The 113,839-nt window shown below is 37.8% G+C and overlaps 2 protein-coding genes across 9 annotated transcripts; both read right to left on the reverse strand.

The window, feature by feature from the left end:
* Positions 1 to 10,230: 10,230 nt before the first annotated feature.
* Positions 10,231 to 60,218, reverse strand: KCNC2 (potassium voltage-gated channel subfamily C member 2; the record flags this gene model as incomplete). Of its 6 annotated transcripts, none has more annotated exons than XM_083365814.1 (4): positions 10,231 to 10,340; positions 15,033 to 15,200; positions 18,128 to 19,052; positions 59,481 to 60,218. In XM_083365814.1, 4 exons carry the CDS (start codon positions 60,216 to 60,218, stop codon positions 10,231 to 10,233), a joined length of 1,941 nt encoding a protein of 646 aa, XP_083221940.1. The 6 variants fall into 6 exon arrangements, with proteins under 6 accessions (XP_083221940.1, XP_083221942.1, XP_083221944.1 ...); XM_083365816.1 differs by lacking the exon at positions 10,231 to 10,340 and adding an exon at positions 10,575 to 11,370; XM_083365815.1 differs by lacking the exon at positions 10,231 to 10,340 and adding an exon at positions 12,068 to 12,201 and having other exon boundaries at positions 15,072 to 15,200.
* Positions 60,219 to 80,114: 19,896 nt separating this feature from the next.
* Positions 80,115 to 111,287, reverse strand: CAPS2 (calcyphosine 2). Of its 3 annotated transcripts, none has more exons than XM_083366475.1 (19): positions 111,196 to 111,287; positions 109,612 to 109,701; positions 107,386 to 107,432; positions 106,055 to 106,100; positions 103,937 to 104,014; positions 102,792 to 102,824; positions 102,322 to 102,510; positions 97,687 to 97,809; positions 96,473 to 96,540; positions 94,582 to 94,701; positions 92,850 to 92,924; positions 92,162 to 92,257; positions 91,951 to 92,044; positions 87,759 to 87,877; positions 85,011 to 85,087; positions 84,438 to 84,592; positions 83,533 to 83,652; positions 82,880 to 82,976; positions 80,115 to 80,817 (listed from the first exon to the last, which is right to left on the reverse strand). In XM_083366475.1, the coding sequence occupies exons 2-19, from the start codon at positions 109,672 to 109,674 to the stop codon at positions 80,642 to 80,644; spliced, it is 1,776 nt and encodes a 591-aa protein (XP_083222601.1). In that variant the 5' UTR covers positions 109,675 to 109,701; positions 111,196 to 111,287; the 3' UTR covers positions 80,115 to 80,641. The 3 variants fall into 3 exon arrangements, with proteins under 3 accessions (XP_083222601.1, XP_083222599.1, XP_083222600.1); XM_083366473.1 differs by having other exon boundaries at positions 103,889 to 104,014; XM_083366474.1 differs by lacking the exon at positions 111,196 to 111,287 and adding an exon at positions 110,274 to 110,465 and having other exon boundaries at positions 103,889 to 104,014.
* Positions 111,288 to 113,839: the final 2,552 nt, after the last annotated feature.

The raw sequence follows: 113,839 nt of genomic DNA on the forward strand, positions 1-113,839 counted from the left end.
CCGCCCCGAGTCCCTCGGGAGAAGGGCGGTTTATAAAAACAAATAAATAAATAAATAAATAAATAAATAAATTGTCCAAACTAATCTAATATACTGAATATGGATATTTTGAAAGAATTTATATGTGGTGAGTACACAAAAAGAAAAATGCTTTTAATGTTTAATTCCTTTTTTAAGTGCCTCCTATGGGAATATATATATGTGTGTGTGTGTGTATATATATATATATATATATATATATATATATATATATATATATATATATATATATATATATATATATTTGTTTTCTGAGGTTTTCGCGGGTGTTTGTACGTGGATCTTTGGTCAGCTTCAGCTTCTCCCAGAAGAAGGAAACTGAAGCCCCCAGCCTGATGATGATGGATGGGATTCCGTCAAAACGTTGCTCCTACACCTTCAATTCTACGCGGGAAAAAACCCAAATGACCAAAGATCCATATATATGGATCAGAAGAAGATTCAGAAGAATGAAGCTGAAGCCACCAGCCTGAGGATGACGGATGAGATTTCGTCGAAACATTGCTCTTACATATATATATATGTAATGGAATAAAAAAGATGGAATAAAAATCAATGGTGCCTATTTAAATCACTTAAGATTTGCAGATGATGTTGTTCTCTTCTCACAAGACCCAGAAGACACATACATACAAGAGATACACAAAGCAGGAGAACCATTTGGCTTAAAAATAAACCTGAAAAATTTTAAACCATTTGGCTTAAAAATAAACCTGTGTTTAATGAATTCACAAAAGAAAGAAAAAAATTTATACCTGGAGAAGAACTAGATGTAGTAGACCACTACATATACCTTGATCAACAAATTTCAATGGAAGGTGATACAATAAAGGAAACTGAACTACATGTTAAATGTGATTGGCAGGCATTCAGCAAGCTAAGCATAATTTTCAAGAACATCCCCCTATGCCTAAAGAGAAAAGTTTTCAATCAGTGTGTGCTACCTGCTCTAATATATGCCAGTGACACATGGACAGTAACCTCAAAATCAATACAAAAGCTATGAGCTGTGGAAAGATACATGCTCGGCATTACAAGACAAGATAGAAAGACCTGCACATGGATTAGAGAACAAATGAAAGTATACAATATCATCAAGACAGTAAAGGAATTGAAATGGAAATGGGCTAGTCACATAGCAAGAAGACCAAACTGGACCAAGGCAGGCATAGAATGGATCCCACTTCATAAAAAGCATCCACAAAACAGACCAAAACAAGATGGACTGATGACACCAACAATGATTGTGGGCCCAATATAGCTCAGGACTATATTGGTTGGAAAACAATTGACATATATAGTGCTGATCTAACCACCTTATATCATAAAACAATTCCAGACTCATTTTAATATGCTAGGATGAGCTTGTAGAATTTATATCATAGCCCAGGATATTTTTTAACAAAAGCTTTACCTGGTGAGAGGACTTCATTGGGAAGACTACATTTGATCTACATGAGCTACGAAATTATTCACAATGATTCAAAGCTTCAGTGTTTTAACATAAATGTTCTATTTGTTTCTCTAGCTTTCCTGCTGATTCCTTTTACCATGATGTCAGCCAGTGGGAGCTCACCTGTTTCTCTTCAAGAATCTGCCTGCCTTCTTCAGGCTAGTTTGTTTACCCCCTCCTCCCAGGCCATACATTTTGCCTACTCTCAATTACAATTTTTATGACACCAGAGCAGTGTCAGAGAGAAAGGAGTTTTATAGAAAGACTCCAGACTCATAAGTTTGTTTTACCTAATTTAGTTTTATAAAAATAGCTTAAAGAAATGAAATACAATAACTCAGTTACCAAAAGGATAATCATAATACTAAGGATGGCCCCGGATCTCCAGTCCTTTCGCCGCAGCCTTAAAACATTCCTTTTTCATTAGGCTGACCTGGACTGACGACAGGGATTTTTAAAATGTTTTTTTTTTAATTTTTAATTTATTAATTTTAATTTATTTTATTGGGGCTGTTAATTTAATTCTTTTTAACTTTTGTATCGCTGTATTTTATTGTTGTTAGCCGCCCTGAGTCCTTCGAGAGATAGGGCGGCATATAAGTCCCAAAAATAAATAAAATAAATAAATAAAATGTTTTGTTTTTAGATTTATTATTTATTTATTTATTTATTAAATTTTTATATTTTTTTATACCTTCTCCCGAAGGACTCAGGGCAATAAATATTGTACAGGGCAATAAATATCAAAATACGAAATACAAAAGTTAAAAAACATTAAATAATTATGCCCAATATGATACATTAGTTAAAATCCATGTTAAAACCCCAAACCCATCAGACCAGGCTGGCTTGTTCAAATAAATAAGTTTTTAGATCACGTTGGAAGGAGCGAAGGTCGGGGGCCATCCGGAGCTCAACCGGTAAGCAGTTCCACAGGTCTGGCGCGCCCACAGAGAACGCCCTCCCCTTGGGGGCCACCAGTCGACATTCTCTGATCGGTGGCGCCCTGAGGAGGCCCTCTCTGTGGGAGCGCACTGGACGGAGGGAGGTTGACACCGGCAGCAGGTGTTGCCGTAGGTAATCCGGACCCATGCCATGTAGGGCTTTATAGGTCATCACCAGCACCTTGAATCTCACCCGGAGGGCAACTGGAAGCCAATGCAGCTCACGGAGCAGAGGTGTAACATGGGAGTATCAGGAGACCCCCAACACAACTCGCGCGGCTGCATTCTGCACCAGTTGAAGCCTCCGAGTGGTTCTCAAGGGCAGCCCCATGTAGAGAGCATTGCAGTAGTCTAAACGAGAGGTCACGAGCACATGAGTGACTGTACGCAAGGCATCCCGGTCCAGATAGGGCCGCAACTGGCGGAACAGGTGAACCTGGGCGAAGGCCCCCCTAGTCACAGCTCCTATATGATCTTCTAAGGAGAGATGCCAGGATACTTCACTTAGGTCCTAATTATAGGTTGTTGAATACTTGGCAATTGAAATGACATCAATCTTTGTAAAAGCAGCTTATTTTACAGTTGGCTAAATATTCTAAAGGACTTGAAATCATTCTCCCATGATCTGCTGATTGTGTGGGAAGTAGTGCTGCTTTCAAATCTGACAACTTGTGAAATAATTCAATGTATGTATCTAGGGAAGACACTGAAGCATTCTCAGAGATATCTAGGATCTTGAAATACTCAATAGAGATTATCAGTCAGGGATCAAATGTTTGATTTTCTCATTAAGAAAAAATACATTTTCTTGTACTGTCATGTCTACTCTGTGGCCTAAATATGATCTTGAACACAACAGCCTTGGTGGAGCAGTGGGCTAATGCCTCCTTACGTAACACCAGCTGCCTGCAATTAGTGCAGGTTCGCATCCCACCAGGCTCAAGGTTGACTCATCCTTCCATCCTTCCGAGGTAGGTAAAATGAGGACCCAGATTGTTGGGGGCAATAAGCTGACTTTGTAATAATGCCACTTGGGGGGGGGTGTGAAAGCCCTAATAAGCAGGCATATACATGGAATGAAGGCTACTGCTAAGCTTGTAAGCCGCCCTGAGTCTTCGGAGAAGGGTGGGATATAAATGGAATTAAAATAAAATAAAATAAAAATAAAAAATTAAAAGCTAAAACTACAAAATGACATACTCAGAGGGTCCAGTTCAGCTTTAATGAGAAATCATAGTTTCCAATTATGCAGATTATCTTGCATATGCCTCTCAATTACATAACGCCCCACTCCACCACCGTTTGAAGCAAGTTCTGCTTTAACACATTTCCTTTTCCAGAATAAAAATATAGAACTCAAGCAAAAAAATACTAATCACAAAGAAGCTGCATGTATATACACACACTGAAAGAGAGAGACACATTTCCCCTTCATATAAACACAGTTATTAGATTAGGATTTTTTTATATAAGAATAGAAGAAATTGGAAGAATGGGAGAAAGCAGAATGGGCAGGATTCCAAATATCACTCCCTGATATCGTTGCTTGGGAAAGGCTGCTTGTCTGCTTACATTTAAGTTTTTTTTGATAAGCATAGCTTGCTTTTTATTTCCTTCTTGTTCCTTTACTTCTTTCCCCAAACTTCTCTGTATTCCTCCTGTTTTGCTCATATCCCCACAATTTCATTTCATTTCATTTCATTTATAAATGCACCCTTCCTGTTTGCGTCCTGTTTTTTTTATTCTTCTGCTAGATCAACCTGCCTCCAGAAGTGGTGAATGCTCCAACACTGGAAGTTTTTAAGAAGAGACTGGACAGCCATTTGTCTGAAATGGTATAGGGTTTCCTGCCTTAGCAGGGGGTTGGACTAGATGACCTCCAAGGTCCCTTCCAACTTATTATTATTATTATAATCAGCTAGAAGGAAAATAATTGATCAGATGGGAGATTCTTATAAACAGAACATCTTATTTTACAAGCAATTTGGGCCTGCCCTTGAAGACCACCCGGAGGCTTCATCTGGTGCAGAGTGCGGCTGCGCGGGTATTGATGGGAGCACCCCGATACTCCCATATTACACCCCTCCTGCGTGAGCTGCATTGGTTACCGGTTGTCCTCCGGGTGAGATTTAAGGTGCTGGTACTTACCTTTAAAGCCCTACATGGCTTAGGCCCGGGATACTTGCAGGGCCATCTGCTGCCGGGAACGACTTCCCATCGCCCAGTACACTCACACAGAGAAGGCCTCCTCAGGGTACCGTCGGCTAGACAATGTCGGTTGGCGACCCCCAGGGGGAGGGCCTTCTCTGTGGGAGCGCCAGCCCTGTGGAACCAGCTCCCCCCTGAGCTTCAGATGGCCCCAGATCTCCAGTCCTTTCACCGCGGCCTCAAAACACTCCTTTTCCACCTGGCTGACCTGGACTGACAGGGATTTTAATTATGTTTTTAATTTTTAACTCTAATTTTTAATTTATTTTAATTTTAATTTATTGTACAGGGGCCTTTAATTTTAATTTTTATTTTAAATTATGTATTTATTGTATGTTATTGTTGTTAGCCACCCTGAGTCCTTCGGGAGATAGGGCGGCATATAAGTCCCAATAATAAATAAATAAATAAATAAATAAATAAATAAATAAATAAATAAATAAATAAATAAATTTAATTAGTAAATACTAATTAAATTTTTGAAATATATAATTATACACATGCACACATACACACAAATGTGGGATATGTACAAATTTACTGGAGAGAGGTGGGGTTTGTTTTAGTTTGAGTTGGCAGTTTAATTTTACAGATAGGAAAACTGAGCATTGAACACGGCCACTGGGTTTATTTAAAAAATGGTATCTACACTATCTTTTAGGAGCCAGAGATATTCTTACTTTCAATGTTGCTTTTCTTTGATTCAGGTATGCATACAAAACTATGAAAATACATTTGATATTACAAGAGAACACAAATATGTCATCCGTATGTAATATGTTAATCTAGAACAACATATATTTAGTAGAGCCTAATATATTAGGAAACACATTATTTCTATAAATAGTTATGGTTATTAGAGAATTGTACTTTATTGTACCATTTTTTCATCATTCTTAGTAGTTACAGTATAGTAATTTTATGCTACTGTAATTTCTCACATTTGAATACCACTAGTCCAAAGAAAGATTTATTTTAATTTGTAGTGTTTTGCAATAACAAACCTAGCAATGAACGCTGAATAATATATTATGCTTCATCATTTTATAGGCATTAGGAACTAACAACTACATTCACGGTGAAAACTGTTAGGGAATCAATGTTAATTAATTCATCCTCAGTTCAGACAATATACATCAAATCACGTTTTTTAAAAAAAATCCTTACTGCAAGGAAACTAAACTGCAATTACTCATATGAAAAATAATTTGGATTTTGAAAACGAATACTGTCCTGTACCAGCAGTTTTTCTTTTAGCCATCTCCCATTTTCCCCTTAATTTTTCCTATTTACATAAGACACCTAATCTTTGCATATAAATGTTTTACCAGTTTCAAACTTCAATAGATTGAGACCTTTTAGATTATAGGATACATCTTATATAAATAATCACCCTTTCATATTGCCACTAAAAATGATTTAATCTGTTATACAATCACTTTTAAAACACTATTTAGTAAACATGAAGTCTCTTTACCTTATTCTGTGATTTGGAACTGATGGGTTCCATATTCTGACCTCAGCCTCACTCACTATGCAGACGATCAAAATCCTGTGGGAAGGTATTTCTTATGTCTTGGAGAAAAAAATCCAAGATAGGGCAATTTTGTAATAAAAAAGCAACAACTGCACTTTGGAAAGATGTTCCTCATTCATCAGATGTATTAATGTTTCTGTGATGATTTCGGTCACTCTTACATTTTCTATTATGTGGGTCTTCTGAATTGACCATTTCAATTAGCAGCATCGCAAAATTATAAGGTGCACCATTTTGATATTAGTACTGCTTTGTTTGGTTATCAATAATAGACACTCGCAGATACAGAACTTTTATTATACACATTAGAAAACTACAACATTACATTACTTTTTAGCATAATCACCATTCAAATTGAGGCACTTGTCATAACGTCTTACAAGGTTTGAAATTCCTTAGTACTAGTTGTTCAGTGCCAAATCTGGGCTATGGGGAGGGGGCAGGTGATCAAAAACATCCCAGTGGAACTGCTTCAAAAGTTCTTGGGTGTGTCTAGCAGTGTGCAGGTGAGCATTATCGTGAACCAACACCAAACTGGAAGTGGTGCCAAAGAAAATCCCACCAAATGTGAAGCTGTCGAGGGAGTACTGCTAGTGAAGTTCCTGGAGCATGGTTTGACCATCAATTTAGAAGTCTACTGTGAAACATTATGAAACTCAGACGAGCCATCCATAACAAGCATTACGGCATGCTGACTTCCGGGGTGGTTTATGATAATGCTCGCCTGCACACCGCTAGATGCACCCAAGAAGCGGTTCCATTGGGATGTTTTTGATCACCCCCCCATAGCCCAGATTTGGCACCGAGCAACTACTACTAAGGAATTTCAAACTTTGTAAGAAGTTATGACAAGTCCCTCAATTTGAATGGCGATTAGGTCAAAAAGTAATGTAATGTTGTAGTTTTCTAATATGTATAATAAAAGCTCTGCCTGGTTATGAGAGTGATCAATCATGGATTTGAGATTGTATTTACAACCATAAAATGAATTAGAATTGAAATGTTTTGTAGACGCTGATTGGGCTAATGATGTACAAGATAGAAAGTCAATTTCAGTATTTGTTGTAATGTTTGCAAACACACTAATTGGCTGGAAATCTAGAAAACAGATTTCTGTTGCATTTCCACAGCTGAAGCAGAATTTATAGCATCATCAGAGTCATGTTCAGAGATAACATGGTATATACAATTGTTAAAAAATTTGAAAATAACAAACATGTATACAAATGGCAACAGGTGACAATAAAAACCAGAAGCAAACATGTTGACATAAAATATTGTAATGTCAGAGAAGCAATGAAAGAAAATGTAATAGACCAAATTTATTGACCATCAGAAGATAACTTGGCTGACCTCATGTCAAGCCATTGGGTATGCAGAAACACGAGGCTCTTATGAAACAACTTGGTTTAAATACTGTTCAGCTATAAATTGAAGGGGTGATATTTAAATTTAGTAGCTGGGTTGTGCCAGAACATGCAGTTGTGATTGATTGGAGAATGCTGGTTCCTGCATGTGGCAATCTGCACTGTGATTTGTTGCTGGGGTGTGGAGGCGGAGTTTCCCTTTTCCCCCCCCACCCGCCTTTTTCTTCTGTATGCTTTGTGTGTTCTGTGATTTACCTCATGATGTAGTGATGTGCCTATCTTGTTTGCTGTATATATAGATGTCAAATATATTTATTTATAAAAAACTACAAGTTTGTGCTAGCATATCTGTCTTCATTTGGACACTTGATGCACAATTTCCTGACAAGAAGCAATGGCATTTTAGCAGCACAGAGCTTTCCCAAGGAGGAGGGAGTACATTCCATTAAAAGGAAGTCCAAATTAAGAGACTACACAGTCCCAATCTGGGGGAGAGGGGGAAGAGGTTCGCGGTAGCCATATCTGGAAATTCTCAGGCTATACCTTGTAGGTTAGAAGGTTATAACTTTAGATTGGCAAGATCCGTCCATTAAGCATAAGCAAGTAAACAATTGGACTCAGTTCGATTTTGCCGTGTTGTCTTTGGATTTGGGCCCGACACAAAAAACCCTCCTATTCAACACACATAAGATTGGAATGAGCAATCCTTAGTCTTGAAATTCCAAATATTCAATTTAGACAGTGTCTATGCACTTTTCTGATATACTGCTTTCCTGAGACTTTTTAAACTTTCAAAAAATAGGTACTGCGTTTTAAAAATGTTATACAATGTTATAAAGTGCTAAATAAATTTAACAAGCCACTTCTAGGATTATGTTTGAACAGCAGACAATAGGCCAGAGGCATCAGCATGATTGAAGCCTGTCCCCATTATACATATCTTTGACATCAACACATATACAAAACAGGTGCTAATTCAGTTGTGCTGCTGTGATTGCCATCTTGGCTGTTCGGACTCTCCAAACTCCTCCATTGACTTTACTCTTCATGTATTACAAGAGGAAGTGCTTATCATAAGACCATTGTTAGCCACAGTTAGTATATTCCTCCTTCATGCATAGTCACCAACAAAAGGATGGTAGTATTCCTTTAGACTTCCTCTTACATAAAAGGAACTATATATGGATATAAACAATTTCTTGAAAAGCACACTAAGTATATACAAATAAACCTCCTTCCCTTTGATAGCTCTTCCACAGTTAAGTGAAGTATTGAAGATGAAAATATTTTTATGAGAATTATAATACCGCAGTCTTACTAAGTATCACTGAAACTAGTTGCTATGTATTTCACTTATGTATAGGATTGCAGTGCAATGAACTGTACAGAAATGGAACATAATTTAGAGGCAGGAAACAATTTGCTTCAGAGATAACAGATTGGTTGTAATTAAAAGAGATGTGCATGACAGCTCTGTCTCTCTTCATTCATGCATTTGTCCTCTTGTTTTATGGGACACTGATTTCATCCTGAAATAATCTGTATAAAAGACACTCACTATAATCAGAATGGCCAAATACTTCTTAAACCAAAGAAGGAGCAAGAAAAAGGAAACAGTAGAGAAAAGAAAATATGAGCAACTTTGTAGTTGTGTTCCAACGTCTTCCCCAAGATCTTTTGCATTTTATTCTCCATTTTGGTTAGTTACATGGCCACTGGCTTCCACCAGGCTTCTGCATGCACCTTTTGACAGTTTCACAGAAAGGTCCACAATACAGAGTTTCACATGTGGGAAATGTTCTTACATTCAAAATAGAGTGACAAACAGTTTCTGGAGAAGGTCTTATTAAACAGCAGGGAGAGAACATAAGAGAACACAGTACCTGGCAACAAAGCATCATAGACGTTGAATAGACTAGAACAATTTTATCACAAAAATCACAAAAAAGTAAAGAATTTCTCTGTTATGCAAAATATACATTTTAAGATCTATTTCATATTTCCTACTTTAGATTTACTAATATTGTTTTGTGATCATTTCAATAAAAAAACTATAATATATTTTACTGCCCATATTTTATTTCTTTCAATACCTATGAGGTAACAATGAAGTAAATCAAAACAACAACAAAAAGCATCTATACAATTCTGGCAAAGTCTGTGATTTTTTTTTCTTCAGCTTACTTCTTTCACCTGCATTCACACATCTCTGATCCAGATCAATCTAAACCATCTCTTGGCATATTCAATAGAATTCATAAAAATATAGATAAAGCAAACTGAGAGTGCAAAAACGTCTTGCAAAATCCTATGACATTAATGTTCTTAAGTTACAAACTTTGCAAAAATACAGTTGCTATGAGGAAATGTATGTGCTCACATCACTATTGTTAAATTGTGTGCCTTTTATGATCCACAGTATGGCCTGTTGTAGTGACCAAGAAGAATACACAAAAAGTTCTGTTGGTCTTTTTTCATGGGGTTTCAGAGATGCAGCATCCCTTGGCATAGATGTCTAAAGCTGATATTCCATGCACACATATCTTATTTACAGTTGACTCATCAATAGTGACTAATAACTGCATCTGCTGGCAGCAGTTGTTAAAATTGGTCCTTAATCCTCATAACAAGCTCGACTTCCATAGGAAATTAGAAGAATCTCTTCAAGGCGTTAGGTGATGATCAGGGCCCATTCAAGAGGAGCAGTCTCTTTCCAGTACAGTCCTTGGTATGGCTAAATTCCATTGTCCCTTTTTCAGCAGTCAAAAATCCATGATAAATTCTGTATAACACTGTAGCCAATAATAGCAGCATCATATATTAATTTCTTGATGAATCTATTTACATATTAAATATATGTACTGTACAGCTATATCTGCAAGTGCTATTACCAAAATAAATGTACATCTACATGCATCTTATGCAAACAATGTTACATGTTTAGATAGACTTGTTTTCTTAGCAATCCTAAACATACAAAAATTTCAACAGTCTAAAGGATCTCTTATAATACTTTTTTTAAAAAAACCTGTAGTCTTTCACATTGTTGGGTCTTTTTCCTCACCAGCCCAAAACTTCATATCTGCAACTAAGTTCATAGTGTTGCTTAAATCATGTCACCTTGTTTTTATTATAAAGAAAAAGTAGTTGTAGAGAATAAAATTTGAACATAAAAATGAATGCAGTTTGTAAAAATGTGGGATTGAAGCCGCAATCCTAATGAAATGACAAAACCATTGCTAAATTCCACCTTCTGAAAAATGTTAAGGAAGTGGCCATTTATCAAGCTATTCTTCGCATATGCATAGATACATGTGTCTAAAAGTGGGGGAAGGAAGCAAGTGCTTTTAGCAGTTAAACTTACATGAAAAGAGCAGCTTTGAAGAAGGCAACTGTGGAACATGAAGACAGATGAAAAATACAGACAGGAAAACTGTGACACAACAAACGTGACAAAGCATTTAAAGAAAAAACAAAGAAATATTGACAAATAAATTGTGAAAGCCTTAGAGTTAGAGGTTTAAGGCTGGTCAAAACCCCATTTTAGAACTATTGTCCTCTTATAGCTGTGACAAACCCAAACAAAAATTAAACTAAACTAAAGAACAGAAAAAAGAAGTCTTGTCACTCTGCATCTGAAAATGTTGAAGAATCCTGGAGAAGAGAAATGACTGTACTACCAAGCAGCACTTGCTAACTTAATATTGCAAGCCTGGATTGTGTTTACCTTTCTTTCATGTTTTGTGCCTTCCCCAAGCCATTAAGAAAGAGATCTGGCCTCTGCTTGCGTGTACCCAGTAATGACAACCTCTTTGCAGTTATCTGTGTGCAAACAACCGAAAATATTCAGAACTCTGATATATTAACCCAGTTCTAAAATAAATCAATCAAGAAATAACATTTTTTTAAAAAAATAACTTAAAATAAATAAAAGAGAACCAAAATAAACACAAACTACCCAATCCCACATGCAGATCAATCAAACATCACTCTGATTTCAATAAGATGGTACAATTAAAACAACAACAAATCTACACAGTCCTTGGTCATCTAAGGTTCCAATTAATCTGCAAGATGGATTTCAGGTAATGGAAACAGAATGGTCAATGAACATGATTAGACTGAAGTCACATCCTATGCAATTATGACAAGATCTGACATATTCAGAACAGGTTGGAATCACAAGAATGAAGGTCTAATGGAATAATTATCAATGGAAGCACATTTATTTAAATATATCTCCCTGAAAATATGGTCATTTATTTACACTGTTCAGTTATTTTATTGCTGTGGTAATGTAGGACAATAGCATTGAAGAGGAATGAAGCCTACTGTACTTCAGAGGATCTTACAAGCAAAATTAAAATCTTCAGCTATCCAAGTGCTACTGTTGGGACACTAACAAGTATAACACAGATTTATACTTCTGTCAATAGAACTTGGTTAATGCTATAGCTATTCCATTAGTTAATAAGCAGCATTTAAATTGCAGTAAAGTAATCAACTTATAGCCTCTGGTTTACAAGATAGATGGGATGGGAGATCGAGAGCGTCTTAGACAAGGTGAGCTGTAAGGTGATATTACTGGAGACAGTCTCAGGGCATTGCCTGCCATGCCAGTTATGTTGTTTAAACTTCTGGATTTTTCGTAGCCTTTCATGAGAAAATGCAGACATTAGTTGAATTCAGTCAGAAAATAGACAAACAACACAACACAGTGCAATGTAATAATATGTTTTCCATGGGTGCTTATAAAAGTCCTAATATTTTCTTAAATAATAGACAAAAAATAAGGTGTCACTAGTGATATTTAAAAAACAAAAAACAAATGCTAGAACTGGCTCTCCTATAGTGTAACTCAATATCATAGTTATAGAGCATATTTCCCAATCCGGCAATCAGAATGCACCAGGGAAAGGCTGATGAACCTAGAACATTCTATACCTAAATTCATGAAATCTATTTTTTTATTTGTAACCCCAGAGGTTACATTTATTTTGTTAAAAAGTTCCATTTGCAAAAGTGTTCCCATTAGGCATCCAACATCCTACATCTAATACTATTTAAAATATGATATATTTGAAATATTTACAAGATTTGAAATTCATTAAAATATGCTTATATTTTCAGTCTTTAATGATTCAGTAAAATCATAGTATTGAAATTTTCTAATAGCTATATAAAAATAAAGACAGAATGTGCACTTAGGACACTAAAATAAACGTATTTAAATGTTATTAAGTAATCATTACATCTAGAGCTATAGAAACTCTCCTTTGATGGATATGGATCATTCATCATAAAACCACGTTAGAAGTGAACATTAGGCTGGATGCCCTCCCCTTCCTTCACTTGTAGTAGGATCTTGTTCTATTATCATATTTAAGTTAGAAGCTACTAATTTAGGCACAGCAGATGTCCATCATTAAAATCTATGTCCCATGTGAGTTGGGCAAAGGTGATAGAGAAGGAGTCACCCAATATTTCACAAACTATAGTTTCAACATAAATGAAATATGAATTTACTAAACAAGTTTAGTCTGTGGCCTACTTCACTAAGTATGATTGATCTATGTTGAAGCAGCAATGGATTCTTTATCAAAGCAACTAATTCTCAGGTAAATGCAATATACACAAAATGGCATTCTTATTTGGATTACAATTTCATATAAGTTTAACTGGGAATAAGTTCCACTTACTATATAAAGAATCCATTGTGAAGCAACTAAAATATACTGTATATTGTAACTGAATTATACACAAAATAAAGATGATAATTCTTATGACTTTCATAAGATGTATAATAATAGTCTCTTTAGCTACAATCTAAAGAAGTCACTTATTTCCGAGGAAATATCCCTCTCGGGTCTAGGGAGATTCTCAGTCATCCAGGTCATGGTTGTCCCATGAGGCAACTTTTTTCATGAGCCAACTGACTTCCTTGTTTTTCTTTGAAGATGTTTCACTTCTGAGAAGCTTCTTGGATGAAAAGCGAAATGTCTTGAAAGAAAAACAAGAAAGTCCAGTTGCTTTATCAAAAAAGCACCTTTGGGTCTCACTCTTGTGTAAAGAATTATGTATCAAGGCAAAATACACAGTACTCCTTTCTGGAAATTTCTCCTCAAAACCACAGTCCTCTAAGATAGGTTGGGTTGAGAGAGAATGAATGTGAGTTTCCATGACAGAGGTTGGACATGGTCCAAGACTTCCTGGTCTTGATCTATAAATTAACTATGCAGGTTATCTTGTCAATAGGAACTGTAGAGGATGAGATGAATAGAAACACAAATGCTATTTGATCTCAGAAACAACAGTCCTTTAAGGTAGCACCCATAATTGCTGCAAATACACCAGGGTTTCCCACAACAAACACATAAAATAGGGATGACATACCTAGGGATGTAAAAGAAATCTGTGGGAGCAGATTTGCAAGATTCCCCAGTATGGACTCTGTTGCAATAAAGACAGTAGCACTGAACTGAGTCCGCTAGTATCCATCTTTCTCTGGTCAAAAATCCGCATAAAAATTCCATTTGTTTGTGAAAGATGCATCTGAAAAAGAGTGTTATGTTTCTCAATGCTGCATACAAAAAAGGGGTAGTTACATAAATATTAAGGAAATGTACATTTTAAAAGGCTCTACTTGGGAAATTTATGAAATAAAGATTAGGATCATGGAAATTTGCTTAAAAATGATTTCTTGGGGAATTTATATTAACAACTATATACAGCAATAGAAAGTGTATACTAAAATGCCATATGTTGTGGAAAACTGTGAACAAAAGTGGATATGGATTTTTAAATGCTGCTTCCAGATCCTAATGCAAAGTAGTATTTAATTTTTTACAAGAAATAAACAATAAATAACCGTCTCTTTTGGGTGTTTTTTTTTAAAGATTGGATTGAGATTCAAAGATGCATGGGACCTAGGCATGCCATTGAACTTTCATTAGTTTGCTGCAGGGAAAAATATAGTAACACCGGTGTAGCTGAAGCAATTTTCTTTTCAACATAGTGGAACTATCCTTAACTTAATTGCTTTGGGTAACCATTTTCTTCTTTCAGTTTAAACACTTTGTAAAAAATAGTACCTTAAAATTTTCTTTTTCAGAACTTTGTTTTATCTACCTGAGTTAATTAAACCATTCTTCTACAGCATAAACTAAATTACAATAATTAGCAACTGATTTACATGTAAGCCATCCCACAGCAATTTCCAATTGTTTAGAAATTGATCTAAAGGAAAATGGTCTAAGCTACATCTATATTCTTTCAGGTAGACAAATGAAATCATGAATGAAACAGTGACATATTTCTCAATGAATTAATGAGCCAAAGACATTTCTAATATGAAACAAGAAAGGGACAAAGAAAATATGAAGGAAAAATGCATTGATCTGAATATAGTATTTCCTGTAGTATTTCAGGATTATTTTTTCAGAAGAATAGTAATAATATTTATAGACTGATGAAAAAATCCATACCTTTCCTGATTCCTCCATCAGTAGCACACGGGTAATCACCTGCTGTCAGTAGAAAACATGTTCCTTCTCTTCTGTTTTTGTCTCGAGTACTAGAGCGTCTGATTGGTGGGGGCCTTTCCATAGGTGACAATGGCTGCTCACTTTCTGTATTGTCTTCACCTGATAACACTGGTCAAAGCACCATGCCCATTTATATCATATAGCCAATGAATAAATGAGACATCACAAATAACTTGCCTTATACTCTTACTACTAAAGGTAAAAAAGAAGAATAAGCAGCAGTAAGTTATGAAATGAAAAAAATTTTCCTCATAAAGTTGAAAACCTATGACTTCCTAAGAAGCAAACTGACCATTTTAGATTGATGCTGTCTTCAGTATTTAAAAAAGGCAGCAAATGGTGTTACTATAGCATTTCATTCACCACTGAAAGAAATCAATTGGCATTTACAACAGCAGATATTATATTTCTAAATTTAATAATTAATAATTAGGAAATTCTTCTGGATTCATCCAAAATATTTTGCTGTTTAAAATAAAAGTGGTGGCAATCTCCTGTTTATTTCATGAGGAAAAACCACTGAGACTAGGATCTTTATTCAGTTCTGGCAGTGAGGCAATATATTTCACAAGATAGGGTACAGCTCTGTTTTCTAACACTTCACCATTGCTTTTACATACGCAACACCTGCAGTCTAAGGCCCATCTTTCACTCGACATAATGTTAGACTAAGACACTAATGAGTAACTTAATGTTATTTAATAGAGATTGTAAGTCACAAATTTAAATGCAGCTCATGACCTATCATCTGTAAGATGTTGATAAATGTGTTACTTTGAAAAATATTCATAAGGCAGCAAAAGCAGGAAGGCATTAATCAAAAGGCAACGTGCAATACAGCTAGTGGCTAAATTCAGTGGGTAAGCCCCAAATTGTATAGGTAGAATATGTTGCAAGGTTTATATGGTAGACCAGGGGTGTCAAACTCAATTTCATTGAGGGCCGCATCAGCATTGCGGTTGCCCTCAGGGGGCCGGGTGGGTATGGCCAGGGTGGGTGTGGCCTACTGGGTGGGCGTGCCTAGAGTGCGTATGGCCTACTGGGTGGGCGTGGCCAGCTCTACAACGTTCGCATCAAGGGTGCCTATGGGGACCTGGGCAGGAGTGGGACAGATCTGGGGGTCTCTGGGCCAGGGCCAAGGCAGTGGGGGCCATTCCCTCACTGTTTCCAGGATGGCTTCGCGGGCCACATGAAACCACTTTGCGGGCCGGATCTGGCCCTCAGGCCTTGTGTTTGACATGTCTGTGGTAGACAATCAACTAGTGGTCCTTAGCAATTCACAGAGATCTGCTGTTTTAACAGATATGTCTAGGTTCCCTCTGTTTCAAATTTTGCAACTTCAAATGAAATTTGGTTTTTCTAGGTTGTCTGTTAATAATCTGCTAACACTACAGAACTCCCTTTAATATAGAAGTCTTAAAGTTCCCCTACCTTCCTACTAACACATTAATCTAAATTCTTTTCTATGCTGTCTCCTTTTCAAAGAAAAATCTGTACTCAAGGACCACACCATATTTTAGCTCAACTGTGGAGCAGATGATATTTACAAAAAAGGCTAAGCTATCTTCTTCAATCATGTTGCTTCCAAGATAAAGCCATCTTATTTGGAAATTATGGGATATAAATCAGATTTCAAGAAAACCAGGTTGGGGAAGACTGTAGTTCTTTAATAATATCTAAGCCTTTTCATTAACTGACTAAAAATAATATTATGCAATATATTAATATTTCTTAAGATAGAGCAATTTTATTGACAGCAGTGGAAACTGAGGAACATATAGACATTTGAAAAAAAATATAAATTTCAGCTTTGATCATCTATTTCGTTTCCCTCTAATCTCTCCTTACCAGCACCCATTACCCTACTCACTTGCAAACTGTGCCTTCTCCATATTGGGATACTATAGAGAAAGCTCATGAAACATAAAGATTGTTTCTTCATTTCTGCATTTTTAAAAACTCTCTCTGGGTGTGTATATCAGATTTATTAAAATTATATCTAAAGAATTGCACTTTTATTATTTGAAAGACAATTGGTTGAAAGAAAGTTCCATTTAATTTATCAGTATTTATATCCAAACAAACACATGGAGGATCGCGGTGTTAATAACATTAAGAAAATACTCTATGGATGATTTACTTTAGACAATTCTAAATTACAATCTTGTAGCATTCATACCTTAGTCTACTTAAGGTAAGGTACTTTTAAGTTTAGATCCTAATCCAAACTAAATATATTTTTTACTGATCTTAACTTAACTTAAATTTAATTTATATTTGTTTCCTAGGTCAAGGATAACAGCCGTAATTGTAAAAAGAGAAGTGAAACTTAGATAGACAAAAGATGTCATTATTCTTATAGAATTTTAAAACTATTACAAAAATTGTTCTGCTCTGTGAATATCAGAGAAATTACTACCTATTCTAAATTATGAAATGATAGTATTATTATAATCTAGAAAACACATTTTTGTATTATTATTTGTTCCATTACATGTAAATTAGACCTGCCCTCTCATCTTAGGATCCATGAATCCTTGACTCTCAGAAAGCTTTGGCTTCAATGGTGACTAGTTACCTAAAAGCCACTCATTTGGGATAGGACTAACTTACTGTGTGTTTAAGTAACGTAAAGATTGCTGCTAGTATTTTGCAACACCAGCAAACAAGGGAAACATTACATAAGATAAAAAAAACCAATAGAATGACAGCATAACTGCATAGCACAAGTATGTGCTTGAACTAAACATCTGTACAATGCAGTAAGCAAAAACAGAGGAAGCCACCTCTAAAAAAGAAAAAGAAGAATCAAAAAGCAACTTAGCATTCAGAATACATTTAGCAAACACTATATAGAAAGCAATTCACAGATCCAAGAACATCTAGCTACTTTGCCATTTATGAGACTGGGGCCCAAAGAATAGTAGGAAGGGAGAAGTGAATAATCTAACTCCTTCAGCTGAAGAAAGTTTAAATGCTTTCTCATTCTTTATATTGCCAGACATACCAGACATGCATCTGGAATTGTGTCCTACCTGATTTATTATGTTCCATCAGCCGGTTGTCTTTGCCAAGACAGACTTCTCCCTGTGTGCTATTGCAGGCCATATTCAAGTCTGTCTTGCAAAATGTAGGGGATCTTGCCTGAGGAGCAGGTGGGATGTGCTTCTTTCTCTTTCTTGGAAGCTTCTGTTTTGCCATGGCCAGAGAATAGTACATTCCAAAATTGTTGACAATAACAGGCACAGGCATGGCTATGGTCAGCACTCCAGCTAAAGCGCACAAAGCACCCACTAGCATGCCTGACCAAGTCTTTGGATACATGTCTCCATATCCAAGAGTAGTCATGGTGACCACAGCCCACCAAAACCCAATGGGGATGTTTTTGAACTCTGTATGTTCACTAGCTGATGGGTCATTGGGTTTGGCACCTATTCGTTCAGCATAATAGATCATGGTGGCAAATATCAACACTCCTAATGCCAAAAATATTATCAGCAGCAAAAACTCATTGGTGCTCGCACGGAGTGTATGACCAAGCACCCTGAGGCCAACAAAATGTCGAGTGAGCTTGAAGATTCTCAATATTCTCACAAACCTTACCACCCTGAGGAAACCAAGCACATCCTTAGCAGCTTTAGAGGAGAGCCCACTCAGACCCACTTCTAGATAGAAAGGCAAAATTGCCACAAAGTCAATGATATTCAAGAGGTTTTTTATGAATTCACGTTTGTTGGGTGAAAAAACAACACGGACTAAAAATTCAAATGTAAACCACACCACACAGACTCCTTCGACATACGTTAGAGCTGGATCTGTCTCTATTTCATACTGCAGAACTGGCTCACTACCTTTGATAGGTTCTGTTTTGTTTTTGATGGTATTAAATGCTTCATGGGTTTCCAGGCAAAAAGTGGTAATTGAGAGTAGGATGAAGAATAAAGAGGCAAAAGCAATGAACTGTAAAGAAAGAAAAAGAAAATACATTAGAAAAAGACAGTAAAGTCTAAGAACAATATTACAATTAAAACCATTGCCCTAACTTATATTAATTAATAATTAAGTACTATAAAGGAAAGGGCTAAAATATAGAATAGGATATTTCTCATCTAGGTTATTTTGATATTAAATAATTTCACTTAATTTATGCCTGCCAAAAAAGACATTGCTAACATTCTCAAGAAGAACTGAACTGACAAGTTTAAAGAATAAAAAACAACAGATAGGAAAGTATGGAACAGAGTTATTGTGAGTTCTGTGGTGCAAGGCACATTTACCTATATTTCCCTTTCTTTTTTTCAATGTTGTGCTTTTGATTTCCTTGCTATTTCTTTCTGCATTTTACCCAACAAGATTGAGAAGAGCATGATATGAATGTATATAAGTGGCTGACATTATGTATATCTGCAAATAGTAACAAAATACACGCTTCTGACAATGTACTTAAGCAAACTGATATTTAAGCACTAATGCAATAATATATACAGTCGTCACTTTTATTAAATTCACTGAAGTTTATGTCAAAGTAGAATGTTTCCAAGACTGAATCTTCATTCTTTCCAAAATGTCCCAACATTACCCTTTATCTTTGGAAGCGTCATTGGAATGGCTTGTGATTTTACTCCATATAATGGAACTAGGATAAATGTTAAGGTCTAATATTATATACTTTCTTTCTCTGTCTGACAGAAAACAGTGGGACAAAGTCGCAAGGACAAAAATGTCCTCACATGTGGAACCAAATGTAATACTTATTTGGTGTTTGATAATATTCCATCTTTAAATAAAAGTAAAGTAAAGATGATCTTGAATGGAGCTCAACATCTAGTGACTACATAGACGCAAGAGCCTTGGTGGAGCAGTGGGCTGATGCCTCCTTAAGTAACACCAGCTGCCTGCAATTAGTGCAGGTTCGCATCCCACCAGGCTCAAGGTTGACTCAGCCTTCCATCCTTCCGAGGTAGGTAAAATGAGGACCCAGATTGTTGGGGGCAATAAGCTGACTTTGTAATAATGCCACTTGGGGTGTGTGTGAAAGCCCTAACAAGCAGGCATATACATAGAATGAAGGCTACTGCTAAGCTTGTAAGCCGCCCTGAGTCTTCGGAGAAGGGCGGGATATAAATGTAATAAAAATAAAAAAATAAAAAATAACCATGTAGACTATTTTGCAGATGTCAAGTGGTTTGCCATTGTTTTTTCAGCATGTTTTTCTACTTATAGATCTAGAAATACAGAGTAAACTGGGACGGTAGAAAGTTAATTACGCAAACTACCCAAATACTATTTTTCAATAAAGGGAACTATTATTGCAAGCTTCAGTTGCTCAAGACACAACTTTGCTTGATCATAGATAATAAGGGCACAATGGAAATTCACTATTCTTATTATTCTTGATTAGCTGGAGAAGCAGGGAGGGGATTAATTCAAACTAGAACCTTCCATAGGAGGAAGAGGTACTACCAAAGCAACAGTCAGATAAAGGGGTGCTGAGCCCTTGTAAGAAAGTAACATGAGTAAACCTCTCAGACAAGCCCCCCCAATTCACATGATTATAAAGAACGGGAGGGAAGAGGGAAGCACATTCAGAAGCACATTTAGCTGAAAAAAACTATAGTTCTACAGTACATGCGTTCTTTTCTCCATTCATCCGCTCATTAGAAATTTGGCTTCTAATCCAGATTTGTTGACTACCATCTGTCTTTTGCTTTATAATACCAAATTGAGTTGCTAACATTCATTATGAGCATTAAGAATATTTATTGTTAATTCCATAAATGAAATAATGGTAGGCAGGTAAAATAATAGGTAGGTAAAAACATGACAGAAAACACACAAATGAGAAATGCAATTTGGCCTACTAAGTAAGAGAAAGACTTAAATGTTACAGTTGAAAATCATTTTCATGTTTCAAAGCATCCCCCAAAGTATTCTGCCAAACCCTATATTTGTTGTCGGAGAAGCTCAGGGAACTATTTGAAGTTCATGTTCCTGTTCTCTGAGGCAGAAGAGACTTTTTATCACCACTGTGAGGGAATCCCAGCAGAATTATCTTCTGGGGAAGTATAGGCATAATCAGACAATAGAGGTAGCCCATATCAACCCTTTGAAAGGATTTGGAATTTCAATACTTCTAGTAGAAGGTTCAGTAGAATACTTTAGTCAGTTTCTAAAGCACCTAAACAAATGATTCATATAGACCTAATAAATGTACACTTATGAATTCTTGTATGTTATTCCTTTGGAATTCATGTCTCTAATTGTATTCTTCAAATAATCAAGCAATAATCAGTCAACCAGTATTATATACAAGACTTTCCTCCAAAAACTCTGTTGACCTTGGTGAAATTTCCATTACAAAAGTTCCTATCCTCAACAATTTTATTCATTATACAATCATTTTATAATATAATACATCAGTGAATAGGATACATTCACAGTTCCAAAAGAAAATTTTCAAGACATGCTGGTACTTCTTAGAAATTTTGTAGCTAGGGAAACATTAGAAACACTCTTCCCTTCCTATATAATTTCATTTTATGGCAGCCCTCCCAAGTGTCTTCTAGAATAGATAACTGTTACAATGCCTACCAGGATAAGCATATGATATGTTGTAATTCTGTGAGGTTTTTGTTCAGCACATTAGAAGAAAAAGGGGTGACCTTAAAGGAGGATCCAGCAACAATGAAGCAAATTGATGAAAAATGAAATTATATAGGCTTAGTTGTTAAGGCCCAAATATTTAGCATTTCTAGTCCCTTTTGCTTGAGTAAGAAGCATAGTGTCATCATTTATTCATTAATTTGTGTGATACCGAAAGTTACAAGTCATGTATCTTAGCAATACATTAGCATTCTGAACATGTTCAGCTCTGACCACTATCCTCACAGCCATAGTGATAGTGGTGTTTTGATTTCAACATACATCAAGAAATATGACACCATTATCCATGCAGCACATTACTTCTAAGTAATATATATGATCATTCCCACATTTTCTTCTACCATTTGAGTATATCATCAATTCACTACTGTAATTTATGTTTGAATTCCTAAAGCATGTAGATATGTCCTATCTATAACTAACCCTTCCATTACAGATCTCTGGTCCTTTTATAGAGGTAAGTACTTCTGAGAAAAAGGGAATAATGGGACTATAGATTGGGTTTGAAGTTTTCCTAAGCTTTCTCAAAAACCTCTAAGATTTTATAAATCCATAATTAATATATTAAGTAATGTATATTTCTTTGATCTTCCCTTCTCCCATTTATATTCACCTTCTTCAACCTTAACCAAAATATAATTCTTAATGTTTTCAATATATAAATGATTAGATATAGGCATTTTTTATATTTATGCAAATAATAATAATCTCTATGTGTAACATTTTTTTTCAGCTTATATTATTCTTATAACCATCATCTCATTAGTTCAGCATGCATCTTATTTTCATAATTTTTGTTTACACTTAATTTCTCTTATATTCAATCCAGTTCTTATCAGTCATAATTTCTTCATATGTTAGTCATCTAACTGTCCAAATTTTCCCATTTAGGTACATCATCCCAATATTTTATGTCATGCATTATAAAAATGCTATACTTTTTATCTATCTTACAGTATAGTTCACATAGTGTGGTGGGATGGAGGGTTATTTGTCACTGTGTGTTGGGGGGAGAGAACACGGGGGGAGGCTCAGCAAATCTCAATGTACACATGTTGTACTTTGACAATAAAGGTTTATTATTATTTGTATCTAGATATAACATCCTTTTTAATCAGTTAATATTTCATGTATATTAATAAAAGTTACATCAGCCTGCTATTTTAACATTTCATATATTATAGAACATGCTTTATTAATTAAATCTCTTATCCTTCTTGTTATAAGGTCCATTTAGGTTCAAAATTCTCTATTCTTTTAGCCATATTCAAACAAATGTTTATTGACATAATAGTTCATCTGGTAGGACGAGTCAAATCTCTTGCATCTGTCTCTGGTCTTCTTCTTTTGCCAAGTAATTTTCCAAGTTGATGTAATCCACTTACCTGGCAGTTCCTGTATTTTAACAAATGTTGTTGGGAGTACAGAAGATGAAGTAAGTAAGATGAATACTTTGTCTCCCAAACTCTGATGGTTCTCCTGATAATTCTATAGTCCATTACATTTTTCTTGTTGTATCAGAACCTTGTAGATTTGTTCCTGTTTGCATTAAATTGTAATTCTTTTCATTTGTTATTTCATCTGTTTGATCACAGTCTTCTGATTTGTAGTCTGTTATCTGATTTATTTGTTCATTCGTTCTTATTTCATGGGTGTTTTTTGATTATAGATTTAGATTGGAAATATGCTTATTTCAATCATCAAAGTTGTTTCAAATTTCCTCGTTGTTTGAGTCTATTGTCATTTGTATTTGTCCTAACATTACATATATTTCCTCCTGAAAAGTATTTATCTTTCCTTGAAGTATTGCTTTTGGAGGCCCTTGATTTTCCAAGCTAGGTTCTTCAGGAGAAAATATTGAATGTAGCGTCCTGTCATTTTTTGATATGTATGTGATATCCATGTTGTCCCCCCTTCAAATAATCTTTCATCAATGTTTTAATTCAAAAATCAATTTATCAGTCAGTCAAAATCACAGTTCAGTGTGTTAAGCCACTTTAAATCCTTCCTGTAGATTCTCCTCTAAAAGATTAGCCAAAAGCCAAGGTTTTTATTTTCTATAAACAGTTCTTAGATTTAAGCAACAGTCCAGGTGAGTTTTTTGTTTTTGTTTCAGACACCTTTTAATCTTATAGCTGGCTGTTCCCTTGTTCCCAGCTGTCCTCAAGGTTATTTGCAATTCAAAGGAACAACTTTTTCTTTGTTTCTAGGCATTCTGCCAATTTCTGAGCCCTTATTGTTAGTGTTCTATTCTCTGATTCTCCACTAGATGTCAGAAGTTTGTTTGTTTGTTTTTCTTTTTTTCAATCAAAAAGTTATTTTTGTTATATATTTTTATAATTCCATCAAAAACTCTTTAGGGTATAATCTTGACAGTTTTTTAGTTCCCAGATTTGTCCAGACTGTAGTATTTTAAATCAAATTTTAGTATATCTTTTTCCTCCTTAATATTTATTTGCCGCTTCCATCTGTAAGGGAATGCGGATATAGTCCCCTCCCTTCACTTCCGGAGGTCTTTTGCTTTGAGGATTTTTCTCAAGGATTCAATTAGTAGATAGAAGAAAGAAGATCAGTACTCTCACCAATTCCAAGCACGCTGTTCACCGATGTTCAGGTTTCTGCTCTAGGACTTTGGCTGCAAGCAGCTTGGGCTAGATGCTGATCCCATGCTAGCCTTTCTCTTGTTGGGTTAGGAGGGCTTCCCCTGGATCAAACAAAGCAATTGCCATCACTTCGTAATCAACAAGGTGCCCCTTCTTCACACTCTTCAGGTCCCCCTAGCAGGACGAAACTAGCCATGGGGAGCGGAGGTCTGCTCTCACCTGGCCACGTGCTATGGGCGCATAACTGGAAGTGAGGGGGGGACTTTTAAAAAACCAAACTCTTGGTCACATTACAAGGACAGAAAAGATTCCTCTTACACTGTTATGGGATAAACTTTCATTAATATGGAATGTTAATGATGAAACTATGCTTCATATTATACAGTGCAATGATTTCCATATTTAATTTTCAGCTGGCAAAAAAATGACATTGCAATTCAGCTCTAGTGCTCTACAAGGGGTTAAGTAGCATTCATTCCATAAAGTTTTTATAGTTCATAATAAAGTTTTGTTTTCATTTTAGCCATGTTTACTAAGACAAACCATAACAAAATTAATATATAATTGGGAAAATTTGAAATAATACTTATAATAATACAATAATATAATATAATAATAATAATATAATAATACAAATAATAATGCATATCGAGTCGCTTGATACATTATCTAAATTATATTTTGAAGTAAGAAAATGAAACTTTTGTTTTAAATATTTTGATGTTTATTTAAAAAAATGCTAACAAAACCAGTAAAGTATTATTCAGAGAAGTTGTCATATATATAATGTTATGAAACAATAACTGCTCTAGAGGAATTATATTGGAAACAGTTCATTTCAAAACACTTTAGAAATAACTCCTCTAGGAAAAATCCTATGCTTATTACACAAACATAAATGGCAAAGAAGCATTAGACCCATATAGAAAGTGGCCACTGCAAGTTTCTTGCATAAAGTTTGGCATTTTTTTTCTGAGGAGAAATGGTCAAACTCTATTCAGTGATCATTGGTGCCTGCTTTCCACAAAAGAGAGATCCCAAACAATAGAAAAGCAGAGGGTTATTTTTTAAAAAATAAACTTTGAGGTTTGAAGGCAGGAAATTTAAAGGATTTGTGAATACATTTTGTGCAAGTGAGATAAGTGTTTAAATAAAGGAAAATGTATTTTTTTTCTAATATAAAGCAAAATTGTGCTTTTGTAACAAGATAACTGAGGTAAGGATTCCATTGTGAAGAGGATGGCATGTTGGGATAATCAAGTGTACATGAATAACAGCGGTTTCTCATCTCCTGTTTTCTAGATGAACTTTTAGGTGAGGGCTTTTTTATTGTTTTCCTAGTGATAGGAAAAACGGACGTGGTGGTTCAGTGGGTTAGGATGCTGAGCTTGTTGATCAGAAGGTCGGCAATTTGGTGGGTCGAATCCCGAGTGGCGCGTAACAGAGTGAGCCCCTGTTACTCGTCCCAGCTTCTGCCAACCTAGCAGTTCGAAAGCACATAAAAAATGCAAGTAGAAAAATAGGGACCACTACGGTGGGAAGGTAACAGTGTTCCATGCACCTTTGGCATCTAGTCTTGCCGGCCACATGACCACGGAGACATCCTCGGACAAGCGCCGGCTCTTCAGCTTTGAAACAGAGATGAGCACCGGCCCCTAGAGTTGGAAACGACTAGCACGCATGTGCGGGGGAAACTTTACCTTTACCTTTAGTGATAGGAAGCAGGAACATGGCCATGTTTTACATTAGTCTTGGACTGACCCAGTTTAGATTTGGTAGTGGGGAGGGAGAAAGGACAGTAGAGGGAAATGGGGGGAGTCTAGGGGGGGCAGAAAGAGGCAGAGGAAGGGGAAATAGTGTACAGCTTTATTTTATATATTTTTTCTATCACAGTTGCTATTCCTCCAGGAATTCAGGCAGCATACAATAGCAGCCTCTCTTCATTTTCTCCCCACAATAACGAAACTGCGAAGTAGGTTAGATGAGAGAGACTATCTAGCCAAGTCATTCAATGAATTACTGTAGCTGAAAGAAGTTTTTATCTGGATCCACTTATCTAGTATATGTTAACTATTACATCTCACTAGCATTCATAAACTTAAAAAAAGGAAAGTAAATTTTCATCTGTGAAATAATTTTTCAAATTAAATTACCTTAAAAATCCAATTTTAAAAAATGAGATTAAGGTAGCTTCCTTAAATTTCTCTGCTACTTTTTGGCTAGCAAAGAAAGCATTTTAAAACACAGACTATTATTAATATTTTAAAATCATAATTCTGATCATTATTCTAACAGGCAGAACACAACATCATTTCCAAATGATTCATATACTGTAAGAAGCTGGCATTATACAGAAAGGAAAAAAAAACCAAACCAAATGACCAGATTTTCTTTAAGAAAACAAGCAATTATTATCTCCTTACAAAAGATACTCTTTGTGGTTTATTATAAGAATTGTCTCTTTTTCAATATTCTGATGGAACTTATTATTCACATTTCTAACTGATAATAAATATCCTATATTATTTTAGTTTAATAGTACAGATTACATAATCACTTCTCTTTTTATTAAAAAGACAATGGAGTGGGAAGAGAAGGATACCAACATATTTCATAAAATAGTATCCTTTTATAGTTTATTGTGTGAATTCATCTTTGAAAATCATTTATGGAAACCTGCTTTTCAATATTCAGCAAAGAACAATGACATGGAGAATGGCCAACTTCATTAAAATATATTCAAAGAACAGTACAAAGTTTTCCAAAAATACATATATTTTTGCAGGATAAGGATAAATAGTGACAGAGAAACCAAATGTTTAAGTGTTAGATGCCAGTATTTTGACTAATTTTTAATATGAACTTTTATGCAACTATACTTTGTATATATTTTATAAGACTTAATTATACTAATATAAGATTTATCTGGACAAAATGGCAAATTACTGTTTATAAAATTATTTATCTGTGTTTAATTTTAGGTATGTATTTGATCTGAACTGAGAATTCTAACAACAAAACTCTTAAAATCAATTGGAGGCACTTCAGCAATTCCAAGAAACAACAAGAAAAATCTGCGGCTTGTCATTGCTTAGCAGACTGAGACAATGGATCCATTTGCAGCTGCATAAGATGCTCTGACGTATTCATGATATCAACAACCAGACAAGGGATGAACAACCCTGTCCCTTTAACTGACTTAAATCTAGATAATTGAAAATGATAAACCAAAAGGATATAGGTGTGGAAATGACCAAAGGCTTAACCACTCTATCAGATACTTCAATGAACACTTATAAAAACCCTTGGAATAGAAAGTGAGATGACTGAAGTTATCTCGGGGAAGATCCCATGTAAACACTTAAAGCCAAAGGTAAGAGACAGGGTAGGGATATTATTATCCTGGGACCAGCTTAGATGCTTAAAACAAATGGACATTTCTCTCCCTGATCATGTTGAGTTCTTGCAGGGCTCAACAGCATTAGTCAAATGCAAGGAAACTGGAAACAGAGGTTACAATATCAACTAAGGATGTTGACAGTCTCAACATAATAATCTCAACCTGATATCTCTCTTTCTAATGCTGATTTCAACTTATGAAGATGCTACATTAAACCTAAATGCTTGGAGGTTTTCAAGAAAAGATTGGATGACCATTTGTCTGGGATGATACATGGAAGTTGGACTAGAAACCTCCAGGGTCCCTTCCAACTCTATGATTCTATGTTAACCTGTACTATGAATATAATATACTCTCCACGGTACAGATTCACACCGCCACCATTTGAAGACTCATAAATCAGAAGCCCCAGTTCCAGAATTAGTCTCACAGGAATCAGTAAAAGATACATTGGTGTTTCTTTTGCAGACATCACAAGGAATAAAATATATGGGGCATTATTTTTCATTATCAGTGTTTGTAGTTCTCATCTGAAGATTCTATCCTGTCATCAAGTGTTAGAATCTATCTCACTGCTGAAGCTGCAAGTATTTCTGGAGATCCCTTCAGCAAGATGATTCAGATTTCAAGTCCTATTTCCCAAACTTTGCAAAATATCATCTATCTTGATGTATGCTGTTGCCATATAATCTTTTCCTAGTCTCATGGAGCATTGCTTGTTAGTAAAAGATCAGACACTTCCTTCCTTATACAGTTGCGGGGGTTTTTTTGTTGCTTCAGGAGAATTTGATAGATAAAATGGATCAATACTTCGACTAGTAAGAAGTGTGGTAGAGTAAATGCTGGGCTAGATCTGTTTGTCTCCACAGGTTTAAAAGCAGAAATTATTAATCTTTTTCTATGTGCCCATTGGGCTATAGCAATTCTAATTGAGTTAAATGCTATAAGTATGTGTTTATCTCCCTTGCAAGTTAAGCAAATGCGACATGAACTGAAGTATATTGATAATTCACTATTCATTTACCCAGCAGCATACTTCAATTATGATAGTAATTTGAGTTTCAGAGTAAAGCCTAAAAATAAGAGCCTATTTTTACAAGAACATAATTTTCTCTCTACAACTGAGAATGAGGTTTATTTCCCTGCACACCTCTCCAAAAAGAGGACTTACAACTTGGCAGGTTTTTGCTTAGCACATCTGGCATTTTGAATGGAGTTAAAGCTCAGTTGTGAGGACATTTATCTTTTGTCCATCTCTAAAATGACAAGTTTTGATTATTTGATGATGTTGTATGGGGAGTCGATGCCCTCTAAATGTGGTTGTTTGTAGATGTTTCATTACCCAACTATGTAATGTCAGTGTAATTGTGGAGTTTGCTCCCTGTTTATATAGTTGCTTGTTCTGCCAGTCTTAATGGGGGTGTAATTTTCCCTTAGAAGGTCATTGGTTGTTCTTTTCCACTTGATTGATATTAATTCCTGCTTATCTGTCTATTGACTGTTGCAGTAGGAGTGTTCTGATCTTTTTTATTTCCCTCTTAGCTTTTTTGAATGGTGTATACATACAAATTATTTCTATGTGTCTACTGATTTGTCTATTGATGACATATAGTTTAGCAGGAACAACAGAGCTCTCTGTAGGGGACCTGAGATTGAAGAAGTGACATACCACCAATAAGGGTGAAAGGGGATTTTTTTTAATTTTACATACTGTATATTACAGTTGGTTGGATTTACATTAACACTGCATTGGGTTTCATAGAATCCAGAAGATAACATTCTTCTGGAAAAGGTTCCCAAACATTTTTTAAAAAATCATCAGGGCTTAATAAAGTATTCTGCTTTCATTCTTGCCTCTAAAGAAAGACCACAAAATAAAATGGAAACCAATGGCTGTTTAGAAATTCCTATATTTTATTCAATGCATGCATTATACTGAATCTTCCTCACAAAGACAGAGTAAGCCATAGAATTCTCTCCAGGGCAGAACACTGACACTCCTTGTTCTACAGACCTATAAGAAGATTTTTATTTCAAGTGCATATTCTAAATAATTTTGGAATCTTCTTGATTGTAGTGGTTTTTGTAATATTTTTATGATGCTATATTCTATTGATAGCCAATTTTATACTGATTCTGTTATTTGTATAGCTTTTTCACTTTATGGTTATTATTTTTACTAAAGGTTTGTCAGTTCATTGTATTTTATATATTAAACATATTGTTAACACGCAAAGCAAGAACATGAGTTGACCTATGCTGTTACAAATGGGCTACATATCTTCCCCTTTGCAATGCATGCTACTTATTAATAAAAAAAGGTTAAAAGTTTCTCTGGGATTGAAACTCTGGGAGCATATTCATTTGTTAACAAATACCTTGTTCACTCAATTACTCCCAATTCAGAAAGCGCTCCAGGATGATTCCTGGTTGAGAGACCACCCGAATATCCTGACGAGACGGGACAGTCTGGCCTGGCATGGGGATAAAATCTATGTCCCACAAACAATGCAGCAAGGGGTACTTCATCGGTGCCATGACGCTAAACAGGCGGGCCACTTCAGATTCTTAAAAACTCTACACCTGGCAAGACAACAGTTTTGGTGGCCGTGAATGAAAGCAGAGATTGAGGATTATGTCCGAGGTTGTCACATCTGTGCCACTGCAAAACCCCGTACGGGGAAGCCTTTGGGATTATTACAACCAGTGGTAGATCCTACCAGGCCCTGGCAGGACATCGCAATGGATTTTATTGTTGAGTTACCAGAGAGTCGGGGCTACAATGTGATCTGGACGGTGGTCGATCTCTTCTCTAAGCAGGCGCACTTTGTGCCCTGTAAGGGACTGCCGTCTGCCCGAAAGCTGGCCTGGATGTTTATTACACACATCTATCACCTACATGGAGTACCCTGAAGAATCATCTCACTCCCGACGCTGACTTTGCTTTTGTGCTTTTGAGCTGAATAAAGCCTTTTGTTTGTTGCATGTTCCTGCTTGGAAATTCCTGCTTTCATCCTACGAAGGACATGTTTGACAGTAACCTTCGACCCAGCGTCTTTTTCTTTTTTTTGGAGTTCAAAATGTTTTTGTTGCATGCAGAAATAAAAATTTGTTTTTTCTGTAGCAGTTCATTGATTTCATAAATGCAACACAGTATAGTTTTTTTATACATAGCATAAAGGTAAAAAACGATATATGCAGGGTTATCTTCATTTTAGATATCCCAGTGTTTTCTTTTCTGTGGGAAATGGGTCCAAATGGCTCTTTGAGTGTTTAAGGTTGCCAACCCGTGACCTAATCTGTTGAGAGTTCACTGGTTATTGATTTTATCTCACAAATTATAATATAGTATTCTTTGCATGATCTCAGTCCTAGCAAGCAATACAAAAATCTGAGCAACTGGGACCAGAACTTTCATCACTAAGAAATCAGTCAAAATTCAGCATCACCTAGCTGTGTAAGAAAACAAAGAAAAAAAGAAACAAAACCTTTTGAAGCACAGGAAATAAACAAACCTGGCAGACCCAATGTAAGATCCACTGATTTTACATCCACAGAGTGGCCAAATTAAAAAAGGACAATATATTGTTTATCAATTTTGAACTATTTGCTATATATCTAACAAGTCCCAAATGGATAGCCTGTCATTCATCAGTCTAAATTGTTAAATTTGTTTCAACTGGATTGGATCCAAAGTAATTCCAGTGAAATGCACCATGGGAATTTTTTTTACACAACTGAAAAGGATTTAAATAAATCATCTACCTTCTTCACATCCGTTCCCACCATGTAAATATACTTTTTCATCAACTAAAACTATAATGCAAACAGATGAGTTGACACAACTTATTTCTTTTAAAGTCAGAACTGGTAAGTCAGTATAAAGAGCAGCTGATTTTATATCTGGTCTTCCACTGATTCATTATTGTTCTTCATGTTTTTTTTGTTTATATCAACTAAGCTGCCACTGCCATGCTATACTTTTTAATAATTCAGCTTGAAAAACTGGAAGGAAACATTATTTGAGAAGCAATCAGCAAACCTTAAGACTTAGCTGAGATACATAATCTAAGTTATTTTCCACTTACCACTTTAAAATATGAGTCCTATTTGTCTATATGTTTTTGTTTCTAAGCAAAAGTATTATTGTTTCTTCATAGAAACTAAGCTAGTCCACCATTTTATTTATTTATTTACACACACACACGTACACACACACACCATTGTATATACATATATATTATATACACAAACCTAGATTTGCATTTGTTCATTTTGGAAAAATCATACCGTTTCAGAAGTTGATTTCTCAAGTTAAAAATCACTAATGAAATCCATAGGTTCAGGAAAACAATGGCAAACAATAGCATCATTGTACACTTTTAGCACTTGCCGTGATGACATGTTTATTCACTCACTTTCTAATAAAAAAAAATAAGGAACATAATAAAATATGCAAGTAAATTTCATCCCTTTTACTTAGCATTTATGAGGACATAAATGCTAAGTAAAATATCAGACATATCAGACATATCAGAGGACATCCTTTGATATAACAATCAAAGGATGTCCTCTGATAAAGTGTTAACGTAATCAAAGTAAAATGAACATATAACTTATGAACTTATGTAAGAATCCTTGTAGTTAATCAAAACCAAATAGATCATTGGTATTACAAAAGAACAAACAAAAAGATGAATACACTTTCCTGGCTGGTCAAGACCTTGCAAGAGGTGGCATGTTGTTAGATCCATGTGGTAGTGAATGCATTTTCAAGAAAAGGGGAGCTTCCCTGACTTGGAAGGTGGTGAGGTTTTGCCTAGAAACCAACTTTCAACTTATCTTGCAAGAAATGGATTGTCTGAAGTTTTATTAGTGGAGATTCAAGAAAAGACATAATACTAAGACAACATTGATTGTACTTTTGATAATCTGTGGCAGGTTTCTTATAAGCCTTTTGATACTATCATCAAGGTGTCCTTCTACATTAGGTCAAGGATTGGGAGTAAGAGGTACAGGAGTTATGGACATCAGCGCTTTCCTTTTTCCAAGGTCAGAGGGAAAGACGTCATTGATCAGCATATTCAGTATTATCATCCATTTTATCAGTATATCTTGCTGGATGAGAAGCAAAATAACTACCTATTTTCCCCTGAAAGTTCATATTAAAATAGATAGGAGTGTTTGAGCATCTGCACACCCCCACCACCTCCTCCATGAAAAAATAGCATACATTCTCCAAAGTGAAGAGAGATCTATTAAACAAAATTATCTGCAAGTTCTCTCATGTTTCCCTTTTTCTTCATGAAGTTGACCGCCAACCTTTATAAAGACAGCTATCAATAGAATGTCAGCATAAGCTTTAAGGACTATTGAAGGACCTTTTTCTTCTCACACTATTCTTTCAGCAAGAAAAAACTGGTTGGTGCAAGAGCCAAGCTAGGAAAAATAAATTGCTCTTACTGCCATTAGCCCTACTAGCTCACCCACTCAATCAAACTGATCTTCCCAGAACCTTCTCTCCATCCCTTTTCAGCTACTTCTCCAGTGCACCACTCACCCATCTGATCTTCCCAGCATCTTTATGGCATCCCTCAAACCTAGTTGTCTCAGCTGCCTCAATATACCATCCAGTCTTCCTTAGCATCTTGTATCTCTCCCCTCTCCCTCGCCTCAACAGAAACTCAAACTTGACATAAGTGCCTGATTTTCCCATAGATCTGCAGACCCATCAGATCTTTTTTTCCCTTCTCTGGAATTTAAGCCTGAAGCATGCACAAAACTACATCTGTTTTTAGCAAACCATAATGACTACTGTCAGACTGCTTCTCCAAGTAATGACTATATACATTAACTCAGGTGCTATCTAGGTAAAAGTTTTATCCACTAATTTAAAAAGAAAAATTTGGTCCACTAAACTGAGATCCAGTAAAGTGAGGTATTGAAATACATTCTAAGATTCCTAGTTGAAGCACAGCATGGTGAATTTAAAAAAGAATAAGGAGACCAGGTTCAAGATCATTGTCAGCCCTAGAAGGTCACACAGTGACATTGAACCAGACAGTATTTCTCAAGTTTTCATTGGGAGAAAAACATGAAGAGGGAGCCCTATGTAATCATCTTTGAGTTTCTAGAGATAAAGCAAGATGTACAGTATATCTGATAAAATAAACAGATGCAGTTAACTTTTGAGGGAAATGAAATGTTATTTTTAACATAAGTTTAAAATTTATTAATATTTATATTTCTTAAAAAATAATGGAATACAACAAAAGTGTTTCATGCATATTTAACAAGATTACAGTTTGCAGCACAAAACTGAATTATTTTGATTGGGCTGTTCTGTTCATATTTAACAAAGCATATAATAGCAGCACCTAGCAACATGGAAGGTCTTGAAAAATCAGAGTTGGCCAGAAAATCATAAGGCTGTAGGTTATATTGGGAAATTGAAAAACCATCCCAGAAGAAAGAATTGGCCAACTATTTCTAAGAAAATTACATGGACTTGTCCATGTAGTCAACAATATTCCAATTTGACTTGTGCCCCTCTTATGCTTTCATTATATTTGATCAAAGGCTTTTAATGTGGAAATAGGCTTATTATAGTATAATAATGACATGTCAGTGTATTTTATTATGCACTAAATTTGAGGTGCAATAGCATTTCATAAAAGGAACTGGGGTATTAATTTGGGGGGGGAAAGGAAGAACTTGGTGATACAGATTATTGTCACTATATAAGCACTGCAGCTGCAAAATGCTTTTGTTCCAATATCTAAAATAACCCTAATCATTCTTGGATGCCTACTAATATACAGCTGGCAACCAAGCCACAAAGTGCTAATGATGTCCCTTCCTTCTAACAACTCTGAATATAAAATTCCATCTAATTTGTATGTATAAGCATAGAATATTAACATTACTTTTCCCTGTACTTGGAGTGAGAATTCTTTTTTTATATATAAAACAACATCAAAAAATGATATCCATTAAAAGAAAGAGAGAAAGAGAGAAGAAAGAAAGAAAGAAAGAAAGAAAGAAAGAGAAAGAAAGAAAGAAAGAAAGAAAGAAAGAAAGAAAGAAAGAAAGAAAGAAAGGCTAATCGATTGCCTTTAGAAATTCTTTAAAGCACTGGTATTAAAAAGTACAAGAAGATTCTTAATCTAATATTTTTCTTGTTAAGCTAATTCAGAAACCATACACTCCAAAGTATTTTTCTACAATAATGAAGCAGATGTCTCTGGGACATTCATAAATAAAACCTCATTCATAAATCATTGGGGGGAAATGTTCACAGCATTGCCTAATCTGATTTTAGAGAATCAGAAGATACTTAGCTCAATGATATAGTAACATTGCAATGTTTATTTCTATCCATGTAAGAAATAAAACTGTAGCATTCATTTACACATATGATCGTGCAAGAACTGCTTGTTAAATCTTACAATAATCCAATAGCTAACATCCATAATTCTTCTCAGGAAAATTAAGAGCTCACTCTATGGCACTTTTAGCTTCTTAATGAAAACTAAGATGTAAATATCTTGATAAAAACATTGTTTAAAGACATAAATAAGGGTTGGTTAGTTGAAATTGAATAAATAAATATGAATTTCAGTTCTGCTGTATTTCTACATAGCTGAACACATTACCCACATGCCATCTGAAAAAGTCATAATTACAGGTAGTCCTCAAATTACAACTACAGTTGAGCCCTAAATTTCTGTTGCTAAGCAAGGAAAATGAATTTTGCCCAATTTTACAATCTTTTTTGCCATACTTATTAAGTGAATCATGCGGTCGTTAAGTAAATCTGGCTTCCCCCATTGACTTTGCTTGTTGGAAGCCAGCTGAGAACATTACAAATTTACAAAATTACAAAACTGATCCTGGGACAGTGCAACTGACATAAATATATGCCAGTTGCCAAGTGCCCAAGTTTTGATCCCATGGTCAAGGGCATGCTGCAAGCCGTAAGTAGGAAAACCAGTCCTAAGTCACTTTTTCAGTGTCATTTTAGCTTCAGCTTCTCACTAAATAAATGGTTTTAAGTTGTATAGCTTATTTCTTATCAAATAAGATATACAAATAAATAAAACACATATCCACACTTGTATACACATGACATTTATTTTATTTATTTTATTTTATTTTAATTCCATTTGTATCCCGCCCTTCTCCGAAGACTCAGGGCGGCTTACAAAGGTCAAAGGATATATTGCAGATTTTTTTTATTTTAAAAAAGCATTTGCTGTTTATCACTGTGATTTGAATAATTCGAACTGTTGCTCATATTGGACTAAGAAAATTACCTTATGTTGTAAAGAATTGTACACATTCCACAATGCACACAGCCAAAAATGCAATCCAAGTTGAATTTCTATGACGAAAAAGAGTAATAACTTGTACTTGCTGAATTGTGCAATTTTTTAAAAAAAATTGCCAATGATAATCCAGAAAAAAACTGTTTGCATTTTTTATCCAGGGGCACTGGATCAAGACTGTGGCTTGGTCTGGAGCATTTCAGTCCTTTGTCTTTTATGTTATCATGATCAGATCTAAGTAAAATTCTCATTGCAAGATTTTTTTTAAAAAAAATTAAAAAGTACAAACTTCTCTCATCACATGCTATAGTCCAGGGGTCCCCAGCCCTCATTCCATGAACCAGCACTGGCATGCCAGAAACTGGATGCAGGCAGTACATGAAACCACGCCCCCTCCAGTCCACAGAAAAAACTCTCTCCACAGAACTGGTCCCTGGTGCTCAAAAGGTTGGGGACCTCTGCTATAGTCTTCTTCCTATTCTCTCCTACTCTCTCCTATTCTCTGGGATGGCTGCTTGAGGAACAATGTGTTAACTAACATTAAAGCCCATAATAAATGTTAAAAATAGAATTATTATTTTTTTAAAGATAGAAATATTTAGTTATGATTTTTTAAAATTTTATTTTATTGCATTTATTTCCAACTGCAATCCAACATCTTGAGAAGAAAGTGTATTTAGCTCTTTCCAATATTATAAACGGGAGGGGGGGATTGTTTTCAGAAAAGGAAAAGAAGAGAGTCAATATTAACAAAATTCAATAAACATAAATAAATAGATTGGGAAGGGTGAGAGAGAAACATCTAGGAGACATGGCAAAATAGTCATGTTCTTACAGTACTTAAATGACCTATATCTCATATTCAAGACTAAGCCCAGACTAAGTATATTTTAGAATGCTGGTAATGATTGAATCCTGGTGATCGCTGGCTAACACATTTCTGCTGTTTCTTAAAGGGCTTATATACAACTCTTTTATCAGAGAATTGGGGTGTCAGAACTGTGTTCAAAGAATATTCTGATAAAAGGACTTGATGCATCTTCAGGACCAGGATTCACAGGATACAGTGTCACCCCTCAGGAAGGAACTGAAGAGAATTTTTTCTCCTGAAGAAAAATTAATTAGAGATGAAGAACTGCTAGAAACTATGTCCCTTATCCTCAGTCCTATATAGCAGACGCAATTCAGGGTGCAAAAACTGGAATGTAATGAGGTTAACAGCTAACAAAGCAAGACTGCCCTGGCTGATTTGTTAAGCAGTACCTGGGAGAGATGCCCTACTTAGCAAATATAATCAGATAGGACACACTGGCTGCCGTGTATCTTCCTGGATTTCAATTAAACTAGTAGGACCTAACAAAACCTAATAGATTTGGGGTTTATTCAGATTTTGCTTGGTTATAAGAATGCTACCAATTAGAGGCTTCCAAGGTCCCTTCCAACTCTGTCATTCTGTTATTGTCTGTCAGAACTCTATTGCTTCCAATGTCTTAAGATATCTTTTCTAAGCAACCTATCCAATAATATTCCCAGTGCCTTTTCAACACAAATACTGGTGTACTGGCCTGTGCATTTGTTCCCTCAAATTAAAGTATCGACAACACATACCTTTCAAGTCTGCATTTGGACATGTCTAATGAAAAGGAACACACAACCCCCTGGATAGCCCAGTCCACTGCTGTACATTCATTCAGAATCCTCTTTTCTGTAATCCATTTTTATATCTATGTCTTACATTATAGAATGAAGGAACCATATCTTTATCTTCCTGTGGGCGATATCCATTCATATATTCAAAAATAATATTATATCCCTGATGTGCTCATATTCCCCTTCATGGATTACTGCCTTGTCATGGCAAAGGGGCTATAGCTATGAGCTATGCCATGCAGGGCCACCCAGGTCATAGTAGAGAGTTCTGACAAAACATGATCCACTGGAGAAGGAAATGGCAGCCCACTCCAGTATCTTTGCCATGAAAACCCCATGGACAGTACCAAAAGGCAAATAGATATGACGCTGGAAGATAAGCCCCTCAGGTCGGAAGGCGTCCAGTGTGCTGCTGGTAAGGAGTGGAGGTCTGGTGCTGGTGGTGCCAGATTATTTTTGGCGTGAGCTTAAATTGACTCCAGAAGATGATAGAGGACAGGAAGGCCTGGAGGAACGTTGTCCATAGGGTCGCGATGGGTTGGACACAACTTTGCAACTAACAATAACAACATGCTCATATTCTAAAAGATAAATATTTATAATTCCTTCAGTCTTTCTTCAAAGAATTTTGTTTCTGGTATCCTTGTTCACTGAAACTATTCCAGTGTCTTTTAAAGTAAATTGGCCAGAACTGGATGCTATTTTGTCTAAAATAGAATAGCATAGTGATTCAGAAACTATATTTCGTAAAGCAATCTAATTGTATATTGGCTTTCTGCTGCCACATCATGCTATCAATTCATGTTTAGTTGAACATATTTAGCTTTATTACAGGCTCAAATCAGCAATGATTTTTATTTATTTATTTATTTATTTATTTATTTATTTATTTATTTATTTATTTATTTATTTTATTTCATTACATTTATATACCGCCCTTTCCCGAAGGACTCAGGGCAGTTTACAGGGTGATTAAAAAACAAAGATACAAAAGTTAAAAACAGATTTAAAAAAATTATATTCGTCCCTGCATAAGTAAAACCCCAGTTAAAATTAAGATTAAAGCTAAAATTAGAATTCTCAGCCTGGGCCAGAGAGCTCGAAGAGCCAGGTCTTCAGGTCCCGCCAGAATGAACGGAGGTCGGGGGCAGTCCTCAGCTCCACTGGCAGCTGGTTCCAAAGGGCAGGCACACCCACTGAGAAGGCCCTATCCCTGGGTGTCGTCCGCCAGCAATATCTTACCGGTGGCACCCTGAGAAGACCCTCCCTGTGGGAGCGCATATAAAAATCAATTGGTTGGGTGTTTTAACTAATCCCCCATATAACTTCATGTATTTACCTAAAATATAAATATTTTAAATAAATTACATATAGGAAAATATCTAGGTATATGTATCTTCTGTATACAGTAAATATATAGACATATTTCCTAATATAGCAAAGCAAGTCAATACTAGTATATAGTTGCCAATATTTAGTTGATATAAAAATGAAGTGGGTGACTCAATACATCATCTTTTCCATTATGTTTTTTACAATTTTCTAGAAAAGAATTTTCTAGAAAAGAATCAGATATCTTTAATGTCTAATCTGTTGTGAATAAAGTTTTATTAGTTATAAGGAAACTGAAGTGAAAATAACAATAATAATTTTCCTAATAATACAATTATCATTTGATAATTATTTTTAAAAGGAAACTGCAATTCACAGATATTCCAACTTTACATTACTGATAAGGTATTAATAATTACAATAATTGTCATTTTAAGCTATGTTCAAATTGAATAAAAGCTTTGTATTAAATTAAAATAAAATCCTATATGTACAAAAGAAGATATGGTCTAGTTGGAATTTTAATATGGAATTTCAATTGCTCCTATTTGCAATATTAATTTTCAAATGAAATATCCTTTAAAATGAAGGGCTAAATATACATCTACAGAACAATCTACAATAAATAATATTTTTTTCTTAACACTGTCTTCTGATTCACTTACAGATAATTTTAGAATACATTTTTTTAAAATCCCATTTATATCCCGCCCTTCTCCGAAGACTCAGGGCGGCTTACAATCTAAGAAGCACAAATCAATGTGCTTAGCAATAGCCTTCATTCTATGTATATGCCTGCTTATTAGGGCTTTCGCCCCCCCCCCAAGTGGCATTTTACAAAGTCAGCTTAATTGCCCCCAACAATCTCAGTCCTCATTTTACCTACCTCGGAAGGAAGGAAGGCTGAGTCAACCTTGAGCCTGGTGGGACTCGAACCTGCACTAATTGCAGGCAGCTGGTGTTACTTAAGGAGGCATTAGCCCACTGCTCCACCAAGGCTCTTTTACATTTACTGTAGTGCTAAATTTTACTCCCCAAAAATGTTAGCAATATATATACTGCTAGTTTTTCTATACCACCCTACACAAAATTCTTCCCCTGCCACTTCCATATTAGCTAACACATTTATAACTGAACATATAAACCCAACTAATCCTGTAACCAAATATATCAATATTATACCAATAGCAAAGTCTGACCACAGCACTGACAGCTTTGAAATGATATTATATTTGCCAGCTTACTAAATAGCAATAGCATGTAGACTTATATACAGCTTCACAGTGCTTTATAGCCCTCTCTAAGTGGTTACAGAGTCAGCATATTGCCCCCAACAATCTGTGTCTTCATTTTACACACCTCGTAAGGATGGAAGTTTAGTTTTAGTTTATTGAATTTATATACCGCCCGTTTCCCATAGGACGCAGGGCGGTTTACAAAGTATTTAAAAACGTCAATACAATACAAAAGTTAAAGACAGTTAAAATAATTAAATTTAATCCCTGAACAAATATAAAGCCCCATTTAAAAACTCTCAGCCTGGGCTGGAAAGCTCAAAGAACCAGGTCTTCAGGTCCCGGCGGAATGACCGAAGGTCGGGGGCAGTCCTAAGCTCCACGGGCAGCTGGTTCCAAAGGGCAGGTGCACCCACTGAGAAGGCCCACCCCCTGGGTGTTATCCGCTGGCAGTCTTTTACCGGCAGCACCCTGAGAAGGTGAGTCAATCTTGAGCCGGGGAGACTCAAACTGCCGAACTGCTAGCAGTCAGCAGAAGTAGCCTGCAGTACTGCATTCTAACCACTGTGCCATCACAGCTATTATAATTATTATGCATTAAGGGAAAAGTATACTGGAAGGAAACTCTGAATAAGATATAACTATATATTAACTTATCCTGTTTTATAGGCTGTTACAATTTAGCAAACTATAAAGTAGTAATTCCAATAAAAATAAAATCATAAAAATCAAGCCCCAAGCATGCAGTAATAGCATTCAATCCTATAAATTAAAATCCCTGAAAAACAGTTCAATCTTTATCTCTTTTCTAAACAATAAAGGATTACATGAACAGCAATGGAAAACACCAGGAAAAAAATGGATTGTTAACACTGTTCTCCATCTTTCATGAATGAACAACCATAACAGTTTTCATTCCTCTAAAATAAGATTACTAGTTCAAACTGAACATAAATATAATTTTAGAATGGTTGTATCATGTAGGATACAACATGACCACAGAGACGTCCTCGGACAAATGCTGGCTCTTCAGCTTTGAAATGGAGATGAGCACTGGCCCCTAGAGTTGGAAATGACTAGCACGCATGTGCGGGGGAACCTTTACCTTTACCTTTTTATCACGTAGGAACCTTGGGACATATGAAATTAACTTTTAATGAGTATTATGTATTTAATCACATAATGTTTCTGAAATGCTGCATGTATTCAACAGGGCTAAAAATGTTTTGCTGCTGATTTTGGTTTATACACAGTGTCCAATGCATCTTGCTGTAATGTCCAACATTAGTCATTCAGAATTGATGGATTCCAGTTGTCCTGATACCATTTTTCCATTGTGCCGATGTCTTGGTGAAAACTTTCACCATGTTTATCACTGACTGCACCTAGATTTTCAGGAAAGAGTTTTAAATGTGAATGCAGAAAATAAATATTCAGTGACATGTTGCACTTCATGATTTTGTATGCTATAAGAAGTTTGTCAACCAGCTGAATGTAGGATGGCGCTCTGTAGTTGTCCAGAAAATTCTCAATTACATCCTTGAATGCTTTCCTGATTTTCTCTGGCCCCACCAACAGATCTTAGAACTGTTTTTCATTGATGATGTATGTGCACCAACAAAAATGCCTTCAAAAATATCCTTGTCATGTCCAAAGTGGTTCATATACCATGTTTTTCTATCAAAAATTCTTTTGGAGCAAACTTTTTTTAATGTAATGCAGCTCTCTTGAATGGCTGTCCCATTTGCATATGTAACAACAGTACTTCGTATATCCAAGCTGCACTACAAGCAACTGCTTTTAAATATCCACAGTTATTCTAATTGTACTTGGTGTGCTGGATGTGCATATTTTCATATATTTCTTACATGTGTGCAACATGGCCATGAAGGGTGTATATTGCCATTATGCAAAAACAAAAGATTTCTATAAAATAGTAAGGGATAGGTTAAATTACAGGTTACTTTTGTGATTAGCAGCCAAAAGTCTATCAGATACAAGTTACAACTAAAAGTATTTAGGAAGCAAAATCTTTGTTGTCCAGTGATATCAAATTAGGCTTTAATTAGGATGAACTGTAGACAGTCAACCTTTAGCCTAAACCTATCTATCTATCTATCTATCTATCTATCTATCTATCTATCTATCTATCTATCTATCTATCTATCTATCTATGTATAAGGAAAAGGAAAAGGAAAAGGAAGAGTCAGGATCAGAAAAAGGAAAGGAGGCGAGGTTGTCATGCAGGAAAAGAAGCTAATTTGAGGGGTAATCCACATGGAGCTCCATTTCCATCTGTCCTGTTTGCCATCGTTCACTCCCTAGAGATTAAAATGGATGATCTGAAAGTTCAGCTGGCCATGAACAAGGAGTGTATATGTGAGGTTGGCCCTTGGAGAGCTGTATGCAACAAAATTTCATTTTGATGTATGCCGATTGGTGTACTTTCAAAGTGACAATAAAATTGTTGTTGTTGTTGTTGTTGTTGTTGTTGTTGTTATATGACTAGAAAAAAAAATAAACGCAGCAAGAAGACTGTTAAAAATGCAAAAGTTGCCCCACTGTGGATCATAGTCAAGCCAAGCTTCTGCTTTTAGTATAATAGGCTATAATAAAACTGGCACCTCCAAAACTAAGGAAAATGGTGGTAAAAGTCTAATGAGCAGTTTCTGTTAAGTGATATTTCCTTTACAAAATGTCACTCATTTACATTTACTCTCTGCACCAGTCACTCTAATTCACAACATTCTATCTTCAAGATTACATGTTTTCATAAGTTCAGCATTTCTCTGTCCATGTTTAACAAGATCACATACTATATATTCTAAGCAAAGGAAGTATTCTATGATATTAGAAATACTGAGAAAATATATACTGCTCCTACAAAGTATAACTCTCAGTCACCAGAAATTTAACACTCCTGTTGGAATATCTGCTACAGCGTTAACCTTGAGAAGGTGCTGAGCTGCAGACATTGACAACAAAATGTTCCTTGTGCTAGGAGCAAATACATTCTCCTACAGTCATATCCAAAACATTTGTCTATCTCCATATTTATTTATTTTTATTAAGCAGGCAACTGAACTGGGGCATGATAATTTGAGCTCTCCAAAGACAGACATAGCAGTACAGTTGGCATGTCCTATGAATATTCATCTGATTTTTTTATATGTTAGATGGGAGATTACATTTTACCCACATCAAAAAAAATTCTGTCAAAGATGTAAAGATCAGTTTTATAAGTATATATGGAACATATGGATTCAGAAGCTATACTTCTCTTTTTTACCTTATGAAAGAAAAGATCTTTAACTATGGGCTGCATCATCTATTCTATTTAGAAATAAGAGTATTTCCCACAATACTTTTTCAAATACAGCAGACATGTCAAACACAAGGCCCGGGGGCCAGATCTGGCCCGCGAAGTGGTTTCATGTGGCCCGCGAAGCCATTCTGGAAACAGTGAGGGAACGGCCCCCACTGCCTTGACCCTGGCCCAGAGACCCTCCTTCTGCCACAGACCCTCAGATCTGCCCCACTCCTGCCCAGGCCCCCATAGGCACCCTTGATGCGAACAATGTAGAGCTGGCCACGCCTGCCCAGTAGGCCATATGCACTCTAGCCATGCCCACCCAGTAGGCCATGCCCACCCGGCCCCCTGAGGGCAACCGCAATGCTGATGCGGCCCTGAATGAAATTGAGTTTGACACCCCTGAAATACAGTATGCAAAGGGATAACTTAAACAGTTACAGTATGTGATCAATTTATGTAAGCAAATTTTAAAAAGTGAAAGATAACAATAAAGAAAACAAGTCTATTCTATGATTAAATTTCTTTCTCTGTGATAGCACAATGAGGATTCATAGGATATTATTTTTAAAAAAGATACAGTATATTGATATCTACAAAGATCAGAACTGTACAAAGCATAGTATTCCCTGTGACGTTGTATGGAAGCCAAAGAAGCACACTGACACCTTTGAATTTTGGTGCCAGAGGCCATTCCTGAGAATACCATGGATACCCAACAAACCAATGGTTCATCAAACAAATCAACCCAGTGTCCTCACTCAAGTCACAAATGACCAGGCTTAAATTATCCCAGTTTGGACACATTATACAAAGATTCAACTCTCTAGAAAAGGTTCTAATTCTGGGAAAAGTAGAAGGAAATAGAAGAAGATGGTGACCAGGTGCAAGGTGAATTGACTCAGTTATGGTGGCAATGGATGCATTGTTGAAAAACCCGAAGATCAGGTTAGGGACAGATATCTTTCTGTGCATTCTGAAATAGTCTGTGCTTTGTTTTTCTACCACACTGTCATTGTATCTTCATTATTCATTTTTATTTCCTTTTTAACGGTCTGAAAAGGCTGTTAAATTCAACTGAAATAAATAACTTTTTGAGTTAAATATGATTATATTTAATATTATTTTGTAGTTCTCTGAACATTTAGTACAAAGCAATGAGATTTAAACAGCCTAGATATGCACAGAAAATATAAAAAAAAATCTTTAAGAACCTACATAAATAAATCAAGGGATGAATTGTTGGAAAAGTATTTTAAAGGTTAAATACTACTATTTATACCAAAAGAAATCCCCACTCCATGTTAAAGTTTAAAAATGAAATGTTCCTTATTTCATTGTGTACACAAAGCATCACAAGTTGAATTTCTCTGTGCCACTTTAAAGCTATTTCTTTGATAACTCCTGTCTAAATGGTAAGCTGGGCTGCAATGTTTTTCATCTGGATTTCAAAGACATGTCATAGTTAATGAGCCTCTTTCAAATTAGACTGTCAGGCTGCAGCTGGCTCTTGGTTCTTGGATACATATTCAAGGCAATTTACCTACAGAAATGATTATGCTTTCTCTGTGTTAAAGGCAGATTGGTTTATATTTATTTCTCAGCTTTTTATGCCAGGCCCTAGCTTTGTCAGATAAAAAGAATTGACCTCAAAGGCTACATAGAATATGGTTGTGGTCTGAAAGATTACCACAAAATTGATCCTAGAGCACATGGGGCAATTCTGGATAGTTTTTAATGCACGCAAAACAAATTGGAGATATCTAATTCACAGTCCTGCCCTGAGGTTTCTGTCTCACATTCCAATATGAAATTTGGCTTAGGTATATAGCACACTAAGTAGCAGTGTACCTTCAACAGGAAAAATGTTTTTAAAATACTGCCAATTCTGAAAAGTGTCAAACATTTTGATTCTGATATTGGCAGGTCCTTCTCAAATCAGAATGTCCTGGCAATCATTTTTACTAATTTTGAATAGGTGGCAACATTACAGAGAGTGGAACAACTTATTATGGTAGGATGAGTCCATAATGGCTGAAAACCATATCCAGAGTTTAAGCAGTAATGGTCTACATCAAACTGAGAACAATAAGTCTCTCTTGGGGCAATATTATTAAACACTTTTTTTCATGAGCTGGATAGCACAACTGTTGAACTGTTCATTAAATTTGGAGATGTTGCAAAATTGGAAGGTTTGACCAATGACCAGGAAGAGAGAATGTGGCTGTAATCAGGACCACTTTGAAGACTGGATTGAAAAGAAAGCTGAAGAAGAAAGAATAATGCAGAAACAAGTTGGGAATTCGTGGCTTTGGAATATACCTTCAAGAGAAAGAATTGGGTATAATCATTGACAGCAAGATGAATATGAGCCAGCAATGTGAGAAAGTTACTGGAAAAGCTAGCACAGTTCTAGGCTGTATAAGAAGAAGTGTTGTATTAATATGAAGGCTTTATTCCCCTCTGCTATGCACTAATGAACCACACTTGACTTGTATTTGGTATTTGCTTCTGGTCACCATATCTTCAAAGATTTGAACAAGTTAGAACAGATTTAGAGGAGAGTGGCAAAGGTGCTGCATGGACATGGATGAGAAAAAAATGGAATGCTTAGCCTTGAGAAACAAAGATGATATCAATGTTTGACTACATAAAAGGGTGCCATAGGATGATGCTCAGTAACTACTCTGCATTTTACGTTGCCACAGAAACTAGGATAAAAAATAATCAGTATGAAATGCAATTATCTAGATCAGGGGTGTCAAACTCGCAACGTCACGCAACACGTCATGACGTATTATGACTTTTTTTCCATTGCTGGCAATGGAGTGGGTGCATTTTCGCCATGATGCATCTGTCCTGTGTGCTGGAAGTTTGACACCCATGATCTAGATTGCACTTAAATATAAGGAAAACCTTCTCACAAAAAAGGCTTGTATAATAGATTATAGTCTATCTTGACAGATGTCAAGCCCCCAATTTAAATATTGTCAGTGCAGGATTTATTACTATTTCCACAGATAATGATTTTCATTTCCTCTATCTTTTAGTCAAATTCCAATTCTCTGCCATTTTACCCACTGGTTGTAGTTCTGTAGCTTTTCTGTGGTAGTAATATGGAATAGCATATAACTTCTCTTCCTCTTCTGCAGATCAGCTTTTGAGATACTTGAATATTACTGTTATATCTCTCCTTGATCTTATTTTCTCCAACTAAACACACCAAGCTCTTTCAATCACGTCACACTGATTTTGATTTCCAGACTCCTGGCTGTTCCTTTTCTAGACAAATATGATTTGCACATATCCTTTTAAAATGTGTTCCCAAACATGGGTGTCCACATAAGGATGCTAAAGGGGAGAAAGTGTCAAAATGTATGCTATTAAATCATTTACAAAATCTCCACCCTTTTATATGTACTTATGTGATGGTGCACAAAAGTACATAATGGGCAGAGCCTACATTGTAACATCTAGACACATGATTCATTGTTTTAGTTTCACTCCAGTTAGTTTCTATAACCAGTGCATTTTATTCCAAATGCAGACTGAATAATGCAAAATACAGTTGTGCTATTATTTACTGTAAGGTAAAGGTAAAGTTTCCCCCGCACGTGCGTGCTAGTCGTTTCCGACTCTAGGGGCCGGTGCTCATCTCCATTTCAAAGCCAAAGAGCCAGCGCTTGTCCGAGGACGTCTTCCGTGGTCATGTGGCCGGCATGACTAGACGCCAGAGGCGCACGGAACGCTGTTACCTTCCCAACGTAGTGGTCCCTATTTTTCTACTTGCATTTTTACGTGCTTTTGAACTGCTAGGTTGGCAGAAGCTGGGACGAGTAACAGGCACTCACTCTGCTACGCGGCACTCGGGATTCGACCCGCCAAACTGCCGACCTTCTGATCGACAAGCTCAGCGTCCTAACCCACTGAGCCACCGCGTCCCTATTTACTGTAAGTGGATACAATTATTCTATTAATGCAGATTACAGAATTTACAATATTCAAATGCTCCATGTTCTATTTCTGCTTACATTATTTTCTCTATTATGGCTTGGGATTTTAAAGGTATTACTCAGTTGGGAATTGCACTATGTAATTAAAACTCCATAGACTAATATAAGAAACTATACAAAAACAGCTAAATGACCACTGCAATGGAATATTCATGCTACTTCAATTTATCAGTATTTTTCTGATGCTGTTAAGTCCTATAAGGTCACAGTGCTAAAGCTATGCTCTTTGAAGGAAAAAGTTCATTTAAGAAGATGATTATGATAGTTAATCCTAGTGCTTTTACTCTATAATCACATTTTAAAGCTGTGGACTTTTCTTCTCAAAAAGTAAGGAGTCTAGAAGTAACAATAAGATGTTGTCACACATATGACTCATTCAAACAGCTGCATGTATTATTGAAGGCAATGTGACTTGTGATAAAAGTAAAACTTCAATGCTTTATAAAGGATGTTTTTCTGTTATCTGTAGTTCTACAGTATTAAATTTGAATTTTTATGTTTTTATTCATTTAACAAATAGCAGCTTTTACCTGATGACATATAATGTAATGTAATCATTTACATACTGAGCATTAACTACTATATTTACAGGACAGCTTCAGGACAGATAAGCTTATTTCAAACCATTCTACAAATCAAAATGTTCCTGTATAAAAAAAAACTAGCTTATAAGGGAGAATTCCAATGAACCATTTTCTCAGATACGATTGTATTGTACATGTTAGCATACCAGATAGATGTTAAAGGCAATATCAAGCAATTTTAGAACTATTTGACCACAAAGTAATCCTGTGAATGATTGTTTGCAGTATATATTTATGTACAATCCCCAATAGGATGGATCCACCAAAAATTGTTGAAGTGCATATCAAACTAGAGAGAATTATCAATAGGATACTATCATGATATCAAGATAACCTAGCTCCGTGGTGGCGAACCTATGGCACACGTGCTACAGGCGGCACACAGAGCTGACTCTGTGGGCATGCGCGCCATTGCCGGGCTCCTCCCCTCCCCCTCTCCACGCATGCAGAGTCCAGGAACAGCTGCGAGAGCTGGGCGGGGTGAGGGAACCTATACAATGAGCAGTTTTGGCAGGAGAGTGAATGAGTGGCCTTTGGAAGCGACCAGTGGTGGGTTTAAAATCATTTAACAACTGGTTTTCTGGCTTGCCTTCCCTCTGTCTTGGTCAGGCTGGGCTGCTCAGGGGGGTCACCTGGGGTCGGGGCAGGAGGATGGGGGTCATCAGGTTCTGGCTGGGGGAAGATGAGGGGGTCTGGCTAAGGGGGTGGGAGGGCTGGGATGCCTCCATGGAGGAAAGCCACCCCCCACCAACTGAGCCTCTCATCCACACTGCAGTCATGTAGGATTGCATAGAAGGGGCACCAGGAAGGAGGCTGGGAGGTGGCCAGCAGGGGGGGAATCAGCCACCATCTCCCTTCTGCAGTGCATCCCCATCAGTGTGGGAAGAGACGGCCCTAGGATGGCTGGAAAGGAGCCCTCACCTGGTACGGGCCCTGTCTACATGGTGGCTCTGATAGGAGTAGTGGCTGCTGCTCCTCCTGCTGCTCTGAGCCCCTTGACCGGCCAACCACACAGAGAAGTAGGAGGCAGCGGTGGTGACCCCTGCATCGGCAAGCCCAGCTGGCCGCAGATCTGGAAGCAAAACTGTGCCAACCATCCTCGCTGGTGGGAGCAGCAGCAGGGGAAGGTGAGCTGTGGCGCACTCCCCACTGCCACCCCACATTGTCCTGCATGCACGGAGGCACACACAGGATGATGTAGGGCAGCAGTGGCAAAGGGTGGGCGCATGCCAGATCCTCCCTTCCTCTGCCGCCACCGTCCCCACCAGTGCAAGGATGGTTGGCAGAGTTTCACTTGCGGATCTGCTGCCTGACACCATCAGCCCCTGCACAGAGGCCAGCGAGTGCATGGGGGCTGACGGTGTCTGTCATCAGCCACAGCATGCTGGCTGTCCTGCATAATGGCGGACTGACCATGGAGCCCCATTGGAGCAGGCAGAAATGGCTCCAGGACAGCCAGAAAGAAGCCCTTGCCTGGCCTGGGCCCATCCACTCAATGGCTCTGACAGGGGTGGCTTCTGCTGCTGCTCTGACCGGTCAACCATGCAGGGAAGCAGGAAGGGCAGCTGGTGCACAAATCTGCTCCATCATTGGGCTGCTAGTGAACAGCTGAGGCAGCTCCAGACCCCCGGCTGCTCCTCCACCTCCTCCTGCTTCCCTGTGTGGTTGGCTGGTCAAGGGGCTCAGAGCAGCAGGAGGAGCAGCAGCCCCTGCCCCCATCAGAGCCACCATGTAGACAGGGCCTGCACCAGGTGAGGGCTCCTTTCCAGCCATCCTGGGGCCATATCTACCCATGCCAATGAGGCTGCCATGATGCAGGACAGCCAGAATGCTGTGGCTGCTGATGGACACCATCGGCCCCCATGCGCTTGCTGGCCTCTGTGTGGGGGAGGCTGATGGTGTCCAGCAGTAGCTGCTTCAGCCCCTGCCTTGCCTTGCCTTGCCTTGACCTGCAGCAATTGGCACACTCGTGCTGCCTTGCCTCACCTCACTCTGGAGGACGAGCCTCCGGCCCACTGCCCCACCCACCAGAGACCCCCTGGATCTCCCCCAATCCTTCCCAGCCCCCACAGGCGTCCCTCCCCACAAGCATCATTGAGGTGGCCACACCCACCATGGCCACGCCCACCCAGTCAGCCATGACCAGCCATACCCACCCAGTCGACCACAGACACCTGGTGATAAATAAATGGGCTTTAGGTTGCGGTTTGGGCACTCGGTCTCTAAAAGGTTCACCACCACTGACCTAGCTCATTGCTAACTAGAGTCCTGTAATAGTGATTTGGTCTGAATCTAAATGATAAGAGATAAAACTCTGTTGTAGAAATAATATAATAGTATGGATATTAAAAATGGTATTGAAATATGGTGAAATTAATGGATTTCTTCTCTTAATAAGGTATATATAAAATTGTAAGGGATGCAGTGGCTCAGTGGGTTAGGACACTGAGCTTGTCGATCAGAAGGTGAGCAGTTTGGCAGGTTGAATCCTGAGTGCCGCGTAACAAAGTGAGTGCCTGTTACTTGTCCCAGCTTCTGCCAACCTAGCAGTTCGAAAGCACATAAAAATGCAAGTAGAAAAATAGGGACCACTACGTTGGGAAGGTAACAGCGTTCCGTGCGCCTTTGGCATCTAGTCATGCCGGCCACAAGACCACAGAGACGTCCTCGAACAAATGCTGGCTCTTCGGCTTTGAAACGGAGATGAGCACCGGCCCCTAGAGTTGGAAACGACTAGCATGCATGTGCAGGGGGACCTTTACCTTTACCTTATAAAATTGTAATAATTTTAGAATTTCATTAGTGATAACTTCATGAGTTCATATTGACTTGATTCATGTGGCATATTTTGTGATGATTTGTTTTAGTTTTCTTCCTTTCTTTCTTTCACATAATTCCATGCTGCTTTTCATTTCTAGAAAATCTTTTTCTTAAAAGAAATATGGAAGGAAGATGTTCCTGTAGTTTTGAACTGTGTCCTTGAAATGGCCCTCGAGATTTTGTTCTTTCTTCAGTTGTGTGGGATATGGCTGTTTTAAGAGGAACAGTCGTCATTCAAAATCAGATGGCCTCCAACTGTTTCCAAGCAATTCTTTCCTCCCTCAGCATCCAATCTCATTACTCAAGAAGATTAGTAAAAAGACTTCTCAGAGAGAAATGCAATAGTTATGCCTTCCATATTCCATATTTAAAACAGGAATAGGAAAAGTCAGCTATGATAACTAGCATAGTAACAACCTTAACCTTTGGTGACCTCCTGAAGTTTTTTTTATTTTATTTATTTTTTATTTATTTTATTTTAATCCCATTTATATCCCGCCCTTCTCCGAAGACTCAGGGCGGCTTACAAGCTTAGCAGTAGCCTTCATTCCATGTATACAGTATGCCTGCTTATTAGGGCTTTCGCACACCCCCCAAGCGGCATTATTACAAAGTCAGCTTAATTGCCCCCAACAATCTGGGTCCTCATTTTACCTACCTCGGAAGGATGGAAGGCTGAGTCAACCTTGAGCCTGGTGGGACTCAAACCTGCACTAATTGCAGGCAGCTGGTGTTACTTAAGGAGGCATTAGCCCACTGCGCCACCAAGACTCCATTCCATTCCCAGTTCATTAGTTGACCAAAAGTTATGCTCCTTTTATTATTTATGGTTCACAGTTGTGGTTGCTGCATATTCACTTAACATAAAAGGTAAAGTTTCCCCCGCACATGCGTGCTAGTCATTTCCGACTCTATGGGTTGGTGCTCATCTCCATTTCAAAGCCGAAGAGCCAGCGGTTGTCCGAGGATGTCTCCGTGGTCATGTGGCCGGCATGACTAGACGCCAAAGGCGCATGGAACGCTGTTACCTTCCCACTGTAGTGGTCCCTATTTTTCTACTTGCATTTTTACGTGCTTTCGAACCGCTAGGTTGGCAGAAGCTGGGACGAGTAACAGGCACTCACTCTGTTACGCGGCACTCGGGATTCGATCCGCCAAACTGCCAACCTTCTGATCGACAAGCTCAGCATACATTTATATTATTATATTCTTTAACTTATGGTTCATTTGTTAGCTTGCCTTCCTCCTTCGTCAACTTCTGGTGCATGAGGAGGAAGGCAATCGGCAGCCCCAGCGGGAAGAAGGGCAGCAGAAAACAGTGCAGTCTGTGTGTGCACCTGCTACAAGCTCACCCGTCAGCCATGCTCTCCATGCCTCAGATCAGCTGTAGCACACTGGGGAAAGCATGGCTGATTTGGGCAAGGCAGGCGTACACACAAACTTTGCTCTTTTCAGCAGCCCTTCTTGCCACTGGGGCTGCTGCTCGCCTTCCTCCTTCGCCAACTTCTCACGCACAGGGAATCTGCACTGCCCGCCTCCTCCCCCCCCCATGCCTTCGCTAAATCGATCACCTGGCTATAAATGAGGTTTAGCAGGCCGAGCAGGCAGGCAGAAGCTCTGGGGAGGTGGGCGGTGCAGATTCCCCATGCATGAGACTGGGTTGTTTTTTTCCCACTGCTGGATTTTCACTGCCATAATGTTTAAGTTTCTTTAAAGTTTACTTGATGCAGAATGGAAAGCATCTGCATTCTGCATTAGGTAATCTTTAAAGAAATTTAAACAGTATGGCAGGGAAAATCTGGCAGCAGGGGAAAAAACCTGGTGTTTTGAGACGCCAGACTGGCATGCATTCATGCACCTCCTATCCCCTTGCTTGCTGCAAAGCCAAATTGGTGTCCTCGGGCCATTCCTTTCAACCCATTTTGGAGCTGGTCCAAAAGCGAAGGGAATGTTTCCCACCCCACCCAATTGCTGCGGAGCTTCATTTCCAAAGATCCTCTGCTCGGGCTCCAGACAAACCGAGATCTGGGACTGAAAAAGCAGCAATGGGAGCAAAGGGTTGTTCAAAGGAGGAAGAAGAAGGAGAAAGCGGAAGATGTCACTACCAAACAGATGAGGTGTGACAGGTGTCGGGGTGTGGTAGGCCTGGCTGCAGGGGCTCTTCAGCACATTAAGCAGGAAGCATGGGGCAGCTGCCCACCTGCCTCGTTGCAGCGCCCCCCCCACCTTCCCCCCTCCAAAGAACCAGTTGTTAAATTATTTGACTCTCACCACTGATTGCTTCTAATACAGGTACTCCCCAACTTACGATCAGAACTGAGCCCAAAATTTGTGATTTGCTAAGCGAGACAGTTTTTAAATGAATTTTGCCCCCCTTTACAACAAACTTTCTTGCCAGTTAAGTGAATCACTGGAGTTGTTAAGTTAGTAACACAGTTAAGTGAACCTGGCTTCCCCATTGGCTTTATCAGAAAGACACAAAAGGTGATCACATAACCACATGACACTGCAATTCTCATAAATGTGACTCTGATGCCAAGTGTTTGAATTTTGATCTCATACCATGGGCATGCTGCAATATGATAAGTTTGAAAAATGGTCATAAGTCACTTTTTTCAGTGCCTTTCAGTAACTTTGAATGGTCACTAAATGAACTGTTGTAAATTGAAGATTATCTGTAGTCTAAAGAAATAATGGATTTAATTCAGATTTGTGTCTTGTGAATTATTCATTTCACATGGATTAATGCATGTTATCTATGTTATCTACCATATAGCCATTTGCCTGAAATGGTATAGGGTTTCCTGCCTGAGCAGGGGGTTGGACTAGATGACCTCCAAGGTCCCTTCCAACTTATTATTATTATTATTATTATTATTATTATTATTATTATTATTATTATTATTATTATTATTATTATTATTATTTACCTTATAATCATTCTGTTAATGTTATGAAGGAAGTATTTTAGTTTAATTATAACTGTTATGTAAACTGATTTATTTGATATACAAACTGATGTATATTTGATGTATATTTTAAATTTTAAATATAAACAAATGTTAAAATCTGAGAAATTGCCGTTTCTTTCTCTCTTTCTCTCTGTGTATGTACATATATACATATATACAAACACACACACACACACAGAGAGAGAGAGAGAGAGAGAGAGAGAGAGAGAGAGAGAGTATTAAGATACGTATATGAACATTTAAAGCCAACTTCTGTTCCAGATAGACTTAAGCAAACTATGGCTGAATCATGATTTTGAAGTGTTTCTCTGGATTATTATAGCATACTAGAATGTGGATATATGTATGTACATTTGTATACATTTATTGTTTGAAATGACATTGCAGATAATCCACAAAACATTCATGGCAAAATAATGGGAAATATTTTCTGAGACTAATAAATGGCAGAAGGATGCTATTTTTGATGAAAACAAGCCAGAAGCTGATGTGTTTCCATGGCAACAAGAGGAGCATTAGACAATTGAGCCAAAGATATGGAAAATGCAGATGCTGGGCAGTAAGGAATCTCATTCCCTCCATCTCTGTAACAACAACAAAGAGTCAGCCATCTGATTGCTTTCTCTCAAGCTATTTCAAAAAATGTTAAAAGAATCTCTCAACTTTAATTTATACCAGCTCTGGAAAATATGAATATAACATAATAAGACCCATAATAAATATTTTGTATTGCCATTGTTGTATATAATAATAGTCCTTTCATGCCACAGACTCTAAAGAACAGTCTTTGTCAAACAGTGTGACTGAAAGTTGATAGTCTGTGCTGATAAAATTGTTTTCTAAACAAGTATATTAAACTTGTATTTCATAATACATAAAATGAATAAATAAATGTACCCAAATTCATTTCCTAGGAACAGTTTCAAAACCATTTTCTACTAGACATTATGTGTAATCACTATTTAAAACTTGTTGAGCATGAAGCTTCTAGTGTTTTTTGAAGACATGGATTATTCAGATCCATTTTTATCTGGATTCTAATCTAGATATAAAACAGAATTAGCTTGGGCCTGCCTGATACAATAACTTTACTGGAATTGGAGATGGGGGAATGCAACTTGGTTACTCAACCTAAAAGAACAGACCAACAATCAACTCCACAAGAGACTAAAACAGGGGTGTCAAACTTGCAACGTCATGTGACATGTTGCAATGTATCACAACTTTTTTTTCCATTGCTGGCAATGGGCTGGGCGCAGTTTCAGCATGACACATCCGGCCCGTGGGCCAGCAGTTTGACACCCCTGGACTAAGACTACTTTTTTGAGAGTGGCTATAATAACAGAATATTGCAAGTATGGTTGCACTCTTCTTATACTCAGCTGAATCAAGGAAGTGTCTAATGACACTCAGCTGCATTTCTCTAACATCAAAAGGTGAGAAAGTTAGACATGGCTTCAAATGATTCCTGAATGAAGTTGTGAGGGTTGATAATGACCTTTAGGATGAATTTCATTTACATGGAAGCATTGTGTTAGTGCTTCTGGACCAAGGAATTAAAGAAATTACTTGCCATGGAGACAGTGTACCTTAACCTTCAAGAAGCATCTGGAGATGATCCTGGAAGCAGGACTTAGAAGGGCAAGTTACCTGATAAGGCTACAATATCAAATGAAGCAACTTTTTGATATAGATAATCCTTTGCTCTCTGTTACTCAGTCTATAAATTAACAAAAGGGATGAAAAGTGAGGCAGCCAATGGTTACAATGAAAAAGTTCCTAAAGGATCTTTTCAAACTGTGACAAAGTGCACGACAGTGACAAATGACTGCTATGGAAAGACAAATTTAGTTTTGTGTTTATTAGAGAAAAGAATTTGAAAGTAACATTATCAATATTCTAATGTTGTTGTGTAAATCTGTAGTACGAGACCACTAAAAATGCTACATACAACTTTGGATCTCACATTTCAGAAATGATTTTGTCTAGCTTCAAAATATGGAAAAAAGAGCAATCACTATCATCAAGGAATTGAAACAATTCTTTCTGATGAAATCTTAGTCTAAATAACCATATACTATAGACTAAAGAAAAAAAAGTCTATTGAGTTGGCCAAACTGAAATTATTATAAAAAATTAGAATTATCTATTTTGAAAATGCTAGCTTAATCTTATGCTTTTTAATTTCTGCCTTATTACACTGGCCATGAACATCTTCAAAATTAAAGTTTCATAAGAATGCCATAAATTAAAAGAAAATCTTCCAAATTATAGCTATGGCATAGAGCAGGGGTGTCAAACTCACAACATTATGTGACGTGTTGCAACATATCGTGACGTTTTTTCCATTGTAGGCAATGGAACGGGTGTGGTTTCGCCATGTCGCATCCAGCCCATGGACCGACACTCCTGGCATAGAGTAAAGTGTTTGGGACAGAAAAGATACCATCAGAAACTACTTTTGATACAAAATGAAAGCAACTATCTTTAATAAATATGAAGCAAGAGCATGAGTCAGGGGAAGTCTAAAATTAGTAGTCCATCCTCCTTTTTTCTATAGCAATTGCTCAGTCTTCACCCACATACACTCAAAATGTTAATCCATGAGGATCAACTGCCTTCATACGTTGATCTTCAGACCCCCGATCCAAAATACTCTGCTATTCATTATAAATAGTAAGTTGCAATTGTGTGTTTTTTAAAGAAAAACCTTAATATATTAAATAATAGGTATGAAGTATGGAGCTTAATTATTTGTTTTATTTAGATTCAGTTGAAATGTACTGCTTGATTGCTATTTAAAATCACCTCTGTTTGAGGTGAATCTAACTAATCACATGAACATAATAGCATTATCTGTCTTTGGCAAATGTAGCACTAGTCAATGAATTTCATAGGATACAAGATGTTCATCCCCTTCCTTTGTGATTGCTTTAGAAAAGAAAATACTAATCATATAGATTAAGTGAAGAAGATCTGATATAGATGACTGTAGCTATATAGATTTTTTTGAAAAGTCTAAGGTCAATGTCACATTCAAAAGCAGGAAAAAATGAAATTCTAAAATTCTAATATACTGTAATCACATGTTCCTTTCTTTTACATTTAATAGAAATTATATTACAAATCATTTTGTGAATCACGGGCTTATCCAATAGAACTTTTTTTTTTGATGCCTACAAGTCATTGTTGATATCTGGCAGAAGTCTGAATAAACACATACAATTTTTACAAGGTTTTTCTGAAGAGGTTTGCCTTTTCCTGCTTCCAAGGACTGAGACTGGCCCAAGATTGCCTAACTGGTTTTGTGCCTAAGGCGGGACTAGAACTCATGGTCCCCCGTGAGTTTCCAGGTCTCTAGGTTAGTGCTGTAACATACATTAAACTGGCTCTCACAAATATTTATGTCAATATAAATAGCAATTTAAATCTGCTTATTCAAAACTACATCCCTCTGAGTTTACTATTTATTCTCCAGTAAATGCATTTAAGATTAATATTAATATAGGAATCTTTGTGGATCTAGAAATTAAACTAAGGCCAAAACAAAGATAAGTTCAATAAGGAAAACTGCATAGAAATCTTTTGATATATTTCTTAGAAATGTAAGGATATGTCTGTATATTATAAAAACATATTTATAAAATACAGTTCCTGATGAATAAAGAAATTCAGCTTTTTATCATGGAGGAGCAAGAACTATGTCAACCAACCTTTCCCAGTTTAGTAATTTTCATATATTTTTATCTTTGAATGGTAGAAGTTATAAGCCAGGATTTCTGCAAATTGTTACTTAGAGAAGAATGGTATTTATTTATTTAAAAATTTATACAGTTTCCCATCTTCCAACCAACTTTGAGCAACTCCCAATCAAAAGTCTACTTTGAATTAGGCACAATCCCACTTCAATCAACACATAACACTGATTGGGGTTATCAAACTTCTAAGTAATTCAATTATTTTCATGTACTTTTTAGTGAGATTCAAATGCATTTTTTAAAAAAGTATACTTCTTTCTTTCTCATAATATTGTTGAACCTTGGTGGAGCAGTGGGCTAATGCCTCCTTAAGTAACACCAGCTGCCTGCAATTAGTGCAGGTTCGCGTCCCACCAGGCTCAAGGTTGACTCAGCCTTCCATCCTTCGGAGGTAGGTAAAATGAGGACCCAGATTGTTGGGGGCAATTAAGGTGACTTTGTAATAATGCCGCTTGGGGGGGGGGGACGAAAGCCCTAATATGCAGGCATATACATAGAATATATACATAGATATATCCAATCACCATTATAAGCATTGATCTTATGTGAAATGGGGGGAGGGGGGGAAAGGCAACCTTCCCCAAACTGGCTAGATTATGGACAGAAACCACATTGGGGAAGGTTACACTAAACTGCTTCTTAAGGTGGTTGTGATAGTGATATATAACAAGGCTTTTCAACCAGTGATACGGGTACCACCTGTGGCACATTGGCACCTGGCAAGTGGTACGCGACCATCCTAGAGAAGTGGTAGCGGGGGAGGGGAATGAGCTGAACCAGTGGCAGCACCACACAAGCCTGAGCGAGAGACAGCTGGAGCTGCAGGGCTGTCAGGGCTCAGCGGAAGTGCCAGGATCAGCGCTTCTTCGGGGCTGTCAGGGCTCAGTGGAAATGCCAGGATGACCACCAGGCTCCAGCTGGAGCTTGGTGCTCATCCTGGTGCTTCTGAGCCCAGAAGAAGCACCAATCAGCTGGAATGTTGCAGCATTTCCAGGGTCTTGTGTTTTACATTCAGATGCTTGGCAACTGATTCATATTTTTTTTAAAATCGCATTTATATCCCGCCCTTCTCCGAAGACTCAGGGCGGCTTACAATCTAAGAAGCACAAATCAATGTGCTTAATGTGCATAATATTTATGACGGTCACAGTGTCCCAGGGTCATGTGAAGTGACCAAAACCTGCTGCAGCCACCCAGCAAAGGGGTGGGGGAATAAAAACCAAACACCCCCCCACCCCTGCCCCACTGCCAATCCTCAACAGAAATGCTCAGAACAATGAAAACCTCGGACAGAAGGAAGAGTGCTGCCGGGCTGGCAGGCAGGTGTCTTGTTCAGCTGTGGCTTGGAGGGCACTTTTTTCAGTGCTATTGCAACTTCAAACAGTCACTAAGCGAACTGTTGTAAGTCGAGGACTACCTGTACTTCATCACTTTTTTCCTTTTTTTTTTTTTAGTCATCAAGTTTTTGACACCTTGCTAAGCGACTGGTGGTACTCGGATGTTGCCATATCCTAAAAGGGGTACAATGGGTGAAAAGGTTGAAAAGCCCTGCTATATAAAATAAAGACAGTAAAACTTGGAACTCTACTTCCTTCAGGAGATTCTTTTGAACAGACACGTTCAAAATAGGATGGTTTAGCAGGGGCCTTTCAGAGATTAGGAGCCCTTCCTACTCTCTGTCTAGGTGCGCTGTCCCTCCTTGCCCGGCTCTTCTGGCTTACCCTGGCGGCGCGGGAAGAATAGGGGTCCTCGAAGAGCGCCCACATGCGCGGTTGGAGCCTCTTCCAGCGGCCGCCCTTCCCGTCAAGAGGGGACCCGTTAGCAGAGGAAGACGAGGAGGCGCCCATAGCACCCGTGTCCTCGATGCCCAAGCGCTTGGCGGCTAACTCGTCATCGTCGGGGTCGGCAGGCGGCTCGCCGGTGATCAGGTCGGGCGCCTCGAAGATGTCCAGCGCCTCCTCAGCGTCGCGATGCTGCCTGTAGGTCATCCAACAGCAGGGCTCCACGTCGGTCTCGTCGATGCCCCAGAAAGCCAGCTCTTCCTCGAAGAGCGGCCCGCACACGTCGGCGGGGCAGTGCAACTTCCCGGTGCGGTAGTAGTTGAGCACGTAGGCGAAGACCCCCGGGTGGCGGTCGAAGAAGAATTCGCAGCAGGCGCCGCTCCCGCCACGTAGGACACCGCCGCCATTGGGGCGCGAACTCCAGCCGCTCCCGCCCACAGTATCCAGGGGGCCGCCGCCGCCGCCGCCGCCGCCTCCAGGGTTGGGCAGCGGGTTCGCGGCGGGCAGAAGCGGCTGCTGACGGTGCTCCTCTCCGCCGCCAGGGGAGTCGCCTTGGGACTGGCAGGCGAGCAGAGCCAATCGGGTGCCCGGCAGCGTTTTCAGGGTGCTCCGGTAGGTCTCGTGCCTGGTGCCCCCGACATTGAGGATCACCCTCTCGTTATCCTCGAGCTTCCCCATTTCTGTGGCTCAGACATGACTGCGGGCGAGAAGGAGAAGAAGAGACAGGCAATGTGCAAGGCGCTTATTCTAAGGCCGCCTGTGGAAAGACAATAGACTACTAAGTGCCAAGGAATCCAGCGGGTGCGGGAGGAGAAAGGAATCTTCTCCCAGTGCGTCCTATGGGGAAAGGGAAGGGATCTTTTAAAGGAAGGGCCCAACCCAGGAACAATCCCAGAATCATAGCACTGGGAGCCCTCTTTCAACCTAGACACATCCTTTGGAAGCCGGCTCCTGCTTGTACACACGGTCCTGCACATCAGACAAATCGTCCCACTCTGGAATCTTCGTTTCCCCTTTCCCTTATCTTTCCGTTCCACACTCTTGTCCTTACCGCATCTCCTAATTTGCCCTTTCAAAGTTCTTTCCAAAGTGAGGGTAGCAGGCAGGTTATTGGACCTCAGCAGCGATAAAGTTGCTCTACAACGACTCGGGAACAAACCTGGCACTCCTAATAGCTATTGTCCTGGGCAAAATCCAGCGCAGGGTCCTCACACTCCTGCAAAACCATCCTTATTTAGCTTATTATCAGGTGGCTTCTTTCCCTCATCCCTGTCTCCTTCTCTCTTTCCTGTTCCAATGATGGTCTGGACTCTTCCTATAAACGTGCGCCCGCCCACCCATTCCAATACAGTCAGAGCTAAAAGGCTATTTCCCTTTAGCAGCCGTCAGCTTGCTCAACCTTACTCATATTTCGTCTTTGGAATTCTTGAGTTCAAGTTCTCTAAACTAAAAGGTGCCACCTGCCCATCTTCTATTTTTTTTCTTTTAAAAAAAACACCTCCAGAAGACACCGGAGCTGGACTGGTGACAAAAACAGTCTTTACGCCCCTCCCCAGCAAGTCGATCTGTGGGCACACCCTAAACAGGACCAATCTTGATGTAACCTCAGCAGCAGATTCCTATCGCCAACATCTTCGCCAGATTTTATTTGTCAATTGATTAACAGAAACATCCTATGATGGTCGCTCCTCCTCTGCCCCCCCCCACTTATTTTCACATTCATCTGAATACCTTAATGACGGAGAGAAAGATTTTTCTTCACGTTCCAGCCGCTCTTTGTCCTTTCTCAGTTGCCTCCAGACTTCTTGTGTGTCCGTATCAAACGAAGAATTCCTCCTTGTGCGGCTTTTCCGTCCATCTTCAGGTGTCCGTTCCAGCGCCCTTGACTGCCAGCTCCGAACGCAATAAAAGCAACCCCCACCTGCTGCTAGGAAACCTATCTTCTGTCCTTGTGCAAAATAGATGAGACGCTTTAGCATCAGCCAGACAAAAATCATCACAAAAACATGGGGGATGGAAAGCGTATCAACAGAATGGACTCCCAGCAAAGGAAGGACTCACTGCTGCTTTAATCAAGCGACTCATCAGCTGGCCCCTGCTATGACTCCAAGGTGAACCAGAAACGCGGCTCCTCGCTTTGCTTCCCCTTTTAAGAGACGGCAAAGGAAGGGAGCTGTCCTTTCAGCACCCCTCTCCCGCAATTACTGTTCGCGACAGGGACTTTTTGCAATTGTTCTTTCTTTGGATAGTATAATTGCCAGAATCATTAAAAACAATCCTCCAAACATTAAATACATACAAAAAATGCTCTAAAGAAAGCATCGTCTCTCTTTTTTCCCCTTTACATGCTGATTACACCAAAACAGGAGGATCTAATTTGATCTGATAGGAGCAGCAAAAGTGACACTCAGCTACAGGTGAGAATGACACAGAGAACCTGAACACTTTGGCAGAATACATATTGGTTTCAAAGATGCAATGACTAACCACCTTAACACTGAAGGAAACATAATGACGATGACGACGACGACGATGACGATATTTCTTTAGGTATCTGCTTCTGGTTTGACATCTCTATCCCGCTGATCATGCAAACTAATTTATTTATAATATTCTAGCTATCCCTGTGAATAAATATCTTGGATCAACACAACCTACCAAAATACTTAGGAATTCAAACTTAGTAGCATGCACGTAATGGTTCCAAAGTTCTAGAGAATCTTTTAGAAGTACCTTGAATTGAAGAAAAACATGAATGCTTCAACTTCCTTCAGAAAATGAAGAGAGAAATCACTCCATCACACAAATATATTTTAAAATATCTTTCAGTAATGGATCTGGAGAAAGATGCAGTCATAAAAAGGAGTACAATTCATTTATGATCATTTTTCTCTTTTGAGCAGGGTTCAGGGAATCTGAAGGAGGTCAGGCGGAGATGTGTGCTTCCCGTTCAGATTCTAAAGTTAGACTTTTTTGTATTTGATAGGCATTTATCACTGAAAATCTCAAGAATTTTCTGAAGATAACTATGAAATATTTAAATGTACTACTATCTTTTACATACTCTCTCAACTGAAAATCAGTTTGATCTCCAAAGTAATCACTGATATCTCCAAGATATCAAAGGAAATGTATATTTTCACTGGATAATGTAGTGAGAGAAATGGCCCAAATAACTCTGCACCCAATAAAGTCTAGGGATGTATTTGCAATGCAGGTAACTTTGCATTGCTTAAATCAAATTTACCGTATATATGTGTTTGTGTGTTCATTCCTTCATTTTATTTTATTAGAAACACATTCTGTGACTATGAGATGTTTTTGGATTAACCAGTCAGGCCCTGGGAAAATATTTTCTTTTCTTTATATCATCTTCTTTTAAAAAAAATCTCATTAATGGTGGATTTCAAAATTATATTTGCAACTATAAAATTATTATTAAATTCTTTCTTGCATATTATGTTTTTTCTTTCACTCTTATTAATGCTCAGAAAATCAAAAACAGAATATATTTTAAAAACACAAATAGTCCCCAGTCTCAGGTATCCATGAAGAATTAATAATACATGAGACTCCTACTACAGAGAATTCAGTGACAAATATTATTGAAAGATAGTTTAAAAGAATCTGCTTAGCACCTTTTTCACATCTGAAAACAAATTGAAATATGAAACACATTTGTAATAGTCTCTGCTTCTACTTATGTGAAATTCTATTAACACAAAGTAAGTGTATTTAAGTCAGAGATACACATGTACATGTTTATTAGTGTAAGTAAAAGAGGATAAAAAGGCAAAGCATGATATACAACTTTTTCCCCAGCATAATAAGCATTTCCCAATGTTACATGTCTTATCCTAGTATTTTCAGCTTCATAATTCACTTTATTGTCCACTGATTTTCTTTTGTGATTGTTTTTAAACTAGAAGCCTAGTGCAAAACAAACATTTGGAAAAGAAATATGGAGCATTTTGAGTTCAGGAAATTATTTGACATACCAACACTGAATGTAAGTCACAATGCTGCCATGCAAAATCCATCACTGCCAAAGACCTCCTTAATTTCTGCTGCTGTAGTTAAAACAATCAAAACTCACATCATCTGGGAAATTGGTAGATCAAACCTATTTGATCCACACTCCTGCTTTGAAAGATAACATCAAGAATGCATTGCTGAACTATTTTTTGCTCTCAGGCATCCTTGTGAATTATGTCAGTAACTATCAGTATCTGTGAGAAGGGTTGTGTCATCTTGCCCTTTCTCATATCTCTCCCAAGGCCTCTGATCCATCATGTTTTTGCTGAACAGAAATGTTACATATAAAAAAGCACAAGCTCAGTGAAGCAATTGATGTGTGGCACATGGAATTATTTTGTAGGCTGCCCGACAACTCTGTGCACATTCTTATACTCTATTTATTTTGAACTTCAATGGTTTTTGTGGAGACAGAACCTATCAAATATGTACTTTTAAGGCTACAATTTCTAATAGATGTTTGCCTGTGCTGAAATTCTTTAACTACAATACAATAACAACTTATATAACTAAATTTCCTAAATATTGTCAAATATGAGGCTGAATATCTACACATATATCGACCATGGTATCTTGCTGCGGCGTCTCAGGGGATTGGGAGTGGGAGGCACAGTTCTTCAGTGGTTCTCCTCCTATCTCCTGGGACGCTCGCAGTCGGTGTTGGCAGGGGGGCAGAGATCGGCCCCTAGGTCTCTCGTTTGTGGAGTTCCTCAGGGGTCGGTTCTCTCGCCTCTCCTGTTCAACATGTACATGAAACCGCTGGGTGAGATCATTCGTGGTTTTGGAGTTGGGTATCATCAATATGCCGATGATACCCAACTTTTCTTTTCGACCCCAAACCACCCCAGTGATGCCCTCACTGTGATGTCCCGTTGCCTGGAGGCGGTCCGGGTCTGGATGGGGAGGAACAGACTTCAACTCAACCCTGACAAGACTGAGTGGCTGTGCATTCCGGCATCCCGGGACATTCAAAATGTTCCATCTCTTTCTATGGGGGGTGAGCTCTTACCCCCCGTGGATAGGGCTCGCAACTTGGGAGTCCTCCTAGATTCACGGCTTACCCTGGAAGACCATATAGTGGCCGTGACTAGGGGGGCTTTCGCCCAGGTTCGCCTGGTGCGCCAGTTGCGGCCCTATCTGGACCCTGTGCACGGTCACTCATGCACTCGTGACCTCTCGCCTTGACTACTGTAATGCTCTCTACATGGGGCTTCCCTTGAAGACCACTCGGAGGCTCCAACTGGTACAGAATGCGGCCGCGAGAGTTGTCTTGGGAGTTTCCCGGTACTCCCATGTTACACCTTTGCTCTGCGAGCTGCATTGGTTACCAGTTGTCTTCCAGGTGAGGTTCAAGGTCTTGGTTATGATCTTTAAGTCCTTACATGGCATGGGTCCGGGTTACCTCAGGGACCACCTGCTGCCGGCGTCAACTCCCCTCCGCCCTGTGCGTTCCCACAGAGAGGGCCTCCTCAGGGTGCCTCCGGTAAGGGAATGCCGACTGGTGGCCCCCAGGGGGAGGGCCTTCTCTGTGGGCGCTCCGGCACTATGGAATCAACTGCCGGTGGAGCTCCGGATGACATCAGACCTCCGAACCTTCCGTCGCGGCCTGAAGACCCATTTATTCGAATTAGCTGGTCTGGCCTGATGGGGGAATATGGGCTTTTAAAATTGTTGTTTTTATTATTGTATTATTGTTTTTATTTGGGCATTGGTTTAATCTTATTTTAACTTTTGTATTGTAATTATATATGCCCTGTGAACTGCCCTGAGTCCCTAGGGAGAAGGGCGGTATACAAATTAAATAAAACCTTAAACCTTAAACATCTTTATTTTCATTTGTGGAACAATTCTAATTGTTCAGAGATACACCTAAACATAAGAATGTGAACAAGATATAAAGGGATATGGCCATTCACGTTAGGTCCTTATTTATATTTGCTGCCTATTTAGGCATGGATTTCCTCAATGTAGGTAGGAACTATGAAGATTTTACTTTATAAAGTTTTAAGAAATAATTAAAATAATTGTCAAGGTTCCAATAGACAAGACCAAACAAATCAAAGCACCAAGGCTTGAGATTTCCTCAAAGAGCATGTTTATTGGTTACATAGTATCGGCACCATCAAAAGTGAAACCAAGTCGGAAATTCCCTTCAAAGAGAGATAATATTACAAAGTTGAACTTCCCATCCCAATGCTATACAATCAGCTATGTTCCCCAATAGAACAATTTGGCGGTTTTTCTAACCAAATGCTCTCACACACACCCATCTAACTGACAGAAATGACCTTGGTTCCAATGGGACAGTAAAATGTTTAGATTAGTAAAAATCCTCTGCACCTCCTCCCATTTCTGTGGCAACCTAGAATGAGCAAAATGGCTGCAGCCACGTTCATTGTAAAGTTGACAGTCGAACCCCCTAGGAAGAAAGCAAGTCCTGCAAATGAAACAAACTGCAAGTTAAGAATCCTCCCTGGTTTTATGTGATATTTATCATAAAACCTCTGAATCAATCTGTCTACTTTTGCAGCAGAACATTTCACCCAGGTAGCCTCAGATAAAAGGTACCCCTTCCACTGGACCAGATATTGTAATTTGCTCTTATACAATCTGGAGTCAAGAATGCGTTTTACCTCATAATGAGTTTCTCCCTCTACCAGAATGGGACCAGGCATTTTGGGGGGGGGGAATTGGCCACAAGGTCACTGGTTTTAACAAACCACAACAGAAAACAGAGTGAACTTTCCCTAATAGATGTGGGAATTGCAACTGAACTGTGATAGGATTTATAATTTTGACTATGGGAAAAGGACCAAGGAACTTGGATCCCAATTTTTTACTCAGTAATTTTAATCTAGATATTTAGTGGAAAAGTAAACCTTCTCCCCCACATGAAATGGCTTCATTGTAGAGTTGACAATATAACTTGTTCAAGAAGACTTTTGATATCTGAATGTGACCATTTAATTATTTACTTCTCATTTTGGCTTATTCTTGCAAGAACTTATATTTTTGGTGTTATTTGTCATTTTTAGCTTTCCACTGTTTACTATGATGTACTCTGGGTGTTTTTATTACAAATTACAAATTATAACCTACTGATAGCTGACTGGTGGTAGTGACCTAAAATTGAATAAATAAATTCTACTTATGTTCAGTTGAAAAATAAAACCCTTTATGTCATATGAATCGTACTTTTTCATTGTCTGAGATCATTCAAACCCTTTCAGGTTTTGCCATGCAGCACAACAAGTTATCGTGCAGAGGGATAGGAACAGACACATATGGGGCACAACAGGCGGGGCCAATATCCTTGTCCCCTTTTAGTCCATACGTATTGTTATGTATGCAGGCATCTGCATAGCAATAGCCCTCAGGGGGCGTTGGCCTGGACAGTTTCGGCGGGAAACCTAGGGCCAACCCCATTGGCTGTTAGCTTACCTGGCCAGGTATATAAGGAGGCCAGGTAGCCCTCATTCCTCAGTTCACTTCCCCTTCCAATAAAGAGCTGAACTCACACACCGGCTGGCATCTCTCTTGCGTCGGACCCACTACACAATAGTGGCGACGAGGATGGGATTGCTGCCGACCAAGAGCTGAAGTCACTGGGGAAACGCTCCGCGAGCTGAAGGGAAAGGCATTTTTCCTTCTTCCCCCCACGACCGCCAGCCGAACCGGCAACGCCAAGCGCCACATCCATGACCAACTGCCGCCATGGCTAGAGCCAGACAACCCCGCGAATTCGAGACCCGCCGCCCCAAAACCTGGACCCGTTACCTGGCTCACGTTGAACTGTACATGCAGTTCAATCAGATATCGGAGGACGGTGCAAAGGCAGCCGACCTGCTCTGCCTTGGGGGACCAGCGCTGCTGGAAGTCGCCGCGAACCTGTTCCCCCAGGAGGCCATCAACACCGTCGCGTACCGAGACCTCGTGGCCAGGCTCAACGCACATTTCAGGCCCCGGCGCTCCAAGGTGGCCGCACGGTCACAATTTGAGAAAAGGGACCAGCGCCCCGACGAGACCGGCGCCAACTTCCTCGCCACCCTACGGGAAGCTGCCGTCACTTGCAGGTTCACAAATTTGGAGGAGCGACTACTGGACCGGCTGATTTGCGGCCTACGCGACAGGCGGTTGCAGGAGCGCCTGTTCGAAAGAGAGGAGGTCTCTCTCCAGGAAGCCGAGGACGCCATCCTAGCCCACGAAGCGGCCTGCGGGGCCATCCAAGCCTGCCAGGGAACCCGGCCCGGCAACCAGGCAACCAGCGTCCACTGGCAAGGGGCCACAGAGGAGGACGACCTGAGCATCGACCTCCTCCAGCGGAAGTCGACCCCCGACCAGCGAGCCAGACGCCCAGACAGGCCCAGGCCTCCCAGCAACACTGCCGTTCCCCAGAGGTGCGCAGGGTGTGGTGGGAACCACATGCGCAGCCTCTGCAAGTTCTGGTCCGCCACGTGCCGGGCCTGCAAGAAAACAGGCCACATAGCCGCCGTCTGCCGTAGCCGCCGCCCCCAAGAGGAGATCCACGAGCTGCAGCCAGAGGAACCGCCGTTTGAAGGTACTGGGGCCCCCACCAAAACAAAAATTGGCTATGTCGAGAGCCGGCTGGCCATTAACCACACGGGTAGCCGCCGGCTGCTCAAACCCAAAATTAGATTAACAATCCGTTTGCAAGGTGTCCCTTGCAGCATGGAGCTTGACTCCGGATCAGCGGTCTTGATTATTTCGGACGAGACCCTTAACCACATAATTAGCCGGAGCAAGCAACGGATTAAATTACGGCCTACTAAATTAACCCTGACCGATTTTCAGAATTCGCCGGTCAAGGTGAAGGGGGAGGCCACCATTTCAGTGGGGTTTAAGGGTCGCGAAGGGCACCTGGACATTGTAGTGGTAGAGGGCCGCAGAGCCAGCCTGGTCGGGCTGGACTGGTTTGAGGCCCTGGGAATCTCAGTATCTGGGATCCATCGGATCCAGGGGGACTCCGTTGAGGCCGTTTGCCGGGAGTTCGCCGACGTCTTCGATGGGTCATTAGGCAAGTACACCGGGGCCCCCATATCGTTCAAGCTTAACTCGAACGTCTCCCCCATTAGGGTCCGGCCGCGGCGAGTCCCGTTTGCGCTCAAACACAAAATCGAGCGCGAACTAGACAAGTTGGTGGCCCAGGGAATCTTAGAGCCTGTAGATGGAGGGGAGTGGGAAACCCCCATCGTGACCCCCCTCAAATCCAACGGGGAAATAAGGATCTGCGCCGACTATAAGTGCTCGGTGAACCGCGCCCTAAACCCGCACGCTTACCCGGTTCCCCCGGTCAGCCACGTTCTCGCTTCCCTCCAAGGCGGCGCCATTTTTGCAAGGCTCGATATTGCACAGGCGTACCAGCAACTCATGGTCACTAGGGAAACTGACATCCAAACCATAGTAACTCATAGGGGGGCGTTCCGGGTGAACAGGCTGCAGTTTGGAGTCAGTGTTGCTCCCGGCATTTTCCAGGAGGTTATGGAAAAGACACTCAAGGGCATTCCAGGAGTCTGCCCCTATTTTGATGACATCCTGATCGCAGGAGCATCAGCAGAGGAACTGGCAGGGAGGCTTAGGGAAGTGCTGGCAAGGCTGCACACAGCTGGCCTCAAACTCAAAAAGGAAAAATGCAGCATAGGCGTTCCTTCCACAGAATTTTTGGGGTTCAGAGTAGATGCCAGGGGAATCCACCCCACAGAATCCAAGGTGAGGGCCATCAAACTAGCACCCACACCCAAGAACAAAGCAGAGCTTCAGGCATTCCTGGGTCTGCTGAATTTCTACCATACATTCCTCCCACACAAGGCAGCCATCGCTGAACCGCTCCACAGGCTGCTAGACAAACAGGCAACATGGGCCTGGACGGCCACCCATGATCAGAGCTTCAAGGCCCTGAAGGCATTGCTGTCGGACAAGTCCACAGTAACCCATTTCATTGAGTCCAAGCCCATTTGTATCGCCTGCGATGCATCCCCTTATGGTGTGGGCGCTGTCCTAAGCCACCTTGAGCCCAACGGAGCACAAGTCCCCATAGCATACTATTCTAGGACACTGTCTGGAGCAGAAAGAAACTACGCCCAAATAGACAAAGAAGCCCTGGCAATCGTGGCAGGAATCAAGAAATTCCATGATTACTTATATGGCAGGGAGTTCACTGTCTTCACGGACCACAAACCACTCCTGGGCCTGTTCACCACAGACAGGCAAACCCCCCAGATTCTGTCCCCCAGGATGCTCCGGTGGTCCATCTTCCTTGCAGCATACAATTGCAAGCTGGTACACAAGCCAGGGAAGGAGATGGGCCACGCAGACGGTCTAAGTAGGCTCCCCCTAGACACACACTACCCAGACCCAGCACCAGCCACACAGATCCTAGCCCTGCAGGAACTACCCGAGTGCCCAGTTCTTGCCAAGGACATTGCCAGCCACACAGCCACAGACAACATCATGGGCAGGGTGCACTCATGGGTTTGCACAGGGTGGCAGGACAAATCCCCGGGACCAGAGTTTCAGGCCTATTTCATTAGACGCGATGAAATCTCCACACACAAAGGGTGCCTCCTTTGGGGTAGCAGGGTCATCATTCCACCCGCATTACGTGCCAGGGTATTGGACTCCTTACACGAAGGGCACCCGGGGGTGGTCAGGATGAAGGCACTGGCTAGGAGCTACCTCTGGTGGCCCGGGTTGGACAAGGAGGTTGAGGATCGGGTCAAGGCCTGTTATACATGCCAGAGATCCAGGCCAGAAGTGCCACATGCACCAGTACACTGGTGGGAGGCCACACACACGCCATGGTCCCGCATTCACATTGACTATGCGGGGCCATTCCAGGGTCAACTATTTTTAGTAGTAGTGGACAGTCACTCCAAGTGGTTAGAGGTAGTCCCTGTCCCCAACATGACCTCGGGGAGGACAATCCAGGTGCTCAGAGCTCTCTTTGCCACACACGGCCTCCCCGACGTAATTGTGTCTGATAATGGGCCTCAGTTTACTGCTGCTGACTTCCAGGCGTTCTTGAAGGCGAACTGGATTAGGCACGCCACCTCCGCGCCTTTCCATCCATCTACCAACGGGCAGGCCGAACGGATGGTAAGGACGACCAAAGACGCACTCCGGCGCATCATCAGCGGGGACTGGCACCACAGACTGGCCAAATTTTTACTAGCCCAACACACAACACCATGCGTGGCTACCGGCAAGAGCCCAGCAGAACTGCGATGGGGACGCCGCCTCATCACCAAGCTGGACCGCCTACACCCAGACCAGGTAGCAGCCGAAACCGGTAGGGCAACATCACCATCATCACCATCATCACCATCACCACCAGTATCACTACCATCACCATTGCCATCATCATCCACACACAGGGTCCTCAACCTGGGGGACCTGGTCTGGGCAAGGAACTATGGGGCTGGACATCCTTGGGTTCCGGGGACAGTGGTCGGGAAAACAGGACCCCTTTCGTACATTGTAGGGGTGGAGGGGGACAGACGCATAAGGCGACACATCGATCAGCTCAGAGGAAGAGTCCCTGAGCACGTCACACACGCCCCTGAGCGCGTCACACACGTCCCTGAACTCAACGCACACGATCAACAGGAGGACCACACTCCAGGAGGGGTCAACCCAGCTGAGGACGTCATAGGGCAGGGACCAGAGGAGGAGGACTTCCTGATGCCGGCTCCTTGCAGCCCTGCACAAAGGCCTCAGGAACCCATGGTCCAAGCCCAGGGGCCAAGCACACCCAGACGATCCACCTGTCCACACAGGACACCAGCCTACCTGTCGGACTATGTGTGCAAGTGACCCTCACACAAGGACACCACTGTTTTTTTATATATATATACTCATAGTTATAGTAGTTGCATGTTGTTGTTGTTATGTGGGTCTTCTCTAAGGGGGGAGGGGTGTTATGTATGCAGGCATCTGCATAGCAACAGCCCTCAGGGGGCGTTGGCCTGGACAGTTTCGGCGGGAAACCTAGGGCCAACCCCATTGACTGTTAGCTTACCTGGCCAGGTATATAAGGAGGCCAGGTAGCCCTCGTTCCTCAGTTCACTTCCCCTTCCAATAAAGAGCTGAACTCACACACCGGCTGGCGTCTCTCTTGCGTCGGACCCACTACACAATACGTATAACATATAGCAGAAAGCAGGGCAGGGCAGGACTTTTGCCTCTAAGCCTTTTCTTTCAGTGGAATGCCTGTTCCAGAAACATTTTTTTCTGGCTCTGGCTCTCTTTTTTTATCATGAATTGTTGGTTTCTAATCAATGAGCAAATCTATGCAAGATCAAGAATTTTACCTGCAGTTTCTCATTTGAAGAAATTTCAACCTTCTTGATTTTGTAATCTGGATGTATTATCAACCTCCATTACTAATTAACTATTTTTGTGTGATACTACATTTTGTGTGAGAGAAGTCAAAACACAATCACAATTGCCAGACAACTACTATTAGGGTCTAATGAGGTATTTGTGTTTCTTCAGATACTGCTAAAAGTTGGCTCATAGTATCTCTGAAATGGCCATGTTAGAAACTATAATTCACTTGGGAGCTTTAGGTTATCTATATTTGATGAAGGGGTTCCTTTCACAAGTAGCTTTTTGTTTAATGTGAAGGACCATTTCTATCTTTTATCATCCAAAATGTCTACAATTCTTCCTGAAAATAAGATCTATACGTTTTTGCAAAAGAAAGAAGGAAAGAGACATTTAGACATAGTCATGTTCTTTATTATTTAAAACATTGTCAGATATACAGTATTTCTTAACTCTGTTTCTCTATATAGGTTACAATATTTTGTATATATTTTATGTACATATTCACAACACCCTTAATCTCCTGAATATTAGGAAAATTACCCATGAAAAGTAGTTTATGATTGTGTAAATGTTTGAAGAATAAAGAAGCTACCAGCTTCACCACTTTAAAAAAAACTGTATCGTTTGAGAGAAAAAACAGATTCTTGCATTCTTGCATTATCAAAAGCAAAGAATAACACAGGCATTTAAACACTATTGCACATAATTCTTCCTGAAAGGAAAAAAGAAAGTTTCCTTAAAGCTTTCTTAAATCCATAGCCGCTTTATGTAACAAGGCTTTCAATGCAATAAAAACTCAGCAATAAATAACTCTGAGAAATGAAGGAAAAATGTCTTAATGTGACAGTGTTTTGTTAACTAAAATATGAATAACAATGTTTTTAATGTATTTAATGATCATATAAGTACAGTTTTAAAAACTGATGTACCCACAAACTAGTTTGTTATTTTTCAACGTCAACTTCCCTCCGCCCTGTGCGTTCCCACAGAGAGGGCCTCCTCACGGTGCCACCGATCAGAGAATGTCGTCTGGTGGCCCCCAGGAGGAGGGCCTTCTCTGTGGGCGCCCCGGACGTATGGAATCAGCTGCCGGTTGAGCTCCGGACGGTGCCTGACCTTTGCTCCTTCCAACGCAATCTGAAGACCTATTTATTTGAACAAGCCGGCCTGGCCTGATGGGGGATGTGTTGGGGTTTTTATTGCGGGTTTTTTATACTATTATTTATTGTTTTAGCTCGGGCTTCTATTTAATTCTCTTTTAACTTTTGTACCGTGTATTTTATATGTGCCCTGTTCACTGCCCTGAGTCCTTCGGGAGAAGGGCAGTATACAAATATAATAAACTTAAACTTAAACTTAAACTTCATGTTATCCACATGCATATCACCTCTTTACAAATAAAACTTTAAGAGATACAATATAAAATTACTGAAATTAAAATATATACTTATTTTTAAACATAGATTTCAACAAGTATTGTTCATGAAAGGCCAGAATGGATAAATACATCTAAAAATTGCCTATCATACTTCAAGGATGGTATGTTACTAACCATTGAAAAATGTTATAACAAAAGTCATAAAAATACATATATATGTTAGAATAAGAATGTAATAACTAGATGAAAACCAATGGAGTGTTAGTAATAGTTGCAATGTCAATATGCTACACCTATTAACAATAGCTAAGCAAAACTAAAACTAGAAGAGGATGAGATTTTTTTATATTATATATGATACATATTCAGGAAATCTGGGAAGTCAATTAAGTAGCATCTCTAAACATGTTACACTGCAAAGAGATAAAAGACCTTCAACTTGGTTTATGTGCAAGTAAGACCTACGTGGGCATAGTCTGTTCTACTAAACTGATTCACATCTGTGCAAATTATCTTTATTATTTATCTCTATAGCAAACCTAGGTGGGACTGGCTTCTGTTCAGATCATCTAGATCTTTCACCTTTTACTAAATGTAAACAAGATTGGAAAATTATTTATGCAGCTTGAAGGAAGACCATAGGCAATAGTCTACAGCCAGAAGTTAGAAGATTTTTAAAAAGTTGTTGGGGGCAGAGGTTGATCCAGAAGTAGGATGGAAGATAAAACAAAAAAACAAGAGACAGAACAAAAGAGTAATGTGAGAGCTAGTAATGGAGTAGCACTCTACATATGTTAGAGCTTTCTCTTCCTTCTCCTCCTTTCCATTTCCTTCTATGAAAGTAAAAAGAGAGTAAAAACAAATGGAAAAGGAAAAGAAGAGAGACATGGCGTTTGAATCTCCAAAGAGTATTCCTGATGTTCTTTGTACCAAGCAGAAAGTAGCACAATGAGCAAGACAATAATACCACGAAACTCTTCACAGATTATGAACGTGATTTTTTTCTTTTCTTTCTTTACAAAGCAGGCAAAGGAATGATATAACTGCCTGTGCCATTAACATAACAATATGCATTTCCACTATAAGGCATATATCATCAGGCGTGCAGATCAAAGCTATGCAAAATTATTGAAAAACACGATGCCCACATGTTAGTGGTAAGTGAAGACCCCTTCCTCAAACCTTTAACATAGACGTTCAGTCACCTCAGAGGGGAGATGGATGGCATATAAATTTAATAAATAAGATAAACATGGCCAAGTCCTTTCACACAGTTATTTTAAAGATTGTCACCAGCTGTCTATTTATTTATATAAGCACCATATTTCACTGATGTTTTAAGAAAAATGTTGGATCTGCATACAGGTTCATCTACAGATATCCAGGGAGAGTCTTTGAAGTAGAAATGCTTTCATGATGCTAAGATGCTCTGCGAAGCACTCCTGTATGTTTTGCACAGCCATAATGCAGATGTATTTACCAAAAATGGGGAAGTCTTTGTTATAATTCACTTAAGCATTTACAGCCCAAGGAATATGGTTCCTGCGTATGAACTGCTACTTATAATTCACTGGATTGTATCCCCTCCCCCACTACTGCATCTCTTCAGTTTTTTATTTCTTTATTTTTTGGTAGAAAAAGCTGCCTGTGTTTGAACTAAGCTGTCTACTGCCATGGAAACCGAACTACGCACAACAAAGGACCAGTGGTGAGATTGCTCTGCTTGTTTTCAAGGAGTACAGCATTTTCACAAATTTCTGAAAGGGAAGTTTAAGTGGTTTTCTGCCATACCCTATCAACTGGACATTTTGCTTTGCTACTGTATATAGAGAATAGTGGACTTCTGTTGTGTGAATTACAATTTATCATTTCTGGAAATATTACTTAGGAAAATCCAAAGAATTACATTTTCCATCCATGCTTTCTCTTTGCAGATACGACTACAAGATGAGGGAATAAGGGTTGCTGAGGCAGGGCCTCAACCTCATACTGGAATTTGTTTGCAAGTAATGCAAAGCATAACCAGATGCATAGCTGTACCCACAATCTTTATATATTATTCAAAGTTCTCCAAAGGTTAAAATCACGTTTTAAAGAGGTACTTTTGTATTAATTAATAATTTATTTCTTAACTGGGCAATGTATGGCAATAGCAAACTACAGCATGTCTTCACACTTCACTATCAACATCACTTTGTCATTGACTACTCTTGCTCTCTGTTCCTGAACCTTATTTGCATCCTTCCCTGTGTATGATCCTAATTACTACAGCATGATATCTTCACGTGTTTCATTCTGGGACTATGAGGAACTGGTCAATTAACTAACTCTTACCTTATACACTTCCCCATTCTACTTTGAGCAACAATATTTATCAAATTATTACCCAGTAATGTGAGTACGCATGGCTAGAATTTTGGAAACATGAAGTATTTGTTTATGTTATTCAGGCTTTAAAATAAATATGCAAATCACAGCAATAAATTCAACCTCCGTTGATAGATTGTAACATTGTCTTGACACTGGCATTTGCATGCATAATTCAGATGTCTATGCTGAAAAGCTTTTTATATGTAGTCACTTGCATGTAAACATGAACTTGTACCTTGAACCTCACAAGTTGAAGACTTGTGAGAAAAGCAGGACATGTCCAGTTGTATACATAAATGCCTATTCTGGTAGAGAAATCTAGCAAATCTTCCTCAGTTATATTAATATGCATTTGTTCAAATCTGTAGTCAGCAAGCTGTAATCTACCTCAGTGGGAGAGCTAATGACAGTGCTGTTTGTACAGCTTTCATGGGGAGGAATTTAAAACCAGTGATTGGTGTATTGTTCTGCCTGTGTTTCTTCTCTCACCCTGTGCCACATCTGCTGGCAGGGAAAATAACCACTAATCACTGTCCTCACTATTTGCTGGGATGAGCTTGAGGGACTCTGGAAAAGTGTCTGGGAGCAAGCTTTAACCATCATTCAAGTTCTCCAAGTGACAAGTTGGCATCATTGAACTTCTCTGCCCAATAACTTGTCACCTGAGCTATATCTGAACAGGACTTACAACGTTCTGGAAATCTGTTAGATCTGCCTGGTGAAAAAAAGTTTAAGGTTCCTTTAAAAAAACACTAAATGTGTGTTAAAAATACAGCTTAGTTGAAGATCTGAAATCCCCTTCAAAGAGAAACACTATTACAAAGTTAAACTTACCACCCATTGCTATGCAATCAGCTATGTTTCCTAATAGAATAGTTTGGCAGGTATTCTAACCAAATGTTCTCACACACACCCATCTAACTGACAGAAATGACCTTGGTTCCCAAGAGACAGTGAAATGTTTAGACTAGCAGAAATCCTCCACACACCCTCCCATTCTTGTGGCAACCTAGAATGAGCAAGATGGCTGCAGCCAGATTCATTGTGGAGTTGACATCTGCTTCTTCTACTGTTACAGTAGAAATAAAGCACAGGTATCAATTTAATGTTTCTTAATAGGCACCAAGAATTACATATACTATATTTTTATGTTATCACAGTAACTGTTCACTAAAAAGAGTTCTCTTGTTTTTAAATGTAATTGACTGGTGCTTTTTCCCATATCTTAGAAATAAACTAAATACTTAACTAATAATACATATTAAATCATTTAATGTTTAAGCAATAAATGATTGAATTTTAATTCATTTTTAAAAGTTAAACCATAGAACTATTTATAAGACAAGTTGTAAATTTTCTTAGAATATTTAGTTAAATGATCAGAATACAAACACTGGAATTAGTAACACAATGTCTCTCTTTTCAAGAATTATGCATTTTCCCCTTCAATTTTTCATCTGCCTTTATATTCAAGAAAGAAAACTTAAGTAGTTTCTCTTAAAAGAAATATGTGTTCATTCTATATCTCATTAAAATAATTCCCAAAATAAAACTACAAATACCAAGAGTGCATTTTCATAATCAGTCTTTAATATAGTCATTGCACAGTTGGACAGAAACATGATAAAAGAAGATAAAGTATTACACCGACATTAAAATAAAGTAAGTCAGCGTACAATATGCATGAAGTATTAAATACTGGGAAAATTTAAAAAGTAATTACTAGATCATTAAAACAAAATACTGGATTACGAACATGGTGAAATGCTGAAATACTACCCTACACATCCCTATCATCCTCATCCCCTTCTTCCTAGCTTTTCTTTTCTTCTGTTCCATTTCTGGATCATGGACCTGGTAGCAGATTACCACATAGAATTTTGTCTCTGGCCATGTAAGGTTGGAGTCGGGAGCCTGAAATAAATTTCGGATCATTGCAATTTCCAGAAAATGTAGTTTATACCTGTAAATTATGAAGCCAACATTGGAGCTTATCAGTCTAACAAGTCTGCCAACCTTATTTATTTTATTTTATTTATAAAATTTATAGGCCACCCATCTTACCTCAAGGTAACTCTTAAGCAGATTTCTGGTTTGGAAGCCCAGATATTAACATAGGAGCCAAGATGGAAGAAGGCCAAATCTTTCTGAGACCATTCTGTTCAAATTTCCTGCATATACCAGGTGGGTGAACTCCTCCCACTTTCCTATTGGGATAGGAGATCTCAAGTAAAAGAATATAGAAGGGCAAATACTATTTTTCAAATGGAAGAAGGATCGTTGAACTTTGCTGAAGTTAGTAAATGAATCAAGCCCTCCTCTATAGCTAGTTTCCTAGTTTGCAATCAGGTACTTGTACTATTAAAAAAAATAGAAATATCCAAGTTGATGTTTAGTTACAATTAGCACTGCATTATTCAGAGTTATTATTATTCACTGTCCTTAATTATCTATGAACTGAAACCAGCTCACAAGGAATGCTCCAATTGAGGACTCTGAATCAATCAGTGGCTCTACAATAGATGTTCCAAATTGTAAAATGTGCATCAAATTTAACATTTCTGTCATATTTGCATTAACTACCTTAAATGACAAGCAGTACCACATCTGCTTAAACTGCAGGATGAAAAACATATTTCTTGCCCTGTTTGATGGAGGCTTGAAGCTCATGACAGTAGTAAGCTTTCAATCAGCTTTCTACTATCTACAAATTAAAGTTGCAAATGACAGTCACATAACCCAGGGTAGTCATAGATGTACATGCTCCCCAAATAAATGCCCCTAGAAAATCTCCCTTAGTGACACTATTTAAAATAATCAGATCCAGTCTGCTGAAGACCTGCACTAAGTACAATTCAGCAGAGTTAGATAGTAGCAGATTGAGAATGGCAAACAGCAAAGTGGAAAGATTCTGGAAGACATTGTGGAAATTCTTTGCATTACTCACCCACTTCTGACACTGAAATTGCTGACATATCAATGATGATTAGTTTTAAGCAGATTCTCGGAGGAGGAGGGATGATGCACAATAAGACTGCAGTGGCTGAATTTTATTAATGCTGCTATTGCAAAATTCAGTGGGACAAAACTGATTTCCAAAACTTAGAATCTAATAGAAATAAATATTATGAGCTCCTCACACTGTTGTATCTCCTGCCTTGACTCCCCTTTAGTATCAGAGAAGTCTAATAATATCCATTAAGATGAGTTCCTTCTTGCATCCAGGTCTTCTGAAAAATTATCACATTAAATTTGGCTAAATAAAAGGTAAAGTCAGATTCTGTTATTCTCATCCTCAGGCACTGAAAGCATACTGTACACTGAAGTAGGCTGGCAAGAGTACCACCAGGCACTATTTCTATAAGTATTGATTGCTTTGAAACCTCCCTCTACACGTCTTCTCCTCTGTTTTTCCTTATGTACCTTCTTGGTGGCTATCCCATCTGATCAATTAGAAAATTACATCTGAAGAATCCTCAATCCTGTCATACAGTAGTTTAGCCTCTTAACATAGGCCTATTTCCCTTCATCTTTTGTTAGTAGAAAGGCATCATTTTCCAATGGGATGGATGAGTCAATAAAGGTTGAAATAGTAATCCCTGGTCAGACTCCCAGGTTCTATTCAGATAATCCCTATATGCATCCTGATGAATGTATATACAGAAAGGCTCATTTTTTCCCCTTAGGTTGGAATATTAAATGTTCTGCAGACAAACAGAACATAGCTTTCAAACAACTCCAGCAACATTTGTCTGTTTTTGAGGCCTTCTGCTATGACTTGAATGAGCTTTTTTAATATCTTAGCCTACAGAGAATATATTTTGGCTCAATTAATGAAATGGTTTTAAAATAGCATGATTTTTTCCCCTCCCAACCACCCAAAGTGGTTGAAGGTGAAGACAAATACTACTGTTATGTGGCCTTGAGGATGTCTGAACAGCACAGATTATGTATGACTGATTCATGGTATTCTAAATGATAGATCTCCAAAAATTCATATCTGCATGTCCAGGATTTAGCAGAGGATAAAACTGCTTTTTGGTTCCGAAAAGCTTCTGGCAATATATTAGAGTTAAGATCAATTTAACTAACAGTTTAATTGATCTTAACTCTTAATCCTTCATAATAATCCTCAAATTCACCAAACTCTTAACAGTTTAATTGATCAATTAAACTGTTAGTTAAATTGAATACTTCTGAGCAAAGATAACAAATTATGATCATCGTAGAACTGAATTATACATACATACTGAAGTAATTCACTGTTTCTGAAATCAAAATATAGTATTTTCAAAATGGTTTGTTTACAATATAAAATTAACATATACTAAATGTTAATATGTTAATTAACATATACTGAAATATTTATTTATTTTGATCAAAACAGAGAGGCTGCCTAATTCCTCTTCGTGGCTGGTAAAGGAATGAAGGCAACAACCAGGAAAGATGTCTTCCACCTTTTATACCTTTCCAGAACAAAAAGATCAGGTCTTTGTATCAGACATAAGATAGCACGAAGAAAGAATTCCAAGATGGTGACTCATACACAACAACCCAGGCTCCATTCGTAACTCCCCCTCCCCTTACTGAGCTCTTTTCATGTAAGCAATCTCCTGCATGTTTAATATGAGACTTTTACTTTTCCAATATACATAAAGCATCTGCTCAGGCAATTATCTACAAAATAGTGATTACAAAATAACAAAACGATGATTACATGATAACACTACAGGTATCAATATAAAATGGTTACTATGTACAAAATAGCTTCTATAGTATCAAACTTAAACATACTAAAATCATAAGCACAATGAAATCCCTTCAATACTTTAATGTTGCAGGAAGAAAAACAAGCCATGCTTAAAACATTACTATACCTTCAGCTTATGAAGGCCAATTTATTAAAGCTATTTAGAAAGTTAACAAATGTTCAGAGTCTCTATTCCTAATTTTTACATTATATTTTTTACTTCTAAATTCCCCAGGGATTCCTTAATACATTAATAAAATCGTCATCATCCAGAATGCCAATACTTAATCCTTCATAATAATCCTCAAATTCACCAAAGGAAACTTCACTGGGATTGCTGCAGGCATCCTCCAGTGTTTCAAGAAATGAAGATTTAATTTCTTCCTCAGTTGCATTACCTGTTAAAATATTACTTACTATTAAAATTGCTAGTAAGTGAAAGCTTCAGTAAAACATTAAAAAATAAAAATTACAGCTGTGTTCTACAGATGTTAAAAACATGCTATATATCTAACAAAAAAGATTTCCTAAGAAAAGCAAGTTAAAATAGAAAATTCAAGGGATATCTTAGTAAAAGTAACTTGTGTAGGAGTCCAGGAGGTAAAAGACAAAATGTCCATCACCATGTCCCAATGCAAATCATTGTTACTTAAATATTTGCATGCAACATCAGAATGCAAATGCAAAACAGAGGAATTGGTTTGTTTTGTAATGCCACTGCACAGGTGCTCACAATAATTCAGTCTCCTACTTTAAGCCTACATTTATCCCAAACTTTGTAATGTCTTTCTCCAAATATAATGGACTACAATACACACCAAATGAAGGCCCTGGGTATGCTCAGGTTACAAAGATTTCCAAGGATGGTGAAAGAAACAGTATCATTATGTTGGCGGCTAATTGAAAAATGAATCTGATCTTGTGTGTTCCTCTGATCAACATAGGAATGTTGTCTATTTTCTCAACATAACTGCATTCAGCAAATATTTGAGACTGCATATGAATTAAATACCTCATACTGAAACATCTTGAGCTTTTTTTAAAAAAACATTCTTGTTTCTTTCCATTCTATTTTTATAATGTATTTTTATATTTTTTGAATAATCAAGCAACCTGAAAAAACAGACGCTTGCAAATTCTTTAGTAACAGTAAGCTGATCTAATGGAAACGTGTTATACATGTAAGGAATAGTCCTTATCTGCAGAAAAAAATAAGTGATGTCGGTCCATCCGGAAAGCCATGCAGCTAAGGAAATGGCCATAAGGAATAGAGTTTCATGGTAAGGATCTTGAAGTCAAATAGTTTTAGAAGCTCAGAGGTAGAATATAAATTTGCTCCAAAAGACTGAAGATATATAAACGAAGACAGAGATTACCCAAGGCAGATATCATAAATTAAACTCTTTCTTAAACTGAATGACTATAATGACTATAATCTCCCTGCACCTAAGAAGCAGTAGCAATACATCATCATTTCAGAGATATTTCCTTAGCGAAAGAGAAAAATAAAATGATCACAGGCAGGCAAAAAAGCAGTGGGAGTGGCAGTGACTTTCAACTTCCTGCTGCCTTCCCTTGACTTTCCTTGTGGGAAACTGGTAGGGAGCATCAGAAATTGATCTTCCTTCCTTCCTTCTCCTTTCTTCACCCTTCCTATCATTCTGTCATCATCTTCCTTTCCTTCCTTCCTCCCTCCCTTCTTTCCTAAATGTTCCTCCCTTCCTTTCTTCTTACTTCCCTGCCTCCTTCTCTCCTTCCCTTCCCCCCTTCTTTCCTGCACACCCTATCATTCTGCTATTATCTTCCTTCCTCCCCCTGCCTTGCCTTGAACACTTGACAGCTTCCCATTTGCGTTGCTTGGGGGAAGCTTGCAGAGGAAAAGTCAGTGGGGAAGCCAGCAGAAGTTGCAAGATCAAGGGCAGTAATCTGGCAAGATGCTGCTGCCGGGAAGAGAGGATGCACAGAGGTGGGGGTCAGGATTGTCCATGGGGTGTGTCAGAGATGCCACATAAGTTGGGAAGGATATGTGGGTGTGTGCCATAGATGCCACATGGGTTTGGGAGGGTGCACAGGTGACTGTAGATTGGAAAGGGTGGCCATGAGTGCACAAGAGGTGAGGGTGGGATGGATAGGGTCTGCGCAAAAGTGAAATAGGTCAAGAAATATGGAAGTAAGTGGCTGCTGCTGAGTGGGGGATAGAGCAAGGAATTGCAAAACTAGCTGGGAAAGTGTCATGGAACACTGAAAATTAAGATCACATGACCACAGTAACAGCCAGTAGCAATGAAGCAACTACAACTTTCCCAAATTTTATTCCGTTGTGAGTTATGGGTCCCAGATTTTAGATCTGTAAATTAGCTGGTCTGAGGTACCTAGATTCAAAAAATGTTGCTTTTCTAATGCACTGTTTCACCTAGTTAAAGGTCATGACAACAAAGGTTTTAGTAGTATATAGATTACCTGCTATAACTTGAGGATGTTTTCTAGCACAATAACATTTCTTGATATCTACCATAGGGACTCTGCCAGTTTTATTGTAATCTAGCTTCATATAAGCCTAAAAATAATCAGAAAAAAATGTGAGCATCAAATATATGGAAAAAATGTTTATATACATCTGGTATGTTTACATGAAAATGAACTACTACTGTATTAGCAAAATTCAATCAACATGCTACATATAGAATTTATATTTGTGGAATACCTGACCTTACATAAATGTTTGGAAAAAGAGAGAAAGAAGTAATTGGGTACACCTGAAATTAACATCAGTGCAAGTAAGGTTTTAAAATTTCCTCAGGACAGTAAGTTTTATTCAGTCAGTATCTTATAACAATAAATATATTTTCTACTTAGAAATCTGAACGTATTTTTTTGTTAACACTACCAATTTCTTAACACATTTTTCTCTGTTGCATAAACAGTAAAGAATTTTCTCACTGACTCATTTTCACACTGACAATTTTCTTCAAATGACACAGAAAGAACTTTTCTCACAGTAAACCAAATCTTGACATTCTCCCACCAAAAAAACAACCAGTTAAGCATTATACACATTAAGAGTATTCAACTTTTTAATACATGAATTATAGCCTTAAAATAAGATTACTTACTTTCCTAACAAATGCTTTTCTGTATTCATTCATTTCTCCAAGAATAGCACGAGTAAATTCAATGTAATCTATTTCACCATTATTGTCATCATGTAGAACTAACCATAAAGATTCAAATTCCTAAATTTAAAATACAAAGTCAAATTAAGTGCTGCATACCTAACTAACAAAATAAGTACCATGACATAAACATTAGCAAAACTCAAATTATGCAGGAATGGGGTTTTCAGAAACTGTAAGAACATTCTTTGAAGCTACTTCAAGAATGAAGGACACATAAAACCCAGAGTAGGCTCAGGTAGGCCAAAGGGGCCTGTCAACAGAAAGAAAATATGACCTAAAAGTAAGCAGAGAAAATAAGCAGTAAGCTGCTCCTGCCTATGGGGCAATTGTACTGTTCCCCAAGCTCAACAGTTAGTTTCCATAAACATCCAAGTAACTAAGATCCTATTAGTATTATATTTCTCATTTATGCATGCCCAAATTATAATTTTGTGTGTGATAGCATCAGATTGAAACACTTATGAAATAAGCAATAAACATAATGACTATAAAAGCACAACGCAAAATAGCCCAAAACCATGAAAGCCTTGTACTTTGGCCCTGGAGGGTATTATCAAGATCTTCTGCCTGGCTAGGTGGTCCACAGCCCATCCTGCAATATCATTGTTTTTGTTTCCTTATATGAAAACTCTAATTTGGAGTTTCTTAAGTTCCCAAACCTCTAAAAGCATACCTGTTCTTCATATACAATGCCATCTCATCCTCCCACTTTGTCTGGCCTATTCCTTTTCAGGAAATTGTATCTTTCAGTCTTTGCAAATTGCTCATGAATTACATACTACCATGTTGAAGTAATGCCTATTAAATTGTATCTACTCTCTTATATAAGGATTTTGACATACCTCTTCAGTCACTTCTAAATGAAATACTTTTAGAGCTTGTTTGTAGTCTGCTTTTGTAATATTTCCATTTTGCTTCTTGTCCAATTCACGAAAATGTTTTCCTAGTCCCGAAACAATACGAACTCCACTTTTACTTAATTTTGGTCTCAAATTATCTAGTTAGGAATTTAAAATGGTTGGTTAAAATTATGCTTCTTTCTCTCAAGTACAGTCATTGTTTTCAAATATGTAAAAGTGTGACCTAATCTACCTCAATATTGCCTTTTAGTGATATAGTATGATAAACTGAAGAATTATTTTCTAATCCTGCTATACAAGGAAATTACTAGAGATGCTCAGAATTTATCCTAGGATATTCTACATATAAAGAATTATCCCATTCTGATAGAACATTGCTAATATCAAAGAAAATTCACACTATTTTCTCTGCATCAAAAAATTATATTACCTATAATCAAAAGCCTTTTCTGAAAGTGTAGTGTAATACAATTACTATAAAGCACAATCTAGGTTCCATGAAAATATTTTACAGAACTCATAGACAAGAATTTCTAGCAAACAGAATATACAAACCTTGAATATTCCTCAAAGTTTTTTTCCAATCATCTTCTTCCTTGATAGGATGTTTCTCATTTTCCACATTATACATCCTATAATATATGCATTTGTTAAGCAGTCATAAATACAGGAGGTTACTTTCACAGATATATATTATATTTTACATATAAATTAGGAAAAACAGATTTTCTGAGTTGTAAAATATTTTATATGTATTTGTAGTATCTAAAAACTTTGAAATAAACTTATTCAAAGGTTTAAAATGTTCCTCCCAAATCTAGCAAGACATGAAAGTATTTTATGCAGGAATACATCATAGATGGCTTCATAGATGCAATGAAGAGACCTCTTTATTTACTCTTGAAAGGTGAGACAGCTTTTGAAATACAGACTCTTAGGGGTTATTTGCTTACCCAGTGCATGTGATTATTAAAACTCACTCAGCTTGAACAAGGGATTGCCCAGATTGATGATTTATATGATGATAATGATAATGATAATGATAATGATAATGATAATGATAATGATAATAATAATAATAATAATAATAATAATAATAATAATAAGAAGAAGAAGAAGAAGAAGAAGAAGAAGAAGAAGAAGAAGAAGAAGAAGAAGAAGAAGAAGAAGAAGAAGAAGAAGAAGAAGAAGTAGTAGTAGTTGGAAGGGACCTTGGAGGTCATCTAGTCCAACCCCCTGCTCAGGCAGGAAACCCTATACCATTTCAGACAAGTGGATGTCCAGTCTCTTCTTAAAAACTTCCAGTGTTGGAGCATTCACCACTTCTGGAGGCAGGTTGTTCCACTGGTTAATTGTTCTATATAATGGAGTACAGGCCCTTCTTTTGAACTTTGAAACTACGTTAACCAGATTAGTACACATGTGAAACAGTCCAGAAGATAAGTAATTTCACCTTATCAAAAGAGATAAATTCCAGTTTTTGAGTATACGTATTTTAAAAAACAAGTTCAGAAATATTCTGTTTCTTAACTTGTTCAAGCTAAATCTTGAGAATTACGTCAAATCATCTCATTTGGGTATACTATGTTCTAGTCAGGGATAATAGAAGATATGAGACAGGAAGGGGATTTGAGTTATTACTGTGTGATAGCATCAAAGCTATATTATACTTTGCATTATATTAGGCTTTGTATCAAAGCCAGGTCCAGGTCCTTGATTTGTGTGTTTGGTTTTTCATTGTTTGTTTATTCTGGCATGCACTTTTGATTTCACCAGCCCCTCACTAGTACCAAGACAGCCTGGAACTGCTGTCAATCTTCTACACTGCATCACAGGGTTATTAATATGTGAATGCTGTAGGAAATTAAAGTGGCAGCTAAACATAGCCACATAGGACTCCAGACCAGAAAAAATTACATTAAATGGGGTTTCAGTCAGACATTACCTAAAAACATTTAATAAATCTATTAAATCTGCAAAGATTTTAAAAAAACCACTGTGCTTTTTAATCAGTAGTGCTAGAAATATCCCATTAGAAGGTACAGAATATATATGATCTTTCTCCATCTTACCACTTTTCACATTAGTAGCCACAATCTGTACAAACTATTTCTGAACTTTCTTTTAACAACAGACCCACAAAGAAATACTTGCAATCACTCATTCAAAATGTATCATGTCATGTCTACCTGAGGCCACATCCATCTTCTTCTCTTTACTTCCTAGAAATCCATAATATGCCAAGGATATTTCTCTGATAGACTGATTAATAGATTAGCAAGACTCCTAGCCAACACCCATTTTATATAAATCTTTAGTATTTTTGTTCCTACTTGCTGGCCCAATTCACAGACTGTCTAATTATGCATTATTGAATAAGCCACCATATGATAAGTACCTATGATATGCAAATATACTAAGCCAAAAATATGACTTACACCTTATAATTTACTACTCATAATCTCTAGATTCATAAAACGTATCAAGGCAAAGCCAAATAAACTACATTATATATCAAAATGATGTGTTATCTCAGTTACTATATCTTCTAATCTGCTATTTTTAAAGATTATAGCAAATAACTACCAAATAGTTACCCCAAATAACTACTGTTGATTTATTTCTAATCTCTTACATTTATTAGACTATCATTAAAGTTCTAGAAAGAGCTGCAAGAATCAGGGAAAGCATGAAATATCCATTACAATAATTTTCCCCCTCTATTTACAGGTTTTCCTTTATAAACAATAATGTAATTGCCAATTAATTCTCACTTTTGAAATGAAACTATTAAACTAGTCTTAAATAATCATGTTTTTCATGTGTTAAGAACTGATTTGGATTTCTTGGACATATAGTTTCAGTATTTCTGAAGGACCATGTAATTTCAATATTTCTGAGGGACCTACATTACATACAGTTCTGCAATTCTTTTTTGTTTTAATTATATAAAACTTCAATTTGAGCAGAAGATTAGCTTTTTTCATTAAAAGCAATGAAAAAAGAGTTACCATTTTTAATTGTATGGTATCTCTCTTCAAACAAATTCAAAATTGCACTTTTTAGAAACAGTAACTATAACATAAGTAATGTTAGATGTACTTACACATTTTTCTGTGTTCTGGAGGAATTTCTGTCTTCTACAAACACCCAGTCATATAGTAACATTCTACTATGTGTACCTCTAATCAGGTATTAACATTTATGCTGGAGAAATACAAACAAATCCTCAAGCCAATAGATATAGAAAATATTTTTGATCAACAAAGAGGATTCATGAGCAGATACTCTAATTCCACTTACTTTAGAAAAGTTCTAGCCATTCCATCAATATTTGTGACACGGATTGTAAACACTGGTTTCTGTTTAACACTTTCAGGAAGGCCAGGATGCTGAAGGCTCAAAAAAGTTAGGTCTGCCCCCTGTGATCAATAATATAAGAATGATTTAAAACTCTATTCTATAAAATAACAGTACAATATTAAAGAGGTGAATTATTTCAAATATATCTGACTTTGAGAAACTAGAAAGCACGATGTCAAACCAGACAAAATCTGTTATCCATCCAGTTTTCTACAAGGACACTAATCTTAATGGACAGCATCTGTCTACTGTTCTGTCTTCAGTTATCTTTTATATATCAATATTTTGTTTATTCTCCCTCATTCTCCGAATGATCTTCTCTAAATAAGCCACTTTTCTCTCACAATGTTTTTGTTTACTAACAGATAACACCTAACTTCCATGATTTTGACTGTTGTACTTATTGCCTCTAAACTTAATATGGCACAGTTGAGAAGACTTGGAGTTCAGGATTATAAATTTCAAGACTAAAATATCCTTTTCAGATTCTGGGGAAGCAGAATTTATTCAGGATTAAGAGTTGAATTTCTTATCAGAATATATGAACAGAACAATTTTGTTTCTCATATAACAGGGAAATATTTTAAGTCATTCAGTTCTTTTGTAGCTCATTTGATAAATTGAGTTGTTCCAGTTGTTTGCAGATGTGTTGCAACATCCTTTGTATAGAAAAAAAATATGTAATTCTGAGAAATCTATAATCTTCAGAGAATCAGGAACAAAATCCATATAGACATTTTCATATAGTAATTCCAGATGAATACCTCTTGCATTTTTTCTTTTAATTGGCTTATTTTTTCTCTCTTAATCAGCTGTATATATGAAGATGTTGACAAACATAAAATAAAATGCATAGTATGTGGACAGTATATTTTTCAGCCTATGAAAATCTACACAGATTCCCAACAAGTAAAAATAGTTGTCACGGGTTGCTAATCATGACTACAGATTCTTGCTATTATCACTTATAGCCACACCAGAGATTATATAACAGCATCCAATGTATGCATTTACTAAGGCATAAGTATTCTTCATTCTGATATTCATTGCATGATTGTATTAAGGATATAGAGCACTATGTTATCTCCTGTAGTTAACATTTCTTCAGTTTAAAGTACAAATTCATACTCTCAAGATGCTATGCTGTAAATTCCAAATGCTCTAATATTGTTTTGTTATCCAAATTACTGTCAGGTTAATACAGTGACAAATAATTCTATGTACACATTCCGTTATAGAGGAATGTGCTGTTCCTCTAATGAATATCACTGCTATACTGTTATTAGTAATAATTTCTTGAATTCTAAAAAAGATATTTTGAAAAAATTCCTTTGTTGGGCAAAGTTGAGCTTCAGGCTTTAGTCTCCATGGTCTATAAACTTAAATCCTAAAGCTCAATACTACCCAACAGAAACCAGCCATAGACGCCTATACCAGTAAATTTCTCAGTTTTTAGAAGTTCCAATACATACTTTTTGATTCTCAACACTCTGATAAAAATTTGGTTTATAAGGATTAATCGCTTTAAGAAGCCATGCAATCCTATTCATTTAATCATAAAAGATAGTACACATTGTGCTCCGTAATCAACTGCCCGTCTGCCCTCTTGTGGCAAAGGGAAGATATGTAGCCTTAAAGCAATTTAAAAACAATTTTTTATTTAGCTTGCAACTGAAGAATTCGGGTGAGATCTTTCTGAATATTACTTTCATTGTGAATCTGAGCAATGTTATCAGAATAAATGTCTGCCTGCATTCTCTGAATCCATTAAATCAGTTTGAAAAATCATATTAATAATCCATCTAACAATTAACACTGAAAATATTCAAGAAAGAAAAAGGAAAGCAACAATTGAAAATAAATTATCATTGCCTACCCATTATTGACAAACTCAAACCAGCCTGCAATGTTCTGGGAATACTGTCTATGCCCTTTGAAACAAATTTAATTAGCAATTAGTAGAAGGAAGAAGCACAAGCTGGGTTTCAAAGTGGCAGAGAAACTAGAGATCAAATTGCCAACGTTTGCTGGATTATGGAGAAAGCAAGGAAGTTCCAGAAAAACAGCTACTTCTGCTTCATTGACTATGCTAAAGGCTTTGAGATGGGAATACCAGACCATCTTACCTGTCTCCCAAGAAGCCTGTATATGGGTCAAGAAGCAACAGTTAGAGCTGGACATGAAACAACTGACTGCTTCAAAACATGTCTGCATATTGTCAGCCTGCTTAACTTACATGCAGAGTACATTTTGCAAAAGGACAGGATGGATGAATCACAAGCCGGCATTAAGATTGCCGGGACAAAATCAACAACCTCAGATATGCAGACAGTACCATTCTTATGGCAGAAAGTGAAGAGGAACTAAAGAGCTTTCTGACGGGGGTGAAACAGGAGACTGCAAAGGGTGGCTTGAAACTCAATATTAAAACACTAAAATCATGACATCTGGTCCCATAACCTCCTGGGAAATAGAAGGGGAAGAAATGGAAGCAGTAACAGATTTTATTTTTATTTTATTTTTATTTTAATCCCATTTATATCCCACCCTTCTCCGAAGACTCAGGGCGGCTTACAATTTAAGCACAAACCAATGTGCTTAACAATAGCCTTCATTCTATGTATATGCCTGCTTTTATTATTTTATTTTACTATTTTATTTTCTTGGACTCCAAGATCACTGCAGACTGTATCTGCAGCCATGAAATTAAAAGACACTTGCTCCTTGGGAGGAAAGCTATGGAAAACATAAGCAGCATATTAAAAAGCAGAGACATCACATTGCTGACAAAGGTTCATATAGTCAAAGCTATGATTCCCAATAGTGATGTAGGCTGTGAGAGTTGGACCATAAGAAAGGCTGAGCACCGAAGAATTGATGCTTTGAAATTATGGTGCTGGAGAAGATTCTTGAGTCCCTTGGACTGCAAGAAAATCAATTCAGTCAATCCTAAAGGAAATCAACCCTGACTGTACTTTGGAAGGACAGATACTGAAGCTGAAGCTCAAATATTCTGGCCAATTAATGAGAAGGGAGGACGTTTTGGAAAAGACCCTGATGTTGGGAAAGATTGAAGGCAAAGGGAGAAGGGGGACAATAGAAGATGAGATGGTTAGACAGTGCACTGATGCAATGAACATGAATTTGGGCAAATTCCAGCAGATAGTGGAGGACCGGGGAGCATGGTGTGCTATGGTCCACGGGGTAGTAAAGAGTTGGACACAACTTAGCAACTGAACAATAACAAGCGGGAAAAAGATACGTTCTAGCACAGGTAAAGTAGATTTTGGTCAGGATCACTGAAAATAAATAGCTCTTGACCTGTTCGTATTCAATTATTTCAAGCAGAAATAATTCTTAAGACCATCACATTTTCCTCCTATTTACTGGGAAAGAACACCATCCTTCCTTAATCTGAGAAATGTTCTGTGCTTCTTCCAGCTCAAAAGGCCTCTAGAAACAAAACTGTACCAGTGACACGTAAGGCAATTCTAGCTTTTAAAAGTATTTTCTTCCCTTACTCCTGTTCTGAACCAGCCCTCTTCTCGCACCCCTAATCAAAAGAAGAGACTGGAAAGCGTCCAAGGCTAAAAGGCTTCTGCCAAGATTTAATAGTAAACACACAAGAGCTTATCTTCTCAAGCAAAAGAGTTGCTTTCAGCAACCAGCCCCTCCCCAAACACTCCTTTTATAGAGAGCTCAGGGCGTGGTCTCCCTGTGCCTCCTCCCGAGGAGTCCCATAGCCTTTCTTTGTTTGTCCCTGCTCGACTGCCTCCTGCGTCGGGCGTCCTTGAACAGGGCCAGCTGTGGGTCATCATCCTCCGCACTCTCGGGCTCACACAGCTGAGCAGAGGTTCCCGGCTGAGGACTCTGCAAAGTCTCCAAATCATCATCAGCCGGTTCGTTTCCCTCCTCCCCCACATCTGAGTCCTCCGATACATCGGAGCCGGCTGTCGGACCCACAGACTGACCCTGAGTCACAACAACTCCTGTAAAAACACTCTTATTTCTCTCCGCCCTGTTTATTTGTTCATATACTTGCATGGCTCAAACCCATTACCCAGCAATCGTGCAGTTTCTGGACACAAAAAGTTGCTCATACTTTCCTCCTATTCAGATTTATAATACTTACAACAAAGAAATCATTAAGACTGTATTGTTTTCCTTTCTTCCGTCCACGCTGATGCATATAAATACCCTTCAGAATGAATGGTAGAGCATTTATTCTGTATGAAATTAAAAAAAAAAACCTTGAAGTGATTTTACTAAGTATTAATGGCTAAATAAAATTCTGAAGAGATTTTTACACACACACACACACACACACACACACACACACACACCTATTTTTACCAAACTTTCGATATTCATATATAGTTAAAGATTTGTCATAAGCGAAGTAAAATCCAATCAGTTCTCGACAAGCATCACGTCCATTCCTATAATGGAAAAAAGTATTAGATTCTTAAAAATAAAGCAGAATGAATCCTTAACTGCCAATCAGACAGAATGTGAGAATTGGGGGATGCATATTATTTCCAATTAGGCCCAGTATGTATAAATGCTCTACTTTCAGTGTCTCAAAGCTCCACCCAATTAACAGATCTAAGGACCAAACATCACATATTTTAGTATTTAGTATTTAAGGTAAAAATAATTTTGATGAACAACTGCTGCAATAGATCATACTGCTGGACCACGACATAAGGGGAAAAGATTAATAGAGTAAATGATTATATTCACAAGATCCACAAAAGACACCAATTCTATTTACTAGTTTATCCCTCCTGTATACATACACAGGGAAATCAGCATTTTATCATTAGTCTAGCACCTGATTATGATTTCACAAAATGTGCATACAGCAGATCAACATGAAATATACATAACAATGGATAAAAGTCTAATATAAACTGTGTATATTACTATGCTATTTTATTAGAAAGCAATTAGACTAAGATGTGGTTATGGAAGTAGCATACTCAGTAACTTCTGAATGGAAAACAAAATTTAAAAGTTTTGTAGGCATACCTTGATATTAATCTACCATCAAATCGTAATTTGTTAGAAAGCATATTTTCAGTCAATGCTGACCTAGTCTTAATTCTGTAAGAAAAATATATAATATTATATTCTATGCAAGTATGTCATTTTGCATGCCAGCCGCTTGTAGAATAGACATGTTTATGAATAGAGTTCAATAGAGTTATCGTGAAAAAATACAGCAAAGACAAAACCTAAATGCTGATTACTGCCACTACAAGTAAGCTTAAAATATTATACAGGTTTATATATTTCACTGGAACTATAGAATTGTGTATATTTTCACTGCTTACGAGTGGTATCTTCAAGAATCTGAAGGCTTTTTAAGTTTTTCTAGCAGATATCAATACTAATCAAAATCTTACTAATGATTCAAACCGTGCACTTCAATACCATTAGCAGTAAAGTTGATTTTGCTTATTTCATAAAATATCTGTGCATATGTACCTGCATATAATAATTCATATTTCCAAGAAAATAAAAGTGATATTTTTACAAAATTAGTCACAGAAATCAATACATTCCTAGAACATTTTAGGAAAGCTTAGTTCTTGGTTGCCTGAACATACAGCTGAATGTACATAAGGGAGACATTACAAAACTAGTATATATTAAGAAGCAAACACCATTCAGTGTAGCCAGAAAAGAAACTGATGGAATATTTTATTCATTTATTTCAATTTATATTGTTGCCCATCTCAAACTCATGACTATAGGAAGCGACTAATAATTATTAAAATAGCAAAAAAGCACCCATAAAATCAACGAAAACAAAAATACAGATAGTCCTCGAGTTACGAGTGTAATTGAACCTGCACATTCCATTCGCAATTCTAAAACTTGTGGGAGTGAATCTAGTACCTTGAACAAGATCACTCCGTTGCTTGTTAAGACACATGCGGCTCACTAAGTGCACATGAGGTATCTCACAGTGAGGAAGGCCCTGGGGGGGGTAGTGATGGAACAGGCCCCCAACGCCTCTTTGACCCACTGAGATACCTCATGCTTCCCCCTCCCTTCCTGCTGCGCCAGAGTCAATTTTTAAAAGCAGCTAATTTGATGTCACATGACTAATAGCGATTTGACAGTCTTGTCATCTATGAATTTATTGTAAGTTGGAATCCATCATCTCATTATGTGGCAACTAACTTCACAGATGAACATCTGAATTATTCCTATTAAATACATCATTTTGACTATGCAGGTAAAGGTAAAGGTTCCCCTGCACATATGTGCTAGTCGTTTCCAACTCTAGTGCTTTATAAACTTCTATCAGGTCTTCCTTTTCTATTTCTAATTAAAAAATGAATTGTATCCTAGTTGATTAAAATGCTCCAAAGTAACAGTAGATCTTTTACAAATGAATTGCATAAAGGCATGAGCCACAAATAATGAAACTAATATTAATCATAGGACTTCTTGGCTCATGGGAACAATAATATACCAATTTACTTTAATTTATTTCATGTCTGTAAAATGATGAATAATACATTATAATTTAAACATATAGTGAAAGGCAGGAAATTTTAAAAAGAGCTAAAAACCATTGTTAGATAAACATTACTATTACAAAAAACTGATTTTATTTTAAAAAATATAGAGGTTCTCATTTATGGAGAATCAAAATATTTAGGTGCACAATCTAAAATTAATGAAAGCTTCATAATGAAATAATTTTGAGGACATTATCCATAAAGCAATATAGTGTAACATTTCTTACTTTGTTTCATGTAATGTTCTTTTTCTAAAGCGCAGAGGTGCTGTGCTTAAACCTGGAAGTACAGGATCCTTCTTATAAGTATCTGAATTTCCATTTTGCTCTGGATCACTTATCACAGCTCTAAAAAAATACGGAACTAATGAAACCTATTTCATTTCCCCCCCCCAAGTTTTTTAAATTGTTAAATTTTACAAGTTAAATAAGTGTTGTACAATCAGAGAAATAACAATAAAATTACCAATACTTTTCATGTAACATAAAAGTGCTTAAATTGTACTATATACGTTGCAACTTTTCTAGATTGTACTGATAGGAGTATAAATACACTATACATTGTCAATACCCAAGTATTATGAATATTACATTTCATATAAATTATTGTCTATCTCATAAAATCTAACGTTGGAGTTCACAAAAACATTCAAGTGTCAGATACTACACAGATTTGCTTCTGATACAGTCAACACAGACATCCAGTACACTATGTGATGCTAATGTATAGGATTGCTCATGCACTGTGATTGTTCAAAATGTGAAGTCTAAATATTTTAATAAGATGCTTATAGCAGTCCCTTCACCTTTTTTCTTGACCTCATCCATCTGGGTCTCAGTTGAGCCAGCCCAGAGTAGTTGGCTGGTAGATCCCAGGGAGTAGTGAAAGCATGAGGAAGTGGTGGCACCCAATTGGTCTTTCCACTGCTGGATCCAAAGCATTTGCCAACTGCTGCTAAACTACAAATACCTTCTGGGCAAAGGAGGATGATAGTGGTGTGGATGTAGATGTTTTTGGATAACATCATTAGCTCAAACCCCTTCAATCTGAGTTCAGGCGTAGTTTGGGGAAATAAGCAAGCAGCCATTCTGACAAATAACTCTCATAAAAACAAAAAGACAAAAACATGTGATTCTTTTGATCCTGATGGATCTCTCAATGGCTATGAGATCTTTAACAACATTCTTCTGGGCTTTGAATTGGGCCACAGAGAATGATACTGGGTGTTATATCTTAGTCTAAAGCTATGCTTGTTGTTCCCCCAAGATTGGGACAGAATGAGATTAGATGACCAGGAATGGTTCTTTCGGCTGTACTGGACAAGGATGATTGAGGCATAATTTTATTGGTTCTATTATTGTAATTTTGATTGTTGTTGTGAGACACTTAGAGTTGTGTTTTAGGTCTTATAAATAAATCAACAAAATAAATAAACAAGTCACACAATTAACCAAACAGCATGTAGTAAGCAATACTGTTGCCTTTAAATTCCCCTTTATAACCAGATATTTGATCTTACAATTTAGTTCCACAAACCGGTCTCATATTCACTGATCCACTGAACTTTGATGTTCAGAGAACTATAAAGTAAATAAATCAGCATACAACAGATGACTTGTGGGAGGATGGGGAGAAATAGAACAAATCTTCCCAACATAGTTAACATCTTTTTTGCTCCTCCCCCTCCCATCCCCCAATCTGTTTGCCACTCAGCTACTGTGATATTTCTTGTGCATGGAAGCATGATTCTCTCTCTTCAAATACTGGGTTCACATATTGTATTAAATAACAATGACATTTGTTTAGGTTTGACTTTGTATAACAAGTAATTTCAAGTAACCCACTGTGGTTTGTAAATAATGGTTTATGGGTTAGCAGTGGTCATCTTATTTGCTGTATCTGCATAAACATCCAATATTTTTGCCAGCAAATTAAACATATATGTGAAGATGACCAGAAGCAACCACAATATTATGAGAAAAAAGGGGCTACTTTGATTCAACACAGTTTTGTATGTACTTTGTATGTACTAATTGTGAACGATCTTTTTCAAAGGAAATACATAGCCCTGCTATATATTAGTACTTTTCTAGCTAATTAATTGGCATATTAACTTACCTACACAACTGATCTAACATCACTTGTTCTACCACAGCTTGTTTTTTTCTTTCTGCTGCTACTTCTTCCTGCAAAGTAACCATTGAACAGAATAAAAGTACCTTTTAAATATTTTCAACAGTATTGTTAAAAGTGCAATAAACCAGAGGATTTAGCACTCTTAACAAGAAGCAGTGAGGACTGTTATTTTAAAAATACAACAGATATAAAATGCTACCTTGTTATAGATTTTACAAATAATTAACCCAGAAACTTAATCTATGAAAAAACATCCATTTTTATTGAACTGGATTTAATTTAAATAGCTACAATATGGGCAAACTTCATCAGAAAGAAATTCTAAAAATAGTATCACTTTTGTTTCAGATTGGGGTCAGACATAATTGCTTATCCTAAACTGTGACTATAGTAAAATTTACTCATTGTGTAGTTGTTAAAGAGTTGCACCAGGAGACTCATGTTCTATTCTACCCACATACACAGAAACCCTTTGACTGACTTTGAGAGTTACTTTCTCTGAAAACCACCTGACAAAGCTGTTTGAAAAGAAATAAGGCATTGCATTATGGACACTGCCTTGCTTTTCTGAATGAAAGGAGGGCTATAAATCTAATAAATAAACATTTTAATATCTATTCAGCCATCAACCTATGCATGAACCTGAATATGCTCACTGACATGAAACTGATTCTATGCCACCTTGATACATGTTAAACTCAGAGCTTCAAATTATTGAAGTAATGTTTTGTTTAAATTCTTAATGTAAAATAAAAATAATAAGGAACTGAAAATAGTTTCAATAGCAGTACCATTTTATTGATTGATTGATTGATTTTATTTGCATCCCACATTTATTATTTTTAAAATAACTCAAGAAGACAAATATCTAATACATCTTCCTCCTCCTAATTTCCCCACAATAACAATCCTTTGAGGTGGGTTGGGCTGAGAGAGAGTGACTGGCCCAAAGTCACCCACCTGGCTTTCATGGTTAAAACGGGACTAGAACTCACAATATTACACTTTCTAACCTGGTGCCTTAACCACTATACCAATCTGGCTCCATTTCATTTGTGCACAATAAAAAATTATTATCTGTGTACTTAAACTAGAAGGGCACTATATCAAGTGATATTGAGTTAAATTTACTTATTTACATTGCTTAACAATATATGCTAATTTTCTAGCACTTTAATTTATCCTATTAAACTTACAACGTCCAATTTTCTTATGCTATGCTGCATAGTGTATGGTTTGTTTGTATAACCTTGCTGTAAAAGGGCTTTCTCATCAAGAACTGTGAATTCATCCATTCTTGGATTTTCTGGTTGTGAATCCTATATGGGAACAAAACATAGTATTTGGATGAAATTCGTGATTCCAGTGAGTGTTACTACTATTATTTATTTCATTTTAATTCATTGCTGCTAAAATGTGTACAGGAAGTAACCTATATATATTTCCTATATCTAACCTCCCCTCTTCAAAAATTCAAAAGAATATAAATACTGAGACATTCATAAGTCTTGTATACAGCAGTTGTTTCTACTAAAATAAATAAAAACTCATTATGCAAAACATTTTAATGTTATCTCTGACCTTACAGGAATTGCTAAATATTCACATAACTAAGAAATTACTACAACCATATGGAATCAGAATAGCACACAAGCCAACTAAAGCCTTTCAAAACATCCCAAGCAAACCAAAAGACCCAGAAGAAATAACAGGAGTCATCTACAACATACAATGTAATGACTGCAACAAACACTATGTAGGACAAACAGGCAGAAGACTGGCAGAACGCATCCACAAACACCAACTAGCAGTCAGAAGACATGCTGAAAGCTTTTTAATTTCACAAGACATGGACAGACTTAACCATAGTTTCAACTGGGAAACTGTGACCATCTTAGACCAAGCCAAGTCCAAAAACGCTAGGGATTGTCTAGAAGCCTGGCACCCTGACAAATTAGCCATCAATAGACACATAGACATAAACAATATAGACTATGCAAAAGAGACAATCAACAAGCTAAAAAGGGAACAAAAAGACCTAAGCACTTCACCAGCAATCAGCACCTAGATGAGCATAGATTATTTTCAAGATTATACTGCCAAACAAGCCAACAGTAACAGCCCAACCAAAGAACCTCTAAGACCACCCTACCAACACTGACAGGGCAAGGCACTGGAACATAAACTGACAGCAAACCCAACTCCTTACTAGCATTGATGGTGTTACCTAGTTTGAGTAATAAAACATCTGCAAGAAAACAACCAAGCCCAGAGAGCAACCCTCAGATCAAGGAATCAACCTGAAAGACTAAATAAGCAGCAGTATGGTAAGATTCACAAAACACCAGACAAAAATTAGAACAGCAAATTAGCCAGAGAACTATATCCAAATTAAAATGCAAAGAAATGGAACGTGGAACTATAAAACAAAGAGGAAAATACAACGAGCTTCAAAGGGGAAAAATGTAGTTGAATAGGCAGATGTTGGAAAAAGCAAAATTTGAGGGGGGGGGCTTAACTCCTACATTAGTCCTTAACAAAAATCTATCCTCTAGATCAGTGTTTTTCAACCACTGTTCCGCGGCACACTAGTGTGCCGTGAGATGTTGCCTGGTGTGCCGTGGGAAGAATTGAAAAAACACTGACCTAGGAGACAGCGGTGAGAGGAGGAGGAGGAGGAGGAGGAGGAATAGCCACGGGCGGAGCGGCGCTGCAAGACTCTTTGGCGGGGAGCCTTGGCTAAGCTGACGGCCCTACTTCTCTGGAAGCAAAAGCCCGGGAAAAGAAGTGGGCTCGACCTCTCTAGGCACCAGGGCTCCACGGCAGCATAGCTCCGCCCCTTCTCTGGCTTCGGAGGGTCTCTTGCTGAAGAGAGAGAAGCTGGGGAGAGGCGACCGGCTCGCTTATCGGAAGAGGACGGACGGGCGGCCAGCCTGGCTCGCCTGAGCTGTCGCGTGGTTGGTTGCCTGCAACGTTCGAAAAAGCTCTTCTTCACCAGCACGCGCCGCTTACTCCTTACTCCCCGCGCGGCTGAGGATGCGAGACTCCCGCCTGGTCGGCTGCCTGGTTGCTCGCCGCGACCCCTCGCCCCAGGCCGAAATAGAGGGATCTGACCGCTTCGCTCTTGGAGGCTTCGCTTGCGTCTGAAAAATTACATGGCTGATTTTTTTTTAACCTGTCCTTTTGATACGTTACATAATAAAATGTCCTTTGGACCAAAGCAATTAAAAACCTTTGGGGTTTCCCCCCCCCCCTCTGGAGTGAAGTGCTTTTGATGGTAAAGGTGAGAAAGAAAGAAAAAAGGAAGGGAAAAAAGGAGAAAGGGGGAAGGGGAAAAGGGAGGGAGAAAGAAAAAAAAGGAGAATAGAAAAGAAAGAGAGAGAGAGAGAGTAAGGGAGGAAGGAAGGAAGGAAAAAAAGCAGGAAGAAAAATTAAAAAGAAATGCAAGTAGCTTCCAGTTTCCACAACAAGTAGAAAGCAAGAAATTGAGAGAGGGAGGGAAAGAAAGTGGGAGAGAGAAAGGCAGGAAAGAAAGGAAGGAAGATAGAAAGAAAGAAAGAGAAAAGAGAGAAAAAGAAAGAAAGAGAAAAGAAAAAAGAAAGAAAAAGAAAGAAAGAAACAAAGAAAGAAAAATAAATGAAGGAGAAAAATGCAGAAAGAAAAATTAAAAAGAAATGCAAGTAGCTTCCAATTTCCACAACAAGTAGAAAGCAAGAAATTGAGAGAGGGAGGGAAAGAAAGTGGGAGAGAGAAAGGAAGGAAGGAAGATAAAGAAAGAAAAGAGAGGGAGGGAAGAGAGGGAAGGAAGGAAGAAAGAAAAGAAGGGAAAAAAGAAAATACAGAAAGATAAATTAAAAAGAAATGCAAGCTTTCCTTTTCCTTCACAGCAAAAACAAACAAAAGCCCCAAAATAAAATAAAATAAAATAAAGAGGCTAATAATAATAATAATAATAATAATAAGAAGAAGAAGAAGAAGAAGAAGAAGAAGAAGAAGTTGGAAGGGACCTTGGAGGTCATCTAGTCCAACCCCTTGAGAACACAGGCCATCCTCGACTTACGACCATTTGTGTAGTGACCGTGGGGAGGTCCAACGGTGTGGAAAACGGTGGAGTGCCTCATGATTTTTTTCATGAAACAAGTGTGCCTTTGCCCAAAAAAGGTTGAAAAACACTGCTCTAGATCAGCGGTTCCCAACCTTTTCTTTACCCCGCACCCCTAGAACGCTTCTGATAAATTCTTTTTTTTTTATTGAAAAGTTTTATCATACATTTTATCTTTAACAAACCCCCCTACCCCTCCCCTATCCCTCCCTCCTTACCCCTCCCCCCTCCCCCCCCGACTTCCCAGAGCTAAGTACAAGGTATTAAAAAAAAAGAATCATAAACAACCATATACTAACAACCGTAAACTCTAAAATCTACCACTCTCTAGCTCATATAGGATAACTAAGTTCTTTCCTCCTAGCTTCCACAGCACGTCTATGTTTATTATTCATATATATCAACACCCCTCTCATATAGGCCTTACTAGCATCCCAAACCATGTCCATAGAGGTGCCCTTATTCATATTAATTTCAAAAAAATCCTTCATCCGCTGTTTGCATTCTTCCACATTTCTCTGATTTCTAAACAAATTCTCATTTACACGCCACGAGCGCCTATCTCTATTCTCCTTATCAATCTCTAGCCAAACTGGGCTATGATCAGAAATAGTTCTTGCACAAATCTTCACCTTCTTAGTCCTTAAAAAAAATCATTAGTCAACAAAATAAAATCGATCCTGGAAAAAGATTGATGTCTGTCAGAAAAAAAAGTATAATCCTTTTCCTGCAAATGTCTCTCGCGCCAAATATCTCGCAGTTCCAAGTCATCCTTCATTTCAAAAAAGGATTTAGGCAGTCTAGCATGACTTGGGACGCGCTTAAAAGCTCCAGCCTTGTCCATCTGTACATCCAAAACACCATTCCAATCCCCCATAAAAATAAAAGATTTATAATCCAACTGGGTAAGTTTTGTATGAAGTAAACTAAAAAAAGTCAGCTTGTTGTTGATTAGGAGCATATAATCCAACTAAAAGCGTCTTTTTACCTTCTAGCAGCAACTCTATCATAACGTATCTTCCATGCTTATCTGCTTCAATTAAGTCTGCTGTTAAAGCACTTTTAACATAGACAACCACTCCATTTTTCTTATTCATTGCAGAAGCAACAAATTGCGTACCCAACCTTGAGTTCGATAAATACTTTTGATCCACAACCCTAATATGCGTTTCTTGCAAACATATAACATCTATCTTGAATTGTTTTAAATATTGAAAAACTTTCTTCCTCTTCTGTGGTGAATTTAGTCCATTAACGTTCCAAGTTAAAAATTTAGTTGCCATGCATATCATCCCAAAGCTCTTGGAGCACTGCTTTGATAGGACTATCTTTTTTAGGCCGTGCCCCTCCCACTGCTTGGCTGTAAGTACGTTGTGGAAGTTCCATAGACTTCTGCTGATCTTGTTCTTTTATTTTTTTTTTATCGTTTTAAAGCAGCACGCGTCACCCTCTGCTCTCTAGGATCATCCAAAGAAGTTGTAGCTTGATCTCCTCCAGCACCGTTTTCCTCTGTCTGTCCATCTTCTGATAAATTCTTGCACCCTTTACAAAAGTTTGAAATAACGGCAACAAATTTGCACCACCTGGAATATCGTCTCGCACCCCCAGGGGAACCCCTGCTCTAGATTGTCCATATTATGCCTTATGCACTACACTTGCTTTAGTGAAGCTAATCTCCCTACAATATTTTAGGTGGAGTGGTTACATATGGGTAATGTATGAATGTTACCTTTTTTTCAGCTATCTTGCTTGGAAGTTCATGAAACAGGTTATTATTTATTTTCTCTTTCACAGCTCTCTGAGAATACTGTTTATATCCCTCTTTCATTTCTGCTTCATATTGCAGATATTTCAGCTTGTATGGGTCTGTTGGGAGTGGTAGATTTTCCGGTATTGTTTTTTGCTCCTTTGAAGAAAGCTGAAAATAAATAATCAGAACAATAATAATGATATGGTATCTGAATAAATTAAACATAACATTTAAATATTTATCAATTGTCCAATTCAAGGCTGTTCAGCTTTGCAGAGATGCAAAATGTAGCTGCAAATGTGAAACAAAAAAAATTAAAATGTAGTTACATTTTTTACTAATAGGATTTGTTTCAGAGAAATAGAAGAAATATACAAGTATCGCAATCATCAATACAAAAAAGCTCATATTTGTTATTTAAAAATGTGATTCATTTACTTCTTATTTACCTCAATTTTCTTCAGCTCAGGTCTCCTTGCTGCCTATACAATAAAAAGGAAATAAAGTAGATATTTACACTACTCTCCCCTTTAAAAATTCATTATTTAAACTAATCAACAAAGTGTGATATGTTTTAATAAGGAAGAACAAAATCAGAATATCTTAATATTAACAATATTAATTACAAATCCTATGTTTGCATTTAAAAGTAAACCTTATTATACAGGGAAAATTATTTTTAGGTAAGAATAACAGAACTATAGAGCAAAATATAATTCTAACATACTGTGATTCAGAAATAACCAGGTAGCAAGATTTCTGTTTTTAAATTCTGGTATCAAAATCTAGTAATCCAGGAGAAGGTAGTTGTGGACCATTTTTGTTGTGCCTGTTCACCCAGATATTTTATCATAATAAATGGTTCTTTCAAATAATGGCCTCTATTAACCATACTTATAAGAGGCTTAATACTTGTTATGGCAGACAGAGTTTCAAAATAGGATTCTGAAAGTGAATATAGTACATCGATAGCATAAATAAAACTCCATACTGGACCAAGATCTGGATTGGAACATATGTAGAACAACAACTAAGATCACACTATCCAAAATATTATTTTAAAATCAAGGATTTTTTTAAAAAAAATCAGCATATTTCAGTTATTTTCACTAGTAAAAATACCAAAGAATGGTAACTGGTATTTCAAAATAAACAAATTAGGTACTCCAATACACAAAGTACTTATACAACTGTCATTACGACTCAGGAATTTGAAGCACAAGAGCACCAAATTGAGCACCAAATAGAGCACAAATTGAATCTATCCTATTTATCTTAAGACCATGACAGATCCCACAGCTGCAATGGAATCAATCTCTTTTATTTCTTCACAATATTTTCTCATTTTCACCATCTCATCTACTTAGGAATTCTGAAGAAATAAAAACCTATGCATTAGTCTGTTGTCATGTAACTGTTGACTATAATCTTTCTTTAAAAATAATTTTAAGTACTCTGATTCGGTTGAGTTACATACATTTAGATGTGATTTGTTTCTGGAAGAGTTATCATGCTTGAAAATATTTCCTTCAATAAGCCAACTTACCTGTTCTATATTATGATACAGTGTGTGGGTACTTTGTAATTGACTGACCTCCCTAAAAGATGAAGATAGACGTGGAGGGCCAGTGTAAGGTCGTCCAGCATTGTAAAGTGAGCCATTATCTCCATCCTAAAACATAAGAAAGCATTTATTTAACTATAATCAAATAAACTGGACTTTCTTAGTTTTTTCTTGAAAATGTTTTCCTTCTCATCTGAGAAGCTTCAGTTCTGAAGGTTCTTGGATGAGAAGCAAAACATTTTCAAGAAAAAACTAAGGAAGTTCAGCTGCCTTTTGAAAAGCACCTTTGGGACAATCGTGACCTGGATGACTGAGAATCTCCACAGACAAGTAATCAAATAAACTCATCTAAAAAATTCAGAAAGTTCAGATTATTCAGATGATGAAAACACATCCTAGTAACCCAGCACCAGTACAGATAAGCAAATTACTTAAGAGGTTTTCTGGTTCAGATTTGCTACTAGTATTATTTTGATGTGTAAAGAATTTAATCACAAATCAGACATATATAATGGACACCAGGTAATTGTATCTAAACTCTGAAATTAAAGCATTATTTGGTTTTTGGTTTTAATTTCCTTTACTTTGAGTTAAAACCAAGACAAAACCTGGGAAGCAGTGCTGGGATTCAGCCAGTTTGCACCAGTTCGGGAGAACTGGTAGCTAATTTTTTGTTGCCCAGGCCCCGAATGGACTCCCAGAAGTGGCATCCACACAGAGAACTGGTTGTTCACATATATGAATCCCACCACTGCTGGGAGGTATATTATGGGCTTGTGTGCCAGGTTAAATATGCACACAGATAACTACAAAACTACATACAGGTAGTCCTTGACTTACAACAGTTCATTTAGTGACCGTTCAAAATTACAGTGGCACTGAGAAAGTGACTTATGGCCTTTTTTCACACTTATCACCATTGCAGCATCTTCATGGTCATGTGATCAAACTTCAGTCACTTGGCAACTGACTCATACTTATGATGGTTGCAGTATCCTGATATCACATGATCACTTTCTGTAACCTTCAATATCAATGGAGAAGCCAGATTCATTTAAGAAATGTCTCACTTAAGCAACAGAAGCGTTGAGCTCAATTGTGGTCAGAAGTCAAGGAATATCTGTATAAAGAATATCTTAGCAATAATCGGAAAATGTTAAATAATTAATAATAATTTATTAAATTTATATGCTGCCTATTGAGGTCCACTTAAGTTGGACTTTGTAATACTTAAACTATGGGTTTTGTAGTATTGTTGCACTGCCAAACTAACATGGGTTTACCTTCTTTAATTTAGTTTACATTTTGAGCGTATCTTTGTAAAACTGGAATGCTGAAGTTTTCTCTTGGCAACCAACTTGCTGTAACTAACTGCAAGATAAGAACTTTCTTAGGCTAAATGACAAAAGGCTTTCTTTTTCAACTGAGCATGTTAAGAAGTTTCAACTTAACTGAAATTCTCTTTTCTCACAATCAACTCTATGGAACTCACGATGTGTTTTCCCATGCTAACATTTTACTTTTATATACTTTAATACAATGCTATTCTCTATGGCTATGCTCACATATTATTGGATGTGTTAATTCCTATGATGTAATTGGACAGATGATTATTTCTAAACCAATCGACTTTTCCTTAGAAGTTCTTTGTTGTGCTATCAAATGTAAATAAAAATCATTTTTCTAGGTCCTCCCTTTCATAGGGAGACTCCTCTTTATCAGAGTACTCTAAAACTTTTAAATGATCACCTGACTTGGTTATTAGAGAAAGTAAGCCAAGGTAGAACGTACAGCCAGATTTGGCCATTACTATGAAATTAGGGTGAAACCAAGCAATCATGGTAGTACAATTGCTAATTTGGCCTAAATTAGGCATTATTATACATAGCAATTCTTTTTTCCATACTCTGGATAAATCTAATCTTAATATACAAATTGCATTAACAGCTACTTTTGTTCTCAGAATGCATAGTACTTAGTACACACTTAAGTTAATGTAAGTTAACAATAAAATGATAAAAACAAATAAAAACTATGACAGACCATGAGAATTGTTTTCACTTCTGTTCCAGTATTTGCATTCTAACAATTGTCATATTTAGTATTTGCATATTTTTAATAATTTCCAAAAGAACAAATAGCTATTACCTCATCTTCTGAATCTCCCAACTTTCCCAAGTCAAGACATGGCACCCTGTAGAGAATTAGAAATTTAAAATTATAATACTTCCCTGATTTTTAGATGTCGCACAACTTTTTCCTTCAAAGTAAGGTTGCTAATTTTTAAAAATGGATTTTAAAAAAAAGACCTTTTTTTCAGGAAGCAGACATGCTCTCTCCCAGTTTCAGTTGGGCCTTATATAGCTTTCTTGTCAGCATTACTTTGCTGCTCGCAGTCTCTCTCATGTACCCACTGCACAAAGCTTCCCAGCGCTCTTTAGCAGACTGGAGACCTCTCGTGTATCACCTGGCTATCCTCCAGACTCAGGATTATGCTGGCCAATGCTTTCTCATTCTTTCTCCACTTGATTCACAGCAAGTGGGGTTAGAGCATATAATGTAAGGTATGAACCCCATGATTATCAAGAAATGTTATCATTAACTAAAGTAGAAAAGGATAAATGGAAGGACACAATAATGAACTGCAGTATAAGGCAGAAATGTATACAGAGAAAAATTATTCAATTGTTCAAGCTGACATGTTGACTAAGCTTTAAAAGCAGGAAAATGTAAATATAAAAGCATTTGATTTAACAGCTGTTTGGCTTTAAATGGGAGGAGTGTCAGGATAATGACTTAAAGACTAAAGAGCTTATGTAATGATGTAATGTAACATAAGGTGAATGATGCAATAATAGGAATGACTCAGCAGGGTCTGCATCTGTGCCTTTAAGAATCTGAGTATAAAAGAGAAGGCTTTGCTGGAATCTTTCTCTCTCGTCCATTTCCTGCTGTAACTGCTGTGTGTTGGAATTTGCTGTATTATCACATGGATGTATTTTGTTCCTAGTGTATATTGCAGATAATGTAATATAAACCACCATTTAATACAAACTACTGTTTACTGTATTTACTCCTGGGTTACCTCAGCACAATAAGACTGTGCATGTTCTGACATAATATCAGCAAATGAACAAGGTGACATTAGAGTTAAAAATACTGCTTGAATATTTTAAAATACAGAACTTTCAACCAATGAAACCTTTAATAAGGCTATACAATTTCTGAATCCGACACTACCACTTACCATACAGCAAGTTTAATTTCATCAGTAAAACATTTAACAAGATTTATAAAGCATAAATATGATTTGATGTCAGAACACAGGACACTTCCCAGCTCTCTGCCAAACAAAATGTGACATCCCTAGTTTAGAAATATTTTAAAGGAAAAATGTGTCTTTTGAACTGTTTGATTTGTTTCATATTAATATTATATTATTATATTTGCATTGATTTTTTTAAAAGGAAAATACTTACTCTGCTGGTCGAGGACCATGGCTTAATCTTGTGTTTGGCCTCAAACCCTGAAAAAAGAATACAAAGCTTTGGTTTATTTATTTGTTTGTTTTCATGTTTGTCCATACTTAATGAAGCTCGGAACATACGTAAATAAGAATCATTTTTTAAAAGAAACAACGAAATACCATAAAAATATTAAATTTACTATAGTCTAATTAAGGGGTAATCCAAGGGAATGGAAGCTAGGATTTTAAAAGAGTTTGGGTCAGTTCTGTTGTACTTTATGGAATAACAAGTTTGTCTATAGAAAGTGAAATTATTTATTTCAAATATTTACATAACCACCCACCTTGTACCAAACTCTGATGGATTCCTTTTTAATACAGCTAAATACAAATTAAGATTATTTAATTTGGTTCTGAAGTATGGCATCCAGAGCCCTGGGAGGTAACATAAGTATCTCATGGGGTAGGATAACCTTCCTCCTCCTTTACGCCTTTATCATATTTTCTTATATTTTGGAGATAATTATAAATATTACAATATATATGTTTCTTTCAAATTATTTGGGGAAAAACATATCAACATATCAACCATGTAACACCTCTGCTCCGCGAGCTGCATTGGCTTCCGGTTGCCCTCCGGGTGAGATTCAAGGTGCTGGTGATGACCTATAAAGCCCTAAATGGCTTGGGTCCGGGATATCTGAGGGAACACCTGCTGCCGGCATCAAGCTCCCTTCGTCCTGTGCGCTCCCACAGGGAGGGTCTTCTCAGGGTACCGCCGGTAAAAGATTGCCAGCGGACAATACCCAGGGGGAGGGCCTTCTCTGAGGGTGCGCCGGCCCTTCGGAACCAGCTGCCTGTAGAGCTTAGGACTGCCCCTGACCTTCGCTCATTCCGCCGGGACCTGAAGACCTGGCTCTTTGAGCTTTCTGGCCTGGACTGAGAGTATTAACTGGGGTTTCAACTGTATTTTAATTGGGGTTTTTATTTCAAGGTTAATGTAATCATTTTAATTGTTTTTAATTTTTTTGTAATTTGCTGTATTGTTTTTAAAAAACCTTGTGAACCGCCCTGAGTCCTACGGGAGAAGGGCGGTATATAAGTCTAATAAAATAAATAAATAAAATAAACTTGCCCTTTCAAACAGATAGTTGAACAAGTACATTGGCTTGCTATTTGAAAGAGTAAGTTCTGGGGCTCAAATAATACACTCCTCCACACATTAACACTCAACTTTACTGGGCTTCACCCTCACTCTACCCCAATGCTTGAGCTTTTCAAGGTCCTGTAAAGGGCTGGGAGAGGAGTTCTTGCAAGATCTCAGTGGGAAGGTATTCTGTAGAGTAGGGTCTGCTAGAAAGAAGGTGTGTTTCCTAGATTTCACTAAATGGCAACATTTAAGGGAAGGAACCTAGAGTGTCCCCACTCTACCTAACCTGGGGAAATGAGCAGATAACATCAGTCAAAGAGTTTAGGCAGGGTTGCTGCTAAACTACAGGTGGGAAGATAAGCAAGAAGCAGTTCAAATTGATTCCTTGGCCCAATCTCACAAAGTCTCATATCTGGCTATGTCTGAAGCAGAACTCCTAAAGGCTAGCAGAGGCATTTGGATAACAATAGTCACTCCCCCAGCCCTACCTCAGTGCCATGCTCCAAACCACCAGACGACACTTTGTTTATTAGAGAGGGAATTCTCACTCATATGTACAAAACAAAACCAGTTTTCAGTGATGCACACCTTGCTTCTCTGTAGTTAATAGATGCATACATGTTTCTGATCACAAAGTACAGTGGTTTTGAAGTTTGCATTCCTTAATTCATACCTTTATATACATATTTATTTATTTATTTATTTTATTTGTATACCGCCCTTCTCCTGAAGGACTCAGGGCAGTGAACAGGGCAATGCATGTTAAAAGACAAAATACAAAAATTAAGAGATTAAACAGTATGCCCACAACTCTTACAATAAGTTAAAATACAATAAAAAGTTAAAACACATTAATAAAACCCAACCCCATCGCATCAGGCCAGGCCAGCTTGTTCGAAGAGGTAAGTCTTTAGATCGCGCCGGAAGGAGCGGAGGTATATATACAACTAATATATAAATTAGGTATATATAACTAATGTACACCATTTTTTAAACTTTGGCTTAGTTTTATTTTAATTATGGACATTTATTAATGTTTTAAAAATGAACATTCATTTTTCAGTTTTGTAAACTTAATTTTAAATTTACCTGAGAGGACAGTAGAACTTTCCTTTTTGGAGGTGCTGCAATTCCTTTAATCTCCAAGTCCATCTGAACTGTTTATAACTTAAAATGAAACTGAAAAGTAAAATTATAAAGGTGACTGGTGAGGAAAGATCAGATCCTATAAGAAGAGTTTCAACAAAATAAAAGAAGTATTTCTTTCACTTTAAATATATTTTCTATTGAATTCAAATTCTGTTCAAAAGCATTGAGCAGAATTTATTACAAGGAACATTTTCAATGAATGTCATTTTCCAATCCCATCAGAAGCTTGCTACAGTAATTTAAACCAGTCCTGCATACTGGTGGCCCTAAAGACATAATTTCTTAACACATAAACCAAAGACTAAGTAATTGAGAAATAAAATATTACAAGTAGGTTTTGCTCTTAAAGTCATACAATAAAATACTTATAGGTACAATATCTACAGAAGACTGACAATACAATCAGAGATGGATGATCAGCTAGAATTCATACCAATATTATTTCAATTTTAGAAAAGACTACAGCCACCATATGGCACTAGAGAAAGATGTGGCTGTTTTAAAGAAAGCCAGGCAGATGCTGTGTTCAAACCTAGGTATGTTGAAAAACTCCTCTCTAAAGATTATAGACCTATAATAAGCAATAATATTCATATTTTTACCTAAGCAGATATGTGTGTGTGTGAATGGAAGGAAAAATAGTAGAGAGAACAATACAAAGATACTGTAGAGTTTTCCTTAGATTCATTTTGCAGAGTGCCTGTTTCAAAAGAGGAACAGGCAGAACTGATCAGGAGGCATAGGAGAGTCAGTTTGGCCAGTGGTTAAGGTGCTGGCCTATAAGCCAGGAGACTGGGTGACTTTGATCGAGTCACTCTCCATCCAACTCACCTCACAGAGTTGTTGTGGGGAAAATAGGAGGGGGGAAGGAATATTACGTTCCCTGCCTTGAGTTATTTAAAAAATAATTAATATCCGACTTGCATCAAAACTTCAAATCAGAAGCTGGGTCAGCAAAAAGACAGCACTAAGTTCTACCCCTTAGAAATCCTGCTGGAAGTATCCGTATTTTCTCGTCAAAATAGAACAGAACAGAGACCTGTTGTCTCGAGAACTGTCTTGTCAACTGACTTCCTAGCGAACTAAGCAAAACTGAGGCTTTCGCGGAGAGGAACCAGCTCAATGTTTATCAGACAAAAAAAAAAATCCCTTGCACGCCGAAAACACGCACTGTGTTCAGAGGCAGACACTTCCCTTGCATGAGTTGACCCTGCTTGTTTCTGTAAAATATCTTTTAACAGCCGTACAAAGTCAGGAGAGCGAAGGGCGAAATAGGCATCTCCAACTGTTTTCGCCTTACAGCTAGAATTAGGAGTCGCGGGCTTGTTTGTTTTGTTTTTTAATGGCAGTATATTCGGCCTGCGTCTCATGGCTGAGAGACGCGCGCGCACCGCCATGGTTGCCAAGGTTCCCAGTAAACAGGCCGAAACGCTTTCTTTTCTCCCGCGCCACGCTTCGAAAATTAAAAAGTGACCTCGAAACGGGGAAAGAACGCGTGACCGACCCCCCTCTTTTCCCACCTACCTTTTTCTCGCTCGGTCCCAGTCGTCCAGCGCTCGCTCCCGCCGTCCTTTTTTCGTGTCTCCCCGGAGAGTTTGATGCGCGTTCTCTAAGCAGGTTTTCCTTTTCCTGATTTCCGTCTGGGTTTTGCTTAGGAAGAACCGGTTTCCTCCGACGTACGTTTCTCCCAGGTTCTGCTTTATTCTGCTTAACAGGGCTCCGTGTTAATTTCGAAAATCATTAAAAGGGCAGCAGATTGTGAGAATTATACTACACCGGTGTTTGTTAATCCGTAAAGATTCTGTTTCATGGGTTGGTTTGGATACTTTTTACAATTCGTTCACCTTTTAACAATTGGCCGTTGTCTGGCAAATGAATAATGTGTGGACAGTGTGGCAAATGAATAATTCTGGACAGACTCGGCTTCCTCGTCCTTTCTCTATTTTTGTAAATAAACTTTATTAAAAGAAGAGTGTACAAAGTTTTTAAAAACTATAGAAACATAGCAGAAATAGAAAAATATTAAAAAATTAAAATTAAAGAACAAAAAACAAGAAAACATAAAAGCAGCAAATTCTGAGCTTTGCAACAGTTAAACATAGCAACCATCTTCACCTTCATATTGCATATCAGTTACCTCCTTCCCATAAACAAACTTCTTAAACAAATCCCAAAATCCGTTCATTTTATCCATTTTCAGCAAAGTTTATAAAAGATATCAGGTGTTTTATAAAAATAGTTGTACTTCCTTTCCTTATCCTTTCCCAAGTTTCTCTAGAGTAGTAAGGTCGCAATAAATGCCAAATACGCTGCAGCAAACCCAGATCATCCTGTTTTTCATTGCATATTGTGTTACATGGACTATTGCCAGTAGTTGAAAGCAATCCTCTAAAAGCTGGAGTTCTTGTATGTATATGGCTTTCAGCTCCCAGTATTCTCAGCAAAGCCTAGTTACAAATTGGTGTGAATTCTTTAACTATATAGAATTTCTCCATGGCAGTTCTCCAATTTGCACCTAACCCATTCCTTTAAGACCTAAAGTTTAGGTCTTCAAATCTTTACTCATTGCCACCGTAACTGAGTCCATCCACTTGACTGCTGGTCATCGTCTTCTTTCCACCTTTTTCAGCATTAAAACTTTATTCAGAGAGCTAGGTTTTGGTATGTGCCCAAAGTAGGATAATCTGAGTCTGGCTATTTGTTCCTGTTGCCTAAAAATCCTGGCAGCTAAAGACTATACATTGGGAAACCATTCATGCTGACAAAAGCAGCTCTAAACTGACTATATTTTTAGTTCTTAAACTTAGAAAGGGGCGTAGAAGAGAAATAATCCATTCCTAATTCATACAAAACTCTTCTGACTGATGTACAATACTCTTGACTTATCTACCTCATGCAACCCATACTTTGATTTATGCAATTAAATTGTCTACTGATGAACAGCTTATACACCACAGAATGTGGCTTGGCTATATTATCATTTTCAAGAGCAGCTGAAAAGAGACATCATATTTTTAAAGAAGAATAGTACTGGCCTACCATTTTACTAGATATTACTAACAAATTCCATGTCAGATTTTATACTAGAAATTGTGTTTATTGGAGGGGAGGATGTTTTAGAAGTTTTATAGGCAGGCCTTGGATCAGGCCAATCCACTCTCATCTTGGTTTAAATGAAAAATATGTTGCCAGTGTTAACTTTCAATAAAGGACAAAATACCTCAATTATTACCTAAAATTAAATTTTCAATTATTTATTTAGTTTTATTTATTTATTTTATTACATTTATATACCGCCCTTTCCCAAAGGACTCAGGGCGGTTTACAGGGTGATTAAAAACAAAAATACAAAAGTTAAAAACAAATTTAAAAAAAATTATATCCGTCCCTGAATAAATAAAACCCCAGTTAAAATTACAATTAAAATTCAAATTCTCAGCCTGGGCCAGAGAGGTATGAGACATACCCCTCTAACATTCTGTTAGCTATTGAATTTCCAGGCAATAGGGCACTGTTGACAAATGGCTGTTATGGATATTTTCCAGAGGCATTGCTGACCTTATTTTATAAGCACACCACAATAAAGTTTAAGGAAAAGATTCTGGACAAACTCAATGTCACAGAATTTCTACAAGATGGGAAATTGTCCTGGTACCTCGATCAATTTATGAATATTGAAAAGTTTTATACGGATTCAATTTGCCACCTTACCATCAGCATTAAATTATGAAACCAGCTTTGAAAAAAGAATCTACCCTTATAGTCTATGGTGATGTCCTGCTATATGACTTCTACAGAAAATGCCATAATACTTATAAGCAACTATTGTCACATTATTCCCTGAGAAAACAGATGGGACATAAGTATATCACTACCCAGAGCCCCTCTTTGAGGGAAATGGGCAGTTTAGATAAATGAATAAATAAATAATCAATCATCTATAAGGATTTTGGAATTACATAACATGATCAAACTTGCATCAATAGCCTGCAAAAATCACCAGATTAAATGACAGCAATTACTAAATGACATGCATTACTAAATTAAGCACAACAGTAGAATCAGGGTAATGTGGTTGGCAATTCATCATATAATTAGCTATCATAATGTATGCATTAACTGCTCCATTATATATTTTCAATACTACTCAGTTACCAATAAAATCTAA

This window comes from Vipera ursinii, assembly GCF_947247035.1.
Source record: "Vipera ursinii genome assembly, chromosome: 6".
Classification (NCBI taxonomy): domain Eukaryota; kingdom Metazoa; phylum Chordata; class Lepidosauria; order Squamata; family Viperidae; genus Vipera; species Vipera ursinii.

Excerpts from the sequence above, each read along its gene's own strand:
- CAPS2 (XM_083366473.1), bottom strand. The coding sequence starts at position 109,674 with ATGGACTTGGAGATTAAAGGAATTGCAGCACCTCCAAAAAGGAAAGTT. Across the intron at positions 102,825-103,888 it reads TGTATCATAATATAGAACAG|GCAGCAAGGAGACCTGAGCT; the intron begins GTAAGTTGGCTT and ends TTTATTGTATAG. Across the intron at positions 82,977-83,532 it reads GAAAAGCATTTGTTAGGAAA|GCTTATATGAAGCTAGATTA; the intron begins GTAAGTAATCTT and ends GATTATTTTTAG.